Genomic DNA, 138087 nt, shown 5'->3' with positions numbered 1-138087 from the left:
TCTCCAGAGGGCCACAGGCTGCCTCCTGCAAGTGCTGGGATGGGCCCATCCGCTGGGGGCTTAAGTTCCAGGTGCAGAAGGGACAGGTGAGTATGTGAGAGTAAAATCCAGAAATAAAGGGAGTTGGTGCGGGGATCCTGAGATGGGCCTGCAGGTGAGTGGGGGGGAGTGTGGGTCCCTGTGGGTGGGGGGAGTAAAGACCCCCAAGCTATCCATGTCTTTCCTGATTCATCTCCCTGGCCTCGAATCATCCTTACTCAGAAATCCCATGTTGGCAGGACAGCAGCCCCCCATCAGAGCCATCCTGCCCAGAGCTGCACCACTCGGAGCCAAGGCTCTGACCCAGAGCATGACCAGACCGGATTACCTACAAAGTCCCACACACACACACACACACACACAAATGACACTCACAGGACACACCTCGGCGACAGACAGAGGGAGGGGGACTCCAGACTGTGGCGCCCCAAAGACCCGCGTCTGTGCGTCTCCCATGGCAGCCGCTCCCAACTCCCATTTTGCGCCTGCCACCTCTTGTCGCAGCCTCTGAGACCCAGGGGACAGTGTGGTCAGGGAAGCCTGGCCTCACGTGGCAGGCAGGCAGGCAGGCAGGCAGTTGCAAGGGTGAGTTAAATCCTCAAGGGATTAGGAAGAGGCCTCAGACAGGGGGACCCAAGAGGAAGGGCAGGTGGCCGTTCACCCCCTCCGGTACCCCAGAGCTGTCCTCAACGGCCAGGTTGTTGCCAGCCGAGCTTCAGCCAAGGAGGGTTCTTGTCCACAGAAGGCTCCGCTCCAACACTGAGGAAAGGCCAAAGTCTTCTCAGAAATCACCCAGGGTTCTCCGGGTAATCACCGATGGCCAGTAGCACCAGGCCTGGAGTCCTGGCCATGTGGCCAGAGCTGAAGCCTCCTGGTGGAGACACAGCAAGTGACACTAAGCAAGTGACACACCCTCCACCCTCAGCTTCCCGTAGCACTGCCACCCTGCCCCCAGCACCCGCGACATGCACACAGTATGGGGCTGTGAACTTGCGGCCCTCAAATCTTTGCAGAAGAAATTTGGGGACAGGGAGGAAGTGATGAAAGCTGTTAAGTATCGTCCATCACCTACAGCGACTACCCTCTTCCCCCTCCCACCCTACCCAAGACTCACGGGACCAGGGTCTCCAAGGTGGAGAAAGCAACCATAAGAAACAAGGGATCACTGTGGCAGGGGCCTCCGGAGTCCCCCAGGGGCTTGAATTCCCCCCACAGATTTCTCAGCAAGGGTGTCTGCACCCTGCGCCCGGGACAGGCACTCACAAGCACCCACACACTGCTCCCACCGCTCCTAGAACAGGCGCTTACCCCCGTGCCATCCTGTGGGAAGACCTCACCTGGCAGTCACAGAGTACAGGCGCTTTGGCGCCTCTCTCTGCAGCTCTGAGGTGTCGGGCTGGAAGAAAGGTGGTGGTGTGTGCACAGCGTGGTGGAAGAAAAGGAGCCTACGGAGGTCATGACCAGCTGTGAGTCCACCTGTCCCATGCAGACCCCAGGCCCAGCCTGGGCAGGGGACAGAGTGTGCTCAGGGCCGGTCCCTTTCTCTGCTCCGCCCAAGCTCACCTGGCAGTGTAGCAGGCAGCCCAGGTCCGGCTCCACCTCCTTCCCCAGTGCGGCCAATCCTGGAAGAGAAAAAGCACCAACCCCACCTCGGGAGAAAACCCGCATCCAGGTCCCAAAACCCGCATCCAGGTCCCGTTTCCAGGCCTAGGCGTGGCCAGGGCTCACAGCTGGTGAGCAGGGGCACAGGGGCAAGGCATAGCATGCTCCACCTCCCCTAAGCTCCTACCCTAGAGCAACCTCAGGGAGTGTGGAGGGCGTGTCTCCCTGCACCCCAACCCCACACCCCCAGGAAAAAGCCGGAGAAACTTGGCAGCTTGCTGGGAGGTAGGACTGCGCAGAGGGTCAGGAATCCGGGATTCTGGTCGCCTTATCTGGCACATCCCCACAAAAAGGCAATCAAGCAGCCTTTTCTTCCTGGCACAGAGGAAGAAAAATGAGTAGGGCGGTCCCAGCGTTCCCCTCCCTCCCTGGGATCCAACACTTTCCTGTACGGGCTGGCAGAGGGTGGGCTGGAGGGCCGTGGGCTGATCCTCAGGTATTTATCCACAAAGTCGTTCTCTCCCCAGCGAAGGCAACGCAGGCAGTCTGGTCCCAAAGAATCCAGGAGCTCCCATCTCCCACCTGTGTCCCAGGATCTTGCTGTGCTCTGCAAGCAGACCCCGGAGTTGCTCAGGGAACCCCTTCTTCTGCTCCAGGGGAGCCCCAGAATCCCTGAGCTGATTAAGGCACCGGCAGTGTCAAGGGGCCGGTGGAGTTAGCGCTGTGTTAGGGGCTGACTTGGGCTCCAGCAGGGAAGACGCCATTCGAGAGGATCCTACCCCATCATCATGAGTCTAGTTGGAGTCTGGGTTCCACTTTCAATCCAGCTTCCTGCTTGACACGTACCCTGGGAGACAGCAGGTGTTGGCTCAAGCATTTCACAATGACTGGGGCTGGGCCAGATCAAAGGCAGGAGCCTGGAACTCCATCCTGGTCTCCGATGAGAAGGGTGGGGGTCCAGGCACACAGTGCACCTTTCACAGCTCACCCAGGTGTACTTCCCAGGGAGCTGGAGGGGAAGTAGAGCGATCAGTGTCCGAGCCAGCACCCATAGGGATGCTGCAGCCGCGTTTGCTGTATAATGACTGCCTGATAACTTTTTTAAAAGCTACAACTATCTCGCAGGGTACACATGTGAGTGTAAACTTTAGGGTAGATGGATTTGGATAAGACTGGGGCCAGCACAGTGGCACAACAGGATAACCCTTTACCCTGTGGTGCCAGCATCCCATAGCGTCACTGGTTCGTGCCCCAGCTATACCATTTCCAATCCAACTCCCTGCTTATGCCCTGGGAAGGCAGTAGAGGATGGCCCAAAGCCTTGGGACCCTGCACTCACCTGCGAGACCTAGAAGAAGCTCTTGACTCCTGGCTTCAGATCAGCTCAGCTCTGCTCTGGCTGTTGTAGCCATCTGGGGAGTGAATCAGCAGATGGAAGACCTTCTCTGTGTCTCTCCTTTTCTCTCTCTACCTTAGCAATAAAAATAAATCTTAAAAAAAATAGCTCAATATGGCACAACCAACTAAAAGGAACTAAAGGAAACATATTGTTGGGATGGTAATAAATACGGATCAACATCAAAAACATTCAGCTAAGCACAGGAGGATGAAACAATAGAATACACACGGGCCATCTATGCCACAAGCTTGGGCAAAATAAAATCAACAGGAAGCAGACACAAGGGTACTGCCACTGGAGCACAGGGGCACAGCTGTGGGCAGGAGGATGATATAGGACTGACGCCCATGCACTAAGGCCAGCGGATGGTGATCTCTGTACAAACGGGCATATTGAACAGAAAGTCACAATCGAGCTGCAAGCCATTCCCAACTCCGTGTCCCAACACGTGTGGACGGAGAACTTGAGCAAAAACAGATGGTTTCCTAGGACTGGGCAGCGAGGGGACATTTTACAGCCTCAGTCATCCTCTGCCTCCGGAGCAATCAGCAGGTGCAGCCTTCATGGCAGACTTCGGAGCACAAAGCTGGTGCCTGACTGCACGCCCAATATACCCAGAGCAGGACGGAAGAAACACACCTTCACCTGGCTTATGCCTTTGATGCCACTGGCATTGTGGCAGCCATGGGAGCAGGATTGGAACCACATGTGAGGGCAGCTGTCATCGAGGAGAGGAGATAGGAGTCAGGGATGAGGCGTGGCCCCATGGGCACACAGGAGACAAGACATTATCCCAGGTTCTGCTTCCAAGTCACAGCATGTTTGCCAAGACAGACACCACCACCCGCTCCAACCCAGGGGAAGAGTGCAACTCAAAGGTGAACCTGTGAAGACCCCCACCAGACAGACACCACCACCCCCTCTAACCCAGGGGGAGGGGATAACTCAAAAATAAACCTGTGAAGACCCCCACCCAAGGTCTACCATCAAAGCACCCCAGATCAGAACACAGGTTTGATATTCAGCTCCACTCCCTGCCCAAGTGTCCTGCTAAGTCCGAGCCTGCAAGGCAGCAGCTGATGGCTTACATGCCACCCCCCGAGGGAGATCTGGACTGACAGCCCCAACTCCAGATGCAACCTCATCCCAGCCCTGGCTGTCGCAGGCATTTGGGGAGTGCACAGCAAATAGAAAATTCTCTCTCCCACTGCACCACTCCCTTCCTGTCCAATACGTGAAACAGTATTTTAAAAAGGCAGAGTGAGACATGGATCTGAATATTGATGGGGCCAGTGTCACCTGGGGGGGGGACACCCCAACATGCTGCAAGAGATGCTGCATCAGTTCCCATCCTGCTCTGCCACTGGCTTGCCAGGTGACCCTGAGCAAACCTCAGTCTTCCAATCCATCAAAGGGGAGAATGACGGTGTCCTCCTCACAGGACTGTGGTGACGAGTGTCACCTCTCAGCTCCCCTTCTGCTGTTCTTACATCAGGACCCTCAACCTGCTCAACAGTCCCCCTCCTCAGAACATTCTTCCCCCACCCCCTCCACAGCATGGCATCTAATTCCTGGTAACAAACAGCTTCCGTGGAATTATACACAGACTCCTCCGACCCCTCCTGGGATTCTGGACCTTGCTGCCTGACTCTGGGATTAAAAAATGCCATGAGTTCAACTCCTGGCTGCTCCACTTCCCTTCCAGCTCCCTGCTTGTGGCCTAGGAAAGCACTAGAGCATGACCCAAATCCCCGGGACCCTGCACCTGTGTGGGAGACCCGGAAGAAGCTCCTGGCTCCTGGTTTCAGATGGGCTCAGCTCCAGCCCTTGTGGCCACTTGAGAAGTGAACCAGCAGATGGAAGATCTTCCTCTCTGTCTCTCCTTCTGTCTGTAAATCTGACTTTCCGATACAAAGAAATAAACCTTAACCAAAACAACAAATTGCTGCTCAGAGACCTGAGGTATCCAAGAGATGCCAGCCCAAGCCGCCCTAGGATGAGTCCGGAGACCGAGATCGCCAGAGCTGCTGGGAGTCTTGAAACTCGTGGTGCAACCAGCGGAAGGCGCAGCCATGGTAAGCTGAGCTTTCCTGCAGAGGAAGATGAAACGTGTCAACCTCAACATCCATCCAACGAACAAGAGATCCGCCACCAGACAGGGAGATTCCAGAGGTGGAAGAGAGGAGAAAAGCATGGAAGGAAACGAAGAGAAAGGGACCCTTGCTGAGAACGGCGAGTGAGGACAACTTCCTTTGCAGTCGCCAAGCAACAGAGCTGGTACTTCTTAGAAACTGAGGTCCAAAGCGCGGTGCCTTGCTCTGAGGTCAGTCAAATAAAACACAGTACCCCCGGGATCCCAGACAGACCTGTTTGACTCCAGAGGGCAGAGGACTTCAATTCAAATTTGAGGGTGGGGACTAAGTGAGAAAACACCCAAGAAAGGTAGACCGAACAGTGGGAATGGTGACCATTGGCACTGTGGTGACTTAGTGGTCCGTGTCTGCTAAACCATTGCACATGAATGTATTCCAGTCGCTTTGATGGCCTCAGGACAGCTTACACATGCCCTTTACAAAAATGATTCAGAATTAGAACCAGAGCCACACTGAAATCCATGTGGGCGCTGATTCCAGTCCCGGCTGCTCCACTTCCAGTCCAACTCCCTGTGCTTGGAAAAATGGCCCAAGATGGCCCGAGGGCTTGTGCCCCTGCACCCATGAGGGAGACCCAGATGGAATTCCAGGGTTTCTGGCTCTGGTCGAGCCCAGCCATGGCCATTGTGGTGCTCAGAAGATCTGTCCATCTGTGTCTCTTTCTGTCAGTCTTTCAGTTAATAAATAAAAATGTGAGGCTTATGGAGGAGCAAAATAAATAAGGGGGGAAGATAGGGAAGGAGGAAGGGGAGGCAGGAGCCCCCATGCTTCTAAATCTGCGTCCTGATTATGTGAAACTACTCACTTTCTATAAGTCAGAATATATTTGCTCAAGTGTTAATAATTTTATATTAGAATGAAATTGAAAAGCAAGTCAACAACAAAACTTCTTTTTCCTAATGCCGTGCTGAGACAGCAGGTGGTGGCTCATCCTGCCAGCCATGTGGAAGGCCCAGACAAAGTTCCTGGCTCCGGAATTCAGCCTGGTCCAGCCCTGGCAGTTGCAGGAATTTGGGGAACAAACCAACAAATGGGGAGATCTCTCTTACTCTCTCCTTTAAATAAACACAAGGATAAACATTTGCCAAACCCTAACTCTCCAACTAAAATTTCTGAGCGGTGCTACACTGCTCGCCTGCCCTCTCTGTAACATGCCCAGCCTTGATCCCAGCCAGGCAAGCATCCCAGTTCCCACTCATCACTACTCCCCATCGGGGCTCACACAGCGGTCCAGCCCCACCCCCGTTCTCTGTCATGACTCATCTGGCAGTTTCCTAAGGGGCCCACCTGGCAGCCCATGAGAGGACAACACCTGCCACATCTAATCAGGGACCGGGGCTGGGAGGCAGATGTCCCGACAGCCAGACCTCGCCTCTGCCTCTGGCAATCTGTGGGTATTGTTCCATGGGGCTGACAGATGAGCTGGGGGCCTTGGGGACAGGGAAAGGGACCCTATCAGGGACAAAAGACAATCCTGTGAATTATTCCCCAGCCCATTGAACCTGCACAATGGGGCCAATGCTCCAGAAACACAAACAGCCCCACAGAGCACACAGGAGCGGCAGCCTTGGTCCTTGCAGAACTAAGAGGAAGCAAGCAGATAGGGCCAGCAGCCCCCAAGGTGGGGATTGTGTGTGTGTGTTGGGGTGGCGATTCCAGGCACACTGAGCTTGCTCGGCCTGACGGCAACCTTGGAAGTGAAATGAGGATCCTCACTCCACAGATGGGGAAACTGAGACTTGAAGAAAGGATCGCACAAAGTGTGGCTTTTTCCATCACACTGCGCCCGCACCCTGTGGAAACCAGTCCCAAAAGGAGTGAAATCCTAGCCCTGAGGAAAGAAACACTGATCAGTTCCAACACAAGGTGGCTGACGGTGAAATTGTGTGTGTGTGTGTGTGTGTGTGTTAGGCAGGGTGATGGGGATGGGGCTGATAAGTGAAAAGCAACGGGGAGGCTGAATCAACAGCAGGGAGCCGGACTGTGGGGAATCCACTCTCATCCCATCTCCCCAGACATCACACCCACAAGGAGACCGGCAACCTGCTCTGGCCTTCCTAAAACAGAGAATGCACAAGACAGCTTCAACGGCTTCTTAGGCAGCCACAGAAAATCCTGGAAAGCGCAGCTCATTCTTGGGCACGAAGTCCACGGCCTTCTTTTCCTTTTTTTCCCGAGCTTCTACAATGATTATGCATTTTACTGGGCTCACTGCTTTTGTCTTTCAAAGACCATCCAAAATCGTAAGACTCATTTTAACACAAATGTGGAGGGTGAGTCCCAGCAGGGGGGGATAGGGACACTGAAGACTTCACCTCTCGCCTCTGTTAAGACAGAGGCTTTAAAAATAATAATAGGGTCCAGTGTCATAGCCTAGTGGCTAAAGTCCTCACCTCGCACGCATGGCATCCCATACAGGTGCCGGTCCTATCTTGGCGGCCCCGCTTCCCATCCAGCTCCCTGCTTGTGGCCTGGGAAAGCAGTCGAGGACGGTCCAAAGCCTTGGGACCCTGCACCTGCATGGGAGACCCAGAAGAAGCTCCTGGTTCCTGGCTTCCGATGGACTCAGAACCGGCCATTGCAGCCATTTGAGGAGTGGAATCAGAGGACGGAAGATCTGCCTCTCTCTCCTCTCTATATTCTGACTTTCCCATAAAAACAAACAAATCTTTAAAATAAAAATTAATGATAATAAGGCAGCAAGAGAGATCTAAGGTACATTTCAGAATTATTTTCAAAGACAAGGCGGCCACCGGGTTAAAGTAAAATTCTTCCTACACAAAATCAACCAAGCTCAATGGACATGAAACCCATGACTGTACAAAATCCTAAGGATGCTACAGCCCAGATTGCTACACGGTTCTGGCCTCACAGTCACTGTCCCCTTAACTGGAGAGTGGTCTGACCACCTGCGGAGGAAGGGATCTGAGGAGACACACCCCACCCAGTCCCACCCCAGCCCTGCTGACTCACCCCCCTTGGCCATGTGGCCCAGAGGTCTGCCTCCAGAAAGCCACGCCCCTCGAGACGGACACCCGCAGTCCTCAGGTTGCCCTGTCTGTCAAGTGCAGTTACTCATCCCAGCACCCCCCAGCGCAGAACCCTGCCCTGCCCCAGGCCACCCCCAGGCACCAAGGTGCTCCCCAAGGGCCAGCTCCAAGTGACACTGGCTTCCAAAGGAGCAAAAACAAAGCAGCTTCCCTCAGTTTCTCTCCCTAGCGCACCCCCACCTCTTCCCTGACTCCGCCCCCCTTCTTCCCCTCCCGCAGCAGGTGGGGGCAGCTTCCACACCGCGGCATTGCAGTGGGCTGCGGGTGCCAGCAGTCTGAGCCGCAGGGGCTGCCTCGGGTCTGGGGGGCCAGGGGAATCTGAGGCCTCCCACTCTTGGCCAGCTGCCACAGCGCCAGCTCAGACTCCGGGCCTCCCAAATCCCCCAGTCTTGCAAGGTGTATTGTGTCCTAGGAGAGGTTTGCTGGTGGGTCCTCGGGTCTCTCCAGCTCTTTCTCCCGGTGGGAAGCGAGGGGATGTAAAACGGATTTTCAAATTCCACATGACTGGATCCCCAAATCGCTGGCTGTGTGACCTTGGGCAGGTGGCTAGCCCTGTCTGGATTTCCATCTTTAAAATAGGGCTCTTATTCCTGCCTCCCCTACCCCTCCGCTCCATTTGCATTGGACGCGGCTGGACACCTGGGCTGTCAATTCCAGAAGTGAAGGGATGAATAGAAAACGCTGATGAGGGGTGAGGGAAGGCTGGGGGAAGGGGGAAAGGAAGCTCGAGGACCCCGCCCCATCACCCCACCCCTCACTGCCACCACCGCCACTGCCACCTTCGGGTCTGTCTGGGGCTCGACCGGTTAGCTGCTAACCCGGGGGTCCACCTCCCATGTCTGGCTGTAGCAGGAAAGGAGAGGGTCTTTGTCCCCCCATCCCGCATCGTTTGCCAGACCCCGGTTCTCTCTGCCCTCCCGGCCCACCTCGCCATCCGCCGTCGCCTTCACGCGCCCCCACGGGCAAATGACAGCCAGAGAGACGGAGCACCGGCCAGCGTCTGCCCTCACCCCCTCCTCTCCCTCGGTCTCTTCCCCGGGACCCCGAGGATCTCCTGGAAGGGAGACTGTGCCAACTCCCACCACCATCACCCTCCGGGAACGCCGGCGAGGGCGGGCTGTTGGATGCGGGCGGCGGCTCACCTGGGGTCGGCGGCGCTGCGGTTGGAGTGCAGACCCAGCTCTTTGTGCCGCGGCTTTCGGTGCAGAACTGGGGGAGCCCCTGCAAGCGCCTCCCATCGCAGACTCCTCCCCGCACTCCTCCTCCGCAGCCTCCCTCCCTCCGGTCCCCCCGAGCGCAGCCGGCACCTGCTTTGTAGCTGCTGCAGCGCCCATGAAATTTTAATGCGGGAGCGAGCGGCTGGCAGGAGGCGGCAGCAACCGCCCCGCTGCGCCCCTGCAGCTCCACCCTCCCCCTCCCAACCCCGCTCCAGCTACCCTGGAGTGCCCCGGCCTGGCCTGCGGATGGGGAGGTGCGGTCAAGTCGGGCGAGCGGGTCAGGGAGCGTCTGTCTGGCCGCCCTCAAGGCACAAAGGGTTGAGCGCTCAGCCTGCTGCGTCCCGACGCACGGCGCAACCATAGCAACGCTGGCCGGGCTGGACGTGGCCTCGGCGAGCCGGCAGCGAGGTTGGGGCGCGGCGGTGGAGTGGGATTGGGGGAGTACGGTACACGAACCCCGGTGGAAGGGGACGGCGGACCAGCCCCGCCGGAGAGCATCGTGCGTCTAACCCACTAGGCCCCCAGCAGACGCCTCTCAGCTGAGATCAAAAGCTGTGCACTGGGTGGCCAGAAAAATGCGGACTCAGGTGCCCTTGGGCTAAGCCGTGAACTGAGTTCAACCTGGAAATGGGCAGACCCCATGATCAGCAGACCCCCATCCACCCAGGCAGTGTGGCTCTGCCTGGCTGGCATCGATCTTCAGGTCTCTAACACAGTGGGCTTCTGAACCAAGCCAAAACTCTACGAGGGACTTGTTGGTCCTTTGCCCACGTTCTGCCTTGGCCAAACCTGCCCTAGCATCCTCCATGTCCCTAGGGAGGTTTGGGGACATGCAGTGGCCTTCTTGGTCTCCTGGAGGCCCCAGGACACTGCCGTGGTCTCCGCTGAGCTTCAGGCCCAGTGGTGTGACCTTAGAACTGGCATCTTTCTCACCTTCCCATCACCTTTAACTCTGACCCTCATCTTCTCCTGAGAGTAAGACCTGGAGGGTGGGCAAGCACCTCCTCCAACCCAAGAAAGGCCACCCTCACTCAGCAGCACCTGACCCCCGGAGATATGTACGGGGCTAACTCAGGCCCCAAGATATCATCAAGAGGGGCCAAGGTGGTGGCACAGTGGGTTAGGCCACCATTGCATCGCTGGCATCCCACACAAGCACTGGTTCCAGTTCCTAGGATGCACTTGGGCAGGCAGCTGAAAACGGCTTAGTTACTTGGGTCTATATTATGCACATGGGTGACCAGGAGAGAGCTCCAGGCTCCTGGCATCAGCCTGACCCAACCCCAGCTATTACTGTCATTTGGAGAAAGAACCAACAAATGAAAGTGTGTTCTCTCTCTCTTCCCCTCCCTCCCTTCACCTCCCCCCTTCTCTCTGTGCCTTTCCATCAGTCAATCTCTAGGGAGACCGAGACAGATATCCTCCTTCTCTCTTCCGTTACTCTTGAAAATGATCTGAGCCACTGGTTAGAAACCATTGGTTGCCATGGCAACAGCAGGAGGCCGTCTCCAGACCCCTGGGAAGATGAGCTGCAGAGAGCTGCAGAGCGGAGTTGCCCCTTGCAGCTGGAGTTGCCTGCTGTCCCCCCCACCCACCCACCTCACCCGTCTCCACGAGACACCCTGGCTTCAAGCAGGTCTGCACGCTGCAAAGGCTTGGTGCTCACAGCGCTGCTCCATGGCCCATCATGTCCAGGAGAGTTTGGCGCTGGTAACGTGTCCAAGAGGAAGGGACCTGAGTGTCCCCTCCCCCATCTCTCTTCCTTGGAGCAGCCCTTGGAGAATAGGCTGTATTCTCTTCCGTAGGGCAACAGCCGCAAACCACCCCCACCCTTTCCCCTGCCAGTCCCCGTTAGATGTGGTGGGTTCACCCACTCACCCACTGACCCACCAGACACCGCTCCAAGTACACCCTCAAGGAAGTGCTGGGTGCTCTGGCCCAGCAAACTCATCTTCAGCCAGGGGCACCAGCATCTATATGGGTGTCAGTTCTAGTCCCATCTGCTCCACTTTTGAACTGGCTTCCAACTAATGGCCTGGGAAAGCAATAGAGGGTGCTTCAGGTCTTTGGACCCTGCACCCATGTGGAGAGACCTGAAGGAAGCTCCTGGCTTTGGATCAACTCAGCTACAGCCAATTGGGGAGTGAACCATTAGATAGAAAACCTCTGCGTCTCTCTTATCTTTCCTTCTCTCTGCAGATCTTTCAAATAAAAATAAATAAATCCTTTTTTAAAAGTGAGGGCCTGGCTCAGTAGCCTAGTGGCAAAAGTCCTCGCCTTGCACTCACCTGCCTCCCTTATGGGTGCCAGTTCGTGTCTTGGATGCTCCACTTCCCATCCAGCTCCTTGCTTGTGGCCTAGGAAAGCAATCCAGGGCAGCCCAAAGCCTTGGGATCCTGCACCTGCCTGGGAGACCCTGAAGAAGCTCCTGGCTCCTGGCTTTGGATGAGCTCAGCTCTGGCCATTTCAGCTGCTTGGGGAGTGAATCAGCAGATGGAAGATCTTTCTCTCTGTCTTTCCTTCTCTCCGTAGATCTGCCTTTCCCATAAAAATAAATATTAAAAAAAAAAAAAGAGCTGGCTGGTATGCAAGGCTCAGCGAGGAAACACAGCTCATCCAAGCCCGGGTAGTTTGAGACACTCTGTGGTTCTCAGAACCTCCTGCAGCTTCCATTGTCTGGGCTTGGGTTTCCTTGTCTGTACAATGGGCTCCACACATGAACTTCTCTTCTAGGACTGTGGGAAGAATCAAGTGATTTTTAGTGCAGAAATGCATGGCCCAGTTACAATGTGCTCACTCGCTCTTGCTCTCTCTCCCATTCGGGTCCCTACAAGACTTCCAGAGTTGGAGGAAGTTATTCCAAGAGATCTCAGAGAAAGAGGGAACAGGCCCCAATCTGGCCAGCACTGCGCCTGACAGCCTGTCCACACGGTTGTGTTCTGTGTGTGCACAGACACGGACGGTGTGACTCAGGTTCCTGCCACACCTACCTGGTGTATATGGTCACTCTTGGATGCTCAGAGCTTCTCTCTGGGGGTGTGGATGGGGCAGCACTCCGCTGAGGTCAAGGGCTGCCTCCCCCTGCCTCGGCTCCGTGGCCCTCCCTTTTGTTTGCCCTGTGTGCACACCCACCCCACATGCAGGACCTTGTCATCCACCCCCGCCCAGCCCCTGCCCCCACTCCTGCTCTTTTGTTTGCGCTTCTGTATCCAGTCTGTGCGGTCAGCCCTCCTCAACCCATTTTATTCTCCATCTGCAAACATACCCCCTTCCCCTCCCCTCCTCCAGTCACTGCCCTGCACCTGCTCCTGGAGCCCTCCCAGCCACCCCAGCAGGTGCTGCAACCCGGCCAGTTCCTCCTGGGAGGGAGGCACAGCAGCTGCCTCCCTCCTGCCACCGCCGCCTTTCCCAGCAGCTGCGGGAGTCTGTTCCCTTGCCCTGTATGGACATGGACGGATGCTGATGGAGCCAGAGGACATCCACGTCCCCATGCTAACACCACGATCATCCTCCCTGCTCTGCCCCCCTCGGAGAACTGATGCAGCACCCCGGCCCCAGCTTGAACATCTCTCCCTGGGCCCCAGCTTGAACATCTCTCCCTGGGCCGTCCCAGCCCCCACCAGCCCCTGTCAGAGCTCCCTTCCGATCCCTTCCCCTTCCTTACAGCACTCACAAGTTTTTGGAAATGCAAAGCTGACCTCATCACCTCTTTGGCTATGGCACCACTCAGGAATAACCGCCAACTTGACCTTCACCTGCCCCTGGCCGGAGCCCCAGATGGCTACAGGTTCACCTTCACTAACTCCCAGCCCTGTGCCCAGCCATCTGCTACCCAGTCCAGGCCAGCCCAGCCTCAAGAGGTCCAGGGAGTCTTGCCTGACCTGCAGATGAAGGTCAAGGATACATGCATCCTCTGGGCTGGACCAAGGACGCTGTCCTGCAGGGTAGGACTGTACATGCACTTGCTGGGCTGTTCACACACACACACACACACACACATTCTTCATGCGGCAAACCTGTTCTAGTTCTCCACCCATGTCACCAGGGCTTGGTTACCAGTCTGCATACAGGAAACCCTTGATGTCTGCTTGCTTAAGAGAATGACTGAGTCTTTTCTAAATTTACTTACTTTTAATTTGAAAGGCAGAGAGAGGGAGAAAGAATCTTTTATCCACTGGCTCACTCCCTCAGATGCCCACAGCAACAGCCAGGGTTGGACCAGACCACAGTCAGGAACTAGAAGTTCCATCCAGGTCTCCCACATGGTTGATGGAGGTCCAGGACTTGAGCCATCTCCTACTGCCTCCTAGGGTGCACGTAAGCAGGAAGTTGGGATGGGAATTGGAACCAGGAGTCACCTACAGGAGGCAGGTGTCGCAAGCAGTCTACCCTACTATACCAAACACCTGTCCTGGTATAACTGATGTTTGGATCTTCAAACACTGGGATTCTGGAAGCCCCCACCCCATTCCTACCCAAAAGCCCTTCAGAGACGAACAGAGATGCAGCCAAGGAAACCACCAGCTCTGGGCTCTATCCCAACACAACCAAGCAACTCCTAGGATCTCCAGGCCTCCGGGCTCCTTCTGTCTCCCAAAACCAGCCCTTCCCTAACAAGCCAGGCCAGCATTTCCAGCCCCCACCCTGAGCTGGCTGCCCCAAAGCTGCTCCCCCTTGGTGACCTGTGTGGGTTGGCGACACTTTCTTCTGTCTCCCTCTACCAGCACGATCACTTCCGGGCCCCATTCCTGAGTTCCGGCCCCTCTCCTCAGACACCAATGCAGGCCTGCAGCCCCACCCCCAACGTTCCTCCAGGACCAACAAAACAAAGCTCTTAGAAAAGACACTCAAAGAAGTTTGGGACAGGAGTTGGCGAGGTGGTGCAGGGGCTGAAACCGCCACCTGAGATGCCAGATTCCCAATATGAGCACCAGTTCAAGTCCTGGCTCTTCCACTTTGGATCCAGCTCCCTGTGAATGCACCCAGGAAAATGGCAAAGGTGACCCAAGGACTTGGCCCCTGCACCCACCTGGGAGACCTGGAAGGAGCTCCTGGTTCCTGTCTTTGGTCTGATTGGACCTGGCTGCTGCAGCCATTTGAGGATGGAAGATCTCTCTGTCTCTTCCTCTCTTTATGTAACTTTCAAATACATGAACACATCTTTTAAAAAAAAATTGGGAGCAAATAACACATATTACCATTTCCTGGGACCAAGATTATCCGCGTGTTAGCTCTAATAACCTAATGGTGCCCATTTTACAGACTGGGAAACCGAGGATACGCAGATGCAGGGAGAACGGGTCTGCATCCAGGTCTTAGGGAGCCCGCTGGGCCTCCCTGTCCCTTCACACCTTCCTAGACTACTCTCAGCCCCACCAGAGCAGGCTCCCCTGGGCAGTCCTCCTCCTCTTTCCCCTCCCCCTCTGATTCTGCCAGCCCTGTGTGGCTGCCCCCGCCCGGCCCTGCCGCAGCCACACTGCAGAAGAGCGCATGCTTTATTTATGAGATGTGTCTCAGCTGCAGGCAATATCTAGGCCCCGCAGGGACAAGGTGGAGATTCTGGGACATGGGGAGAGAGGGCAGCGGAGGGGGACGGCAGGAAAGGGACAGCAGGGACTGATGTTAGGACACTTGCACTGGGCAGGAACACTCATCTGGCCTACAGAGTCAGAGAGCGGAGACGGAGGACAAAATGCAGGGAGCTCAGTCTGTCTTTGCCTCCCAGCCTGCCCTAGGCAAGCATCCAACAGCCCCAGCGAAGAAAGAGGCTGGACCAAGGCTAGCATTCTCAAACCCACCCAAGTTCCTGCACATCCAAGACTCCTGGGCCCATTTCATGGACAAGGGAACTAAAGGTTGTGGAAGCTTTCTTTTTAAAAGACTGATTGGAAAAAAAAAAAAGCAGCGTAAGAGACGAAGAGCTTTTGCAACTGCCGAGTCACTGCACAAACAGCTGCCATGGCTAGGCCTGGGCCAGGAGCAGCCTGGAGCCAGGACCCAAACTGGTACTCTGAGATGGGATGCCAGCACTGCAGGTGGCAGCCTGGCTCACTGCGGGCCCCGCTGGCGGCTCTTTGACAAGCTCTTCTGAAATGCGTCATCCTGGCTCATCTGGGGTGGTTATAAAGATGCCCTGCACCTAACGAGAAGCCAAAACAGAAAAACAGAATAGGGGAAATGAGACCCTGGCCAAGGAACACGTTTCTGTCTTCCCAATTCCTACCACCCAGTTCCACCCAGCAGCTCCCAGGGACCTGGCACATGGCTCCAAGCACCCTGGAAGCCACAGCAAAGAGGAGGTGCAGGTGTCTCCGCTTCACAGGTGTCCTGTGCCTGCAACGAGAAAAGAGCCTGGACGCACAGACACGCCACAGTGGCTGATGCCAGCGAAGGGGGCTCACGCCCCCTCACCTCACTCTCCTAGCCCCTGGCGCTGTGCTGTCTTCCCCCGTTCTACTGTCCCACCCCGCACCCCCAGACTGCGGGCGGCGCCTCCAACGGTGCGTTTCCAGATCTGACCACTAGGTGTCAGGGCGGGGCAGTCTCAGAAGGAGGGTGGCAAGCAGGGCAGAGGGGACAGGGCAGGGGGCACAGGGTGCTGCAGAAGCTCCAGAAAGGGACAGGGAGGGAGGCCGGGGACAGCGGTGGGGAGCCTCGGCTGGGTCAGGAGTGCAAATCCCAGCTGGGTTTCCCATTCCTTCAACCTATCCAAACCTCAGTCTTCTCATCTGAGCAAGGGGGTGGCTAACAGTGTGTGTGTGTGTGTGTGTGTGTGTGTGTGTGTTTGTGTGTGTGTTGAGAAACAAGGCGATTGAACTGGGGAGGGATGTGCGGGAGAATTGTCCTGGTCCCTGAGGCCTGGAGCAGGCAGGCTTTGAAGGACCAGGCCCTTTTCCAGGTCCCTGAGAATCGGGGGCGGAGGGGAGAAGGGAAGGGAGCCAGGCTCCCAGCAATGACAGCCACATGGCCCCTTCTTGAGAGAGCACGTGGGAAAACAGCAGTAAATCTCCTCTCCAAAGTGAATGGTGGGAGCTCCTGCACGCCAGGAGGAGTGGGCCTGTTCTGCTCCCCCTGGCTTCTACTTGTCTTCTCCCATGTTTGCTTTGCTTTAGGAGAGAGTGAGAGAGAAAGAGAGATCTCCCATTCTCCGCATCACCCCCAATCCCAAACCAGGGATCCTCCCAGCTGCGGCTCCCCAAGATCTCCCTCTGCCCCTCTAGCACCACCACCACCCAGCGACTTCCTTTTTTCAGAGTTCCTGGCAGGAAAGGGAAGGGCTGTGTCATCCTCACAGCTGCAAAGGGAGTGGGAGGGACAGGGGCAGCAGGCGGGCCGGGCCTGGGGTTGGGAGGGGCCCATGCTGCCCCTTTTCTGGGAGAGGGGGCTGGGGGAGTGGGAAGAGCGAGTGAGGGTTGACCGTGACTGTGGGCTCTTCCTCCACCATCAATAAGCCTTCCTACTCCCCAGTTCTCAGCTGCCCAAGAAGAGAGTCTCTCTCTCTCTCTCCCTCTCTCCCTCTCCCTCTCCTCCACCTCTCCTTCCTCTCTCCCTCCCTCTCATCCATGCACCATATTGGTAAAGCTCTTCAACTATCCCCTAATGCTCCTTTTAAGGTTATTTATTTCACACACACACACACACACACACACACACATACACACACGGTTATTTTCCATGCACTGGTCCACTTCCCCAGATCTCTCCCCAAATGGCTGCACCCTCTAGGGCCGGGCCTGGTAAAAGCAGGAACTTCAACCAGGTCTCGCACATGGGTGCAGGGCCTCAAGCACTTGGGCCATCCTCTGCTGCTTCCCCACGCACATTAGCAGGGTACTGGATGGGACCTGGAGCATCAGGACCTGATCCGGGCTCCGTGGCAACCTGGTCCCCACCCCCTTTGGACTCTTAAAAGCAGAGCGAATCCCTTTCTGTGAGTTCGCAGAGAATCGGGTAGAACCTTATCACTGATCAATCAAAGGAGGGCCTAGAGCGCTGGGCACCAATCAGAGACGGGCACACCTACTAGCCACACCCTGCTGGAACCTGGGTCTAGAGCCTTCACCGGGTTTCGACCTGGGGACTTTTGAATAAGCACCTGCTTTGCCTGGCTTCATCCCCACACCCTGCCCCTACAACACTGGACTCCGCAGCAGAACCCCGAGATACTGCGGGTTCCTATAGCATTTTCATCCCCTTTCAACAGGGGAAACAGGCAAAATGAGGGTGGCAGTCTCCTGGAAGGTGCCCCTGCCTGCCACCCCACCACTGCCAGGGGATCCAGGACTCATAGTCCCAGGGCTGCAGCTGCAGGTGTGGGAGTAGCTGGCGGATGGAGCTACAGGCACAGACTAAGTTGTGCGGCTTAGAAATGTCCCTTCCTTTCGCGAACAATCTCCCACCCACTGGCCTGGATTACCCCAGCCCCAGGCAGAGGCCTTTTTGGCCATCCTCCAGGCAAAGCAGTTATCCCAGCAACAGAGTGGTGGTTTCTGACTGCCACTTCCTTGGGACTCCAGGCCATCAGTAATTGAAGCTCCCTGGCCTTTATAGCTTAGAAGAATTGGTCTCCTGGCAAGATACGAAAAATAATTTCACGCTCTCTTTCCTCCCCTCCCACAATCGCCCCTGACAAATTGTCTCTTTATCACCTGTCACTCCAGCGTCACCAGGCACCTGCGGTCTTGCTGCATGGTGGTTGCCAGACTCAGTCTTGGCTATGACAGAGGCTGGCTGTTCTTCCAGCTGCCATGGAAGACCCAGGAAGCGCCTGCCTTCCGCGAACTCCACCCTGTCCCCAGGGAGCCAAAGTTTATGAGGCTGCACAGTGATTCACACCCAGTAGTGAGACACTTCTAAACACTCAAATGTATCCATTTGTGGCTAAAAGGGAGAGAGGCAAAGAGAGAGATCTTGCGTATGTTGGTTTACTCCCCAGGGCTGGATCAGGCTGAAGCCAGGCACCCCAAAATTCCAGTGGGGTCTCCCACGTGGGTGGCACGGACCCAAGTACTTGAGCCATCATCTGCTGCCTCCGTGGATATGTTTGCAAGAAGCTGCATAGAAGCGAGGCAGCTGTCCCCAACAGCATCTTCATGGCCGCTCCACAACCTTGCCCCGTTTTGTATCTCCTTTTAGGCAGATAAACCCCGTGTGCTCCACAGAGCTCTTTAATACACCCAAGACTGGAAATGATCCACAGTGGCCTGCAGGCCCTGGCAGGCTGTGTGGCTTCAGGCAAGCTGCCTGATATCTCTGGGTGTTGGAGCCTCCTATTCCTGGTGGCTTTGAATGGGAAGATGACAGCAACAAGGAGTGACTACTGGAAGGTTTAAGTGACATCACATAAGGTCAGTGACATCACATGAGGTCAGCATGTCACCGTCATTACTATATGAAAGAGAGGATGGAGAGAGGGGCTCGGCACAGAAGGTAGCCCTGCAAAGAGGCAGTCATGCAAGCTGTACCAGCCATGCTAGAACCACTAAGAAGCTTGGGTAGGTCCCGGGCCTGGGCACGTATAATGTCCCACTTGATTTTTCATAAGTCGGTCTCCCATAGTAGATGCAGGTTCGAATCCCAGCTGCTCTGCTTCTGATCCAGCTCCCTGCTAACGCACCTGGGAAGGCAGGAGAGGACGGCCCAAGCACTTCGACCCCTGACTTCCCACAACTATCTCTCACAATTGTCCTCACCCCCATGTCTTCCCAAGACCCAAGGTTCACAGTGACCCAGAAAGACAGAAAGAAGGGAGCCGATCTGCTGATCTGCTCCCCAAATGACCACAATGGCCAGAGCTGAGCCGGGAGCCAGGAGCTATCCACCACTGTTTTCCCAGGTCACAAGTAGGAAGTTGGATGGGAAGTGGAGCAGCCATGACACAAACCAGTGCCCATAGAGGATGCTGGTGCTGGCAGGCAGCGGGGGGATTGGGCCGATTGAACTACCACACCACACAATCCATTTCTTTCTTTTTGAAGATGTATTTATTTTTTATTGGAAAGTCAGATTAGCAGAAAGAAGAAGAGATAGAGAAAGATCTTCCATCCACTGGTTCACTTCCCAAATAGCCACAAAGCCGAAGCTGACCTGATCTGAAGCCAGGAGCCAGGAGCTTCTTCTGGGTCTCCCATGTAAGTACAGGGTCCCAAAGCTTTAGGCCACAACCAGGGAGCTGGAAGGAAAGTGAGGCAGCCAGGATACAAACCGGCACCCATATGGGATTCTGGTGCGTGCAAGGCAAAGACTAACCACTAGGCTACTGCACTAGGCCCACAATCCATTTCTTAAAGGCTTTTAGGAAAGTAATTCATACTATGATGTGAATGGCTATTGCGGGCATAACCCATCTTATGTCCCATATATAAGATGCTTCATGCAGAGAGGCGGCAGGTGGGATGGGGGAGGGGAATAGCTGTTGCTTGATCCTAGAACTTTGACACGCCCAAGAGCTCTGGACTCCCTGGCGGATTGTTACAATGAATTACACTGTTGCAGGCTCTGAGAAGTCTTACAGTTTCTATGCCTGTGGCACTTGACCTTCTCCCAGGGACCATGTAACAACAACAGCTGTGGAACTTGGGGAATGTCAACCTTGACATTCCAGGGGCTGGAATTCACAGCCCTCAGGGCAGGAACTGGTTGATTTTTGTCTTGATCTCCGTTAAAACTCACAAAACTGTTTTGGTGCTTGGGGCACAGCGGGTGTCTCTAACTTCATCTCTGACTGTGATTTCTTGCATGGTCTTGGGCAATTTCTCATCCCTTCTTGGGTGTCATTTCCCAACATGTTACAAAGGGGATGAGATGGGGGTGGGTTCAGCAACTGCCTGGGACACAAACCTCCCATGGTGGAGTGCTAGGTTCTAATCCTAGCTCCTCTACTTCCCATCCAGCTCCTGTTCAGGCACCTGGGACAGCAATAGATAAAGGCTTGGGCCCCAACACCCACATGGGAGCTTCAGCTGCGGTCAGATGAATACATACATGCACACATATTTGCATAAAGGCTTTTTAAAATATTCATTTATTTTTATTGAGAGGCAGCGTTATAGGCTGATGGGTGGGGAGAATAGGCCACTCAGGGCTAACAAGGGAAGCCCAGAGATTCAGAGTGGGAGGGGAGAGAGAAGGCTGTTCCCACCAGCACATTCATTAGCAGGTGGGGAGGGTGGTAGTCACCGGGTTTTGGTGCATTTGCAGAGAGGCCCTGGGGCTTCCTGATGGGTACGGAGTGAGAGGGAAAGGTGAAGTACGGGTTATCCCCAGGGTCGGGTCGGAGCCATCTAGAAAACAAGCTTCAGCTTGGGCTGGACTCAGAGATGAGTGGAGGAGAGACGCATGGAGGTGTTGAACAGGCAGGTGGATATTCTGGGGTGGAGCTCAGAAGGGCAGTCTGGGAGCAGCACCTTTCCTGTCCTCTGTTCCACTCCGATTGCCTCCTGGGGCCTCTCCCACTCCCCATGCCCTGCTCTGGCTTTCCAAGCACTCCCGTCCTTAACCATCCTATTACCCCAGCGCCTGGTGAACTCCTGCAAGTCAACTGTGTGAAACATGTGACCAACAGGATGAGACAAGGAGGAGTTAAAGATCACCACAGCACACCCACCCGCTTCCTCAGCTAGATAAGGCTATCTCATCCCGCAGACTGTGGACGCGCAGGTCCCACCCCTTCCTGCTTCAAGCTGCCTGGGAGGAAACAGAAGAGGATGGACCAAGAGAGTCCAGAAAAAAAGACCCACAGAGCTCGTAAGAGAGAATCAGAAATGCTACACAATAGAGCCAGGACAGAAACTAGAGGGGAGGGGTGGAGAGAGAGAGTCACGGTCTTTTTCTTTTTTTTTTCTTTTCTTTCTTTTTTTTTTTTTTTCAAAGTCATATATACAGAGAGGAGGAAAGACAGAGAGGAAGATCTTCCTTCCATAAGTCACTCCCCTAGTGACCACAACAGCTGGTGCTGCGCCGATCTGAAGCCAGGAGCCGGGAACCTCCTCCAGGTCTCCCACACAGGTGCAGGGTCCCAAGGCTTTGGGCCATCTTCGACTGCCTCCCCAGGTCACAAACAGGGAGCCGGATGGGAAGTGGGGCTGCCAGGACCAGAACAAACACTGCTATGGGATCCTGGCACTTTCAAGGAGAGTACTTTAGCTGTTAGGCTACCATGCTGGGCCCCTCAATTCATTTCAGACATCTCCTCTGATGTGGTGGGCTGAACTGTCATTAGCTGTAAAATATATAGAAGATTTCAAGGCATTTGGAATTTATCTAACACACCTTTATATCACTCAGGAATGGGAAGAAAAAGTTGTAGGAGAAGCCAGAAACTTCTGGAAATGATAATGAAGATACACCAAGTCAAAATTTGTCAGAGGCAGCTAAAGCTGTGCTTGGAGGGAAATTTGTAGCTGTATGTGACTACTTCGGGGAATAAGAGAGTGCAGGAAAGAGAGAATTCTAGAATTAATGACCTTTAATTACTTTAAAAAGCTAGAAAACTAAGAGCAAGCTAAATCTGAAGAAAAGAGAAGGAAATATGAAAGTTAAAAGCGAAAAAAAAATGGAAATAAAATACAAATGGTAGAGGGGGAAAAGTATACTGTTAAAAACAGATTCTTGGAAAAGATGATAAAGAACCACCCCCCCCCCAAAAAAAAGGACAACTAAGAGTAGACCATCTTGTCTTTATTACCGAGTGTTCTGTGCTGTGCTTGGACCAGCTCGCAAGGGAGAGGTGCTGAGTTCACGCAGGGGACCAGCAGAGAGGCCAGATCAGAGAGCTGCTTGGCTCCAGCCCAGCATGCACACACCTCCGCCACCTCCGCTCACTGCTGGATCCTGCGGACACTCTGCACCTGGAAGGTCTGGGCGTGAGAGCCCCACTCTCGGAAATGCTTGTAGTCGCCCGAGTGGTGGTCACACTCCAGCACGTACTGAAAACCCCGGTAGCCAGGGTACTGGGAGCACACCCAGCTGCAGCAGGAGAGACAGGCAGTTGTTAGGCACGCGGTCTACCAACTAGGGACAAAGCAGCTCAAGCCACAAGCACACCCCAGACAGCCCAGCCTTCCTCAGTGCCCCATCCTGTCCCCTGTGACCTGCTTCAGCTCCTGCTACTCCTTCTGCCAGTAACACCCTTCCAGGCACTGTTGTTGGCCAGGTTGTACCTGTCCTTCAGGTCCTGGTTGGGTCACCCCTTCACGAGCACCTCCCCCACCACCCCCATATCTGCTCCTAAACTTTCTCCACCTGTTTCTCTATGGCCAAGCTGTCAGATTACCCTCTTCCGGCCTCACAGACTGTCACCCCTTCCTTTCTCAGACAACGAGGAAATGGGGTTGTCACTAACAATGAGCACATGACCTCATTCCTGTGGGCACGGTGATGAGTTCAGAATGGAGTGCCTGACCCATGTTGAACCCACAAGAGCCTGAAATCTTTGCTGGAACCCTAAAAAGGGGAAACTTCCCCCTACTGGCCTTGAAGCTGCCACCTTGGTTTGTGCATTGTAAAAATGTAGCTATCCCGAGGCAGGCTCCTGCATCCAGCTGTGCCTGACGGCATTCCAGATGCCAATCGATATCCTTCAGGCTTCAACTGGGCTTCTGGCCATTGCAACCCCACAGTGGGCATCACACAAAAGCCACACAGGCAGATCCTATGGGGTACGTACGCGCCGGAGTGAACATGGAAGGAGCCCACCTCGTTGCTATCCCATCCCATGGCCTGGAGGGAGGGATAGTCATCACTCAGCTCTCCTTTCCTGCCCAGGAAGTTCTCATGTTCAAAGATGGTCAGCCTAGAGTCACGGTGGTTCTGCAGGTGCAGGGAGCAGCCTAGGTCACCAGGTGCTGAGGTGGGAACCCCTGCAGGCCACCACACACACACACACACACACACACACACACCGCCCACCCAGCGTCTTTGTCCCCCACACCTTCTTTCTTTTGTGGACCCACAGCCGCAGGAACCGCGACAACCAGCAGGCAGCCCTGCCTTCCCCCAGCGCTCATCTGCACATCTGGCTCCCACTGTGTCCACCGCAGGGACACCGGAGCTCCCTGGATCAGTAGAGGAGGACTCACCGCACAGGCCACTGGGCGGAAGGAGCTAAGGCGCTCCGCGGGGTAGGCGGTGTTGCCACTCCAGGCGTCCCAGCAGGGGTATTCGCCCCGCTCCAGCACATACTGCTGCCCTTGGAAGCCGGCGTGCTCAAAACCCACCCACCTGAGGGAAAAGACAGAGCGTGAGAAGCAAGGTCCTCCTCCACCCCACCCTAGGAGTTGAAGCCCACGGGCGTCACTGGTGGGAGAGAGGAGGCGACTGTCCCTCCCGGGGTGGGAGGGCTTGCTTGTGCCTGGAGTCATTTGGGGTGTCCGGACTGGGGCAAGGGCCCGTGCACAGTCAAGCCGGCACTCCCCTTTGGAGCAACAGGTAGAGTCCTGGCTGCTCAACTTCCAATCCGAGGTTTCCCTCTGGCTGGACATGTGCCCAACACGAGCCACTGTCCCCACATGAGCCCCGTTTTTTTTTTTTTTCCCTGTACCAAGCGCAAGCTGAAAGAACATGTACCATGCTGTGAGACACATGAAAACCCTCCAAGGTGGTTAGATGGTACTCATAGGCACAGCATCAAGCACCTGCCTTTTGACCCACTTTCCAACTTTCTAGAACATTCTATTCAATATGGTAGTCACTGGTCCCAGGTGGTTAATTCATTAAATGTCAACATAAACTGATTAAGATTCAGTAGATTTTAACATTCAGTTCTTGGGACCAGCATTGCAGCACAGTGGACCAAGCTGACCCTTGGATGCCAGGATCCCATATCAGGACATCATATGAAATTCCAACTGCTCTGATTCCAATCTCGCTCCCTCCTACCGCACCTGGGAAAGCAGCAGAAGATGGCTCCAAGACCCTGGGTCCCCCAGCCACCCACATGAGAGATGGAGCTTCAAACTCCCGATTTCCTGGCCCAACTCTGGCCATTGCAGCCATTTGCAGAAGTGAACTAGCAGATGGAAGATCTCTCTCTCTCTCTCTTTCTGTCATGTTGCCTTTCAAATCCATCAAGAAATCTCTAAGATAAAAATAGTCTTTTAGTCATGCTTGCTACAGGTAGAATCCTCAGCGGTCACACGGCAAGGCATAGACTATTTCTACCTTTGCAGAAATGTTGGCTGAGGGGTGCTGGCTACACAGCTGAAATGTATTATTAGGGTGTCCTTCACATCTCATGATCCTCTCTCTCTCTGCTTCCCCAACCCCCCTCTCTCTTAACAAGAAGAAATCAGACATCATGCTTTGAGTCACAGCCAATAATATTTAGCACCTTTTTATGAAACATATAGCGTTTATTTTTACCTTCTAGTTTTGGCGAGTGCTGCTGGCTGTCGGTTTATGCTTAAGAAGGAAGGCTCAGAGCCAACAGTTGATTCTAAGGCTTTACACCTCACAGAGCTGCCAATCCCATCAGCGGAGGACCATGTGAATGGTGAGCCCTTACTATTGGGCAGTGCACAACCTACTCAACCGTACAGGCAGTCCTGGTTCCCTGACTCAGCACCTCAGTACCATCAGTGCCTGGGAAGACACAAGGCCACAGCACTCCTCTCCAGGTTCTTTCCTATCCCCACTCCTACTCCACCTCCTCCCCTTGGCATCCAGACAAGCCACCAACATTCGGTTACTCCCCCTGCCCCCCGCACTGGGGACTCACGCTCCACTCAGCACTTTGAGCGATCGGACAGTCTCAAAACCAAGCTCCAGCACACTGGGACACTCTGCGGTGAACTCGTGCCGCCTGCCCTGGAAGCCTTCTTCATCCCATACCACCACCTGCACCCAGAGGAGACAGAGGCACAAGTCAGAGTCCCGTGGGGGGCCCAGGGTTGGGGGTTTGGTGTGGAGAGTGCTGATGAAGCAGGGATGCCAACACAGGCACCTCCAATAACCAGGTGGATAAGAGAGATGAAGCTTTCTCGACTCTGGGCCTCAGTGGCACAGGCTATGAACTGGGCACTGATGACTCGGAGGGCTGATGAAAGCACTGAGTGGAGATGGATCAGAGGTGTCTGTCGGTGGGGACACCCCTCAGCATCCCCACCCTGCTCCCTGGACACACCCATCTCACGCATCTTCTTACCTTCCAGTGTCCTGCTGACTTGGTACACTGCAGGGTCATGTTGGCTGCTTCCTGCGGTGTAGGACAAGAAACACGGTCACCTCCTGCCCTCTCTCTTCTCCTTGATGCAAACGGCTGGATTGCAGGTGGGGACCAGCTGCGACCAGGCCAGGGGCACTGACCCTTTGCTACCTGTCCTGTCATCATCTCCCAAATTCCTCATTCCCAGTACCCTTGCCCCTGAGCTCAGCTCTGGTTACCATGGGAGAACTTGTTCTGTACCTGCCGCAAGTGGCTGCGTTACTCCAGCAAACGCCAAGTGCCCTAGGTCAAGGGTGGCTTTTACAGGCAACACTGAACCCCACAAGGATCCTGAGGGACCCCAAGGGTCACCTCGCTTGGCAATGAGGGTAGCAGGTGCCAGTCTGGCTCTATGAAGCTTGCAAGTCCTTGGTGAAGATGGAAGCTGATGTTCAAGATGCCCTGAGCTCCCCCACCTTCCCAGATGCTCGCTTCAAGCCTCGCTTTCACCTCCCCCTCTCCTCCAAAGCTGGGACTTACCGAGATGGGTCCAGAGAACATGTCAGAACGGCGACCCGCAGAGGTCAGGCTCTCTTATAGGCAGGGAGGGGAGAAGGGCCCCTGGGAGACAAAGTCCCGACTCAGCAAGTGAGCTGCAGACACAAAAGGCAGTCCCTGGCAGAAGCCCAGGGCAGAGGCGTCAGCAGCTCTGGCTTTAGCCACAGAGACGGCCAGAGGTGGCAGGTCTGCCTTAGTCAGCGCCACGAGGCTTCTCGTTCCAGCAAGGTGGCATGCTGCAGACGGAGTGTCCTCCTTGCTGTGCAACCCCGGGCAAGTCATCCCCACCCCACTCTTAGTCTCCTTCCTAGGAAAAAAAAAAAAACAGAGCATCTTGTTATTTGCTTTGAAACACATGCCCGCTATGGAATATTAAGATTTGGCAATTGTCTGTTCCTTGTCCCTTTCTCGTCCAGTTGGTCAGCTGGAGTAACTAAGGTGGACTGCATGGAGAAGGTGGCATTTAAAACAGGCTCTGAAGGGTAGAGAGATTTGTATAAAGATGTGAACAGTGGCAGGCAAAGCAAATTATGTGTGTGTGTGTGTGTGTAGGGGGCAGTGAGAACAAGAAAATGCTGGTAGCCCAGTCAGGCAGAAGCAAGGCAAGAGACGTGGGCTTGTGCCAAGGCCTGCAGGTGGTGAAGCCATGAGGTAGCGGGCACATCAAGGAGCCACTGGGTATGAATAGGTATTACGAACTGTGGTGTAACTGCCAGGTAGCCACAGCTTGGGAAATCCACCATGAGCAGCCTCTCCCAGCACCTGTCCCTCAGTCTGGCCTACGAGGCACAGTTCCAAGCTTAGGAAAAAGCCTGGCCAGGAGTCAAGGAACTTGCGGGGATACCAGTCCTTCCTGGGCAAACTGGAGGATAGCTGAGTTCCACATGGGACTCACATGGACCAGTCTGCTGTCAGGAGGGCTCTGTGTTGCTCTCTCTGGGCAGGACAGGGACCAGGAGTCTGAAGTTTTCCCAGCCAGCATCCCGGGTTTGAATCCTGCTTGGTAACTTCAAGTGTGTTCCTTCACCGCTAGGAGCCTCAGTTGGCTTGTTTGTAAAATGGGCACAGCACAGCAAATAGTGTGGTTCCAATCCAATGGATGGAAGAGCTCTCTTTCCTCTCTCCATCCATTGGTTCACTCTCCAATGGTCGAGGCTGGACCAGGCTAAAGGCAGGAGCTTCATCCAGTTTCCCACGTCGGAGGGCAGGGGTTCAAGCACTTGGACCATCTGTTGCTGCTTTCTCAGAGGCATTAGCAGGGAGCTGGATTGGACCCATACAGAATACCAGCACTGCAGATGACGGCCCAACCCCCTGTGCCGCAATACCAGCACCAGAGCATCGGGTTTTTTTGAGAGCTTGCGTACAGGTGTTAAAAACCTGGGACTCCCAACTCCTGCTTGATGATTGCGAGAAGTGGAGAGAATTCCAGAGATGCCACCCTCATGGCCGTGGATTGCTCCAAGGGGAAATCCTCCCTGGTTTCTGGCAGACAGCCCAATGCCGAGGGGGGACAGTGAGCTGCCCCCACTGACAGCCTGGCCTTGAAGTACAAGCCTGTGGGTGGCCCACACCACAGGCACCCTGGCCCCATTCCAGCAGTTCCGGCAGGTTCCTGACACCCCCACCTCTGAGCCAGCCTTGGCCCAAGATGAAAGACGGAAGGGGAGGCTGGGAGAGGACAGGGTGCCTGCTGGATGGAGCAGCAAAGGCGGGACTGGCCCTGGGCCAGGGAGATGCAGGAAGTGGACTCCCTGGGGGGCCCAGACCCCCAACAAAGAAGCAGGAGCTGGTAAGAATGTTCCTCCCACCTGCCTGGAATTGGTGGGCCCAGCTGAGCAGCTCCCCTGGGTCCCTCTGGCTGTTGAAGGCAGCTTTTCCAGCAGAGCCTCAGTCTCCCCAAGCGTGAAGTCTGGGGGCTGGACTGGATGTCTGTGACCTCTCGGCCAGTCTCCCCCTAGCCTTGGACTCCCTCTGCCAACCCTGCACCTGCTTTTGCTTATGGTCCAGCAGAGCCCTCCTTGGGGACATGATATTGCCTGTCCCACTGGATGCCACATCCCACGCTGGGTGCTGGAGCAGGGGGTGGAGGATCAGAGGAGATGGGGTCTGGGTGAGGCTCCAAGGCCGCTATCCCTGCATCCCCAGCCAAGCATCTGAGGTCAGATAATAGGGCAGGATGGGCCCAGCATGGGTACAAGACCACAGATCTAGGGTGTTCAACCCATGGGAGCAGGGTGACATCCCCAGATTCCATCTCTTTCCCTGTCCAGAAATAAGCAAGTCAGGCCAACAGCCCAGGCCAGGTTGAGTAAGGATGAGAAGCACAGACCCAAACCAGCGTGCCTCTGCCGTCCCCGGCCCGTGTGCCGCAGCTTGCCTCATTTGTGAAATGCCTGTGTTCCTGGAAACAGGCGGAGTTGACCGATGCGTTTGGAGCTGGATTCCACCCACGGTCCAGTTACACAAACTGGCCTTGACCTAGTCTTCCCCATCTACTAATTTTCTTGTTCTCTCAACAGCATCCAGCAAGGACGCTTAGGTCCACCTGGGAGCTGCTGCAGGTGCAGGACCCCCCTGCACAGAATGGCCAAGCCAGAATCCAAACCTAGACCCCCCACCCTGCCACCTGGAAACACCCCTTTGCCCTGTGCCAAGCTGGCAGCCAGCAGAAAGGACCCCCGAACTGGGTCGGAAGGTGAGGCGGCTGCTGGCCAGGTGCCGGCTGTGCGCTCTGGGCTCACAATGGAAAGTGCTGCTGTGTGCAGCCAAGGTCAGAGCCCCAGGCCATGCTGCCCGCCCCAGCCTGCTGAGCCAGCGCCCCCTTTGTGCCTCAGACTATAGGGCCTGGTGTCTGCCAGACTATAAAATGGGGGGTCGACCCCTAGGCACCCAGAGCGGCCGTCTGTCTACCTGCCTATCCTCCAGCAGGAAGTAGCAAGTCCCAGGTAAGAGTTTACTGAGCTGCTGCTCCCGCGGCTGCTGCCCAGAGCTGAGGGGGAGGAGGGGGATGCAGAGGGGAACTAGAGGGGATGCAACCCAGCAGCAGGAGAGAGAGAGAACAGAAAAGGGAGAGAGAGAAGGAGGGGTGTGCAGCACAGCAATGGAAAAGGCAGAGGAAGAGAAAGAAGGAAAGAGGGAGAAGGAGGGGGAATGAGACAGAGCCGGGGGAGGGGAAGTGGCAAGTGAGAGAGAGAGAGAGAGAGAGAGAGGCAGACAGAGGAAGAAGAAAGGGGGAGGAGGGGAAAGATGAGAAGGAGTCAGACAGATAGTAACAGAGAAGAGAGGTAAGCCTAATTACAGTGAGGGCAAGATACTGGGGGAACAGAGACACACAGGAGGCAACCAGGAGAGGAGCAGAGACAAGCAGAGCCGGGCAGGAGGAGGGGTAGGGGGGAGCCGGCGCACCCCCAGCCGCAGGAGTGTCTCCCAGGGAGGGGGTGGTGACTGCCAGCCCCAGATGTGGTCCAGATGTCTGTGGCCGATGGTGAGCAGCACATCCCACAGTGGCCGCAGGCTTTCCCGGGAGAGGCTGGAGGAGGGGTCTGCCAGGCCCAAGCAGCCCCTCCTAAAGGCAGCACCCTGGACCCTGGGGGGACCTCTGCACTTTCAGGAGCTTCACCATTCCTTGAGGGAGACGGGGGCAGGGGGCTTGGCTGTTTCATTCCGGAGACAAGATCAAGGCCAAACCCTCAAAGACATTTGATCTCACAGCAATGAGAAGCCACTGGAGCTGACCAGTGTCCTCCCCACCCACCGCCTACATGGTCACAGCCCTCCTGTTAGAGCCCAGGGTGCGTCCTCTGGGGGCCTCCTTCTTGCCCCAGTTCCAGGCTGGGCTTTGCACGTACTCCCCAGCCGCCAGACAGGGTCAAAAGGCAGCCATCTGGAGAAGAAGATCAGACAGGGTCAAAAGGTAGCCACCCAGGGAAGAAGACGGGGACCTGCGCTCCTTTGCTCTTCAGAAAAGCTGCTCACTGTGCCACACGTACGAGTGCAGCCGTGTTAGTGAGCTGCAAGGCCTTCTGTAACCCAGGTGTGGACCCACTTGCTAGAGGGGAAAGTGGAGGCCTCCCACCACATGTGGCCTGGGGTCGAGCACCCTTCCTCCCAGCAGCCTCAGGCTGCTTCAGGGGGCTGCTGTCAGCACTGTCACAGCTCTTCAAGGAGTTTACTCTTCACTACCGTTCACCTGTTAACTACCTGGGCAGGTGCAATGCAGGTGCACAGAAGAGCAAGAAGTGGGATGAAAAGCTGTAGGGGGCTCAGAAGGGACCCAGCGGGGTTGCCTGGGGTACCGGGAAGGGCATGGCTGGCAGAGAGAGGGTGTGGTGCAAAGTTTGAGGGAAACTATTCTGAAAGCACAAACAGGACCCAGGTAGGACATTGGAGGCTGGGAGGCTGGATGGCACGGGAAACCATGCAAGCATAGATGTATGAAGGGCACAGGCTGAGGCCCACGAGGAGAAGGTGGTGGGGAGCAGGGAAGTGAGGGAGCAGCCGGGTCTGCCACTGGGGACTCTTGCAGGCCCAGGCTTACTCTCCATACTTCTGCAGGCGGTGACCATGTCTCAGGCCATGAAGGCCACCGCCACGATGGCTGCGAACCCAGGGCCTGAAGCCAAAGGGAAAGGGGCCGCTCCCACAGGGCCGGCCCTGGGTTCTGGCCCTGCCCTGGCCCCAGCTTCCGGGCCCTTGCCCAGCACCAAAGCAGGAGAGCTACCTCCCGGGAGTTTCAAGGTAAGGGGCTGGATTCCTCCCCCGATTTCTCCTCCTGCTTCTCCTCTTTCTCCTCCTACTCTTTCTGCTCCTTGTCCTTCCCATCTTCTTTTCTGCTTTTCCATCTTAATCATCTTTTCCTCCCCTCCTCTGTCATTCCTTTCTTTTCCTTTTCCTCCTCCGTGGCTTCCTCCCCCCCCCCCCCACTGCCCTCCACTCCTTTCCAGAGGCAAATGTGCCCCAGTCATTCTGGAGAGCCAAGGAGCATGGCCACGCCTGGGAAGACAGGGTCCGCTCTGGACACCTGCTGGTCGGGTCAGATCAGCACCAGCGCTGGCCAAGAGGCCATCAGAATCTAGATACAAAAAGAGAATTCTCAAAAAGGAAGTGGGCAAGCTCAGCAGCATGAACCACAGGCAACAGGATGGCCATCAACCTTCCAGAAACTTGCTCCAAACAGCCCAGGCTGCAGGGACTCTCAGAGTGTCAGGGGTCTTGTCCTTTGGGGTTTGTCTTGGTTTTGACATTGAGGTTCCCAGATCTAGGTCATTTTGTAACCTTTGGTTCCTAATATGTTGTTGTGTGGACCATGGGCAACTGGCTTTTATTTATACCGTTACTGCTTAATCATTACTTTTGATGCTGTATTTACTTTTTTTTTTCTCTGAAAGCCAGAGAAACAAAGATAATCAGAAACGAAAAACTGGGAGTCGGGAACTCCATCCGAGTCTCGCATGGGAGTGGTGGACATGCAACAAACTCAGCTATCCCCTGCTGCCTCCCAGGGTGCCCATTAGCAGGAAGTTGAAGTCAGGAGAAAAGTTGAGACTTAACCCAGACACCCCGAAGTGCATTGTAGGCACCCCCAAGCAGCGTCTTTACCACTGAGCATGAGTCCGGGATGATGCAGCAACTACCATCTGAATACATGGATGCTGCAAAAAGGGCCTGGGAGGTGCGGGGTGAGGAGCGTTGGGGCCGTTGGTGAAGCTGCCACTTAGCTACTTCCCCTCTCTGAGGGCAGGTTCAAGTCCTAGGCACTAACTCATGCCGGGAGGCAGCAGTGATAACTCAAGGGCTTGGCTCCCTGGCACCTGCACGGAAGAACCCAGATGGAGTTCCTGGCTCCTGGCTTCAGCCGGCCTCAGTCCTGGCTGTTGCAGACATTTGGGGAGTGAATCAGCAGATAGAATCTCTCTCTCTCTCTCTCTCTTCCTTTACCTTTCAAATAAACTTTTTTTTTTTTAAAAAAAAAAGCACATTAACACATGAAATTAAGAGAGAACTGTATTTGAGTGCAAACGTGTTGAGATCCATGACTAGTTTTTTTTTTTTTTCCCATAATATACATTTATTTGGGTAAATTTTCTTAAGGGCTCTATAAAAGTCAGGACTTGTTTAAAAAAAAAAATCCTCTGGTTATCCCTGAAGTGCCCTCCAGGAGCCCTACAGCTTCCTCTCAGTTCCAAATCATCGTCACTCTGACCACATTTCCATCATCTGCCGGTTTCTTCTGGATACAAGCGCGAGTGCTAGGCCTTTAGACGCATGTGTTTTTATAACTGACAGGCATAGGCTGAGTGTGATTATTCTCATCTTTCCTTTATTTCTTTAAAGAGACTGATTTATTGATTGGTTTGAACAGTAGAGTGACAGAGACAGAGATATTCCAGCGATTGCTTCACTCCCCCAGATATCCGCAGGAACCAGGGCTGTGCGAGACTGAAGCCAGGAGGTGCAGACGCCTACCTGGGTGTCCCATGGGAACGGCAGGGGTCCAAGCCTTTGGGACGCTTTCTGTTGTCCTCCCAGGTGCCTTAGCAGGGAGCTGAATCACAACCAAAGCCCCCAGGACTGGAATCATAGCTCAGAAATGGGAATGGGAAGGCTTACCCCACTGCACCTCAAGGCCAGCCCCTTTGGCCTGGGGACTCTGCTACTGGAAAAAGCTTCTCCCTGCCTACCGGTCTCACTCTCTGCCCCCACCCCGGGCTTGGTGGGGGGCTTCTCTCCTACAGCTGGTGGTCTTCGAGCAAGAGAACTTCCAGGGCCGCCGGGTGGAATTTTCAGCAGAGTGTGTGAACTTGGGAGACCGTGGCTTTGACCGAGTGCGCAGCCTCATTGTCACCTCGGGACCGTGAGTGTGGGGCAAGGGAGGGGCTCTCCCACGGTTGCTGGGACAACATCATACCCCCAGGGTGGCTGCTGTGTGCCTGCCGGTCCATGAAGGAGTTCCAACCCCTGCCCATTTTACAGATGGTAAAAGCAAGACTCAGAGATGTAATCAGATTAGCATAAGGCAACAGCATCAGTGAATTCCAGTTCTCTTGCTGTAAAGCTGCTTTTGCTGAGCCTTCCCCTATCGCAGAGGGCAGGTGGAGACCCAGGAGCTCCCTTCCTTTCATCTCTGCACCCTTGAGCATCTGATCTACCTGTTTCCTCAGCAGCTTGAATTTCCCCGCTCCCCCACCACTAACACTCCTAGGATCACTGGAGGCCTCTAGTGGGGAGGGGCTTTGCAGATTCCTGGTGGGCAGCTAGCCTTGGCAGGTGACTGGGTTGCCTCTTTACCCTCCCTCTGGCCCTTGAATTTAGCTAAGTCAACCTGGTCCAGAGTTGGCTCTAGGGAACGGGGCTGGGGGATGCAGGGAGCGGTAGTTCTACCTCCTGCACCCCCACCCTCCAGTTGTGGCCAACACAATCTTACCTCCACCCTCAGTCCCCAAACTCAGCTGAGAACAGAAACTACCGGATGTGGCCAGATGGGTTTTCAGGCTTTTTTCGGTGCTGCTGACTCAAACCTAGAGTATTTCTCCTCCAACAAAAATGCAGCTGCTTTCTGGTGTGTGTGTACTCTGGGGCCATGCCCAGTGCGGGTAGGAAAAGGGCCTGTGAGGCAGGGGCTGAGGATTTGTCAGGGCGGGCAGGGCTGTGGGCGAACGTGAATGATGGGGTAGGTAGTGGGCAGGGCTGGTCCGGAGGAGCCGCACAGCCCACAAGGGCTGGCGGGAGGATGGGGACAGAGGAGGGCCCAGGAGCCACGCCAGTCTGAAACCCAGAAACCCTTAGTCTGACACCTGACACCATCCTGTGACTCTCCACTAGGGCCCTAACCCTCCCTGAGGCTATTTCCACATCTGTAAATGTAAATGCCTATTCTCTCTCTCTCTCTCTCTCTCTCTCTCTCTCTCTCTCTCTCTCTCTCTCTCTCTCTCTCTTTCTCTCCTCTTTCTCTCTCCTCTTTCTCTCTCCCCACCCCCTTCTCTCTCTCTTTGCTCCTGGGCTCAGAGAAGCCACTAAGGAATGAGGGAAAACACAAATACTAAAAATTGCTCACCATGTAATAATAACCATCACCCCTTACTAGCCAGGGTTCCTGAAGAAGACAATAGGTGACCAGACCCCATCAGCATCCATCTTTCTGTGAGCTCAGGTCTCCAGCGGTGTCCCCTCCTGAGACACTGGTGATCTGGCTGACTCTGGATTAGAGCTGACCTGGGCATGCCTTTTAGGCCCCCATCATCATCTTCTGACAAGGCAGTCACAACCACTTCCTCTTTTTCATGGAAACTTCATCAGCCTGACTGCCCTAACTCACACAGCAGATAAAGGGTGAGTGAGGATTAGCACGTAGGACTGTCTGCTTCCATGATCCATGCTCTTGACTCGTACATGACGCCATCTTCCAAGGCTCGCTTCCCACCCATTCATGCATATAGCCACCTTTCATCACACGTCTACGTACCTGTCCATTTATCCATGCATGGATCCGCTCACCCAACCACCTTCCTTACATCTATTATATGTCTACTGTATCTCTCCCTTCTCTTCCCCATTCAGTCACTCAGCTATCTACCCATATATTCTTCTACCTATATATTCTGCCCACTACCTACCACATCATTCACATGCTATCCACATGCCCATCCACTCAGCAACTATTCTCCCACTCATTCACCCATCATCCTCCCACCCAGCCATCCACCCATCCACTACCTATCTGTCCACCTACCCTTCCATCCATCCATCCATCCATCCATCCACCTACTCATCCATCCATCAGTCCACCTACCCATTGTCCACCCACCCATCCGTCCATCCATCTGTCCGTCATCCATCCAGCCAGCCTTCCTCCCATGTATTCTTTTCTCTTCTACTTCAGACCTCACACAGCTGATGCAAATCCATCTCTACTCTGCAACTATGAGTCTGTCTCTCAAATTCTGCCACTCCAATGTGGTTGACCCAAGCTTCCCTCCCATTTCCTGGTGGGCAGGGAGAGAAGTTTCCAGGAGCCCCTAGGGACCTGAGGCTAGTGCCATTGTCTGAGAACACCAGAGCACACACAGAGCAAAGTTCAAGGGGCCCCTTAGCCTCCACCTTCCCCTCTGTGATATGGAGGTCACCTTAGCCTCTCTAACTCAAGCTCATGCCCCATGCCCGAATCTGGCTCTAGCAAAGCCAGAAAGAGCCCTCATTGGGCTTCTAGCTTCTAGTTAGTCCTTGCAAAAGGCTGAGTGCAATCCTATGCACCATCACATCTCGTTCTTGCAGGTGCATGCTTCTATGATTCCCCTCCAGCTACCCCGTACCTGTTACTGAGTAGGTCCTGATGCTGGCCCAGTCTTGATCTGGTGTCTGACTCAAGCACCTGCCTCAAATATTCCCTCACCTCACCTCTGTTCCTCTGGAACCATGGTTTACTTAATAAGTGTCATTGAAAAGGATTCGCTTTTTGAACACAAATAAAGCATATCCCTTTATAAATGGAAAGCCGAGGGCACCCCTCCACATGCCCCCATACCCACTGCAGAAAGTAAAAGTCCCCATGAGAACTTAATCTAAGGAACACAAAATGCACCCCTGTGATCTCATTGCCTGCTTAAGGTTCTGGACCTGTGTCCTGTTTCTTCTTGTGTTACAAAGACAGAGATTAGTAAGCGTTAAAGTCACCTTGACATCAAGCCGAGCGCCCGCCCCCCCCCCCAGCTGTAACTAAACTTCAAAGCCACGTTTCTCTGCATGTTCCACGGCCTCGGGGCCTTGGAACGGTGGAAGCATTAGTGCAGTCTACTTCTGCGGACACAGTTTGCTCAGGTAATTACATGCATGATCTCATTCCATCCTTGGCGAGTTCCAAGAAGATAGGTTGGTGATTGCCAGTGAAGTCCCTTGTGCTGAGAGGAGCCCCACAGGCAGGCAGTGATACAGCCTAGCATTAAGCCCTGGCCATGCCAAGCCCACTCTGGACTTCGTTCCTGACCTCAGAGCAAGGGGGCTGGGGAGGCCGGGGAAGCCGCTGAGGGACTTCTGCTAATGACGGCTTTGTGGTCCTTGCTCCCCACAGCTGGGTCGCCTTTGAGCAGTCCAACTTCCGCGGGGAGATGTTCGTGTTGGAAAAGGGCGAGTACCCTCGCTGGGACACCTGGTCCAGCAGCTACCGTAGTGACCGCCTCATGTCCTTCCGGCCCATCAAGATGGTGAGCGGCTCTGGGGCCAGTGGCAAGGACGGGCACTGGACCACAAGCAAGGAAGGATGCCGGATGGGAGGCATGGTGACCTTGAAGGCATCCCAAGGACAGGAAGTTCTCATGTTCATCACTGGGGCATTCAGCCCTGCACTGGGAGCCCTGGTTTACCCTGGGCACAGGATAAACCACAAACCAACGTTTTCCCCTTCCTGCTGTCAGGGGAGTGGCCTCAACCTCCTGGGCATTAGGAACAGAAATTGCAGCGCCTGCCTTAACTCTCTTGGAAGAAAGGTTCAGATCCCCAGCTGCAAGCAACATCCTTGCAGTGGATTTTCAAAACCCCACAGCCCATCCACACATCAAGCAGGCGGGCTGCACTGTGTGCAGTGACTAAAACAGGGTATTGCCAATTGCTATAGAAAACCCGCTTGGGCTTTTTGATCATCGGACACAGCTTAATCCACTTCATTCACTCATTGTAATGTTTTGCTAAAGTCAAGTCAAGGTGAGAGAGATGGGGCTAGAGCTATCCTTAGGGAACTCAAAGGCTTTCCAGAATTATGAATTGATTGTGAGTCATGAGCTAGTCACAGCTTAGTCACCCAATGGTATAGCCTCTGCTGGCCACCAACTTTTTTTTTTTTTCAAAAACACCAATTTTATTTTTACTTGAAAGGCAGTGTAACAGACAGAAGGTAAGACAGAGATCTTCTATGTACTGGTTCACTCCCCAGATGGTCACAGGAGCTTCTTCCAGGACCCACACATGGGTGCAGGGGCCCAAGAACTTGAGTCATCCTCCACTGCTTTCCCAGGCTATAAGCAAGGAGCTAGATGGGTAGTGGAGCAGCCGGGACTAGAACTGGTGCCCATAGGGGATGCCAGTGCTGCAAGGAGGATGATTAACCAGTTGAGCCACCATGAGCATTGGTCCCAGCCACCAACTTTTGTCTGCCACAATGGGAAGATTCATGCAGAATCTTTTTTCTTTTTTAAAGATCGATTTATTTATTAGCAATGCAGAATGACAGAGAAAGAGATCTTTTTCACTCCCAATGGTAACAGCAGCGTTCCCTCCTCCCTCCCAACCCTTCCTGCTAGGAAGTTTGAAGGAATAAGACAAAAATCAGAGCATCCCTTCCTTCAGCCAAGCACCCACTACGTATGGGTTGGCCTGCACCTGCTTGCGGTGATCAAACACCTAGTCAAGGAGATCAATCTATAAATGCAGAGCAGGCTGTGTGCTGCACAGGGGCTGCACAGTCTTGTGAGGAAATCAGAAAGAGGGTGACCTAGGGGCTGGGCTGCTGAGGGGGAGCGTGGGCAGGGAAGGAGTGGTCAGCCCCATGAAGAGAGGGCAGAACAGGATGTGCCAAGGACATGCTGGGTGTGACCAAGAACATGGAAAGTGGCTGGTACCACTGCAGAGCGAGGGAATGAGACAGACAGGCACGACAGTGGGGATGGATAGCAGCTGGGTCTACAGGCTCCCCTAGGCCTCCCCCAAAGGAGTTTGTTCTGACTACACCCAAGCAGGGAGCCACTGACTGGCTTCACTTCCCTGAGATGCTCAAGGTTGTGACAGTGATGAATGGTAGTTCTTACCACTGCGCTCCTAAGTCTACCTCCCACCGTGCACACAGCCTCTTGCACCCTGGTCACATGGACAGTCGTTCTTGGATACCATCATCACACATATCCCAACCCCCAGCCCCTGCTGTGCTCAGCAATTTCCCCTTGAGCCATCTCTTCTTAGCTTTCCAAACCCCTTCTTCCCCTCCAAGGCCCCTCACGAATGTCACTTCTTCCATAAAGCCTTCAAAGGTCTACTTCCCTTCCCTTTGAGGAACCAGCCCCTTCTTGGTTTCCTGGAGTGTTCCCAGAGGGATGCATGCACCTGCAGCATGGGCTCCTCCTCTTTCTACGGATGAGTAGTACCCCTATTCCTGAGCCCTATTTTCTGAGCACCTGTTACCCACTGGGGGAGTTACATGCCTTTTATGCATTTTTTTCATGATTTCTTTTTATTGGCTTGAAAGGCACAGTTACAGAGAGAGAGAGAGAGATCTCCCACCCACTGCTTTACTCCCCAAATAGTCACAATAGCTATAGCTGGAGCAGTTGCAAGCCAGGAGGCAGGAGGTTTTTCCAGGTGTCCCCTGAGGGTGGCAGGACCCAGGCACTTAGGGCATCTTCCAAGGTGCATTCGCGGGGAGCCAGATCAGAACTGGAGCAGCCAGGATTTGAACAGGGACTGTAGGCAGCCCTATATGGGAAACTGGGGTCACAGGCAGCGGCTTTACCAGATACGTCACTGCACTGACTCCCTTTTGTGTAATTTTTACAGCAGTCCCAAGGGGCTGAGGTGATCACAGTACGAACATTAATGACAGGGACAGCGCAGTTCAGAAGTGGAGGGCTTTGGGCCATATGGGCACTGAGTGGTGGGGCTGGCATTCAAACGCAGGTGCGCATGACACCAGTGGCATTCGTCATGATTTCCCGCCTTCTCGGTGACCCTTGCCTTTCAATCCCGGCTATCGCAATTCAGGATTGCTTTCTAGAAGTTGGAGGATCCTTGCCCCCGAAACCGCAGGTCAACTTACAAAACCAGATGTGCAATCCTGAAGCAAATCATGTGCCCAAGTTCAAGGGTGGGTGTGTTCCAAAGCCATCCTGAATGGAGAGGTTTGTCAGTCATAGTGCTCTGGGGCCGCTGGAAGCCCATTGCACAAATGACCAGCTGGAAGCACAGCAGGGCAGGGTCACCACACCAAGGACACCAGTGTGTGAATGCCAGAGGCTGTTCTGAATCCAGAACACATTCCATCAGGTCCCATGGTACTCTAAAGGTCAGTCCATCCCTTGCTTTGATTCAGGTTGCAAGAAGTACTTACACAAGAGCAGTTAGTGAAGTGCTGGAAGGCCGTGTACCCCCGAAAGCTGCTACCCTTGCTGGCTGTGTGACATTGACCACGAACATTGACCTCTTCGAGCCTCTGCACCACACCCCCCCGACCATTGCCCTAACAATTGTTGCATCCAACCTGAGCCCTCTCCCCAAGAAATGCAGCCCAGACAACTCTGCAAAGCAACAAAGTTTGCTGAGGACCAAAGTTTGTAAACAGACCAACCAGCTGGGGTCAGCTCTCCTTTCCTTCAGAGAGTGACCCCAAGGTGAGGATTACAAGGGTGTTTATAGGATGGGTAAGTTAGGCAGCTGTGGGAACCAGTTGAGTTGGGCAGCCATGGGAGGCAGCCATGGGAACCAGGGTTACTGGCAAGGCATGTTGCACCTTGTGCTTTGGTCCAAAAAACAGGACTGGGAAAGCACTTTATGCAGAAGCAAAAAAAGGGAGCAGGTGAGTGACCTTCTGCAGGTCTGAACCAAAGTGACTCATTTGGTGACTGGATTCCATACAATCACACACCTGGCATTTGGAACTGTTGCTGTGTTTGTGTGCCTGGCAGCATGCTCCATGCTCTGTGCCAGTCAATTCAGGTCATTATCATCTCAGCATGAAGTGGTGGACTCTGACCCCTTTTCACAGATGATGACGTCCGGAAAGTGTCCCCCAAACCTCCTGGGAGTATTCTCTTTGCACTCCCAGGAGACCCCGACAAGCTGCCTCTGTCTGCCCCACCCCCCGTGTCCCACTCCTAATCCCACCTCTCCTTCCCCAGGACTCCGAGGAGCACAAGATCTGTCTGTTCGAAAGTGCCAACTTCAAAGGCAACACCATGGAGATCCAGGAAGATGACGTGCCCAGCCTCTGGGTCTACGGCTTCTGTGACCGCGTGGGCAGCGTGAAGGTCTCCAGTGGAACGTAAGTCCCCATCCCCTGCTTCAAGTACACGTGTCCAGACCTGGAGGCTGCCCCCACTTCTTTCACCTTACAGGTTGCCATCCCTAGCTTCTCTCAAATCCTCCTGGGGCTGGCACCTGAAATACCCTCCGCAGAGCTGTGTCCTCCATTCAGGCAGTCTATGTGAGGACAGAGCGTGGGCCAGCCCCACCAAAGTGCTGAGGAACCTGGCAGGTGATGGGGCGAGGGGACAGGGCACCTGTCTGCATCTCAGTGTTGCCACCTGGACCATTAGGCACAGTGGGCTCTGATCCACTCTCCACTCCCACTAATCAGCTTTCCTACGCAGAGCCGCCTGGCCCTGTATACTGCCAAAACAGGAGGAAAAGGCAGGATGCCCACCGGAGACCACTGTATCCCCTCCAAATAGCCATGCCAGGGTTCACCGTCCTCATCTTGACCCCTTCTGTCTCTACAGCCCAGGCTGGTGCTGAAGTTCTCCATGTGTCAAGGCACTGGCTTCTATCTTGCTTCTCTCCCATTTCCTGAAGCCTGTATTTCTACTCTTTAAGTCATCATGGATCTGCCAGGCTCCTGCCTCTGACTGGCAGGGGAGCTTCCTCTGGCTGGCAGGGGAGCCCCAGGCACACCTGTGAGATGGTGTCTAGCCAGGCTAACGGACACAGGGGGCCCCAGCAGGTGTTCATGCTGCAGGAGGTCAGAGGAGGAAGGGAGGTCTCTAGGACGTATGTGTGTGTGTGTGTGTGTGTGCGCGCGCGCGTGCATGCCTGGGACAGCAGGCAGCTCCAAGGGTTATTTCAAGAGGCTGGAGCTTCAATCAGGCTTTGAAAGATGGGAAAGGGGTCTGGCTCAAACCCAGAAAGACCCCCAAGAAAGGAGGAATGAATCGCTGACATGGACAACTGTCCTGAGTGGTGTGTGTGTGTGTGTGTGTGTGTGTGTGTGTGTGTGTGTGTGTAGACTGCTAACCGGTATCCATGAAGAGTTAGGGAAACTTTCTAACAGGTGGATCCACTGCTGTGCCACTATACAGACAGTAAACAGGTCCTGGCAGCTCAGCTACCTGGATTCTCACAGCCAGTAAGCGGAAGAGCTAAGACTCGATCCTAGAACAGCATTTACAGTGATTACACATGAATCCATTCACACGCAAAGAGCATCCAATTTTTGGAAACAAATGGACTCCTTGCTAACCAATTGGAAAGCACCACCTTTGCTCCCTTGGGCTCCATTCTTCTCTGCATTCTTGGATCCCCACACTCGCTGGGATATGTATCAGTCTTGCTACCCCGTGTAAGGCCATGCACTCAGCAAACAGCTGAAGTGCAATTTTCCTTTGCTGCCTCCCTTCCCTCGCCACCCCCAAAGCATTCTTGATAAACCAGGCACAGTGTTGGACCCATTCCTCAGGTTGGAAACTAAGGCCTCTAAGGTGAGTGCACATAGCAAGTAAGAAGGGGTTCATTCAGAGCAAAAGAGCCCCAGGTGGCCCACACCCAGGTCCCCAGAGGTGAGCTATGGAGAGGAGACTGCTGGGATCCGTCGGGTTCTTGCTCTAATGAAGTCCCCGAGGCAGGCTGCTTTAGAAAGAAGACAATTTGACTTGGCCTCATGGTTCTAAAGGCTCAGACTCCCAAGATCACACGGGTCCAGTGGGTTCAGTCTCTGCTGATGGCAGGGTCCCCAAGGCTCAGGGCACACGGCAGAAGAGGAGGAGGAGCTCATGTCTGGCTCTTCTTACTCAGTTACAGAGGCTCCACCCTCATGACTTAGTCCAATCTCATTACTTTCCCCCGGGGGTCCCACCATTAACACTGCAACTGCCTCAAATGGGCACCCTGTTAGTCCCATTAGCATGAGGTTTCAGGGACTGCTGTCATGGGAGACAAACCTACAAAGTACAGCAACGGGAGAACCAGCTGGTCCCCCCAGACATGGGTCCAGGAGTAAGGATGTCCTTCTTGTTTTCCTGCCAGATGGGTTGGCTATCAATATCCTGGCTACCGTGGGTACCAGTACCTCTTGGAACCTGGTGACTTCCGGCACTGGAACGAGTGGGGGGCCTTCCAGCCACAGATGCAGGCTGTGCGCCGCCTGCGTGACAGACAATGGCACCGAGAGGGCTGTTTCCCTGTCCTGGCCGCTGAGCCCCCACAGTGAACCCAGGAGCAGCTCCACTTTCTGAACCCGCCCCCTCCCAGGCTCCATGTCCCCACCATTCCCATGCAAATAAAAATCCCTAAGCTACGATGTCTCTTGGTTCTATGAATAGATGTGTGCATGGAGTGATTTGTTTAGTCTTCAACATTGTAACAGTAACAATGCAAAGGGCTTTTCAAAGTTATTTTGTTTTTCCTTTGAAAGAAAGATAACTCATCTCTACTGTTGCCCACACAGGGTGGGACCAACCCTTAGCCAGTCTGGAAACTAACCCAGGTCTCCTATCTATAAATGGCAGAGACCCACTCCTTGAGTTACCACCATTGCCGCTCAGGGCCTACATGAGCAGAAGGCTGCAATTAGGAACAAAGCCAGGACGTCAAACCCAAGATTACAGATGTCCCAAGCAGGTGGCAACTTCAACACTTTATCCCATGCCCACCCAGGCAAAGTTCTGATCTACACTATTCTAGATGATCTTTCAGACAAGCCTGGGAGGTTGATGTTCAACCTATTCCCGTGGAGGCTCAGAGAGGGGAAGTGACTCACCCGAGACCACAGAGCTAGTCTCTATAGACTTGAACCCAAAGAGATGAGTTCAGAGCTTGCACTACATTCTCAAACTCACGCTGTGCACACCACAGTCTGGATATTTTTGTCACATCTGCACACCACCTGGTCTGGTTTTAACTTCGTATTTGTCTTTAAATAGACTTACTATTGTGCACTTCCTCCATTGGTTTGTAAATGACCCTTTGTTGCACCGTACAAAGTAGAAAATCAGTATCAATCAGTCATCCAACAAGCATATACTCCAGTTAAATCTATCAGTCAAATACATCAAAAGGAAAGGAAGCCAAGCTCTCTGTGGATGCTACTGCCCTAAGCAGACTTGGAGTCTGCAGTCATCGTCAGGGAAAAGCGTGGAAGAGGGATACACAGCTCCTTGTTTTAACAAAGATTGAAAATAGCGTTGTTTTCCTGTATCTGACTCGGTGTTACTTATTTCCTTTCAAGATTTGTCCACTTTATTTGAAAGAGTTACACAGAGGGAGCCAAGAGGGAAAGAAAAAGCAACTTCTATGCACTGATCCACTGCCTCAAACGCCTGTAACAGGCGAGCTGAAACCAGGAGCCAGGAACTCATATGGATTTCCTACTTGGGTAGCAAGGGTCCAAAGACCTGGGTTATCTTTTGCTGCCTTCCCAGGTGCATTAACAGGGAGCTATTTCAGAAGTGGAGCAGCCAGGGCTCAAATGGGATGCTGACATTACAAGCTGCAACTTAATCCTTAGCAGCACAATGACAGTCCCTGTATCCCTATTATTTCCTTCTGGGTCCAAGTTCAACCTGGAATAACCTGTTGAGCAAGTGTCTTCCAGGTACTGCTAGCTCCCATATCAGCAGTTCACACGGATTGAGGTTATTGGCTGTTACTCCACGGAGGAACTCCTCAAGCAGGTGGGTGTTGCTGAGGTTACCTTCCAGGGTTCCCTTGGTGGAGGATGGAGAAGATGACATTCCTGGCGGAATAAACAGTAGGCTATTACCTCAGGCAGCACTTTGGCATACAAGACTCAAAAGGTGTCTCTTCCTCAAGATTTGCCATCTGTTCAACATTACCAACATGAGGTTGGGAGGGCTGTGATATGAATGCGGCACCCTTGGGCTGTGCCCTACCTGCACAGCCAGATGTGACAGGTGCAACACCACGCCCAAGGGCTCGGAAATTGAGAGAGCCAGCCTTGAGCCTAAGCACAGCTCACCGAAGCAGCAGCTTGGTGCTTGTGTGGGCAGAAGAGGGAGGAAAGGGGTGCTGAACGTGATAGAAGATGGAGCTGATAGGCTACTCTGTGGTTTCCCTGAGCTGCAAAGCGGTAGGTGCCACCTCACCCAGTTTTCAGTGGCATGTGCTCTTTGAGGTCCCGGCCCTCTCACTTCTACCCTCGTTCTCCTAACTCCACCCTGTGATTTACTCAGCATTTTAAACAAGAGCCCAGACTTGCCCAGGAACCAGGATTGAGGAGATGGGAAATTAGATCTGGGGGCTCTCTCTGAAGGGTGTTGACAAAACTCCCTCACTCCTTAAGACTGTTCTTCCTTCGCTTCTGAAAGACAACTGTCATATGTCCACTGGAGCCCCACGTCCTGTTGCTGGGATTGCACAGCCCCAAGGTTCCCTGATTCTCCAAGATTCTGTCCTTTATTCCCCAAGCTTCTAGGAGTCTCTCGTTCCAAAGCAAGGTGCATTCTTGACAGTTCCAGCTGTGGAATTCCGCTTTAGCAGACCTGAGCCTCACAGAATTGACTCCCACACTCCTCAACCCCAAGCTCATTTTGCTAAGATGCCTGGTGACTTTATAGCTCCAGAAAGGACACAGGAAATCCCACCTACTAAAACCCAATTGCTTTCCGGTTACCCAGGATTTTTGCGTTGTCCTGATTGAAATAACTAGTTTGTACGTCTTTGGATCTAACAGTTTTCAGTGCCTCAATCTGGTGAGTCCTATAAAAGGAAGATACACGAGGGAGTCTTCAGTTCCATGAGCCCTAAAATGCCTTTGCATTGGCAGTCCAGCACTTTTGAACTGATCTCAACTCAGACAGTGTTATTTTTCACAGATGGTAACATACCAAAAAACAGTAACAACAACAAAAACCAAGCTCCCATTTGCAAATCAGATCTGTACACTTGGCCAAACCAACAAAACCAGAAGAAGGGAACACATCACATTGTTATTTCTGTATTTAACTTTTTTTTTTGATAAATGTTTGATTCCATTAAACACATGGTACTAACAACCCAGAACATAAAAAAGGAGAAGTCACAATAAATAATACAGATGAAATAAAATGGAAAAGAATAAAACGAAGGAGTCCAAAGGCCAGGACAGAGTGTAATAGGAGAGTCAGAGACCCAGGGCCCCCCTCCCTGCCACCTGTTTTTGAAATGCAAGCAGCTGGCCACCACCTGCAGCAGGATCCCAGAGCTCAAAGCCAAGTCCCCATTTTTGTATTGAAACGGAAACATTGCGTTTCAACTTTATCGTATGCTGGGCATCCTGTGTGTGTGTGTGTGTGTGTGTGTGTTGGGGGGAGTTGTACTGGAGGAAAGCAGTGGAGCTGGACTCCACAAGTAGCCCTGGAGCTCCTGATGTGTGTGTGGGGGGGGGAGGAGGGTGTCACTCTGCATAGTACCTGGGAATCTGTCCAACTTTGTTCCCGAAATACTGGCTTTGCGGCTCAGTGTCTGGGCAGTCTGGGGACTCTAGGTTTATTGTGGTCACTAGGGAGCTGGCATCCAGTGTACGTACATGGTGAAGGCAGGGGACCCATTCACAAAGCCAGCAGAGGTGTTGGTGGTCACCTGGTCATGGACACACACATCCACTGAGGTCAGCTGCTGACGGACGCTCACTGACTGCGTGTTGGGGAAAGGATGTGGTGGTACTGAGAGCGGAGGCGGGAACCGATTTTCTGCCAGGAACATTTGGCATTCACCGACCCTACAACATGACCAGCTTCAATACCTAGTCGGCTATAGACGTATTGAATTTCGAGTCCTGTCTGTGGTTGTCTTGGCAGGGCTGGATCAGATAATTTCGTGGGCCTTCTACATATGGTCAGCAAGCTGGCCATTGCCCACCCTTGTTCTAAAGAAAGGGGCATCTTGTTGAGAGTCACACTGCCATTATGGCCTCCAGGGACCTTGGTGGACATGACAGCAGCTCACCATTCTTGTCCTCTAGGTGACCCTGGGATTCATGCCCCTCCCATCCTGTGGGATAAACAGTTATTAAGGTAACCTGCCACGGACAGTGTCTCATCCAATGCCTGGAACGCTAATGTTTCTTCAGAAGGTGCATGTACATTCAAAGTCAGCTATAGGCATCTTTGCTTATGGAACCCTCCAGAGCCCAGGGATGTGGCTCAGCTGGCTAAGCCTGACCTTTGCAATGCCAGCATTCCACACTGCAGCACCAGTGCCAGTCCCAAACGCTCCACTTCCAATCCAGCTTCCTGCTTATATGAAAAGTACAGGAAGATGGCCAAAGTGCATGAGCCCCTGCCACCTGCATGGGAGACCTGTGTGGCCTTCCTGCATCCCAGTTTTCGCCTGCTCCTGCTGTTAAGGCTACCTGGGAAGTGAACCAGTAGAGAGAAAATCTCTTTCTGTCTCTCTCTCTCTTTCTCTTTCTGACACTGTGCCTTTCATATTATTTATTAGCTAATTAATTTTTAAAGCACTTTTTTCTCCCATGCAGGGTACAGGAATCTTCACACCATATATATATATGGTGTAGTTATTGTAAAGGCAGACTTGCAGAGAGCAGGAAACACAGAAAGAAAAATCCTTCATCCACTGGTTCACTCCCCAGATGGCTATAGTGTCAGGAGCTGAGCTGATCTGAAGCCAGGAACCAGGAGCCTCTTTCGGGTTTCCCACACAGGTGCAGGGTCCCAAGGCTTTGGGCTGTCCTTTACTGCTTTCCCAGGCCACAGCCAGGGAGCTGGATGGAAAGTGGAACAGCCAGGACACAAACTGGCATCCATAAGGGATCCCAGCATGTGCAAGGTGAGGATTTAGCCAATGAGCCATCACACTGGGCCGATCTTCGAGTCTTATGGCCACTCAGAACTACACTTCTGCCTGTCCATCACTAATAAAGCCCTTTCTGGGTCATTCTGAATTTATCCATCTCTTTCATCTCTCAGCAACTTCCGTGGTTGGCAGCTGGTTTACCAACTATTTCCGAAGCACCTGGTTTAGATGCACAGAATCAAAGGTTGCTTTATAAAGCCTGCATCCCCAGCTAGGAATGGTGACCCCCCCAAATCTTTCCAGCATGAAAGAGGAGCTGCCCATCATCCCTGTGCTTCCTGTCCCCTCAAGACGGCCTCCTGCTATCAGTTGAGTGCAGCTTTCATTTGCTCTCCTGTACTGCCCATCACCAGCTGTTGAACTTGAAGCTTGCAGACTCTCTTTCCCCACCTGTAAAATGGGAATAATGATGATAACGCCTCAGAAGCTTGCGGGGAAGAGCAAACGACCGGCTTGAATAGAACGTGTGTGAGGCATGCAGCATGCAGAGCAAGCACCAGCATCCACTGTGGCTGCCAAGGGAGCAGGAAGATCCTCCCCTTCAGTGTCAGAGTGGGAAAAAGCTTTGGAATCAATGCATCTTGCACTCCACGCATCCCTCTTGCTTTCCACAAATATTGATTGCCTCCCAAGGGGCAGGCTTTTGTCTAGACGTTGGGGGAGGACAAAGAAGGAGGCCCCACCCTGAGTGTTCACAGACTATTGATGCCCACAAAGCAAGGTTCTTTCACCTGCCTTCAAGGTCACATCAAATTCCCAGGCTGTGTGGCTCCACGTCAAGATGGCTCTGGGTGCCCTTGTAGGGGTGGAGGGAGGGAGTGGACAGCCAGGCTTCCTCAAGGAGGTGACACCCAGATGGAGACCTGGAAAGGCTAGGGGAGCTGGAGACAGAAATGAAAAGGTGCATTCTAGAAACCAGAGGATCTTTGTGCTGTTCCTCCTTTGCTTCACAACTGAAATCTGCCAAGGCAGACATCTCTGAATGTGGAACAGTCTCTCCACGTCCTCATCCTTCCCCCTGGCCTTGCAATCCCACCCTGGATTATGGTGGCAGCCACCGATCCAGCCGCCCAGGTCGCTCTCCTAGGGGCAGCAGCCAGCAGGCTCTCAGCCAAAATCCCCGGCTAATCACGCCCTTGCCCCGTTACACACCTTGTGTATCTCTCTCCACAGCTGCCAGCGAAACCTCAATGCCGTCTCAGCCCAGGAAAACCTGTGGACCCCCCGATCTCTTCTCTCAGCATCGTCACCACCACCACCACCACATCCTGGCCACTCTGCACTGCCTGCAAGGTTCCACTTCCTTCCTGTAGGACCTTTGCACCTGCTGTTCTCTGTGACCCACACACGCTTCCACAGACCCCTTCTCACCCCTCTGGCCTCAGGGTAAATGCCTTTGACCTTCCCGCCCACCAGGCACCTGGCCAGACATCAGCAGGTCTGGCTGCCCTGGCTTGGATGCAAAGCCCTGGCCTCCTGCTCCCTCTGGAATCCCAGTGGCCCACACACAGCCCTCAGGAAGTGCTGGGCTGCCCCAGTTCAGATGTCTTCCTTTGATTTACGTTTCTCCACCCACCGAAGGATGTCGCACAATAGCCAGCTAGTGTTTAATCTGTGTGTCTATCAGACCAGTCATAGTCTCTACCAGGCTACCAATAAACACTATCTCGTATTTTTTGACGGTTTTCGAGACCAGTAATACGGCAGTTTCATGGATGTGATGGGCTTCGTTTCGCCAGTCCCTGCACCATTCCTTTGAAAGGATCATTCACTGGATAAATGCATGAACGAATGAACCACAAAGGAACCCATGGCTGGCCATGGACATATTACTTCGTGTATCTGTGTGCCTTGGTTTGTTTGTCCCAAGATTTATTCATTTGCTGGTTTGAAAGGCAGAGCAACGGAGAGTGTGTGTCTGTGTTGCCATTTGCTGGTTTGCTCCCTACATGATCGTAATAGCCAGAAAACAGGAAGCCTGGAGCTTCATCCCCATCACCCAACCATCTTCTGCTGCTTTTCCACACCCATTAGCAGGAAGCCAGATTGGAAGCGGAGCAGCCAGGACTCGAATCAGGCTTTCTCACACACCCGTGGGTGTGTGTAACAATGGTTGCTGCTGGAGTTGTTGACTGACACACAGACTGAAGGGAGAGCACAACCAAAGGTTCACGGTGAAGGCCAAGCCTGCCAAGTGCCTTCCACCCTCAGTCCTGCAGGCCTTCGATGCTCAGGCATGTAACACTGGCATTCGGAGGAAGCCTGGAGGAAGAAGCTGTGAATCGGAGGTTTGCTAGGCTAACGTTTCAGCCATTTGGTTGCTGAGTATTAGGGATTCTCGACGCTGGTACTACCACTAGGGCACTCTAGATGTTTTGTTGTTGTTGTTGTTGTTAAGGGGCGGGGGTGCAGAGGGAGGTCTAGCAACATCCACGGGCCAGTTGGCAGGAAACCCACCACCCTCGAAAGGTGTGGCAATCAACCAAGGTCAAGTAACGGGAAAGTCGAACGCGGATGCGTGTGTTTCTGTGCAAGCAGCCCCTCCCTCTTGTTTTTGGGGTTCACCCCAGCTCGGGGAGGAGGGGGCGGCAAGGGTCGACCTTTCTTGGCTTTGGAACACGATTGCACGGCGGTCCATCCACTGCACTGCCTCTAGGCAACAGAGGCCCTTGTGTCCAGCGCAGCGAAAGCGCCTGGCACTCGGGTGCTGCCAGAGGCCACGCCGCAGCTCCGAGGGCAGCACCCAAGCTCCGCCGGCCTCCGCTCTTCCTCTCTCCCCTGCTGCACCTTGCTTGCACTCCGCCGGCAGCAGGAGGGAGGCGGGCAGGGGGAGAGGCATCGGGCGGAGTCTGGCCGGCCCCCCGCCCTTCCCAGCGACGTCACGGCGCCGAGCCCCCGCCCCGGCCCGCGCGGGCACCTCCCCGTTCCCCCTGCCGGGGCGGCTGGCTGCTGGCTGGCTGGCTGGCTGGCTGGCGGAGCGCCGCGAGTCTGGGAGGCGCGCGGGGCCGCCTGGTCGCGCCTCGTCTCCACGGTAAGGATGTCCTCGGGGGGCGGCACGGGCAGCGTGGTGGGGAACCTCGGGCTGCGAGCGTGGGGCGCATGGCGATCGGCCTAGGGGTGCCGAGGAGGAGCTCTCGGTGCTGGCGTCTGCCCTTCCCCTCCCCCGGGCCCGGCGCGCCTGCTCGGGCTCGGCGGGCGGCCGGGAGGATCGTGGCGCCCCGAGCGCTTGCTTTCAGGCGGGGTGCGGCACAGCCCGGAGTGGTCTCTGGGCGCTTCCCGCTCTGGACCGTGTGTGTGTGTGTGTGTGTGTGTGTGTGTGTGTGTGTGAGAAAGAGAGGAGAGAGGCGGGGGGCGCCCGCGTGTCACCGCCTCCGGAGTCCCCAACACCGCCCCGGAGCGCGGGAACCCCCCACCCCCACCTTACCCCACTCGGGCGCGTGCAAGTTAACTTGGAGCCGCCGCCGCCGCCGTGGAGTCCCGAAGTGGAGGCGTGGGGCAATGAGAGGGGAAGGGGGTGCCTGAGAGCCCAGGGTGGCGTGGTGGCGGGGAGCCCTTGGTCAACTTGGAGGTCACACAGGACAGCCCCTACCCACACACACTCTCTCCACACACACACACACAACTTCCTCTCCCTCTCCGAGTTTGGGGGACTGCGAGCAGCAGCGGCGGCCCAGAACGGCTGGGCCCCTAGGACCCTGAGCCTTACCTGGGACAGGGATTCTGGTCTGGCATTCCCAGGGCGGAGGTGGGAGTGCACCTCTGTCCCCACTGCACCCTCCCTTTCTGTGCATGGGTGACTGTGGCCTTAGGACCCTCAGCCAAGATGGGGTACAGCTGCAACTTGCCCTCTGGCCTCCTGCTCCTGCGATCCCTAGGGGAGATCCTGCTGGGGAGAGAGGTTGGTGGGGGCTCCCATTCATCCCTCAGACTCCCGGCCCTGGCGGCAGGCACCCGGTTCTGCCTTGGCCGGGCATTGTGGGGGTGCTTCCACTTTTGAGCCCCCTACAGACAGCCGACCTCTCCAAGCCGCTCAGTTCACTAAACCCTTTGGCATGTCTGTGTCCTGCCCCTTGCAGTCTGTCTGTCTCTCTCCTCACTCACCTTTCGTTGTGGCCAGGTGGCCCCGTGGTTAGGCCAGGCTGCACATAGTTGTGACTCACTCCTCTTTTCTAGTTCAGCGAGGCGGCCCGAGCCAGTCATTGTCCCCACCGCTGAGCCTGGTGTCCGTGACTTGTCAGGTTGGGGTTGTTGTCCTGTCTTCCAGGAATTGTTGCCTCATTTATGAGCCTTGGTATCCTGCCCCCTCAATGCACTTAATTCCTTATTATGTATCTTTCATATCCTGTTTTTTTTTTTTTTTGCAAGATTTATTTATGGCTATTGTAAAGGCAGATTTACAGAGAGGAGGAGAGACAGAGAAAGATCTTTCATCTGCTGGTTCACTCCCCAGGTGGTCGCAGTGGCCAAAGCTGAGCCAATAGGAAGCCAGGAACTTCCTCTGGGTCTCCCACACTGGTGCAGGGTCCCAAGGCTTTGGGTTGTCCTCAACTGCTTTCCCAGCCCACAAGCAGGGAGCTGGATGGGAAGTGGAGCTGCAGGGATATGAGCTGGCATCCAGGTGGGATCCTGGCACGTGCAGGGTGAGGATTTAGCCACTTGGTGTGGTGCCGGGCCCCTACCCTTTTATTTTTAAGGTGCTGTCATATACAGGAACATTTTCTGAATGAATTTGATTGGAGAGACAGAGAATTCTCCAATTCACTGCTTTGCTCGCCCAAATACCAGCAACAGCCAGGGCTGGGCCAGGAGCTGGGAACTCAATCTGGGTCTGACGTGTGACTGGCGGGAAACTCCACTGCAGGAGCCAGCACCTGCTGTCACCTAGGGGGATGCCCGCTGGCAGCAGCTGGCATGAACGCCAGGCAGCCTGATGTGGAACGTGGGCTTCCCAAGCGGTGCCTAGTACCCACCTTTCAGACGTTATTCTTTTCTATCGGTGTCATTAGACAATCCACAGAGCACCCAGAGTCAACTTGGGCAGTGTACACTCCAGTGGCGTTGAGGATTTGCACCGAGTTGTGCAACCATTACCACCGTCTAATTTTAGAACCTTTTTGTCATCTCTGAAAGCAGGCCAATGCCCATGAACAGGCACTTCCCGGGTCCTCCTGGCCTGTGGTAGCCACTCATCTGCTCCCCGTCGCTGCCCGTACCAGGTGTTTCTTGTCAAGGGAACTGTGCCCCAGAGCGGTCTTTTTGTGGTGTTCCTGCTCGCGTAGGACCCTGTTTCCCGGGTGCATCCGTTGTAGCACGCACCAGCACTCTGTCCCTTTAGTCCTAAGTGACTTTGCATGGCTGAATACTATTTCCCTGTTTGGGCAGAGCACAGGACTATTGATCCCTGTTTCAGCGGATCACATTTTGGGTGCTGCTTTTTTTTTTTCCACTGTGAATATTCCTGGTGTCGGGGCAGACATGGGTGTTGGTTGCTCTTGAGTTGTAGGTCTTGGGTTCCAGTGGGTGGGTATTTCCCACAGTGGCTGCACTCTGGTTCCCAGCCGTGGGCACTGTGGGAGAATTACAGTCATCTCAACCACAGGTTGTATCCTCTGGGGACTGTTGTCTTCCTGGGAGATCACTGGCTTTGATGTGCTAGTTATGCGTTCATTTTGTTTAACATATGTTTATCTGAAAGGCAGACTGGCAGATCTTCCACTGATGGACTCCCACAAAGGGTGTGGACCAGACTGAAGCCAGGAGCCCAGAACTCCCATCTGGGTCTCCCTTGTGTGTAGCAGGAATCCAAGGACTTGGGCCGTGATCTGCTGCTCTCCCGGGTGCATCAGTAGGAGACGGGATCAGAAGTGGAGCAGCTGGGGGCACGGCTGGCATGATGGCACAATTGGCTAATCCTCCCCTTGTAGGCACTGGGATCCTGTATGGGTGCTGGCTCATGTCTCAGCTGCTTTATTTCCTATCCAGCTCCCTGCTTGTGGCCTGGAAAAACAGCAAAGGATGGCCCAAAGCCTTGGGACCCTGCCATCCGTATGGGAGACCCAGAGGAAAGCTCCTAGCTCCTGGCTTCAGATCAGCTCAGCTCTGGCCACTGCAGCCATGTGGGGAGTGATCCAGCAGATGGAGGATCTTTTTCTCTGTCTCTCCCTTCCTTCTGTGGATCTACCTTTCCAATAAAAATAAATAACTCAAAAAAAAAAAAAAAATAACCACCAAAACATACAGCATCCAAGACTGGAACCAATGCGCCCAGAGGGGATGTGTGGGCATCTCAGGTGGTGGCTTAACCATCTGTGCAACCATTCCTGCCCTCATAACTGTTATTATGATACTCAGGACATTAAGTATCTCATTGGGAGGTTGCCAGGGACCCCTCCCCTTCACCCCACGCACCCAGTGAGAGAAGCCGAGGTGAATGCTGCTAAGTGGGTAGCCGAGGTCACATGGGTAGCCGAGGTCCCACCTGTGATGGTACCAATTGCTTCCTGATGCAGGGGGAGGCAGTGAGGGAGCTGCAGGAGAAGGAGAGGCGGTAAGTGCTCGGAACCTGCCAGCCTGGCGTTCCCCGTGACATCCCAGAACTAGTGGAGAGCCCAGGACCCAGGGTGTGCGTAAGTCCACAGCACGCAGAGACGGCCAGTCCCTCAGCCCTGACGACAAACTTGGGCCTGGCTGGGCCTCCCCTGAGCCTGCCTAGGGCCACTGCGATGGTCACACTCCTCCGTGGCCAGCCCCAAGCCTGAGCTAAGTGGTCCTGAGTTCCAAATGTACCCTGGACACACAAACCTCTTCTCTCCTCATCCAGGCCAGTCTTGTCTGGGTAGCAACCCCCAACCCCACAACCCCTCCACCCCCACTGCTGGAGCCTCCTCTCTCTCTTCCCTTGGACTTTTTGCTGCTTTCTGTTTGCTTTCGGGTAAGTCTGGAGCCCAGGTAGGGCAAGGTGCTGAGTTCCTTGAAGGGAGTCAGTTCTGTGGCGAACCCCTGGTCACCTGGTTCAGGAATTCAACTTCCCCTTGCCCGGCCACCAGCTTCTTTATCACCTGTGGGCACCTGCTATCTGGGAGGGACCTTGCCATCACACCTCTAGCTGTGTTCGCTGGCCCTCCTGCCTTTATTTTTTAAAGATTTATTTATCTTATTAGAAAAGCAAGTTTAGAGAGAAGGATAGACAAAGGGAGAAACATCTTTCATCTACTGGTTCACACCCTACATGACTGCAACAGCCAGAACTGAGCTGATCTAAAGCCAAGAGCTTCTTCCGAGTCTCCCACGTGGGCGCAGAGTCCCAAGGCTTTGGACGCTCTGCTGCTTTCCCAGGCCACAAGGAGGGAGCTGGTCAGGAAGTGGAGCTGTGGGGACAGTGGCTATATGGGATCCTGGCTCTCCTTCTTTTTGGTACCCTTGCCCCTTTTATGAAGGTCCTGGGCTCCCATGTATGAAGAAAAGCAGCATAAGGGAGTGGGGCTGTCCTTCTCTGGGCCTCAGTGTGCCTTGCTGAAGAATGGACGGGGACCCATCAGGACCTCGGACTCAGCAAGGTCGTTGACAGACCTTGTAGATGAACGTGTAGCCACAGTGGCCTCACGTCCTGGGGGTGGGGACCACAGCATGCTTTTCTGAAAACTTGGATGTGGCTAGGGATGGCTGTGAGTTGCCACAGGGCACAGGGACCACGGAGGAAGCATCGCCACATGGCAGCAACTCCCAGCCTCCCCAGGGGTGGCTCCTGCTGTCTGCAGACGTGTGGTCCACCCTGTCTGTCTGGGACCCGCACTAGACAAAGTCCAGGATGCCTGTCCCCCTTGGCAGGTCTGCCCTACCCTCGGGAGGGTTCGCAGGAATGAGTCACTCAGAGGAGGCCACGGGCTGGGCCAAGCCCCAGACATTGCAGGGGAGGCGCTCCAGAGGCAATCCTTGCTTGCTTTGGGGGAGCATCTGGGGACGCCAGCCCTGGGAAAGGGCTCCATGTCATCCTGTGTACACGCTCAGGTGGCAAGTGCCCGCATCCAGCAGTCCCTTGACCCAAGCTGCAAGCGGCACTGTGTGAGCAGGCTGGTCACAAGCAAGGAGGCACGGCCTGGGTGAGCATCCAGCTGTTTCTCCTAGAGGTGAGGTTGGGATTCTCACTTGGGCTATCCTCTGCTGCTTTTCCATGCAATGCTTGGTCTTTTTTTGTTTTATTTTGTTTTGTTTTAAATAAGTAGTTGTGATATTCTCCCATACTTTCCCTGCTGTGCTATTCTGGGACATCAGAGGCTGGCTAAGGCCTCCTGGTACCTTCTATGCTGCCATCAGCCCCTGGGACTTCTTTTTTTTTTTTTTTTTAAGATTTATTTATTTGAATGAGGGAGACAAAAGGAAAACAGAGCTCTTCCACCTGCTGGTTCACTCTCCAAAGAGCCGGACCAGGCTGGAACCACGATCCAGGAACTCTCTGGGTCTTCTATGTGGGGTGGCGTTTACGCTTGTGGCAGCTTGCACTAGCTTCCCCAGGTGCGTTAGCAGGGAGCTGGGTTGGAAGCAGAGTCGCTTTTTGCAACTCCAGCCAACGCCCTTATAGGAGATGCTGGTGTTGCGAGTGGCGGCTTAACCCGCTGCACCGTGCTCTTGGGTCTTTGACAGACACAACCTTCACCCTCGTTCCATGCTTCCTGGCTGGGGAGCCTGTGTGTTGGGGTCCCTGGGTCCCAGTCTGTAGGGTTTGGGTGCTCACCGAACCCATGGGAGCATATTTGAGACTCACAGCCCTTGTGTGTATATGGCCAAGATCCCCACCCAACTGCACAGCCCGTCTAGAACACCAACTATCCCACACCCCTTGTCTATCCCTATGGGATCCCTGGGCTGCACACCTCACTGAGTTCCTCTTTCTGGAAGTCACCTGCCAGGCCTCCAATCCTCTGCTGCCCTGCTCCAGTGGCTGCCTGCAGGGGGTTCCCATCTGCCCCTTTGCTGCATGGAGAAGCCCTGAGCTGCCAGCTTCCCCTGATACACACACTCCACTACCGTTGCCCCTGGCATTGGGACATGCTCCAAAAAGTTGATGAGTGAGGGCACGTGGCAGGCCCTCGGCTAGGTAGAAGGATGTAGGATTTCAGAGGCAGCGAGGTCTTGATTTTTTAAAAAAATATTTAATCATTTTTATTGCAAAGTCAGATATGCAGAGAGGAGGAGAGACGGAGAGGAAGATCTTCCATCCGATGATTCACTCTCCAAGTGGCCGCAATGGCAGAAGCTGAGCCGATCCAAAGCCAGGGGCTTGGAGCTTGTTTCTGGTCTCCCACGTGGGTGCAGGGTCCAAAGGCTTTGGGCCATCCTGTACTGCTTTCCCAGGCCACAAGCCGGGAGCTGGACAGGAAGTGGAGCAGCCAGGACACGAACAGGTACCCATAGGGGATGTCACACTTGGAGCTGGAGAATTAGCCAGTTGAGCCTTCCCCAGACTGCCTTTCTAATCAGCTTCTCGGGAATCCCCCACTCTGGCTCGGCTGAAGACCGTGCTTGGCTTAGTGAGGACTCCGATGAGCAGGTGGCAGGCGCCATCCCACTCCACTCCTGCGGATAGTTCGATTGGACATCACGCTTGTGTCCTGTCTCTGGCTGCCTTCACATCGCAAAAGCAGCATGGAGAACAACAGTCCCCCATCTGCGGTCTCACTTTCCACGGTTTCAGCCACCCCCGGCATTCACAGTCTGAACAGACGGCAAGGAATCTTCCAGAAGGCAACTGTTCCTAAGGTTAAACAGAGTGACAGGGAGGGGGCAGGAGTACCTCACACGGTCTCACTGTGTGCTGCTGGGGTGGGGTGGGGAACACTCTGTCTACACCATGTGTCTGTGTGACGTGTGGCCATCGTGGTGGTCAGATTCCCCACCCCTGCCCTGCTGTCTCCGTGCTGTGCCCTAGTTACCCACATCTTATATCATCTTGGCTCCCAAAGCATGATTTTTCTGGATTGTGACTTGTCGTTAGTCTCTGCCTGAACACACGTTCTATGCCTTAGCAGAGAGATGTGTGTGTGTAGGAGCAAGCATAGTACCTGCAGGGGCTGGGGCTTAGGAAGTGTTCCCTGTGGATTGAGAAGACCTCGTGGGTAGGACCCCTGGGGCCTGTTGTCTGCTCCTGGCGTGCTAAGCCTGCTCACTGCTGTTGGGGTCGTTGCTTGGGTCCTTTTGGGTTCTAAATCCTGGTGACGTGGTGGGCATCTGCTCGTAATAGAAGTAACAGTGTCTGTAGTTGGTGCCGACTGGCAACTTGGCTATTTGGCCTGTCTTTTTTCCTAGCCGTTGGTCACACGGTTGGCTCCATTTTACAGACTGGAAAACTGAGGCTCAAAGAAGCTGGGTCCCTGGCCTGGCATCAGTAAGCAGATGAGGCCAATCTAAGCCATTTCATTGGATTTCTATTGGACTGAAGCATTTGCTTCCATCTTTCCCGGAGAAGAGAGAATTTTGTTTTGATTTTTATGTTTTAGCATGTTCCGGCACCTTCTTTTATTTTCTTATTCATCCATTTTTCCCCTTGACTCGTAGAGTATTTGTGGAGCCCGCTGCAGGAGTTGGGTCCCAGGCTGGATTGTGAAGGGGTTAGTTAGGTCAGAGTCCTTGGCCTGTGTGTCCGGTGGAGTAGGCAGCCGGGCAGCATCAGAGGCCACGCAGCGAGCTGAGCCCTGTGGAGACCATGGGAGGAAGTCAGGGCAGGCTTGCTGGAGGAGGTGAGGCGGGGTGGGAGACAGGCACCCCGGGAAATGGTACATGTGCGATGCTGTGACGGGGTTGCATTGGGAGAGTCCGTGACCCCGTGATCCAGTGTGCTGGGGGAGAGGTGGTGAAGGTCGGAGGTGAGCGAGAATGAACTTGCATCTGCTTTGCATACTTGCTCCTCGGGGATTTTCCGCGAGGGCTTATTTTCCATCTCAGCCTGCGGAAGATAAGTTTTCTGTGAGAACAGGCTTTAAAAATACAGTGAGTCCACCAATCCAAGTTCAAAGGGGCTGACATTGGGCAGGTGGTGCCCAGCAGGTGGGAGCCTGGGGGCCCTGGGACAGGCACAGGATGGGGCCAGTGAGAGCCTCGCTACCTTGGCTCAGCAGCCTCCCCTGCAGGGTCCCCGGAGTCCTTGGGGGGCCCACCTGTCTGGTCCCTCTTGGTGGCTGTACTCCTCCCTCCCTCCCTCCCAGGTCCTCTCCTCTGTTTCTGTCGCCCTGTCTGCCTCTGCCCTCTCTCTCCCTCGTCCGCTAGCCTCTCTCCTTGGCTCTCTCTGCCCTGCTCGCTCTATCTCCCCGTCTCTGCCTCTCTCTGTCTCTCTCTCCCCGCTCCTCTCTGCTCCCTTCTGCCTTCCTGTCGTCCCTGGACTCTCAGGTTCACGCTTGTGTGTACACACTTACACACATACACACCTGTTCACATGGGCACACATTTTGTGTACAAACTCCACCCTGAAGACCCAGGAGGTAACGCAATCCGTAGGTTGCTTGCCCCAGTGGGGGCAGGGCAGGGGGAAATTGGCCCAAGACTTCCTAAACAGCAGAGATCATGAAACTTTCTGGTGGGTTGGGATATTCTAAAGTCTTCTTCCTGTGCGAAGACTCAGTTGTGTATCTTTGGGCAGAAGGGCGTCTGGAGAGCTGGTCCCTGCCATGACGCAAATCTTCAGCTAGATATACATCTTAGTTACAACGGACTTCCAGAGTCATGCTTTAATTGTTTTTATTTGAAAGTCAGATTTACACAGAGAGAGCTTTCATCTGTTGGTTCATCCTCCAAATGGCTGCAACAAGCAAAGCCAGGAGCCTAGGGCTTCTCCCAGGTCTCCCATGTGAGTGCAGGGACCCTTGAACTCAGGTCATCTTCTGCTGTTTTTCCCAGGCACATCAGCAGGGAGCTGGATGGGAAGTATATGGGCTGTAGTAGGCTTAACCTACTACACCACAGTGCTGGCCTCTGGAGAAGACTATTTAAATACTAAGCATGCAGAGGTGAAAAGGAACCTACTGTGTGCCTTGAAGAGTCAGGCTATGCAGGATGACATGATTCAAAATAACTTAAGGTAGGAGAAAAAGCAGTGAACTGGCCCAGGAAAGTTCAAAGGTACATGGCCTTCAGGTACAGCTGGATCCGGGTGCTCCTATGTATCAGGATAACTGCCTTTTTACAAAAAGTAACTGATTTTAATTGAAAGGCAGAGTTAGAAAGAGGAGAGACAGATAGCTTCATCCACTGGTTCACTCCCCCAAATGGCTGTAATGATTGGGACTCTGCCAGGCCGAAGCGCGGAGTCTGAAACTCCATCTTGGTGTCCCCTGCGAGTGGCAAGGGCCCAAGGATTCGAGTCATTTTCCACTGCCTTCTCAGGTGCACTAGTATTAGGCAAAGACTGGCTTTCTTTGGAGCCATGGAAGGACTGGGCCTGGGAAGGCCATGGCTAACCCTAAACCCGCAGCCCCTTCATGAGACAACAAGGGGAGCAGCAAGGCCGGGTTGGCTGGTGGGCTGAGTGCAGTGGGAGAGCAAGGCAGGCATCAAGGCTGCCTTCAGGTGTTTGGCCTGAGTCTAAGAACATGGTTCTGCAAGGGGCAGGGAGGGGAAACTCAGGCTCAGCCCTGCCCCTCCCTGCCCGGCCGGGAGGACCTGAGGAGGGGGCGGTTGGCACCTGCATCTGGTGCTCCCTAGGGGAGAGATCTGGGCTGGAGATTTGGGGCAGCCTCAGACAGCAGGGAGCCTCTAGGACACCCGCCTCTCATGGATGGAAGGGTGTGAGATGGCAGTAAAGAATGTGCTAGAACGACTGGCTGCAGCCCAACCTGAAAAAAAAAAAAAACAAAAAAACTGTCGGGGCTGCCATATCTCAGAGTGGCAGAAAGAATAAGCAAGGCAGGGCTGAGGGGTCGCCCCTCTTGGGTGCCTAATCACAAGCAGCCCAGCCTGGCTGCTGGCTTATTGGGTGTGGGGTGTGGATGGTAGGATCCCAGACCCAGCCTCACTCAGTGTGGGAGCTCCCAGTGCCCTGTACCGCTCCTGGCCCCACGACAGCGTCCACCAGGAGTTACACCGGATGAACAAGTAGAGAGTTACATGTGTGTATCCCGAGGCCAGCTCAGGGAGCTTCATAAGATAAGTGTGTCCATGTCAGGAAAGAAAACAAGGCCAGCACCCTTCTCTGTACCAGGGCACCCAATGCCCCTTCTAGTCTCCCAGGACAACCAGCCCCCTTCCCGATGCCCATGGCTGCCCTTAGAGAACCCTTGCACCTGCTTCTGTGCCTGCACGGAGCTGGCACAGCTTAACCCACAGCACCGCCTTGCTGACCCTCCTCATGTACTTTTAATTTACATGTCCTTGGGTAATGCGATTGAGTGCCCTTTTAAGTAGTTTACTGACTGTTTCAATCATGAAGTATCTCTTTGGGTGTGACTTTCCTTTTCTTAGTGACTTCTCAAAGCTCTTTATATATTCCAGATACAGCTCCCTTGTTTGATCATGCGCTGCAACTATTGTTTTTCACCCGTGATTTCATTTCATCAGTCAGAAGGACAGCCAGGAGTCTGGAGCCTCAAACTCTCTGATTTCAGAACCCTTTACTGTGAGCCTCAGTTCTCCTTCCCAGACCCTGCCGAGGGTTAACTCATTATCTGTGACCAAGAGTGACCCCTTTACTGGGATGAAAAAGCCCTGCACTGAACTTTGGGCTTTGCTTACCCCCAACTCATCGCTGTATCTCAGAGAAGTTCTGTTGGGCACTTAGTATATACCCGTCTCCAAGTGAGGCATTACAAGTATGGAAGTAGAGGGAGGCATGTGACCCAACATTTCAGATGCCATGTGGGTGGGGTGCCTTGGGCTTGAGTTCTAGCTTACTCTCCAAAGGGCTATAATAGCTGGGCTAGTCCAGCTATTATAAAGCCAGGAGCCTGGAAGTTCCTCCGGGTCTCCCCCATGGGTGGCAGGGATGCAAGAACTTGAGCCATCTTCATCTGCTTTCCCAGGTACCGGAGCAGGGAGCTGGATGGGAAAGTGGAGCAGCCGGGCCTTGAACCAGCTCTCTGATAGGGGATGGTCACATTGTAGGCAGTGACTTAACACAATGCAACACCGTGCTGGCCCCCGGTGGGACTTTTTTTGAGGCTGGAGTGGCTGGGTTGGGTGTCTGTGGCAGGTGTCAGACAAGCCCACCTGTGAACCAGAAGATGTGAACTGTGTGGTACAGACAGAAACCTCTTCGATGCCCCAGACGTGCCTCCTACCATGTGTCCATGGGTGGAGGAAGGACAGGGCTGTGTCCAGAGGAAGGAGGAGCTTTCAGAGAAGGTGGGCCTTTCCTGGGGCTGTGTGAGCCTTCTGAGGAACTGTGATGGCCGGGAGCCAGCCGGGGAGACGCCTGCTACCGCTGCTACTGCCACTGCTGGCACTGACCACCCCAGCCTGGCCCTCTGTGCACCCCGCTGCTACCTGCACCTGCTCAGATTTGGTACCTCATCTATTGCTGCCTGGGCCTCCTTTCTACTCCTTGCCTGCTGTGTGACCCTGAACCAAATAGCTTTCCCCCTCTCTGGGGGCTCCAGAAAGATCAGAGATGTATACATGTTTTCCTGGATTGGGTGGGGAAGTGCCTAGGGGTGGCACTATGGAGCCCTAGCAGGGACTGTACCTATGGTATCCTGCTTCTTGTGGGTGATTACCCTTCTGTGACTTCCATGTTACATTCCCATTTCACTGCCGACAAAGCTGAGGCTCTGGTGAGGAGCCTTGCCCAGAGCTCTGCAGCTTCACAAAGGCAGAATTCCAAGGAGGAGAGCTGAGTCTGTGGATCCAAGCCTGCACCTGCCTGGGCTGGTATCTCCGTGCGCAGTTAGGGGTCCTGCAGCTCCTTGAGCTTTGCTTTCTGCCTCTGTCCAACGGGCTGGAGGCTGTGTGGAGTGAAGCCCAGGACCCCGTTCCACTTGGCACATGCTGCTAAGTGATCTCCTTCCAAGTCCTCACTGCAGTATGTGCTTGAGCCCATTCCTCAGGGCAGGAGATGGAGGCTACGCTGGGGGACTGGTGAGAGGGCAGAGCTTGTCCTGCCTGCTCCTTGGCTCCGGAGCCCTCCTCCCACCCCCACCCCCAGTACAGCTCTCAGGACTTTTCAACAGTTGTACATGACAAGGCAGGTTTACCTCCACCCAGCCCAGTCCTCCGTCCTGCATGACTGGACATGAACGGGCACAGGAGCAGCCGCGCCAGTGCCCACGAGCCTCCTCCTCCCTCAGGAACTGTCCTGCCTTACTGTCTGAGCTCTGACCTGTTCACTGTAGCTTGTGACAGCCAGAGCCACCTGCCGGAAAGGTGGCCCCGGGCTGTGGCCGGGATTCTACTCTGGGAGAGTAGCCTTTGGAGAATGGGAAGCCTCGTTGGCATAGCACGGGCGACAAGGTACAGCAATGCAGAGTGGCTGGCGGGAGGTGGCCGACCCCTGCAGGGCGGGCAGGAGGAAGTGCAGATGCAAACAGCATTTCCGGGTCAGGTTGGGATTCAAGAGCTCTCTGCTAGACTGCAACAAGGGGCTCTCACTTGTGGGCGCAAGGAGTCTGTGTTCCCTTATAGGGGTGGAAAGCAGCTCAAGTGCCTTTTTGGGATGGCTTCTGCTGAAAGAAGGGTACCCTGCTGCCGCCAGGCCTGTGGGGGAGCAATGGAGAGTGAGGGAGAGCCATTGGGGTCTGGCTGGGTGATGAGGTGTGTCTGTGACAGTGGCAGGGCCCCCCTGGTGCTGTGGCTTGGCCTGTGTTCAGTGATGTGGTCCTGGTGCCAGAGCAGGGGCTCGTGAACCCGGATGGTGGGACAAAGTGGGTGATGGGGGAAGACCTCGTGTTGAGGGAGACAGGCGCGGTTCAGGAGAGGACCAGTAACCCAGGGCTTCTCGGCAGTGTGGACGTCAAGGCCTCGGTGATTGCTAGTGGTGGATAGCTGGGCACTGCAGATGTTCGGTTTGTTTATTTCAGAGTGTCCTGTCCCTCCACCTCACCCTGTCCGCTGGATGCCCGTGATCACCAGAGCTGAGCCGGAGCCAAAGCCGGGGAGCCTGGGACTCGATCTGGGTGTCCCCAAGTAGGTGGCCAGAAGCCAATCACTTTAGCCATCACCTGCTAGCTCCTTGGGTCTGCATTAGCAAGAGGCTGGAGTCTGAGCCAGGGACTCTGATCTGGGCATCTTCATCCAGATATAACCACTAAGCTAAATGCCTGTTCCATTTTAGGACAATGGGCAGCATGCCCATGCTCTACCCATCAAGTAATCTCTGGGTATTAACAGTTACCCCCAAGAGACACAGTCACAGCCCTGGTGCGATGGGCTAGCAGGTGGGTGGAAAGAGGAAGGCTTGAAAGGGAAGGTGGGAGGGGTGTAGGAAGGAGGCAGAGAGGCCTGGCGTCGTTTCCACCCCGATGGACATTTGGCTGGAGTGCTCCAAGAGAAAGCAGGTACGCCTGGCCCCTCTCCAAGCTGCTCAGCCGTGATCACTCCCTGGAGGTTGGAGGTTTTGCTCGTGAGACATAAGCCCTTCCTCTTGTTCTTTGTACTGATCAATCAATTTTGTGATGCCGCAGGTTATGGGACGCCCGCATCCCATGTCGGACCACCGGTTCAGATCCCAGCTGCTCTGCTTCTGATGCAGCTGTCTGCTAATGCAGCTGAGAAGGCAACACAAAGTGCTTGTAGTGCTTGGTCCTCTGGGAAACCCGGATGGAGTTCTGGGCTCCCGACTTCAGCCTTTGTCATGTAAACAGATAAACAAAATGAATCTTAAAAAAAAGCGGGGGTTGGGAAGAGAGTTTCCTCCATGGCTTTACTTTGCAGATGCCCGCTGCAGCTGAGGCTGGGTTGGAGGAAAGCCAGGAACTAGGAGTTCTACCCGAGTCTCCCCCATGGGTGGCAGGGACCCAAGTAATTGAGCCGTCGCCTGCTGCCTCTCAGGGTGGACATGAATGGGGAGCTGGCTCAGAAGCAGAGCCTGGATCTGAAGTCAGGAACTCTGAGCAGCTTAACCGTGGCAGCAGACACCCACCCACCCTCTCTTGTGCTTTCATGTAGAGATCAAATGCATGAGTTGAGCAATGAAGTGCATTTTTTAATACAAAGATTTACTTATTTTTACTTTTAAAAGAGAGGCGAGTGGAGAGAGAAAAACATCTTCCATCCACTGGTCCACTCCCCAAATGGCCACAGTGGCCAAAGCTGGTACCTGTCTGAGGCTGGGAGCCAGGAGCCTCTTCTAAACCTCCCATGTTGTGGGTACAGAGGCCCAAGGACTAGAGCCAACCTTCACTGCTTTCCTGGGAAATGGAGCAATATGGACTCCATATGGGATCCTGGTGCCACAGGCAGAGGATTGGCTTGCTATGCCACTGTGCCAGCCCCATGAAATGCATTTAGAAACAATGACTTGTTTTTATTTGAAAGGCAGAGTTTACATACAGAGAAGGGGAGATAGAGAAGGCCTTCTATCCACTGGTTCTTTCCCCAAATGGCTGCAGTGGCCAGAGCTGAGCTGATCTGAAGCCAGGAACCAGGAGACTCTTCCAGGTCTCCCACATGGGCACAGAGTATCAAGGGCTGCTGCCAACATCCGCTGCTTTCCCAGGCCATCAGCAGGCAACAGGGAGCTGGATCAGAAGTGGAGCAGCCAGGACTTGAACCAACGGCCAGATGGGATTAACTTGCTATGTCACCACGCAGGCCCCCTGAGGTGGATTTTTCTAATAGGAGTGAAGCAAAGACTGCCCCTGGGAGCCATGGGAATTTAATGGAAGTGCTCACTTGGAGTGATGAGCCCAGCACCTGGCTCGAGGAGGGAATGCAACCAGAGGCCACTGGTGTGCTCTGCTGCCACGTCGTTCCAGACCCTGTATGTGCAGGCTGGAGCTCAGGGGCAGAAAGCGACTCACGCAGAGTCGCATGGCAAAATAGGAGCCAAGCTTGACCGGAAGCCAGTCCCTATGACTCGCAAGATCTCCAATAGAGAGGCTTGTTTCCCCCTGCCCTCTGCGGTCCCTGAGCCTCCTGGACGTGAAGCCTGTGGAGGAGAACCTCGACCAACTCAGTCGCCGTGGGTGGGCCCCATCACACCTGTGCACAGAGGATGTCTGAGTTGTTCAAGAGCCCCGGCTTGTCGACTGCTGGGCTCACACCCACCCAGGAAGCGGGCAGGGCTGGAAGTGGCAGAGGGGAGAAGCCTGTGGGAGCTGTGCCACAGATCTGCCCGACAGCACTAGGAGGGCTGCCAGGGGCATGGAGCCTGCAGGGAGGACCTTGGCACACATGGTCTCTGTAGGTGGACTCCAGCTGCCAGTGCTGTGCGGCTCAAAGTCGTGCTGTTCCTCTCCTGCTCACACATCTGCTGTGGCTCCCTAAGTACCGCAGTCTAGATTCTGAACCTGCTCGCGTGTCCCACAAGAGGCAGTTGTCATAGCAGTCAGAGCATCTAGAGTGCCTGCTGGTAGCTGGGCAGGCAGTCTCTCACTGAATCCTGGCTACAGCTTCTGCTGCTGCACTTCAAGTTTAGCCAGTGAGGACAGCGATGCCCACGCAGAGGTACAATGTCTTGCCCCCAGAGCACACAGCCCACTGCACAGCCAGGATCCACTGCTGCTTACAGGGCGGCGTTTTTAACCAGGAAGCGTCTGGCCTGGCACCAACACAGTGGACCCTGGGAGTACAGGAGGTAGCTGGGCGGGCTGTCTGGAAAGCTGGACCTAGGCATCGTTTTGGGCCAGTCTGTGGTTCTGGTGTTGGACTCTGCCTGCTCCTTTTCCTCCAAGGCCATTGCTGACTCTGTTCTGGCGCACAAGGTCCCAAGTGATGCAATACGCCCAGGAATCACCCCATGTCATGTTTCCGTACTTTTGTGTTAGACTTTCAGTACAAAAAAGCTACTGAATCTTTGGGCAGTTCAACATATGGGGGATAAGGGAGAGGAGAGCGGAGATGAAGGGTCTTCCAAAAGTTATTGGGAAATGCAAAGTGGAAAGAAACACAAATTGTCACTTTTTTTAAATTCCACTTCACATAAACTTTTTGACCCTTGTGTGAAACCCCATGTTCATTTTTCTTAATCTATTTTATTTGGCAGACAGACAGGAGGAGAGGAACCTTCTATCCGCTGATTCATTTCCTAAATGCCCACAATGCCTGAGGTTGGGCCAGAGGCTGAAGTGGAGTGTCAGGAGGAGGAAGTCAGCCAAGTTTGGTTAGCCAGATGACGGGGGCCTAAGCACAGGATTCACCACCTGTTCCCTGCCTTCTAGGGCATGCTTTAGCAGTAAGCAGAGCCAGGACTGGAGCGCAGGGACCCTGACGTGCAAGTCAGGTGTCCCAGGCACCACCTTCGTGGCAAGGCCAAATACCTTTCCCCAGTCCATGTTGTGGGGGATGTTTCTTCCCAGGGCTTTCTTTTCACTCCCCTGACCTATTTGTCAGAACGGGAGGAGCTAACCTGTTTATCCCCTGACATCTATCTTATCCTGGGTATCTTCCAGGAAAATGAAGTCTCCTCCCCCTGGCCGTGTCTCCTTCCATTATACTCTGCTGTGGACTGCTTAGTCCCTAATTAAGACAGGATGAGAAATTAATGGCTGGCATTTACTGAACACCTCCTCCTGCCAAGTCCTGCCCTGAGCCCTTGGCTCCTCGCCCATCCCAGCAGCCCTCAGAGGAGGCACGCGATGTAAGTCCATTTTACAGACAAGGAAACTGAGGCTGTTGAAATGACACGACTCCAGGTCTTCGGCCCCTCCACCACGAGGCCGTTGGCTCCTGTGTCTCATGGTCTTGCAGCTTTGAGGTGGACAGGCAGGCAGACAGGCAGGGTGCTGGCTGAGGAAGGCAGGAAGGAACCCTTAGGAGGCAGAGTGGCGTGCAGTGCCTGCACATGCAGCCTTGGGCAAAAAGCAGGGTGAGCATTGCTGCTTGAAAGAGCCCCGCCTGGTGGGAGACACACCTGCCTGCAGGAACTTGCTGAGACACGTGATCCTGATGGGTACAGCCAGACTAGGGCGTGGCCCACCACTCGCTTCTCCTGGGGATTTTGGGATGGGGGTCGCTGGATAGGGTGCTGTCCGATCTGTAAGGGTGTTTTGGGTGTCTGGAACCCTCTGAACAGTCTGGACTCAGCAGTTCCCTTTTCGGGTGGGACCCAGAACTCAGGGAAGTGAAGGACCTCCTCATACAAGGCCACCTGTACCAGCTAAATCCCGGAGGGGTGGGGCATGCACATGGCGTGGCTCCTTCAAGCACCTGCCTGTGCCAGTCCAGCCCATCTCTCAGCGTCAGGGCATAGCGACACTGTCATGATCCTCCCTTGGCAGTCTCAGAGACGGATGCTGCCTGCAACTGCTAAAACTTTAGCGGTGAGCACCTGCAGTGGAGTCCAACAGCATGAAGGCAGCAAATCAAGGGAGCTTCTAGCTCTTGAGCTGGGCTGCGGTACAGGGCACCGGAAGGCGTGGGAAACTCAGTCCCAGATGGAGAGCAGGTGCAGCTGGGCATGGAGGCCACTCTCTCCTATCTTGGGGTGTAGAACCCAGATATTCTGACGGGACACTGGCATCTTCACCCTGGGATAGACACCTGTCCCCAAAGAGGGCTGTATGTCCTGCACAAAGAAATGATTGAGGAGGTGGTTGAGAAGCAAATTACCCTCATCTGATTGGTGATTCTACATTACACACATGTATAGAATGATCACTGTGTGCCCCATTGTTACACAGAATTAAACATGAAAACGTTTGGAAAATGAATATATATTCCAAAGAAGAATCTGTTGAACCTATTTCATGGATGAGGGAACTGGGCCTCAGCGGACATGACAGTGCTTGGGGTCAGGGGCAGAAGCAGGTGCACACCCACATTAACGCATAACTCCGTCCACCCCCCATAAATCCCCCGCTCCCCTACAGCTGTTAGGCTGAACTGCTTCCCCTCCTCCCCAGCCCCCCGCCGCCAAGGCCACATACCCAGTGTCCATGGCCAAGGTCACTCTCCCGCCCCTAGTGCACACACCACAGTCCTGAGCTAAAACTTCCAAGGTCATGTGCCGTGCCAGTGGGGATAGAAGACTTGCTTCTCTTGTAGTCATTCTGTGTTAAGCCAGAAACCTAGCAAGAGGAATAGTCACACATACACCGGAACGTAGAAGAACCGAAGTACTCCAGCAGCCATGTGCAGTGCTTTCTCTCGGGGGTGAAATGGACGGTACAGACAATGGACCAGCTGACGGCCTCTAGGCCACAGACAGGGAGCTTGAGCCAGAACATTGGAAGAACTCTGCTCTCTACAACCTCCCAGGGCTACTAAAGTCAGGCAGAAGCGGCTAGATAGATCACACTTCACAGGTTTCAGATCCAGAAGAGTTGATCTTGGTCATTGGTGATGGCATTTCTGCTGCCGTTTGATATTCCTGCCGTGTTTTCATTTATAAGAAAACATGCAAGGATGAGATTATACTATGGAGCCAGCGCTGTGGCAAGACAGGTAAAGCTGCTGCCTGAGGCGCCGGCATCCTATATGGGTACCAGTTCTAATCCCGATTGCTCCACTTCCTCTCCAGCTGCTTGCTGATGTTCCTGGCAGAGTAGCAAAGGAAGACCCAAGTGCTTGGGGCTCCACAGCCACGAGTAGTCTCAGCCGCTTGCCAGTGTGGCCATTTGGGGAGTGAGCCCGCAAATGGAATGTCTCTCCATCTCTGTCTCTCTGTCTCTCTGTCTCTCTCTCTCTCACTGCTTTTGAAATAAATCAGAGAGAGAGAGAGAAAGAATGCACGGTATTACATTAAAGCAAGGTAACAAGGAAACAAGTTATCAGGACATAGTAAGGCCCTCATCTTCCTTTGATTTTTTATAAAGGGGGAGCCTCTTCACCACGCTCCCAAGTACACCAGCACGCTTTTCTGCTGACAATTCCTTAGCCTGCTTCTGCTTACCTGCCCTCTCCTCCCCCCCCAAGGACTGTCACCTTGGTGTCCCCAGAGGCCGGACAGAGGTTGTGGATTAAGGGACCCAGGCCACATTCAAGGACCCAGGGATTTGGATGGGAACCTCATGCGCCATTCTCCCCGGGTGTGAGCGTGGGTGGTAAGCGACAGCAGCGGCGGCGGCAGCGTCCTCGGCCACCAGCAGCCGCCTCGCATCTTTTTATAGCACATTTTAGTTCCCGTTCAGCACCACCTGAAAAAGTTGGCAGGCACTCACCAGCTCACAGATCTGTTGTTTTGTTCAGAAGCGCCTACGGGTTACCATCCTGTGAAAGAGATGCCAAAAGCATGGTACAGGGTATGCGGTAACTGCCAGCAACATCGCCCAGCTGCCTAGGGCTGTCAGTGGAATTGGAACTCCAATTGGGTTGTGGGACTCGTATTCCAGTGTTCAGTCATGCAACTCTTGACAGTTTCGCAGCCTGAGTGGAGCCGGGGTTCCTGTGTATGTGGGGGGTAGGGGTACGGGAAGCCCCAGCTCCTACAGGGTCACCCTGGCTGTTTCCTGTTTACAACCTTCCCCAGGCAAGGGAGGCCCTCCCACCCTGTGTGTTCACAGGAAGCCCAGAGCAGGGCTGTGCTAGGTGCTGGGGCACAGCAGGGAGTCGCTGGGGCACAGCAGGGAGTCGCTGGGGCACAGCAGGGAGTCGCAGCAGCATGGCAGTGCAGGGAGCTTTTCCCCAACACTGTGCCTGGGGCGGGCTGGGGATGTGGGGAAGTGGGTGAGAGCCAGAGCTCCTGGCGTCAGACTGACTTGGGTTCCTGCTCAGGCTCAGCCACTTCCTTACTGGGTGACCAACGAAACACTTCCCTCTTCCCAGCCTCAGCTTTTCCATTCCGTAAAATGGAGCTGATAATGGCACCCAGCCTCTAGGGTCATTGCTAGAGCTAAAGGTGTAGAGAAGGGGCTAGGCCCACACCCACCTCTCCCTCGGACCACAGAGAAGATGCTGGATGGTGCCACGTGCGTATGTGAGCTGCTGCTCTTATATTTTATTTGACAGGCAGAGCTACAAAGGGAGAAGGTGACACAGAGAAATCTTCCCCCAAATGGCCACAACAGCCAAAGCTGAGCCGATCAGGATCTAGGAGCTTCTTCCATGTCTGTTGCGTGGATGCAGGGGACTGCTTTCCCAGGTGCATTAGCAGGGAGCTGGGTCAGAAAGGGAGCAGCCAGGACATGGCCGGTGCCCCTAGAGGATGCCTGCACTGCATACAGAGGGTTAGCCGGCTACACCATGGCAGCAACCCTGTTGCTTTTAATTTTTAGTCAGCTGTTTCCTGGCATGGTCAGTTTTTTTCTTGTGCTCTCCAAAGCTGGCCACCTGTGTGTTCCCCGCTGGCCCATCTGAGCGCAGAGCCTCAATACTAAAATCCCCATGAGGCTTCCACCTGCCTTGCGTGCATTTGCATTTTTGCAGATTTGCCCAGGGTGCCCCAGAGGCCCAGTGTGCCTGGAGCGTCGTCTCAGGGTGCATGTCACGAGGTGGGACAGTTCGCACTCTATGCCAGCGTTTGTAAATAGGCTTGCTGGAGCCCAGCTGTGTGCACATTCATCCTTGTTGTCTGTGGCTACTTTTGCCCCCCATCACAGCCAGACTTAAGTGCTCAGAACGGAGGCCACTGGGCCACGGAGCTGTGGAGAAGGAAGCTTTGGTTAACCCCAACAATGATGGTAAAATGCAGTGTGTGGGAGACAGGTATAAGGAAAACAAGCACCTCCAGACCCCACCTCCCCTGACCACGCGTTCCTTGTCGTATGTTCCTTCCATGATGACCTTGACCATGATATTCAATACTTACTTTTTTTTGGGAGGGGGCACACGTGTTAGTGGAAGTTAGAAAGTTTCTTTTGCTGCCTCTTGTTCCAGGTGTTAGCTCCCATTTCTCAGAGGAACACACTGAGGTTTTGGACAGCAGTGATTCCAGAGGGAGCCAGGAACCACCACCCCAGAGCGAGGGAACCTGGGTGTGACCTCCAGCCTTATCCCTCGCCCACCCCTGGCTGAACTGAGCCTCCAAGAGGGAAGGTGTGAAACAGGGCAAAGACGAGGCCTGGGTGTAGGGTCAGAGGCTGTGGCCTTGGACAGGTTGCCTGCCCCCTCTGAGTGCCAGTAAATGGACAGTTGATGGCAGGGTGGCAGGGGGGAGGGGCGTCTGCTGGGATGGGGGCTGGAGGTGAAGGCAGGGGTGTAAGGCACAGCATGCTACGACAGGTGTGAAAACCTTAGTGTGAGGCAAGCAGCGAGTGTTCGGTATAAGCTTGCATATTCAGCGTGCCAGCCTGCCCACCTGCCCTCCCAGACCTCTCTGCGAGCTGCTTGGTATCCATGCAGTGTTCAGACTGACTGACCCTTTATCTCTCGCTCTTGGAAGGAACAGAGAGAGAGAGCGAGCTGCGGACTCCCCAACTCTGCCTGGGGTGCTTGGGGCAGCCATGGCAATAGAATGTTTGGGAGGCAGTTGGTTCCCATGGAGAGGGAGAACTGGGGTTGAGCTGGGGCAGTGGGTCATGGCCGGGGGCTTCCCTGGCCAGCTTTGCGTGCTGCCAGCTCCCCTCTGCCCTGCCCTCCTCCCCATCTCACCAACCGCTTTTTCCATGGCAACATCTGGATCTCCTGGGCATGAAGAAATGCAGATAATGAGTTCAGATGAGTTGGCGGCTGGAGTGGTGTGGTCTCGCTGTCATTGTCACCTCTCCCACCATGGAAGTCCGGCACCTGTCTCTGTAAGCTTTTATCCCTCGAAGTCCTCACATGCGCTGGTGGCCTTGTCGCCTACTGAAGTGTCCGCTCAGGAGCTTCAACAGTACCCGGCATGTGGTGGGTGCTCAGGAAACCTTTGTGAGATGCGTGAGTCTGGATCAGGGGACACGGGGGTCTCCTCTCCTCTCCTCTCCTCTCCTCTCCTCTCCTCTCCTCTCCTCTCCTCTCCTCTCCTCTCCTCTCCTCTCCTCCTGTCGCCCTTCAGGGTAGCTCATGGGTGAAGGAAAAAGGGAAGCCACTGCTGTACCCCCACCTTCCAGGCCACACGACTCTATGCCAACGAAAGCATCCCGGATGCTGGCAAACTGGCTTTTGCGCTCACAAGTCATTGCAGTTGCTACTAATGACTTCATCAGTCCGAGCTTGAAAGAAGCCCAAGAAGGCCCTTCCTGCTGGGTTCTGCTGGAAGTAGAGCAGGCCCCTGAGTGGCGGTGGTGGTGGCTGCATGCCCGACAAGCTCCTGTGTCTCCTCTGATCCTGCCAGGCTGCTCCCTGGCTCTCCAGCTCCAGATCCAGGGCCCAACCACCCCATGGGAGCCTCCTAGGGCGTGTTGCCAGTATCCTTAGTTCATGGATGCGGGAACTGGGGCTCAAAGAGTTTCTGTCACTTGCCAAGGCCACACAGCTGGGAACTGGTGCAGCCTGAGTTTGGACCAAAATGGTCTGGGCCCCTTCCCTGCCTGGCAACCAGTCACTTGATGACCTTATCGGAGAGAAGGACACTGTGGGTAGAGGAGAAAAGCCTCACCTGCCACGTGAGAGCAGCTCGTCCATTTCCTGTGCTTGGTTGATGGGTTGGTCTCTTTCTCTTTTACTTTTATTTATTGATTTGAAAAAGTACCAAAAAAAAAAAAAAAAAGAAAAAGAGGTGGAGAGACAGAGCTCTTCCATCTCCTGGTTCACGCCTCAAATGCCTCCAACAACCAGTTCTAGGCCAGTATGAAGCCAGGAGCTTCTGGGTCTCCCATGTGGCTCTAAGGGCCCAAACACCTGGGCCATCTTCCGCTGCTTTCCCAGGCACACCAGCCAGGGAACTGGATCGGAAGTGGAGCAGCCTGGGCCTGAACCCATGCTCCAACACGGGAGCATCATAAACTGTAGCCTCATCCCCTGTCCCACCATGCCAACCCTTTAGCTCTGGTTGCTGGGGAGTGCTCCATTTGATGTTAAATAAACAGGGGTGCTTCATTAAACAGGGAGTGCTATTCCTTCTGCCTTCCTTCTACAAGAAAGAAAAAAGGACCTGTGAGCTCCTTCCCAGCCTCAGATCTGTCCCCTAAGTCATACCGTACTCTGGGGCAGCAGTCAGCCAGCTGTTGGCAATGTCCCAAGAGTTCCACAGATGTTGTGGGTCAGGTATAGCTGTGGCGGCGGATGCCCGGTTGTGCCTCAGTGACCCCAGGGGCTAGAGCCTCAGATCATTTGCAGATGTCCCTTCCCCCCGCCGCCCCCCGTCTGTGGACGCCCAGGTTGTTCTTCAGCCCCGTAGGGTGCAGTGCGCACTCAGCCTTTCTGGTTGTTCTAAGTTAAGTCTAGACTGCATCTCACACCTTACACAGTGTCGCCTGCTCATGAGGTCGTTAACGCTGTGCGGCCTAGGGAATCCTGGCAAGAAGAAAAAGGCCTACACGTATTGCCTGTCACTCCCATTCTGTTTTGCATTATCTTTACCCCAAGGCTGGGTGAGTTTGTAGGTGTCTTGTCCGTGCGTGTGGAAGGCTGCTTGCCAGCTCAGGGGCCTTGTGAAAGCAGGCTGGGGCTGGGATCTAGTCCAGGGGCCATTGTTCGTCCACCTCAGTCCTAGATCCTAGATCTGTGCCAGGACACGGGGTACTGGGAGGGTAGCCACCGGCCACCCTCGGGTACCAGTAAGTTGACATTTGGCTGGAGAGAAAGGGAAGCCAGCCTTTTAAGTTTTATTTCATTTTGCTTAATTTGGGCCCAAGTAGTTATGCATGGCTGCAAGCTGGGGGCTGGGCGCTGGACACATAGCAGTGACCGAGAACCTGATGGTCCTCCTCGTGCCCAGAAAGAATCTGTGTTCCCTGAAAGGAGAGGACCAGGCCCCTGAACATGGGAGCCACCCAGCTGGCAGGCCTCCTGGGCTCGGCTGGCATCTCAAGGGCTGCCCGAGGGCAGCTGGGCTGGAGCCAGGCTGCTCCCGGGAGAGCATCAAGGCCCCTGGCACAAATGGGTTCACTTTGTTCCCAGAGGGAAGGCCTAGATTCAGCAACTGCCCGCGCCCCTGGAGCACTGACCCTGGGCGAGGGGTGGGTGTGATGCAGGAGGAGAGGTTGCCATGGTTACCCTGGAGCGCTGCCCCTCTGGGTCTGAGACTGGAAGGGAATGAACAGGCTGCTGTTCCGGGGAGTAGAAGACATTGTGGAGGTGAGGGATGAGCTAGTAGGAAGGGAGGGAGGAGGTATAGACAACAGCTTAGGGCCATGGCACACGGAGCAGTAACAGCTGAGATTTCTTCGCCCAGTAAGTAGCCCATTTTACAGAATAGGAATAGGAAAACTGAGGCTCCAAAGAGCAATGGTCTAGATGAAGGGATTTCAAGATGGTTATGGAAAATGAAATTCAACGCTATTTCTTTGGTGAAAAAAGAAAAATCCATGCCTAGGACGGAGTGTTCAGAAAGTTCATGAAAAATGTATATTAGGGCCCGACGAGGCATCCTAGTGGTTAAAGTCCTTGCCTTGCACATACCGGGATCTCATATGGGTGCAGGTTCTAATCTCAGTAGCCTCACTTTCCATCCAGTTCCCTGTTTGTGGCCTGAGTAAGCGATCAAGGAAAACCCAAAGCCTTGGGACCCTGCACCCGCAATGGGAGACCCAGAAGAAGCTTCTGGCTCCTGGCTTCAGATTGGCTCAGCTCTGGCCATTGCAGTCACCTGGGGAGTGAATCAGCGGACAGAAGATCTTTCTGTCTCTCCTCCCCTCTGTATATGTGACTTTGCAATAAAAATAAAATAAATCTTAAATGAAAATGTATATTAGGAAAAGACTGTATGGATTTCAAGGTTTTATTTTGTTTACATCAAAATAACTCATCTTTGGGATTCATGATTTTTTTTTAAGATTTATTTTTATTTGAAAGGCAGAGTTACAGAGAGAAGGAAAAACAGAATCCTCCATCTTCCGGTTCACTCCCCAAATGCTGCCAAGGCTGGAACTAAGCCGATTCAAAGCCAGGAGCCCCCTCCAGGTCTCCCACATGCGTACAGGGCCTAAGCACTTGGTCCAGCCTCTGCTGCCTTCCCAGGGACATTAGCAGGATGCTGGATTGGAAGTGGAGCAACCAGGACATGATCCAGCGCCCGTATGGGATGCCAGCGTCCCAAGGGGAGTCTCAGCCTACTATGGCACGGCACCAGCCCTGATGTCCATGTTTCCAGGAACTGTTTTGAGGACCCTTTCAAGAGTCCAGACTTCTCCCACTCCAGGGTTGCCTTGGAAAGCGCCCCTGCACCCTACAGCAGTATAGGGGGCAAGAGCAGAGCTAAACTGAGACTCCGTGTGTGAGCCTATCGGCCATGGGCCTCTGTTGTCCCATCTGTGAAGGGGTTGGGGGAGTCTTGGACTCGCTGGCCTCCCCACTGTAGGCAGCACATGGCACTAGGATGCATGCACACCTCCCCCAGAGCTGTGGGGCCTGCCTTGCTTCCCCGCAACCGGGCTCCGGCCTTGTGCCAGGCCCCATGACGGACCCGACCTCATCCCTGTCTCGAGCTGCAAATCTGGATGACACAACTGGTTCTGTCATCTCCTTGGGTCAGTTGCTCCTCTTCTTCCTGCTCCTCCTGGTGACGAGGGTCCTCAGCTGTAACATCCAGGAACACCGAGGTGTCCCTCTTACTGGGGTCCTGGTGACCTGAGGTGTTCTCACAGTAGGAATTGGGTCAGCGCTGGATGGTGGTGGCAGGACATTGTCCAACTTAAGGGGGTGTCCATCTTCCTCATGGCCTGGGGATGTGATGCCCTTTGGAGTTGTACAGTGCACAGCCTGATCGACCGTCCCCAGCAGCCACAGATGGTGTGATAACTTTTTGTCGCTTAGGCTGTTGTAGTTGCTTTTCTTCAAGTTCAAGGCATTGAGGCCAAGAGCCCCAAGGGCTCTCTCGGACAGCAGAGCTTACACTGAGATTCAATTTGCTTTGGCTGGGTCAAGAGCCTGTGGGAGCAGGCAAATGCAAACCCCAACTGCCTCATCTCCCCCCCCCCAGCACTCCGAAATGTCACTTCCAGATGCCCTGGGCACCCTCTCTGCCCCCATCCTGACGCAGCCTCTCTTGCCTCTGCAGGGCTCTGCCGGCACACAGCCCTGGTAAGCAGGTGCACAGGCTGGAGCCCCACGATGACGGTCCCCAGGGGAGGTAAGTGCACACACAGCAGGTCCCTTGGCTTCCCTGCTGCCCGGAAACAGGGCTCAGCCACAGTCCTGCGAGGGACTGACTGGACAGTTCTTCTGGGAGTCAGATAGAGGAGGCTGGCTGGGTCCCCCGAGGTGCCAGGGCACTTGTCCAGCCCCACCGTGCAGACTGCAGCCACCAGCCAGAACCTAGCCCACAGAACTCTTGTGGCTTGTTTTGGCCGAGCTTGCTCAGCACCTCACGTGAGAGTTGCTTCGGCCCTTTGTCCGGTCAAGTCCCACCAGCCGGCAAGTGGCAGAGGTGGGACTGGAACATGGGGTTTCCAAATGCAAGATGCTGACTAAGCATCGTCAAGGTGTTGGGGGTACAGAGCACGCTCAGAGCACTGAGCTGGGACCTGCTGCTTCTCCTCCTGCTGGGGTGTCACCTCGTACTCGGGGTGCCTGGCATCTTGCCCCGTGTGCTGTGTGAATCCCTAGCTTCCTCTTGTCTATGGGTGTCAGCCTGTTCTTTGCTCTCACCTGTGGGACTTCACTGTCTGTCACCCTGCCCTGCCCTGCCCTGCCCTGTCCTGCCCTGTCCTGCCCTGCCCTGTCCTGTCCTGCCCCGTCCTGCCCTGCCCTGTCCTGTCCTGCCCCGTCCTGCCCTGCCCTGCCCTGTCCGCCCTGCCCCGGGCTGGCCACTCTGGAGGGATTTCTGAGTGGCCTCACATTACCACCTGCAGGAACTCTGGAATTCAGGATCCCAGTGAACCCCCAGTCTTTCTGGATTCTTTTTATTCCCCAAACATTTACGTTTCTGAATGGCAAAGGTACACAGAGGGAGGGGGAAAGGAAAAAACAGACATCTTCTCTCTGTTGGTTCCACTCCCCAAATGGCCACAGCAGCCAGGGCTCAGTCAGGCTAAAGTGGAAGCCAGGAACTCCATCTGGGATGCCTGTGTGGGTGCAGGAACTCAAGCACTTGGGTCATCACCTACTGCTTTTACAAGAGCATTATCAGGGAGCTGGGTTTCCAGAGTGGAGCAGCCAGGATTTGAACTGGTACCCATATGAGATGCCGGTGCTTTAGGAGGCAGCTTAATCTGCTACACTACCATGCCAGCCATGAACCCCCTAACCTTTTTTTAAGGTTTATTTCTGGGCCCAGTGCGGTAGCCTAGTGGCTAAAGTCCTTGGCTTGCAAAAGCCAAAATCCCATGTGGGTACCAGTTCTAGTCCCAGCTGCTCCATTTCTCATCCAGCTCCCTGCTTATGGGCTGGGAAAGCAGTAGAGGATGGTACAAAGCCTTGGGACCCTGCACCCACATGGAAGACCCAGAAGAAGCTCCTGGCTCCTGGCTTTGGGTCGTCTCAGCTCCAGCCATTGCGGCCACTTGGGGAGTGAACCAATGAATGGAAGATCTTTCTGTTTTTCCTTCTCTCTATAAAGTCTGCCTTCTAATAAAAAATAATTTTTTTTTTAATTGGAAAGGCAGATATACAGAGAGGAGATTCAGAAAGAAAGATCTTCCGTTCACTGGTTCACTCCCCAAATGGCTGCAACAGCCAGAGCTGAGCCAATCTGAAGCCCGGAGCCCGGAGTTTCTTCCATGTCTCCTACATGGGTGCAGGGTCTCAAGGCTTTGGGCCGTCCCTGACTGCTTACTCAGGCCATAAGCAGGGAGCTGGATAAGAATGGAGCAGCTGGGACATGTACCAGTGCCCATATGGGATCCCTGCACTTGCAGGGAGAGGATTAGCCAATTGAGCTGGGCCCTGAACCCCCAATCTTGTAAACACAATGACAACAGGCCACATTTCTCTAGGAACAGACCCCTGCTATTCTCAGATGCCTAGAGAAAGACAGAAAGCTGGGGGTGGGGGTGAGAAGTGGAAGTGACTTACACTTTTCTTTGACAGGCACCCCCTTCCATGTCCGTGGGTGCACCCCTGCTCTTCAGCCGGGGAAAGTGTGGCTGAGAAGGGGAAGGGGGCAAGCCAACTCCTCCCAAGTGGCAGGACAGGAAGTGCCGTGGGGCCGCGGCTTCCCCTGCGCAGCTGCACACTGGCTTTTCTGGTGAACACGTGTTTTTCCGGTGTACGTCCTGTCCGAAGAGGAACGCTCACTGCCTTCTCCCCGCTTGCTTCCGGCACAAGTCGCTGGAGATGCCCGGTCGTGCTGGGTCCTTCCTGCCTGGGCCCTTGAACTGGCTGTTTGCTCTTCCAGGAATGTCTTTCTCCACTTGACTGTCTCCTACCCATTGATCCTTGAATTCCAGTGGATTGTTGTTCTCTGTCTAAATTTTGTAATGATCCGGGGAGATAGCTGAGGCGCTGAATTGTTTTTGTTTGCTTGTTTTTAATTTATTTATTGCAAAGACAAACAGATCTTCCACCCTCTGGCTCATCCCCCGAATGCCTGCAGCAGCTGGGAACAGGGTCAGGCCACAGCAGTGTTGTCTGCCAGGCTGCATGCTGGCAGGACGCTGGTATTGGGAGCAGACCTGGAACTGGAACCCAGGCCCTCCATTATGGGACCTGGGCATCCCAATCAGAGACTTAACCAACCCTTGTGTCCAACATGCATCCCACAAGGATAGGGAGAGGTTAAGGACCTGGCCAGGGAGTAAGAATAGGACTCGGCTGCACGGCCCCAGAGTTCTTTGGGGGAGAAATAATGGTAGGACCCCTCGGTGTTACTGCAGCTGTTCCTATGAATTAAGGTGAGTCAAGGGCTCAGTTCAATGTCAAAGCCTGTAGCCAAGTGCTCATGAATTGCACTGTGTTCCTAAATGCTTGCCTAGGCACCTCTGCTTTTCTGGGCTTGTCAAGACCTCCAGCTTACCGGCCTCCCTGATCACGCATGTCTCTTTCTCTCCCCAGATGTGAGCACTACCGGCCGCCGGCTGACACGTCGCTGAAACGGGCCCCCAGGCCCAGCCTGCCGCGTTCCCGGCCCAGCATGCGCCTGTCCGTGCGGAGGGCGCTGCTGGCAGCCGGCTGCGCCCTGGCCCTGGTGCTGGCCGTGCAGCTGGGACAGCAGGTGCTGGAGTGCCGTGCGGTGCTGGGGGGCCCTCGGAGCCCCCGGCGGGCCATGCGGCCTGAGCAGGAGGAGCTGGTGCTGGTGGGTGCTGACCACGTGGAGTACCGCTATGGCAAGGCCATGCCGCTCATCTTCGTGGGTGGCGTCCCGCGCAGCGGCACCACGCTCATGCGCGCCATGCTGGACGCGCACCCAGAGGTGCGCTGTGGCGAGGAGACCCGCATCATCCCCCGCGTGCTGGCTATGCGCCAGGCCTGGTCTAAGTCCGGCCGGGAGAAACTGCGGCTGGACGAAGCGGGCGTGACGGACGAGGTGCTGGACGCCGCCATGCAGGCCTTCATCCTGGAGGTGATTGCCAAGCACGGTGAGCCGGCACGTGTGCTGTGCAACAAGGACCCCTTCACGCTCAAGTCGTCCGTTTACCTGTCGCGCCTGTTCCCCAATTCCAAGTTCCTGTTGATGGTGCGGGATGGCCGCGCCTCGGTGCACTCCATGATCACGCGCAAGGTCACCATCGCGGGCTTTGACCTGAGCAGCTACCGCGACTGCCTCACCAAGTGGAACAAAGCCATTGAGGTGATGTACGCGCAGTGCCTGGAGGTGGGCAGGGACAAATGCCTGCCCGTGTACTATGAGCAGCTGGTGCTGCACCCCAGGCGCTCCCTCAAGCTCATCCTGGACTTCCTGGGCATCGCCTGGAGCGATGCTGTCCTGCACCACGAAGAGCTCATCGGCAAGCCCGGGGGTGTCTCCCTGTCCAAGTGAGTGCTCTTCCCCCGACCCCCACTCTGCCTCTCAGCTGTGCCGCCTGTGCTAAGTCACGCTACCTGCCTGAGCCCCCATGCCTCCTCTGCTGGAGCCAGGGAGACCCGAGAAAGGGGGTGGTGGTTAGCTGCAGGGCCTTGAAACCCTCCAGGGCCTGCCTGGCAGCTCTGGGACATTGAATTAAGTCACTGCACCTCCCGACTGCCCAATTTGATTATCTAAACACATGGGAACCCTCGCTGGTCTTTGTTTTTCTTTTTAAAAAGATTTCATTTTTATTATGAATGCAGATTTTATAGAGAGAGGAGAGACAACGATCTTTCATCCATTAATCCACTCCCCCAAATGGCTGCAATGGCCAGAACAGAGCTGAGCCAAAGCCAGGAGCCAGGGGCTTCTTCTGCATCTCCCACATGGATTCAGGGTCCCAAGACTTTGGGCCATCCTCTACTGCTGGATGTGCAGCAGTGGCCTTGTTGCAAAGGCCACATGCGGGGAGCTAGATAGGAAGTGGAGCGGCTAGGACATGAACCGGCGAACATATGGGGTCCTGGCACTTGAAGACAGAGGATGTACCAGTTGAGTCATCGCACCTGCCCTTGGTCACTTTTTTTGAGTCATAGCCTTTGCAGGTGTTTGGTAGTAAAGCAGTGGCAGGTGGACGGGAAGGCGAGACCACAGGCTCGGGAATCAGGCTATCTGGGTTCCAACCCCAGGTCTACCACTGCAGAGCTGTGGGACCCAAGCATATGCCCCAACTTATCTGTGCTTTTATTTCCTGCTCTGTAACTTAGGATGATCTACGGGCATCTGTGTATTCATCTTGGATGCTATTTTAATTTATTTTAATTTTTTTAAAGATTTATTAATTTTTCTTTTGCAAAGTCAGATATACAGAGAGGAGGAGAGACAGAGAGGAAGATCTTTCATCCGATGGTTCACTCCCCAAGTGACCACAATGGCCGATGCTGTGCTGATCCGAAGCCAGGAGCCAGGAACTTCCTCCAGGTCTCCCACGCGGGCGTAGGAACCCAAGGCTTTGGGCCGTCCTCAATTGCTTTCCCAGGCCACAAGCAGGGAGCTGGATGGGAAGTGGGGCTGCCAAGATTTGAACCGGCACCCATATGGCACCCCGGGGCATTCAAGGCAAGGGCTTAAGCCGCCAGGCCACTGTGCCAGGCCCCTTGGATGCTATTTTTAAAATTATCATTTTCATGCTCATTAAAACGGAAAAAGATTATTTATTGGCAAGCAGAGTTGCTGAGATGGAGAGAGAGAGAGTCAGACCTTCCATCCACTGCTTCATTCACCACACAGCCACAACAGCCAGGACTGTGCCCAGCCGAAGGCCAGAGTCCAAGGCTCTGCCTGACTTTCCCATGTGGGTGGTGCAGGGGCCCAAGCACTTAGAACCTTCCTCCACTGTTTTCTTAGGTCATTAGCAGGGGGCTGGATGGAAAGTGGGGCAGCCAGGACTTGAACCTATGGGATGTAGGCATCACAGGTGCCAATGTAACATATCTGCAACCACAGCTCCAGCCCTGAACCTCAAACATGATACAGCTCATGGCAGTTGCGCTGGCCAGTGGGAGTGGGAGCTTGGATCGTCACAGATCATCATGACAAACATCAGATCCACCCAGGGCATGCATACATCTTTGTTAGAGAGAAGTAAGGGTCGTACACAGGTAAGGAAGGACTGACAGCTTGTAGCGCCCACCCAGTTTCTGAGCTCTGACCAGCTGGACATTTGGTAGTGCATGCTGATTAAGCTGAGTCCCAGTGAACCAAGGCTTCTGAAGCTGTGTGTCCCCCGGGGCCTGGTACCCAACACTCCCCTGGGCTGTAATGGTGTGCGGCTGTGTCCTATCCCACCGCACCGATTCCCCTGTTCTCTTTAGCACCCCCTATTGGTGGACACTGGTTATTTCTAGTATGACTGATGTGTATCGGTGGGCATACTCCTATTCACATTCTGCGAGGTGTCCGTGTTGTTTTCACACTGTAAACTCTGGGAGACACACAGGTCTTGGCAGAAGCCATGCCCATCATTTGTGATTTTTAGGCACACTGCCTAGAGTGGTGATTTAGATCTGGGCCCGCGACCCCCCAAGACATGCGCTTCCCACCAATGTGAGCTCTCTTACCTTCCCCACTTCGCCTCTCTCCCAGGCCTGTTCCCATCTTCTTCCCACATCCTCAGAGACTTCCGTCAGCTGGGATGGAAGCATCTGGAAGTATATTCTCAATCCCAGGGTGTCCCCACCTGCAAGCCCACCACATCCCTGGATTAGAGTTGGAGTGATCAAGTGGTAGAAATGGAAGTACTACACAGTTGATCAAAGAACAAAGTCTTGACAGTACTACAGACAGGATACAATTTCTGTTTTCAAAGCTGCAAGCAAAACTGTAGATGCTTCAGTTGTGGGCATGTGACTTACCGGAAGCCACCCACTCTGCTAAACGCTTCCCTTGGACGAACTCATGGAGTCTTTTGAACAGCCCAGTGAGGGAGGTGCTGCTGTCACTCCTGTTGTAGGTGAAGAGACTGAGGTTAGCGATGTGAAAGAACTCTCCCCGGACCACGCAGAGGGTGTTGGTCCAGCTGGCAGTCTGAAACCGGGCAATTTAGCTCCCGAGTCTGCACCTGCTATTTAGAACCCAAAGAAAGGATTGAAAGGGGTTGTTCCAGAGTGTCTAGACTGGAAGCCCGTGCAAAAATGACAGATTGGGAGTGTGACTACAAGATTTTTTCAGCCTTACCTTTAGTGTTTTACTTAAAGAAAAGAAAAAAAAAAAAGATTTATTTGAGAGAGAAAGAGGTACAGAGGGATCTGCCGTTCTGCTGGCTCACCGCCCAGAGCCTGCAAATGACTGAGGCCGGCCCAGGCTGGCACCAGGGGCGAGGGACTCTGTGTGGGTCTCCCCTGTGGGTGGCAGGGACCCAGGTGCATGGCCCATCCTCTGTCATCTCCATGTTGCATTTAACAGGAAGCTGAATGGGAAGCACAAAATAAACCAGGACTTGAAGCAGATACCTCTGTTTGCGACGTGCGTGTAACAAGTGGCGACTTCAGCCGTACCTGTCCCTGGTCCCTCATGATTTGTTTCAAGGTCAAAGTGTGTGTATTAGTCATATGCCTCACAAGTGACTCTAGGAAATGGAACTGTGCCCCTGCAATGTGCATTGCTGGTACTTTCCTCCGGTTTTGTGGGGTACATAGCGGGGAGCTGTGACAAGGCTAGAACTCCGCCGCAGTGGCATGGTCGGTTCCTGCCAACCTCTCCTGCTGCCCCTTCCAGCACGGCCAAGCAGCATGCCCACCCATGTGCCATGTGGACCTGGCCCCTACCTCCACCCACGCTTTCCTCTCTTCCCCAGGATCGAGCGTTCTACCGACCAGGTCATCAAGCCCGTGAACCTGGAGGCGCTGTCCAAGTGGACCGGCCACATCCCCGGGGACGTGGTGAGGGACATGGCCCAGATCGCCCCCATGCTGGCTCGGCTCGGCTATGACCCCTACGCGAACCCACCCAACTATGGCAACCCCGACCCCATCGTCATCAACAACACGCACCGGGTGAGTGTGAACGCCTGTCCACGGGAAACCCAGCTCTCGGGCCTGGGGCCCCGAGCCGAGGGGGAGTCTCTGTCCGGGCATCGCGTTTCCCTGACATGACAGACATGCTTGGGTTTCCATTTTCGCTTGGGCTACAAGGAAGCTCAGAGCCAGCTGGTAACCTTGCCTCTAATACCCTATGGCCTCTCAGAGTAGGCCCATGTGTGTACTCATATCTTCTTTCTCCTATTTCCTACTGTTTCTTGTTTCTGTCTGCAAAGCACCTTAAATTCTCACCAACTCATGGGCACCCATCAATAAGCTGTCAATAACCTGGATGACCTGTGAGGTTTGCTGTTTTCTTTAGCAGATGTGACTGAGCTTGGAGCTGTCTGAATCTCTTTTCCCTTTGTCCCAAGTGCAGGTGCTAATGATATTTTTGAAGTGTGCCTGTAGGCTGCTGCACAGGATGAAAGGACGGCTCCCAAGTTCATGGTCTGGTTTATGTACTTCTGGTTTCCTTTGGGTGCTGGATTCTGGCTCCCTTCATGGCACTAAGTCAGTTAACGTCTGCAAAAAGGGACCCTCGCAGCACTGACCTCACGAAGCCCCAGGGTCTTGGTGTAAGCTCGGCTCAGCATTTCCAAGCTGGTGCTGATTTGAGGAAGTAGCCGGTTCTCTGAGTTGGCTGCAGGAGGTCTCTGGCTGCTGCTCTTGAGCCCTTGCTACTTCTCCACCAATCGCACTAATCCCTCTGCTTGACAGTTTCCTGGCCCTGGAGGGGTGGGGGGGGGGGCTGTGCCAGGCTGCGGGAGTCACGTGTTGCCTCACACGCATGACAGCGGATTCTGGCCACATTTTGTTTCCGGAAATATTCTGGAATCCGGCAAGTATACCCAGCCACGCTGGCGGTGTGCCCATTCATAACTGGGGCTGTGGTTCATATTTATTATAAATATTTATTCCTGACTTTATCCTATTCATCTTTAATATAGCAGTGGTTCTTCACCATCTTACGTGCTTTCTGTACTTTGTGCATATGCCATGCTTCTAGTAATTAACTTGAAATATGGCTATACCCCATTAACTTCTACAAACATTGTGTGTCAGTTCAAAACAACATAAGCCAAAAAACGGGGAGGGCTTTTGGCATACAGGTTCAAATGCCACGTAAAATGCCCCTGTTGCATATTGGAGCACCAGTTTTGCCTCTGGGCTGCTCACCCAACTTCCTGCTGATGTGTATCTTGGGAAGCAGCTGATGACAGCTCAAGTCCTGCGGGTCCCTGTCACCCCCATGCGAGGCGCAGATGGAATTTTGCAGCTCATGGTTATAGCCCGGCCCAGCCTTGGTTCTTGCGGGCACTTGGGGAGTGAAACAAACGCTGGACGATCTCTTTCTGTTTATCTCTGTGTGTCTGTGCTGCTCCAGTGAAAATGAGAAGTTGTTAAAAAACAACATGAACAGACAAGATATTATTTTGCCTAAGATAATCATAACAATAGATTAAGAAGAGGATTGTGGGATGAACTGAAGTTCAACCCTTTTTGCTTTTCAGAAACAGCGGCACTCTGGCCTCTGCTGCCAGCCCTTGCTGGATTAGGGGCCGGAGGCGCCCAGTGTGAGGCCTGATGCTGTGTGTTAGATAAATCTTTGGAGCTTGTTCTGTTTCTTTTTAAGAACAAGAGGTCTCTAAATCCTCCCTGAGAGGTTTCTTGCCTGGGGGCTCCTAGAGTCCCAGGCGGTACCTGACACCTTGTTTCTTTTTCACAGTGTGTGTTTCCCGCAAATTCAAGTTCCTTGATTCACGGGGGGGGCGTGTGAGTGAGCATGTGTGTGTGTGTGTGTGTGGTTTGGGGTTTTAAGTTTTATTTATTTTTACATGAAAGGCAGAGTTACAGAAAGAGGAGAGACAAGGAGAAAGCCTTTCATCTGTTGGTTTACCCTAAATGGGCCGGTCCAAAGCCAAGAGCTAGAAGGTTCTTTGGTGTTTCCACTGCATGCAGGGGTCCAAGGCCTTGAGTCATCCTCCGCTGCCTTCCCAGGCCATTTGTCTGGAGCTGGATCGGAATTAGAGCAGCCGGGACTTAAACTAGCAACCATATGGGATGTCGGTGTGGCAAGTGGAGGCTTAAGTTACTATTCCACAGCACTGGCCCCCTCCTGTTACTCTTTTTCATCTGGCTACTAGAAAATGTGAATTCCCTGATCGGTTCACATTCCAACTCAATTGGACAGCAGCAGACACTGGTGCCTTCCGTGCTGAGAAGGCATGGGAAAGCCTGGGATGTCCTGTTTCGTTCTCAGCTTCACCTGACTGGTCTTCCTGGTCATTCAGGGCTCAGACCCAAGGACGGCTGTTCCCCAGGCCCTTTTGAGCTCTGAGGAAGCCCCCTGGCCAACCCTGTATTTCACTCTTTTCATGACACCTCCTGCAATTTGATGTGCTCTTTGAATTTGTTGTCACTTGCGTTCTGTCTGATGTCCACTTTAAGGAGGCTCCAGGAGAACAGGAATTTCAAATAAACCTGCAATGTCTGGAATATAGGAGCTCAGCAGATAATGGGTAGCTGGAAAGAGAAAGAAGCATGGGTGGGCGGATGGATGGATGGATGGATGGATGGATGGATGGGTAGGTGTGTGGGTGGATGGATGGATGGATGGATGGATGGATAGGTGAATGGGTAGGTAGGTGAATGGGTGGATGGATGGGTAGGTGGATGGATGGATGGGTAGGAAGGTGGATGGATGGGTAGATGGATGGGTGGATGGAGAGACAGAAAAGTGGATGCATTGATTTTAAATGGGTGATGAATGGATATATCAAACATACAGGATGGAGGGCTGGGAAGGTGAAAGAGTAGAGAAATAAACAAATGTATGTGTGTGTGTTTCGGGGTATTTTGGTTTTTGATTGCTTCCACATGGTGATATTTCTTCTCTATTTCCTAGGTCTTGAAAGGGGACTACAAGACACCAGCCCATCTGAAAGGATATTTTCAGGTTAGAAACCTCAGGGGGGGTTCTGCAATTGGCCTGTCGTGGCAAGGTCGCGAGCTGGGTGCACATCCTGACAGTTCACTTCTGGCTTCTGGCTGACCCTGTGCCCAGCTCCCAGACTGGCGGGGTGGGGGCGGGGGCGGGGCCGTAAGGTCTCTGTGGGTCTGGGCCACCCATGGTGGGGGCGGGGCTGTAAGGTCTCTGTGGGTCTGGGCCACCCATGGTGGGGGCGGGGGCGTAAGGTCTGTGGGTCTGGGCCACCCATGGTGGGGGCGGGGGCGTAAGGTCTGTGGGTCTGGGCCACCCATGGTGGGGGTGGGGGCGTAAGGTCTGTGGGTCTGGGCCACCCATGGTGGGGGCGGGGCCGTAAGGTCTCTGTGGGTCTGGGCCACCCATGGTGGGGGCGGGGCTGTAAGGTCTCTGTGGGTCTGGGCCACCCATGGTGGGGGCGGTGCCGTAAGGTCTCTGTGGGTATGGGCCACCCCTGGTGGGGGCGGGGCCGTAAGGTCTCTGTGGGTCTGGGCCACCCATGGTGGGGGCGGGGCCGTAAGGTCTGTAGGTCTGGGCCACCCATGGTGGGGGCGGGGCCGTAAGGTCTCTGTGGGTATGGGCCACCCCTGGTGGGGGCGGGGCCGTAAGGTCTCTGTGGGTCTGGGCCACCCATGGTGGGGGCGGGGCTGTAAGGTCTCTGTGGGTCTGGGCCACCCATGGTGGGGGCGGGGGCGTAAGGTGTGTGGGTATGGGCCACCCATGGTGGGGGTGGGGCCGTAAGGTCTCTGTGGGTCCCGGTGGCCCTTCTGCCTGAACTGTCCTGCACCTGCACCGTGGCTCTGGGCTCAGTTGCACTTGCACAGATGTGCTGGATGCTTTCCGTCTTTAGCCTTGAGTTCAGTTTTATTGCAAAGCAGCAGTTTCCACACCCAGATTAATGTCAGTTCTCCATATTCTAAAAAGTAAGCGGCATGCAGGTCGTGCGATGCCTCCATGCACACACACACATACATACCTGCATTACCGCGTGTGTCCCCCATGGTGGTCAGTGCCTCCCTAGCATCTCAGGCCTGACCTGGCTGCATGTCACTGTCAGGACTGGGACACTCCCTTACCAGCCTTCAGCGTGGATTCCCCTCTGCCAACATTGAGATTGTCCTCTGAGCTTTCAGATACCCTCAGTCTGTTAACTCAAGGGGTGATGCTGAATTGAGCAGTCTGAGTTCGTGTGTGTGTGTGTTTATTTGGCAAAACAAAAAGGGGCTCAGTCCCCAGGTAAATGGTCAAATTCAGGAAATGTGACATATTATTTGTTCTAAAAAAAAAATAGTGTTAGGGCTGGCCTTGTGGCAGAGCGTGTTAAGCTGCCGCGGATGACTCCAGCATTCCGTAGCACAGCTCCGGTTAAAGAGTCTTGGCTGCTTGTTTCTGATCCAGCTCCCTGCTGATGCTCCTGGGAAGGCAGTGAGTCGTGGCTCAAGAACTTGAGTTCGTGCCACTGACATAGGAGCCCTGGCTGGGCTGCAGACCTGACTGTGGCAGTCATCTGGGAAGTGGGTCAGGAGATAAAAGCTAGCTCTGTCCGTCTATATTGTTCTGCCTTCCAAATAAATACACAAATAAATCATTAAAAAAAAACCACACACACAACAATGAAGAAAAATCGGGGTGAGAGGATCTATCCGCAAGCTTAAATTCTTCCGTGTGGTATGGTGCCTTTTTTTATCCACTTGACCTTGAGTTTCTGCATCCGTTGCAATGCCCTTGTATTAACTGCTTTGTTTCTTTATTGGGTTCTGTGGTTAGCACTGCAGATAGCCGCAGAGTGTTCTGTGATGTGCACCTGCTTTCCTACGACCCCTTCCAATCTTGGCAGTGTCCCGAATCACGTCAGGTCGTCAGCTGTCCCTCTTTGAGCAGAGGTCTGTGGAGTCATGCCCGCAGAATACCCTTATAAAAAAACAGAGAGAGAAAAAGAGAATTATTTTATTTTTATTGGAAAGTCAGACATACATACAGGAGGAGAGACAGGAAGATCTTCTCTCTGCTGATTCACTCCCCAAGTGGCCACAACAGTCGGAGCTAAGCTAATCAGGAGCCAGGAGCTTCTTCTGGGTTTCCCACGCAGGTGCAGGGTCCCAAGGCTTTGGGCTGTGCTCAACTGCTTTTCCAGGCAACAAGCAGGGAGCTGGATGGGAAGTGGGGCCTCCAGGATTACAACCTGCACCCATTTGGAATCCCAGCACATGCAAGGTGAGGGCTTTAGCCTCTAGGCTACCATGCTGAGCCCACAGAATACCTTCTTTAGGAGTGGCTCTGGAGGGTGGAAGTTCTCTGGAATCTTTGGAAGACTCTTGAGCCACAAGGCTCAAATTTTCTTACAAAAGGATCATGCCAGTTCCCAGTGCCCCGCGGGTGTGGCATAAACAAGCTGTTTTAGCTGACTCGGGAGCAGAGCATGATGGGAATGGCACGTGCCTGCCCTCGGGGAAACCGCCCTGTAAATGCCATCCAAGCCCTGCTTTCCACATTCACTGGGCAGGTGAAGTCATGCAGAACTGTGCAAAACCTGGCAGCAGGGTTAAGTCAGAGCTGGCCCATGCATTAGCCATCCAGCACGGTTACAGTGAGATCAAAACAGTCCCCCACCCGAAAGGATTAAGGAGGTAGAACAGAGCCGTTCATACCTGAGAATTGGAATGGACGTGGATGCGCAGGTTCCCCTGCCTGGGCTCCGGCTCGCCACCCCCTTTCCAAGTCCTTGCTCCTGCCACTGCCAGAGATGCTGTCCCACCCAGACCTCCGTGTGCCTGGCCTTGTCTTCATCCTTGGCACGCGGGCTGTTTTCCAACATTAGCCACCAGTTCCTGGATTGGCTGCCCATCAACTGGGCATTCGCAGGTTCCATTTTGATCTAACACCAACTCCCAGGGTTAGCGCCAACCCCACTTCCAGTGCCAGCTGCAGGGGCTGGTGCCAGGACCACCCACTATTCTGCCCTCTGGCTTGAGAATTCTCTGGAAAACACCCTGCTGGCTATTGCCTGTCTGCTAGAAAGAGTACTGACTGAGGAGCAGCCGAGTGGACGGGACAGGTGCCTAGGGTGAGGTGTGTCAGGGGGTGGGCACAGACTTCCCATGCCCTCCTCAGTGGGCTAGCCAACCAAGTACCTCTGTGCTCCCCAGCCCAGAAGTGTGCCAGACCCTGTGACTTAGGGCTTAATGTGGACATGATGGATTGAACTCAGCCTCCAGCCCCTCTGCCTTCCCTCAGAGGGTAACGAAGAAGTGATGTGAGGGGGGCTAGAGTTTTGTGGCACAGTGGGTTAAGGCACTGCTTGCAATGCCTGCGTCCCTGTATCAGTGCAAGTCCCAGCTGCTCTGCTTCCAGTCTGGCTCCCTGCTGACGCGCAGGAGTAGCAGATGCCACCATATGGAGGCCCCAGTGGAGAGCCTGGCCTAAAGCTGGCTTTTGGAGCCCTTGGGGGAGTGAACAATGGATGGAAAAACTCTTTTCTCTGTTGCTCTTTCAAATAAATAGATCTTTCAAAGAACGAAGATGTGGGTGGTGTGTGGCTCCAAGTTGCCACCCTGGAATCCTGCCGGGGTACTTCTGACCCAATTCTGACCCATCCTCCTTCTCCCCTGACCCTGACCCTCTGCAGGGGCTCCCAGCCCACAGACACCTCAGCGGCCTGGCAACAGACACTCCAGTCCACTTGGAGATTTCCAAGGTGTTGAGGAGCTGTGGGCCAGGGGCCTGCGAGGAAGAGCGGATGCTTTGTATAACACTGCAGCCTCCCTGTCACGTGACCTCCGTGAGGGAGGCATCCCTAACGCTGCCAGTCCCTCACAGCCCCCCGCCATATCGCCTCGATTGTCCACATGTGTACTGGATGGGCTCTCACCACACCCAGAATGGATGAAGCAGGGCTGGGCAGCTGCTGCTGACCACCCAGTACTTGGCACCTGGCATGAGCGCTGAGTGCGTGCACCTGATCTGATGCTGTGGGGGTCCTCGGGGGCATCCGCCACCTGGCCGTGACCTCTTCCTCTGCCTGTTGTCTTTTTCAGGTGAACCAGAACAGCACCTCCAGTCACCTAGGAAGCTCTTGATTCCAGGTAGGCCCACAGACCTTGCTGGGGGCTCCCGCCAAGCCTCAGAACCCCCTGTTTCCAAACACTTGTCCTTTCAGAGGCTCCCCAGGAAGAAGTGTCCACCCAGGTGGACCGATCTGCCCCCCAGCCCCGCTCCATCAGAGGTTTCCATAGTGACAGGCTGGGCCAGCTATTTATAGAACAGAAGCTTAGACTCCTGGCGGTGGACCAGCAATGTGAGCAGGGAGCTAAGTCGAACCCGCCAGAGGTTTGTGTGACATACAGGAAGGGGCGCAGGCAGGAGCCCTGTGATGGGAGAGAATTCTGTCAAGTCGTTCTCGCATAGAATGCAATGTGCCAGGCGGCCTTCGCTAAATGACCTCTGTGGGGTTCGGCCCAAAGCAATTAATTATTCTAATAATAGTCACGAGAAGTCCTGTGCTAAAAATAACCTCCGGGCACAGGACCAGGGCCTCCCGTGTGTTACTCCTGGAACCCTCAGCGTCCCTGGAAGGCAGGTGGACACAATTCCCCGTCTTAGCAAGGAGAAAAAGCAAAGCGCAGAATGAGGGCCTTGACTTGCTCAGGGCTGCACGGCCACCAAGTGGCAGAAGCTGTGCCCCCCATCCCCTACCCCCTCCCCAACCCTGAGAACCAGCTCCCCTGCAGTCTGTTGTCAGTAATGGGTTGCATACAGAGAGGCTTCAAAAAGTTCATGGAGAGCTGGAATGAATGAGTGGGGAGCCAGCATTTGGGCGAAGCAACTAAGATCGCTTGCTTCCCAGAGGGTGGTGCCTGGGGTTGATTCTTGGCCCTGCCTGACTCCAGCTCTCTGCTTGTACACACCCCCAGGAGGCAGTGGGTGATGGTTCAAGTGGGTGGGTACTTGCGGCCACCCAGCCTGGGAGACCCAGACGGAGTCCTGGACCCCTGGTTTTGACCTGGCCCAGACCCTGACATTGTCATCATTTGGAAAAGTGAACCAGTCGGTAAAAGATCTCTTTTCTGTCTCTCTCCAAAAGAAAACAAAATTCAAATTCATGCATATGTGAGGCTTCCAAAAGTTTGTAGAAAAGGCATATTTTGAAAAACCTGTGCATAGATTTCAAAGTAAGTCTTTCAGAAAAATCAACTACATCTTCTAACTCCATTTTTCCATGCACCTTTTTGGAGTGCTGTTGTATTTTACTAAGGGGTTTTTGTTAAAGTTCCTCCATCCGCTGGTTCATTTTCCAAAAGGCCATAATGGCTGGGGCTGGGCCGATCTGAAGCCAGGAGCCAGGAACTGCTTCCACGTCTCCCATGTGGGTGCAGGGTCCCGAGGACTTGGGCCATCTTTCCCCGCTTTCCCAAGCACATTAACAGGGAATTCGATTGGAACTGGAGCAGCCAGGACTTGAACTTGTGCCCGTATGGGGTGCCAGCCCCACAAGCTAAGGCTTAGGCTACTACATGACAGTGTCGACCCCTCAAAATAAACTTGCTTTTTAATTCTGTTTTCCCGTGCACTTTTTGGAGTGCTGCTGTATTTTGCTAAGCGATAAGGAAAGGGCTTTTGAGGTGTGGAATTCAAGGGTTTGAGGACTCCACGGTTGACCTCTCCCAGCCTCTGTTGGCCCCATGTCAGGAATGGCGATGCCTCGATGCTCACCCCAGAATGTGGTCATGAGATGAAGTGAGCTGGATTCTCCTGTGGTCTCAGGCTGTGGCGCTAAGGTCTCTAGGAATGACCTCCCTCCTGAGTGTCCCCCAGCCTCTTTATCAGGCTCAAAGAAATAGGAGGGAAAGAAGGAGACCTCTGGGGAGACAAGCACCCACCTGCACTCTTCCTGACCTGGTTGGAATGGAACTGCTGGCCTCGACTCCGTGTTCAGTCTCCTGCCTTCCGTTTGGATCATCAGCAGGCTCCGGAGTTCCTGGAGGGCTCATCAGGCTTTCCATGTTGAGCTGGGCTAAGATCCCAGAGCTCTGTTTCATTCCAAAGGAAAGGAGGGACCCCGGCCTGGGGAACTTCCTCACCCTCTGTTCCCTTCACTCAGGGGAAAAAAAATGGTGCAGCCCCTGCTTTACTGTTTAAATGAGACAGCACATGCCACGGTGCTTTAGTTAGTCCCCCATCACGGACTCAGCCTCCAACAAATGACAGTCCTTCCCAGCCTGGCCTCTGGGAATCTGTTAGCCTTGACCATGTGCCTGTGTATGTGGTCGCTGTCACTTGCTGGTTATAAACGGGAAATGTCTGTCTCTGGGTTCGGGTGGCTGCAGGTGGAGAGAGATGCGGGCAGGAGCTTGAGGCCTCTTGGCACATGCAAGTTCTCTCTGGCCGTCCGGGGTGCCTCTATAAAGCTGTCCCGCTTCTTGCGCATGCATCTGCCATCACTCGGATAAATATAAAATGCTCTATTTCAGAATCGCTACTCCGGGCCTCACTGGCTCTTTCTCTCCACCTCCAGATCTCTGCAAATGGCTTTGTCGCCAAGAAGACCAGAAACTGCATTCGAGTGGGAATCAGACCTCTAATCCAAGCATATTGCTTGCTGTTAATCGCCCGAAAACAGGACTGCTTAATGAGGAATGTATTTGCATATGTTTGCAAAAAAGCCGAATCACTGAACGCTGCACCTTAGAACCCCGTCTAGGGTGGAGAGCCGAGTGTGGAAGCAGTCCTCTTTGAAACTTAGGTATTTTCTAATTTCACCCCCAAACCTCAAGAACTGGTTTTGTTTGTTTGTTTTATTTTGTTTTGTTTTGTTTTTTTAAAGAAACAGACTCGCCATCTTCCTTAATTCCCAGGACTGCCTCGGTGGCTTTGTTTGCTCCAACAAGGCCCACCGCCTGTGCCTCTCAGCTGTTGACCCCGACTTGGAAAACTCAGAGAATCTATTTAAAAATTTAATATATGAGGCTTTCTTGGGACCCTCTTTGGTTCTGCCCAGTTCCCCGGGAAGGGGTTGGGGGGAAGTGGAGCGGGAGGGGAATTATTTGAATAAAAATGAACACAGTCTCAACTGTCTGTGCGTCATTCTGTGCCTCTGAGTAGATTGTTCTGCATCGTGACCCTTGTCACGTGGACCGGGGACAGGTGGGAAGAACTGGAAGGCAGGTCCGTGGCAAGCACGGCTGAACTACTCTGTTACCTCCCCGGCCACATTCAGGTTTGATGACTTGATCTGGGGACTCGCAGAACTCAGAAGGGTTGCTCCACTCATGGTTGTGGGAGGAGCCCACAGGGCAGCATGGGTTCTCTCGGGTGCTCTGTGCTTAATCTCCCTGTGTGAGGATGTGTGGCCTGTGGGGATGGCCACCCAGGAGGTCCACCTGAGCCTCAGGGTCCACACTGCTTACTGGAGGGCAAGTCACCCATTGAGGGGAGCAGGCATGTGACCTACTTCCTCTGTCACTGGCTCCTGTACAGGTCAAAGTGAGGACGCAGCAGGCCCAGGCCCTGCCCGACGGTTACTAGCATACTGTTCATGCAGACAGTACCTCTGGCCTGCTATGGCCATGGCCCCAGCTGCACAGGGACAGCAGAGCCCTCAGAGGGCCAGTGCCCTGTGGGGACACTCAGAGCCTGCCCAGGGAGCCCCGTCCTGTATGGTCCCAGTTCCGAGTCCTTGAGGACTGAAGTGTTGACATCCACACTGTTAACCTTTCACAGAGGCTCTGGAAGCTTCCAGAGTTGAGTTGCATGCATTATTGGAGTTGCGCTGGCCCTGCCAGCTGTATAGCTTGAGCCTTCGGCTCTTCACATACCAAATGGGGAAATGAAACCTTTCTGGGTTTGTGGAGAGCAGCTAGCAGGTGGTGCCGGTGACAGAGCCTGGCCTTGCCGAGCCATCATTGTGAGGGGGTCAGTCAGATGTCCTCTTGGCCTGAAGCTAGGGGACAGTCTTGTGTACCTGCACCAAACAAGCTGCATATACTTCAGTATTCTGACAGTCAGCAACTGGGTTGAGGCTCTGTTTTGGAATGTTCTGCTAAAACGATTTCTCGGGAAGGGGAGCCAGTGTTGTGTCACAGCAAGTTAAGCTGCTGCCTAGGGTGTTTGCACTCCACAGTGCTGGTCAGGAATCCTGGCTGCTCTGCTTCCAATCCAGCTTCCTGCGGATGCTCCTGGGAAGGGAATGGACGATAGCCAAGGACTTGGTTCCTGTCACCCATCTGGCAGATCCAGATAGAGTTCCTGGCCCCTGGCTTCAGACTGGTTCTGCCCTAGCCTTTTGGGTGACATACGGGGAGTGAACCAGAAGATGGAAACTCTCCCCCTCCTGTACTCTGAAGCCCATCGGTGTCACTCTGCTTTTCAAATATAAATCTGTTAATTTGGGGGCCCGGCGGCGTGGCCTAGCGGCTAAAGTCCTCGCCTTGAACGCACCGGGATCCCATATGGGCGCTGGTTCTAATCCCAGCAGCTCCACTTCCCATCCAGCTCCCTGCTTGTGGCCTGGGAGAGCGGTCAAGGACGGCCCAAGGATTTGGGACCCTGCACCTGTGTGGGAGACCTGGAGGAGGTTCCTGGTTCCCGGCATTGGATTGCCGCGTACCGGCTCGTTGCGGTTCACTAGGGGAGTGAAACATCGGATGGAGGATCTTCCTCTCTGTCTCTCCTCCTCTCTCTATATCCGGCTTTCCAATAGTAATAAATCTTATTAAAAAATCTGTTTATTTTTTAAAATGTTATATCTATGCAGAAGGCATGGGGAAGGAATAGAGTTGATGGACACATCCCATCTCAGGCAGTGACCCCCTTCCCTTATCTTCCCCCAGACTGAGGGACTTATGGCCATGTGTGGTTCAATTTCTCAGTTCTGGGAGCTAAGCAGAGTGAGCTGGGAGGGTCTCCAGTCAGATGGCCATTGGCACTTGGGGTCATCTGAAAACTACCCTTATATACCTGTTGCCTGGGTTGACATGACTGTGGCACCTGGAGATGCCAGGGTGTCTCCCTCTGTGCAGCCTCTGTGTGCCATCTTGGACCTCTTCGTGACATGGTGGTCTTTCCAGTGCTGGTCTCCTTCAAGAGCAAAGGTTACGAGCGGCAGGAGGCAGAACCACAGGCCAGCGGAAGGCATATGGCTGGAATGGGCTCAGTGCTACTTCTGCTTCAATCTGGCTGAGTCGTCCCCGAGCCGCCTCCTCTTCCCCCATATCAAGGAAGTGGAGGAACAGGCAGATGGCAGAGTGGAAGGCCACCTTGCCAACGTGCATGCGGTGTGGGAGATGTCATTGCTGGCAGTCTTTGGACATACAGTTGGCCACAGTCACCATAAGAAACAAGTGATCGGCTTCAACAGCAGGATGTCAGAATGACTCCTGAATGTCTGTGATATTGCCAGCCCTCAACCCGAACATCCAGGACTGGGCAGGGCCCAAACTGGAAGCCATGGTTCCTTGTGAGTGGCCAGGAGTCCAGCTCCTTTAGTCATCGCAACTGCCTTCCACGGTCTGCATTAGCAGGAAGCTGGAGTCAGGAATTAAAGATGACGACCAAATGCAGGGACTCCAATGCACGAAGCAAACAACCAGTGGCTTAGCCTCCGGGCCAGACCTTGGCTCCTTCCCTTACCATTTACCAAAAGTCAACCACCAGCCCCAGGAATTACTTTCACATTGTGACAGATACATACATGGACACTCCCCTCCCCTCCTCCCTTCCCTACCTCTCCCCTTCCCTCCCCTCTTCTCTCTTTTTCTGTCACTCTGCCTTCCAAATTAAAGAAATATTAAAAAGAATACGTAAGTACTCATTAAACATTTGTTGATGAGCAAATGAATGACTCCCAAAGCCTGTGGCTCCCACTTTACCCGTGTGCTCTTGAGCTTGCTTGTTTTAAAGATAATGCCCCATGCCCGTGCAGCTTCACATCCTGGCTTTCTATAGAAAGAGTCTTCATGAATTTTCAAATGATAAACAGGATCGAAACCATCTGTAAGGAGCATGTAGGGGAAGATCAGATTTGCCAATCTCAGCTGATCTGGACTTTTCTTGCTGCCAAGTTCAGGACACCAGCTATATTTTTATGACAGAACTCAAAATAAGCACCAGCCATGCGCAACTGTATAATGTCATCGTCCTAGAAAAAGTCCATGTGCTAGACTTTAAATATATCAGCTCTGAAATGTCACTTAAGGATTGTTTCTATGGTACCAACCTATTTTAAGTTGTAAAAATGGTGTGAGACTTTTTTCCCCAGAGGCGGTCTGGAAGCTGTGTTGGAGGGACTGTGGTGGGGATTGGGAACAGCCTGAAGGGAGTCTGGGAGGTTGGATGATTCACATATGGGTTTGACTGTGTGACCCTGCACACACAAGAGTCCCTCCGAAGTATTAGCTTAAGCAGGGCTGTATGTCTGGTGTTGTTCAGGAGGCACAGTCTAGAAGCCCCGGGTTCCAGGCCTGACTCCACCCTTACATTCACTGTGGGGCACTGACCTTTGCCTCCATGCCCCTCAACTCCCATCATCCTCTGCATGAAAGGAATGAGTGATGTGTGTCACCTGGACCCCTGCCTCCTGAGTGGAAGAGCCGTGTTGCTCGGCAACCCCTTCCAGGAAGGCCGCGTGTCAGAGAGCCTTATGGGAAATTTAAACTTGGGTCCTTCTTGGAAGTGATACCAAATCAGGGTAGATATGAGACTCGGAACTTCAAATTCTTGCTATTTATATCTATTTATTTAGTCTCACTTTTCCAAGGGCTGGGTGTTTGGGCCCAGAAATCCCAAGAGACTCCCTGAAGACGGGGCACTGGGCTTTTAGAAGAAAATAGCCACAACCAGTTTCCAAACTCTGATTATTCTGACTTTCTGTGTATTCATCAGCTCTTGTCATCTTAGGATCCCCTGGCAGCAGTATGATCATTGTCCCCAGTTTGCAGATCGGAGAACTGTGGATGGGGGTTAACCCATCTTGCTCCAGGTCCCACGTCTGGGAAACAGCAGAGCGGAGATCTGTATTCATGTCATTGTAAAGCCTTGTTTGCAAAAGAAACAGTTGTACTTAACGAAACATCTCTCCCTTAACTATCAGAAATGAAGCTGCCCACTTGGTACCCTAACTGAGCCCCCCACATGGGTAATAGGGACACGCAGGCTTGAGCTCCCACCTGCTGCCTCCCCGGGTCTGCAATGGCAGGAAGCTTTGGGATTGGGAACACAGCCAGCAGACATATCCGGGCCCTCTGAAACAGAATGTGAGCATTGCAGCTTCTGGGCCAAATTGCCTGCTCTCCAGTCTGCATGCTCTCCTTCTCATGGTTCCATTTATTGATTTGAAAATTAAAGAGTAGTATAGAGACTCTGATCTTCCATGCACTGGTTCATTCCCCACATGGCTGTAATGGCCAGGGCTGGCCCAGGCTGAAGCCAGCCAGCAGGAGCTCCATCCAGGTTTCCCAGTGAGTTCACAGGTCTAAGCACTTGGGTTATCCTTCAATGCATTTCCTAGGCACCTTTATAGGCAGCAGGATCAGAAGTGGAGAAGACGGGACACGAACTGGTGTCCGCATGGGATGCCCGCATCCTAGCAGTTATTTTTCCTCACTACATCATGTAGGAGCTGCACGTCTGTACTCCCGAGTCACCCCATGACCGTCTTCAAAATACCCTATTGCAGAAGCCACCAGGCTGGGTCCAGTTGGTGACACAGATCCACCCGCGCCTGGCTCGTGATTCAACTCAGTGCATTTCCATCCACTGTAAGGCAAAGCCAGGGTCACAGCCACCGAAAGCTGTGCTCGTTCACGCGTGCTTCCGGCCAATCTCTCCGTTTATTTTGGTCCCTGGAGTCTGTTAGACCCTCTCCCTCTGACCTCACCCTCTGTTCCTGGCTTCGGATTGGCTCAGTTGTGGTCGTTGCTGCCATTTGGGGAGAGAATCAGCGAATTGAAAATCTGTCTATCTCTCCTCTGTAAATCTGTCTTTCCAATACAAATTAAATAAATCTTAAAAATGTTACTTTTAAGGTGGGCAGGGGGCGTCTTCGTTGTTCATTGAATCCTTTGGGCCTCCCACAGTGCAGGACAGACTCTGCCACCTGTTACACCCGTCAGAAAAGCACTATTTCCCGGAGAACTCTAGAACACTCTCCCATCCTTTCCTCACCAACTCTAATCCCCACTTTATACATTTAGATTCGAAACGCTGTTCTTTCTTTAGTTCCCCAGCCTGTCACTCAAGGACCAGCACTAGCGTCGCAACCCTGCCATAACAACCGGCAGCAGAGGTCCTTACGTCATTTCCGGCGCGCCGGCCTAGCCGCATCCTGCTTCCGGCTACAGGAGCGGTAGCGTCGTCTCCGCGCGGGGATGCGAAGTTGTGTTCTAGAACCCCGAGTCGGAGCCGTGAGCGAGGTCGGGCCGTGGGACCCGGGGGACTACGGGGTAGGGGTTGGGGGGGCGGGTCGGAGAAGGCAGGCCTCGGCCTGGAGCCCGTGTGGGAGTGAGTGTCGCCTGCAACCCGGACGGAGGGGCGGGTCCCGGTGGCGGCGATCATTAGGGGTGTTGGGGGGCAGGTGGGCGTTGGGGAGACGTCTGGGGGTTCCGAGTGACGCCCCGGAGCCGCCTGCGCCCTAGAGGGACCACAGTTGGAGTTGGTGGCTGGGATCTTGAGTCCAGCCGGCAAGGGCCTCAAGCTCTGCTTTCTGTGGAGGAAAGAGAGATCCTCCATCCGTTGATTGACTCCCCAAGTAGCCGCAACGGCCAGAGCTGAGTGATTAGAAGCCAGGAGCCTCTTCCTGTGCACGCAGGTGCAGGATCCGAAGGCTTTGGGCTGTGCTCAACTGCTTTCCCAGGCCACGAGCAGGGAGCTGGATGGGAAGCAGGACTGCTAGGATTAGAACCTGCATCCATATGGGATCCTGGCACGTGTAAGGCGAGGACTTCAGCTGCTAGGCTACTGCGCTGGGTCCCCCAGTTGGTTTGTAACTGATGCTTTCCAGTGTCTGCTGGGTTGTCTAGTAACAGGGAGTAACAGAGTAACAGACTTTGAATTCCACTTCCTTTTCCCCGCCCTTTCCAGAGACTTAACCACACACTGTGGCCTTTCTGTCCCCTCAGTGACTGGCCATGTCGCTCTCCCACCTGTACCGGGACGGAGAAGGCCGCGTGGAGGATGACGACGATGAGCGGGAGGACTTTGAAATCACCGACTGGGATCTCCAGAATGAGTTCAACCCCAACCGGCAGCGCCATTGGCAGACCAAGGAGGAGGCCACGTACGGGGTGTGGGCCGAGCGCGACTCGGACGACGAGAGGCCCAGCTTCGGAGGCAAACGGTACTGCCTGGGCTGCGGGGCGGAGGGGACGGCGGGCAGGGGCACCGAGGGCAGGGGGGCGCACGTCCCTCCTGGCCTTACCTAGTCAGTTCAGTCTTCATTTTCAAATATATGTGATAGACGTAAACTTTTTTTTTTTTAAGTTTGCTTGATGTCGTTCATGTGTTTCCCCTTCAGAGCGTCTGTTCTTGAATTTCACTAATTCATGACTTGACCAACATTTGGTTTCTTTTGTTTTTGTACTTGAAATTATTTACCTCAAACAACAGATTGTGAGTTAAATGAACTTTTTCATGTCAAAGGGAAATTGGACTATCGGGTCTTTAGTAATTATTTGTAAGATGGTCCTTGATTTTCTTAAGAATCTGTCCAAGAGGCAGAGACACACAGCCATGAGCCCCCCGTCTTCTGGTTCACTCCCCCAGTGCCTGGACTGACCAGGTCAAAGCCAGGCCTCCCCTGTGGCCGGAAAGACGGGCCCTGTTGAGTTGTCACTGCTGCCTTCTAGGGGCTGCCTTAGCAGATGCTGGCGCCAGGAGCTCGGAGTGCTTAGCAAGCCTAGCCACTGCGATGTGGGGTGCAGACACCCAGCCCGCATCTGCTATGTTTACAACAAGTTCTGCGTCAGCATTGATTACCCTTTAGTGATAGATCTGAATTGAGCACACCAGATTAAATAATGGGGGCTGGTGCTAGGGGATGGCAAAGTAAGCTGCTGTCTGTGGTCACTAGCATCGCGTTTGGGTGCCAGTTTGAGTCCCGGCTGCTGCTCTTTTTTTTTTAAAGATTTATTTATTTTTATTACAAAGTCAGATATACAGAGATGAAGGAGAGATAGAGAGGAAGATCTTCCATCTGATGATTCACTCCCCAAGTGACCACAACGGCCTGTGCTGTGCCGATCCAGATCCAGGAGCCAGGAACCTCTTCCAGGTCTCCCAAGCGGGTGCAGGGTCCCAAGGCTTTGGGCCGTCCTCAGCTGCTTTCCCAGGCCACCAGCAGGGAGCTGGATGGGAAGTGGAGCTGCCGGGATTAGAACTGGTGCCCATGTGGGATCCCGGCACATTCAAGGCAAGGACTTTAGCCACTGGGCCACGCCACCGGGCCCACGGCTGCTCCTCTTGTACCCAGCACCCCAGCTCCCTGCTAACGCAGCTTAGGAAGCAGTGGAAGGTGGTTCAAGTGCTTGTGTCCCTGGCTGCATCCAGGCTGTTGGGCTATCTGGGGAGTGACCCAGCTTGTAGACCTCTCTCTTGTTTTTTTCTAATTGTGCTGCTCAAATAAATAAATAAACCTTAAAAAAATGCTACATGTGATTACATGAAGCCAGATCTGGAGCCTTTTTGATAATTTGGCATGGAAAATTCATGGAAAAATCCGTATTATGAAAGCTTAGCATGCATCAGGGTCAGGTTTTTTTGTTTTTTTTTTTTTGCACCAAAAGAAACACATTTCCTTTAATTCCCCCGTCATAGCTTTTCAAAGCAAAAGTCTTGGTTGTCAGATGGATCCCGTGGGAGCCATCTTCTCAGTACCTCCCTGGTAGGTGGGCCAGGGTTCTGGGAAGGGGTCATCGCTGAGGAGTTCCTGAGCCCCAGGCACCGTGTCTGCCCACAGACCCCGTGACTACTCGGCGCCGGTCAGCTTCATCAGTGCAGGGCTCAAGAAAGGGGCGGCCGAGGAGGCGGAGGCCGGCGATTCTGATGACGACGAGAAGCCCATGAAACAGGAGGACTTTCCCCCGAAGGATTTGGGACCCAAGAAGTTAAAAACGGTAGAGTCTTTGTCACTGGATCGTGACCCTGGGAACGTCTTTCTGCGGGTATTGTGGCTGAGCGGGGACCCGGTCACATGGGTTCGTGTGTGGTGGCAGGTGTGTGAAGCCATGTGGGGCGTGTGGAACACTGGCTGTGTCCTGCCACGCCACACAGAGGCCTTGTGGTTCCCCTGTCCTTCTCATGGCTCTCTGCACCTGCCAGGCTGTTTTCTCATTGGCCAGACTTTCTCAGACTTTTCTTTTTTTTCTCTCCCGTTCAATTATTGTTCTCCACAGGGTGGGAATTTTAAGCCGAGCCAGAAAGGTTTCGCAGGAGGCACCAAATCTTTCATGGACTTTGGCAGCTGGGAAAGACACACGAAAGGGATCGGGCAGAAGCTGCTCCAGAAGATGGGCTACGTACCTGGAAGAGGCCTCGGAAAGAACGCCCAAGGTACCGCCCATCGCCCTGCAGCCCTGCCCAGTAGAGGCAGGGTGCTCATCAGCTCCCTTGGGTCCAGACATGGGTCAGTGGGAGCAGGAAGGAGTAGGATCTAAAGGCTGGCCAGTGTTTCTGCAGAATGAATGCAGTTGAATGATGAGGAAGTGGTGATCTAGGACGATGACGGAGGAACTCCTTATTGCAATCTCAGCAGCACGAGATGGGAAGGGGGATGGGGAGAAGGAAGTCATAGGGGAAGGGAAACCTTTCAGATGTGATCCTGTCCCTAAATGCTTTTATGAGAAAAACACATTAACAAGTGTTACTCGGCATTGGATGTGTTGCAGAAAAGCTAGACCTGGCAGCTATTAGCTGTAAAAGTCAAATAGCTGACTGATGTCATGGGCCATCTAGGAGCAGGGGATGCAGGCGCCCGCTGTATCACTGACATCTCATACCAGTTCACATCTGAGCTGTTCCACTTCCTACCCCGAGCCTTGCTAATGCATTTGTGAAAGTGGAGGATGGCCCAAGTGCTTAGGCCCTGCTGCCCCTATGGGAAACCAGGATGGAGTTCCAGACAGCTGGTGTTGGCCTTGGTCTGGCCCACACCCCATTGTGGACTAGATAGATCCATGACAGCACGAATGCTCAGAACTGTCAGATGGCCTGGGGCCTGAACAGCGCCCTTGGGCACGGCAGGACAGGGCAGGGCAGGGCAGGGCAGGGCAGGGCCGTCATGAATGCTGTGTGTTGCTCTGTGTAAGGGGCGAGGCAGCGAGCTGTCCCTGAGTGCCTTATTCACATACCTGAACTGCTGTGATCTGAGGTCTCTTTGTCTTCTGCGGGAATTTGGCAGGCATCATAAACCCCATTGAAGCCAAGCAGAGAAAGGGAAAGGGAGCCGTGGGGGCCTATGGCTCTGAGCGGACCACGCAGTCCCTGCAGGACTTCCCCGTGGTGGACTCGGAAGAGGAAGCCGAGGAGGTAAGGAAAGGCAGGGTGGCGGTGTCCTGTGTGCGCGCCTTCCTGTTGTCCGTCTGCATGCTTTGGCTACACACCTGCTCGCCACCAGGCCAGCCTGACCATAATGCTGGTCTCAGGGCCTGTTGGACCAAGACACAAGGCAGGACATGTGGGGACATGCCTAGGCTGCAAAGCAAGGTGAGGGGAAGGGGCGTGCCCCAGCAAATGAGCAGGGCATGGGGAAAGAAACAGTCCCATTGAGATGTGATGCAGACCTGGGGCAAGTTGGGAGGCCCAAGGGTATGGAGGAGAAACTCAGGCTCGACGGTGACAAGACCCTGGAGAGCCATGGCAGCGGGCAGCAGGTGGGCAGCCCAGGAGCAGGGAGCCCCGAGTGCAGCAGGGAGCCACCTGCTGGCAGCTGTGTCACTGGACACTAGCCACAGAAGGAGAGGGAAACCGGGGTGAGAACCACCATGTTTTTCTTGGTGTTGACGAGGGTAAGCAGGTGCTGCTCCTGGGAGCATGTTCCGCTGCTCATCAGTGACCTTATGAGGAAGCAGACGTGGGGTCTGGAATGGACAGTCCACGGCCGGAGCTCAGCATGCACTAGGGGTACCCCCTGTGAGCCAGGCGCGAGGCTGTCAGGACTGGAGGGGCCTCGCCTCCCAGGTGAGGATGTTACCCGGCCATGATAGTGTGAGCTCAGGCTTGTCTGATACCTGAGTAGTCAGATACCCAGATGTTTTTTGGGGAACAAATTCCATGTTTAGACCAGTGTGAGAAAAGTAAAATGATGGCCACACCCCCCCACCTTCGAGGGCTAGGCTGGACCATCCTCAGACAGGTCTGCTCCGTTACTTTAGCCCTCCCTCAGGGAAGTTTTTATAGACCCTAACTGTGAAAGATATTTTACCTTGTGACTTTATCTTCGTTTTCGGTTGGAACCAAAGGTTAGGGCACTCAAAAAAAAAATCCTTATGTTGTGCTTTGGAGTTTGATGTGAGGTCAGCCGTAGGGCTGCCCATAGAAGATTCGCAGCATGTGCCGCCTTTACCCTTGTTTCTCACTACAGTGGAGCTGACACACCTGCCTTCTGAACCCCACTGTTGCTGAGAGGCCAGGTGGCTGTCACGGAGCGACACCAGAGGCTTTCAGCCTTCAGCGTGGAGCTGGGGTAGATAGGGCAGGCTGTTCCGTGTCCTTCAGCAGTCCCGTGCAATGTGCTGCTTCCTGTTGTGACCAGTTGCTTCCCTCTGCGTTAGGAGTTTCAGAAGGAGCTGAGCCAATGGAGGAAAGACCCCAGCGGAAGCAAGAAGAAGCCCAAATACTCTTACAAGACAGTGGAGGAGTTGAAGGCCAAGGGCAGGATTAGCAAGAAACTCACGGCTCCCCAGAAGGAGCTGTCTCAGGTCAAGGTAAGGGGAGTCTTGGACATCTGGTCCTGGGCTTGTTCAGAGTTGTTAACACGGCCAGGTCCCCAGTCCCTGGAGTCCTCAGCTTCCTTGGGTCTTTATCTCGGCCTTAGGCATGGAGATGGCTGCTGATCTCACATGAGCGTTCCATGCTAGTGTTCATTATGCTTGTGGTTAATAACATGACCTCATTTGAACACCTCAGTGCGCACCCATCTGAACCTTGAACATTTCCCTGTACGCACTTTACCACATGTGATGATGCTGTGTCTTTCACGGGCTGTTCACATCAGGGGCTGGTGTCTGCCTCATCGGCACAGCCTCTGCTTTTCCATTACAGTTACTTGTCACCACTAATACTTGGCTGTTAGGGAAGCTTTGCAGTTTTTCCCAGAAATCCTTCTTCATCCAGCTTGTCGCAAGGGATCCATTCTAGAACTGTGTGTTGCATCTGATTATTCTGTTCCTTAAGTCTTAAACCTAGTACAACGTGGATCCCACTTGGCGGAACGCTGCCCCTCTCTGCTCTGCCTGGCTGCGTGTTGGGCAGGCAGCCCGGACGCTGACCCACGTTGTCCCCTCCACCATGTCCCAGGTCATCGACATGACAGGCCGGGAGCAGAAGGTGTATTACAGCTACAGCCAGATCAGCCACAAGCACAGCATCCCAGACGAGGGGCTGCCCCTGCCGTCCCAGCAGGTGCCACAGTCCGGCAGGGAGGCCAAGGCCCCGGGCTTCGCGCTGCCCGAGCTGGAGCACAACCTGCAGCTGCTGATCGAACTCGCCGAGCAGGAGATCATCCAGAACGACCGGCAGCTGCAGTACGAGCGCGACATGGTGGTGAACCTGTCCCACGAGCTGGAGAAGATGTCCGAGGTGCTGGAGCACGAGCAGCGTGTCATCGGCAACCTCAGCAAGGTGCTGGAGCTGGTGGAGCAGTGCGAGCGGCGCCTGCAGCCCAACTGCAGCAGCCCCCTCACCCTGGACGAGTGCGCCCGCGTCTTCCAGACCCTGCAGGACAAGTACCACGAGGAGTACCGCATGTCCGACCGTGTGGACCTCGCCGTGGCCATCGTCTACCCGCTCATGAAGGACTACTTCAAAGAGTGGGACCCCCTCAAAGTGAGTGGCCGGGGAGGCCGGCCCTGCCGCCTGGGGAGCCAGGGCATGGGTTGTGCCCTCCGATGGCAAGTTGGTGCCCAGGGTGGGAGGGCTGGGTCCTGCCTCGCCCCCCAGCTTTGGCCCTTTCTCTTCAGGACTGCACGTATGGCACTGAGATCATCTCCAAGTGGAAAAGCCTCCTGGAGAACGACCAGCTCCTGTCACACGGCGGGCAGGACCTCTCCACAGACGCCTTCCACAGGTCCCGTGCGCCGGGCCCGGGCTCCTGCCGCCGTCTCCTGGGGCAGGACTTTGAACATTCAGCTGACACTGTCACGTGGTGGCTCAGTCATGTGTGCGCTAGGCGCTGGGCTCACTCCGGAGCATCCTGCCTGTGGTACCGCAGACAAAGCAGGTGGCAAAGGAGGATGTGACAGACACAAAATGCACACTGGGCAGCCTGATGGAGAGTCACAGGACCACCCCTGTGGAAGGGACTGGGGGCCAGGGGTTCTCCCAGAGAGGTGACATTTAGGCTGTGATGCAGAGAGGGGTCAGCTTTGGGGAACAGGTAGCAGGTGGGAACATGACCTGGAGTATTCCTGGTATCCGTAACCTTCCTTGCTGGGACTCTGCCCTTTCTGTTGAAGGTGGGTGGCGGCAGGTGACCCTGGCGTGCCTGAGTAGCAGCTCAGACAGCTGAGCTTTCTGGCCCTGCCTCTCCCCATACAGGCTGATTTGGGAGGTCTGGATGCCTTTTGTTCGAAACATCGTGAACCAGTGGCAGCCACGGAACTGTGACCCTATGGTGGACTTCCTGGACAGCTGGGTGAACATCATCCCTGTGTGGATCCTGGATCACATACTGGATCTGCTCATCTTCCCCAAGCTGCAGAAGGAGGTGGGGACAGCCGTCAGCTAGCCGTGTGCTCTGCCAGCCTTCCTCCCTCGTTCTCCCAGTGCTGCTGGAGTGCGGAATGAGCAGGATGCGCCGGCATGGCTGTTCTGTGCTGCTGGATCCAGCCCTTTTCTCGGCATGTCCCCTGCGTCCCCTTCAGTGCGCAGTGCACTCTGCTTCCGTGAACCTAGGACCCTGCTGCTTTCTGATTTATCCCAACTGTGTGGGTCTGCTTGTGGCAAGGGTCAGGCATCTCTAGGGAAACCAAATTGCCTGCAAGATGCCTTGGCCATCTCTTTGCACCTGACAGTTCCTTCCATAACCTGGTGCCCTCTGCCCATGTGTGAAGGAGTCAGGCATCCGGCCAGGACAGCCCCAGGCCTCCCCCAGGGCTGCACTCTGCTAAGTACACTGGGGTCCTTCAGAGCTGCCACCCCCAGACTGTGCGAAGGTTTTTTTTCCCATTCATCTGCAGGTGGAAAACTGGAACCCCCTGACGGACACTGTCCCCATCCACTCCTGGATCCACCCGTGGCTGCCGCTCATGCAGGCCCGGCTGGAGCCGCTCTATTCCCCGATCCGTAGCAAGCTGGCCAGCGCCCTGCAGAAGTGGCACCCCAGCGACTCTTCAGCCAAGCTCATCCTCCAGCCCTGGAAGGATGTCTTCACCCCTGGCTCCTGGGAAGCATTCATGGTCAAGAACATCGTGCCCAAGCTCGGTGAGGGCATGGGGTACAGGCCTTCTGTGCCCACTCAGCCTTGCTGACTTGGTCTCAGGGGCCATTGGTGGGGACACAGAACAGCGTCTTGCGTGTGAGAAAAAACGTGCAGCACACCCTACTTGTACAGGGACAGGAGCTAAATGCCCCTGGGCTGCCTGTGCTGTGTGTGCGTGTGGGGAAGTGACAGCAGCGGACTCCATGTGCCTGCTGCATTGCCCAACTGCTTGGCCTTGTGCGAGCGTCTGATGACAGGACAGCCCCTGGCATTTTCGTTTCTGTGGAATTGTATCCTAAACCATTGGGGATGTTGTTGTGGGTGAGAGAAAAAAAGATGCCTTTCAAGAAGTGTTCCATTAAGGCTTAGTCATGTTTGGAAGCGGGTCAGATGGGCAGTGTGTGGAGGACTCGCGCCCTGCACTGCCGTGGCCCCGCAGGGGCCTGTGTCTCTGAGCCCAGGTTCTGTCCTGCAGGAATGTGTCTCGGCGAGCTGGTCATTAACCCCCACCAGCAGCACATGGACGCCTTCTACTGGGTCATCGACTGGGAGGGCATGATCTCCGTGTCCAGCCTCGTGGGGCTCCTGGAGAAGCACTTCTTCCCCAAGTGGCTGCAGGTATGCTTGCTGGCGAGGCCTAGCCATAGGGACTGTGAAGTCCAGTGGGGCAGGAGTCCAGTGAGTCATGGGGGCCGCAAGTGTCTTGTTTGTTCTTGGCAGGTACTGTGCTCCTGGCTCGGTAACAGCCCAAACTATGAGGAGATCACCAAGTGGTACCTGGGTTGGAAATCCATGTTCTCAGACCAAGTGCTGGCACATCCGTCCGTCAAGGACAAATTTAACGAAGCCCTTGACATGATGAACAGGGCCGTGTCCTCCAACGTCGGTGAGTGAACTGCTGAACCTGCAGGTGGCCGCCTAAACCCCTAGCCCGTCACTCTTCATCCCTGCAGACACCGGCTCTGGGCCACTGGGCTGTTAGTGCTGGTCCCGTGACTGGGTGCGGACACTGAAGCAGGCCTCAGATGGAAGGCATGGCTCTCTCTCCAGGCCCCTCGTAAGCCCCTGTGCCACGGGCCTGTTAGAGCACCTTCTTGGCCCTGCCCAGCCAGCTGTGTGCTGCTGTGAGGGGCGGGCAGGCTCTTGGTGGGTGCTGCACTCCCCCAGTGCTGTTGTCATCTCCAAAATAGTAATACCTACCACAGGTCACGGGAAAGTCACAGGAGTTAAGGTTAGTGCATGACAGTATCTGTGTGCGCGTGTATGTGTGTCAGAAGCAGGCAGTCAGTGGTAGCTTGCGTCTAGCTAGGTTGCCGTGTTGTCATGGAGGAGAGCTGCAGCCCAACCTGTGGGAACTCATGGTACAGGGAGCCGACAGCCCCAAGCTGAGGCCTTGTTGTTAACTAGCTGACTCAGCCACCAACTGGAACCCGAGTGTTTCACTCAATAGTTCACTAAGGCCAAGAGCTTTTGGGGGTTTGCCAGCTCAAGGAAAGCAGCTGGGACTGGAATGTTCCTATTCCTACTTTGCTTATTAAATGAAGACACTTAGAATTCATGATTATATAAATACACGCTGTGTTTAATAGGGCAGTCACGAGTCTTCCTACTTGTCCAGGCCTTCGAGGACCATGGCCACTTCCTGTGGTCAGCCACCCCAAGCCCTGGGTTCCTGTGCTGCTCTCTGCTCCTCAGCACTTGGCATTTGTGGTCCTGCCCTGCCCCCTAAAACTCACATCTCAGCTCCCCAAATACGTTGTAAATCCTTCCTGGGCAGGGGCCTGTGTGAACAAGCTGAAATTACACCAGCAGGGGCCATGGCTGTTGAGGTCCTAGGTAGGGGTGCCCTTTGGCAGTGTAGAGTGGAAACCATCAAGGAAGATGGGGACAGGGTCACGGCTGACAACGGCCAAGGTCTAGCCCTGAACGGAGGACTGTTCCTCTTCTGCAAGACGCGTCCTAACTGCTCCACTTCTTTGGGATTTGCAGATGTGTTTGTGACACTGGCCAGCTGTGTACCCGCTCTCCCCACTTTCCACCCCCCAGAGCTGCCTATCAGTTGTGTCTTTGAGGCTGAGCTGCCCTCAGCGAGTCGGCGCTGTGGCTGATCAGGGCATCCATCTCTGCCTTCTCTGCTGCAGGTGCCTACATGCAGCCCGGTGCGCGCGAGAACATCGCCTACCTCACCCATACGGAGCGGAGGAAGGACTTCCAGTACGAGGCCATGCAGGAGCGGCGCGAGGCTGAGAACATGGCCCAGAGGGGCATCGGCGCGGCGGCCAGCTCTGTTCCCACGAACTTCAAGGACCTCATCGAGACCAAGGCTGATGAGCACAACATTGTCTTCATGCCCGTCATCGGCAAGCGGCACGAGGGCAAGCAGGTGTATACCTTCGGCCGCATTGTCATCTACATCGACCGCGGGGTGGTCTTCGTGCAGGGTGAGAAGACCTGGGTGCCCACCTCCCTGCAGAGCCTCATTGACATGGCCAAGTAGACACTGGCTGGCCCGCTGCAGCCAGAGGCTGTGAGCAGAAAGGGATGTACGTGTAGGACCTGCTGTGTTGGACACTGTCTGTCATGCCCGGCCTCCAGAAGTGCCTCGCCGCGTGCCAGGCTCTCGCCCGGTGTGCTGTCCTTGGAACAGGACAGCCTTGCGGAGGCGTTGCCTGTTCCCATGAGGGGTGGCAGGCCCGCGGCGGAGGCCTTCCCTGGTCTCTGGTGCAGCCCCTGCCTCAGCTCACACCTGCAGGCTCCGGTGGCTTGTTCCTGATGATCTCAAGGTCCTCACAGTCCTGGTAATCTGGCTCCTCCCGAAACACCCAGGTTTCCGCGGGGAGCTGCTGCAGCTTCTGCCTGGGGAACCAGTGGACCGAAGTGTCGTTAAATGTGTCCACGTACTGTGTGCTCTGGGCCAGCTCCAGCTCCTCCAGCCCCTTCAGGATCTGGACAGAGACACATGGACGTGAAAACTCAGCAACCATGTCCCATGTCCCACCCCACTACTCTGGGACACTTGTTTCACTGTATCTGTCACCTTTTTTTTTTCTAAAAGAGTAAGGATAATTTGGTTTGAATGCCTTTGTGCTATGAATGGGGGAGCCCCTAGGGCAGTGGATATGCTGGACTGTGCCGCTGAGCACAGCGTGGGCATCGTAACCACAGGCGGCACGGGTGTGCTGCATGTTCTGGCACGTGTCGGGGGAGCTCTGCTGGCAGCGTGGTGTCCCCAGTGCGTGCAGCAGCGCCATGTCACACCCCTGGCCACCCCCGCCCCTCTACCCAGATACCTTGGCAATGTAGGGGTAACTCCTTTGCAGAGTCCTCGTCAACAACCTGGAAATAAAAAGAAGCCACAATTGGAAGCTGTAAGGATGGTTCCACTTAGCATCCAACACAGGCCAGCCAGGTGCCTCAGCACAGTAAGAATTTAGGAAGGTACTGGGAATGTGGGATAGGCAGGAGTGACAGCTGCACTTAGGCCTGCCTCCCTGAGACTGGCGTGGCAGCAGACATCAGCCGTGGGCAACAGAAAGCAGCCGCAAGTAGGGCTTCCAGGCCTTTTCTAAAACCTCTGCATAAGGGGAAGGGGACTTTACTGGTAAAAAAGACTGCTGAAAAAGCCTTTGTCCTCGCTTAACTGGACTGACATCTGTCCTGTCCTGTCCCCTGGGGAATTTATTTCTGAGCAGGGAACGCCCGTGGGGACCCTGGGTGCGCAGGCCCCTGCAGGTGCAGGCCTTCCCCGCCACCGGGCTTGGCTGAGCCTCCCTGGCCTCAGTCTCACCTTTCCTCCAGGCCCTTGAAGCTGTTGCCCACGACCAGCATCCGGGACAGCGCATCCACGGACCAGTTCCTCCACAGGAGGTTGTTGTACAAGGCAGTCCCACAGTGCAGCATGTAAAAGAGGGTGGGCTCACCGGCCACGCTCCGCTTTCCTTCCTGGGCACAACAGTGACAGACTGGGTGAACAGTGGCAGGGGGCAGGCAGGGACAGATAAGGGAAAGGTGCTTTCCGTGGTGAGGTCCCCTCAGGAGTGCATATACAACCTCTACCTGGACGAGGGTGACTTGGGAGGCCTCACCATGTCACGTTAAGAACAAGCAGTCTGTTAACATACATTTGAAGTCTTGGACTAACCTGGGGGTTTCTGTCGGGCCCCCGCCTCTGCAGCTTCCCCGTGCTAAGCTGCTGCTGCCCAGGCCCCCTGGCAGGCCCAATTCTGTCGCCCGGGCAGGGCAGACTCCTGGTGCAGCCCAGGGCACCCGCCTCCACTCCTGCATGCTGTTCTGTCATGGCTGTTAGCAGCAGCTTCCACCTGTCCGTGACATACCTTGTTTGTGGCTAACAGGACCAAAGCTGCCTGCCTGCCTGCCTGCCTGGCCCAGAGCTTGCCGCCGTCGGGGGAGTCACACCTCTCAGCTGGGGCTCATTTCCATGTGGCTTAACAGGCTATTTGGTGGCAGTCTGAGGACAGATTCTACAGTCCCCAAACAAAATACAAAACTCCTGGGTATCTATCTGTTCATTGTGGCTTTGGCCCTATACTTGTGACCTACAATTCTCTACCCTCAAGGGCCCAGAAATAGCCAACCCCAGCCAGAGGGGAGACGCTGAGGCTCTGTCTGCAGATCCCTGCCAGGAGCTGTGGGTGCTCTGATAACACGGTGTCTGGTGCCAAGAGGAACGCCTGTCTAGGTGGGGTGCATTGTGGCCACAAAGACCTTGCCTGAGGCACCCAGACTGCCTCCTTGGTTGTTGCACAGAACCGTGTAAACCCTCACTGGTCCTGGGTCACGATGTATGTGTAACCTAAGCTTTTCTGATGGGCCCAGTGTGGGCCACCATGTAGATGCTGCCGGGCCTTGGAGGACAAGCCGTGGGAAGGGTGGAGCTGGGTCAGCCTTTGGCCGGCCATCCCCCTCCACCTCCGAGGGGCCCTCACCTCATTCTCACGGAGAACAGTCACGCCAAGGCTGCTCAGAACAGCTATTTCGAGTTGACTGAACAGAGGGTCGTACACCCAGCAGTGACTCCTGGGAATCTGGAAGAGAAGCAGTTGTTGATTTCAGTGCAAACATTTGTGCACACTCCACTCCTGGCGAGAAGAGGTGAGCGGGGACTAGGGAAGGAGAATGAAGATGAGGAGGCCACAACTTGTACCTGGCACTTTTCCAGGAGGAGAAGCAAGAAGGCCAGCTGGCTCCGAGCTATGACGCAAGTGGCAAAGTTGCCAAGGCCGTAACACACACACTTGACCTGGCAGGCGTCCGGGGCTGGCCTGTCTGCAGGTGCGGAGCCATCTGGAGGTGAGGCCAGACACAGCCTTCCGAGGGCTTCAGACAGAGTCCCTGCAGGGGCCTCCAGTTGCTCCCGAATTTTTCTAAGACATCCCTTGACAGTTTCTGAAAAGAGCAGCGGAGTGAGGACGTGTGCAGACCTGGGAGCCAGATCACCCACATGAGAAGTCCACAGACCCACGCGAGGAAGGGAGTGCCCCAGAAAGGCTGTTGGCCTACTACTTCCAAACTCACGGGAGTGGGAATGTTTGACGTACGAAAGATCCATAGAAGAGGCTGGGGACTTGGTGCGTGTAATGAAGATCACGTTCTATATATATTTGCTTAATATTCATACAGAATTTTGTTGAAAAACTCTCTAAGATAGGGCCCGGTATAGTAACCTAGCGGCTAATGTCCTTTGCTGAAAGCACTGTGATTCCATATGGGTGCAGGTTCTAATCCCGGCGGCCCGGCTTCCCATCCAGCTCCCCGCTTGTGGCCTGGGAAAGCAGTCCAGGACGGCCCAAAGCCTTGGGTCCCTGCACCTGTGTGGGAGATCTGGAAGAGGCTCCGGGCTTCAGATCGGCGCAGCACCAGCCAGTTGCGGTCACTTGGGGAGTGAATCATCAGATGGAAGATCTTCCTCTCTGTCTCTCCTCCTCTCTGTATATCTGACTTTCCAATAAAAATAAGTCTTTTAAAACCTTCTGAGATAAAAAGGCCATATGTCCCGATAGTAAGATACCAGTTACCTGATGAGATACTTCCCAGATTGCCAGATAGATTGATAAGAACTGTCTCCCTCCCTTCCTCCCACCCCAGTAAGAAACTGCTCTATGGAATAATTGGCTTTTGAGCTCCTGGCTACACAAAAGAAAATGATAAAAAGACTTTCGGAGAAAAACTTGGCAACAGATATCATGCTGGTCACCACCTAACACTTAATTCTGGTCCTTGGAATATACCCTAAACCACCACCCTAAATTTGGTTAAAAAAAAAAAAAAAGCCTTAAAGTTGCTGACTGCAAACTTATGTATGACAGTCTAAAATCAAGGAAGAAACAAAACATCCCTCGACAAACATAGCTCTGAGATATTCCTTCTAAGCATTACATATATTATCAGGAGCCAGGCAGAGAGCACACCTGAATGGGAGAAGAAACATCTACAATGTAACATCAAGGATAAGGGTTCCCTAAGATTAGCAGCTGACCCTTCCCTCCTCCTGGGCACCAGGCAAGCAGTGCTGTTGGCAACTGGACTAGACAGCCACTGAACGCTCAAGACTATTCAACAGGATATGCGCATCACCCCCTCTTTCACAGCGGAGGGACAGGAGGCCAAGAGTTAGTGAAGTCTCAGCATTGACCTGGGGGGAAGGCAGCATCCGCATCTGGCACCTACACCATTCAGGAAAGCTAAATCCTCACACCAGAACCTGCTCTGTACCCTCGCAGGCCCTCCCCTCCCACCGCGGGGCAGGGCTCACCTAGCGCTGAACTCCAGAAGTCAGAGAGCAGCAGGTCCTCCCTGTGGAGAGAGAAAAACCATGATGGGGCTGGCAAGATGGCACAGTACTTTAAACGTCTGCCTGCAGCACCGGTCTCTCGTGGGGATGGCACCGGTGTGTGGCTCGGCTGCTCCACTTCCCAGCCAGCTCCCTGCTGATGACCTGGGAAAGCAGCAGGTTCTCGGGCCCCTGCACTCATGTGAAACACCCAAAGGAAGCGCCTGGCTCTGCATCAGCCCAGCTCCAGCCATCTGGGGAGGGTCTCTCTCTCTCTCTTTCGCTGTGTTAACCTTTTCAAATAAAGAAATAAAAATCTTAAACTGGGGTCCTGGGACACGGTCACCAGCGGCTCAAGCTGAAGCCGCTGTTAACACGCGTTTCCTGCGCGCGCACTACGATGCAGACCTGCGGGTGCCCGTGACCCCCCGTTCGTTCCTCCCCTTCGCTCCCGAGCGGGTCTGTAGTGCGCCCCTATTTCCCAGATGGGAAGGCTGAGGTTCAAGGGTGCCCAGCGCGCGACGGTCAGCACCAGGGCCGAACTCTCCACTCACTCAGCCTCGCGGAGGCGACGAAGCACGACTCCCGGGTCTGCCCCGAGCTCTTCCTTGGCACTCGGGGCCGCCGCTGCCTTCTGCCGTGGCCGCGCCCTGGAACGCCTCCTCCGTGGAGCCGCAGCCTCCCACACGTCCAGCGCCGCCGCCGCCGCCATGGGCTTCGCCGTCACCCGCGCGCGCCGCGCTCTGTTCGTGCGTCATCGCCGCGCGCAGGCCCGCCCGCAGCTCTAGGGGGCGGTAGGCGGGAGCGGCGCGTGATCCCGGGTTCTCCCCGGCACCATCACCACCATCACCACCATCACCACCATCACCACCATCACCACCATCACCACCATCACCACCATCACCACCATCACCACCGCCTCCGCCGTCCACATTCCGGGCTCAGAGCCCCGAACCTCGAGCACCGAGCCGCCTGTGGCTTCTGGTGGGTGGGCGGCGCTGGAGGCGCGGGGACTCCCCGGGGCGGAGGGCGGGACCCCCAAACCTTTGCCCCCTGGTGCTAAGGCCGGACGTATCGCTGTAGCCACTGCTCCCCCAAACTTGGGCGACTTGCTGCCCCTTCACGGCCTGTTGACACCTCTTTTCCAGCCCCTCCAACCCACTGTGGCCGTTTCCGCCATCGCGGCCACTCTCCCTCCTGCCCCAGCTTTCCCTTTCTGCCCATTTCCTCACTGTCCTTGAGTCGGGTCTTCCAAGGCTGCGGGAACCTTTTCAGGTCACAGCACCACACCAGGCCCTGCCTCCCCCCATCCCTTCGTGACGGACGTCTTCCCGGGTCTTCCCAAAAACCAGAGAGTGGGGGACCTGCCCAGGGTAGGGACCAGGATCCCTGGGAGCTAGGAATTGGAAGGAACTGCTGGGTCCTGGAGTTCAGGAACTGAGACGCTCCCCTTCCCACATAGGCAGCTAGATGTGCTCCCTGGAATGACTTTGACCCGCGCGGTAGGGTGCAGCTCTACAGATGCAAGATCTGGGGCCAGATGGAGACTGTGGTCAGCCAGCCAAGTTATCTGTCTCCAGCGGAAGTATGAATGAGGGGGGTCTTCCCACAAGTAGTGCGTTCTAAACCCTGTTGCTTGGGGATGAGGACAGTAGGAATTACGCATTTTTTCTTTTTGTTTTTATTGGAAAGGCAGATTTACAAAGGGAAGGAGAGACAGATGTTTCATCTGCTGGTTCACTCTCCAAATGGTCTCAATAGTTGGAGCTGAGCCAATCTGAAGCCAGGAGCCAGGAACTTCCTCGGGGTCTCCCATGCGGGTGCAGGGTCCCAAGGCTTTGGGCCGTCTTCTGCTGCTTTCCCAGGCCATAAGCAGGGAGCTGGATGGGAAGCGGAGCAGCTTGGACATGAACTTGGGATCCCGGTGCGTTCAGCAGAGGATTCACTGATTCTTCACACCAGCCCCTGCATATTTCACCCTTGAAGTCACCCAGGGTTGTCAGGTGGGAGGAGTCAGCTTTGCTTTGTTGTCCCAGCGGGCCAGGGAGCAGAGATTTCTGCGAGGCTGATTTTGGCTTGGCAGAAGCATCCGCTTAACGCTGTGACCTACCTGGTCGGCTCTGGAAGCCGGAAGCCTCCAGGTTTTCTGTGGAGCGGAGCCGAGATTCCCAGATGACAGTGAATGATCCCAGAGCTGGGATCTATTTTGATGCCCAAATGATAGCATGCATCAGCTTGTCTTCCTCTTGTGGGAGTTGGGAAACCACTTGACACGTTTTTCCTTCTTGCTTTTGGAAAACTTGGCCGTCCCTGGGATTCGGCGCGTTTGGATTTCTTAGGGGCCGGCGGGGTGACAGTTCCTTAATTTGGGTTGCTTTATGACTACAGCGGCCAAGCCGCTTGATGCTGACAGCTGTCCTAAACACCCAGAACCTTCTCTCATGACTCGCAGTTGTTTCATTTTATGTCTGTGAGGTTGGTGGTGCATGGACTGTGACTGCTGAGGGGACAGACCCAGGCTCAACTCCTGAGTCCCTCCTGCCCACCTTTTTTTTTTTTTTTTTAAGTTTGAAATATAATTTTCCCCCCAAATTAGGAAACTCTTTGAAAGCACTGTATTCGTTTGAACTCTGCCAGTCACATGCTCGCTCACATGCTCCCGGGTTTCTGAAATAATCCATTCCTTGTGCTCTTTTCAGAACAGAGGCACTGATGTTTACACTGGAAGCTTCTGGAGCTTGCTGAAACACCCGCTCCCACCCGAGGATGGCTTTGAATTTGAACTAGGCAAGCCTCGGGAATTCAGAGTTCCCGGCCAGAAGCGTGAAGAGGTGGCCAGGCTGACAGCCACCGTGAGGCTCGGAAGAATTCCTTGTGTTACCTTCCCTTGCCGAGTGCCAAGAGGAGCAGAGGTGTTCACGGGACCGGGAGTCTGCAAGGAAGGGAAGCGACACTTTGATGCTGCGGTGTTGCTGCTCGGTGGCACCAGTCACCCGGATGCACTAGGCTGGGGAGACAGACGTCATCCTGCAAGAGAAGACGGAGGAGAAGGACATGAGGTTCCCTGGGAAGTAAATGGCCACTTCCACGGCCTCGGAGACCAAGGCAAGCTCCTGGTGAGTATCCAAGCCGGCAGAGGCCCTGCTCTCGCCAGGCTGCTGGAAGCATCTTTTCAGTTCATTGAATATTTTCCAGAAAGCTCGGTTTATGCATTTGAATGGCATAATGACAGAGAAAGAGAGATTTTTTTTTTCATCTGCTGGCTCACTGCCCAGATGCCCACAACAGACAGAAGCCAGGAACACAGGCGTTCCTTCCAGGTGTTCCACGTGGGTAACAGGAAGTCAAATACTTGGTTCATCATCTTCTGCCTCCCCCAGGCGTAGTAACAGGAAGCTGGATCGGACGTGGAGACAGGACACCATAGCAAGCTGTGGCTTAACCCACCATGCCACAAAGCCTGCTCTGGCTTTATTTAAGTTCGGGGGAGGGGAAGCCATTTTTGCCAGAACCACTGTTCAAGTGTAAGGGAGTACTTTTCTCCAAAGCGAGTATGCTTTCACTGTGTAAAAGTCTTGCCACATGGGATTCACACTGCTGGGAGCTTACAGATAAGATGGCCACAGCCTCCCCACGCAGACCACTTCCATGATCATGTGAGTGTTGGTAGACTTCGCTCTGGGCAATGGAAGGCTGGCCACTGCAGGGACTGTAGTGTATGGAGTGGTGTGGCCGATCTGCTGTCTGCTTGGGGCTCCCCTCTCTCCTGTACCCCGAGTGAGTTAATCCGGTCTCATGCCTCCGTGCAGCCAGAAGCAGGATGGGAGAGGTGGGATTCACCCGGAATCAGCAGGGTTCACTGACAGTGTATATGGAGTCACTTCAAAGGACATTCGGGAGCCAGGGGCGCCTTCCCTGCAAGCGTGAGGAACATGGGGCAAGGGGCACATAGTCCTGGTTGGCTTTGCCACGCTTTGGAGGGTTTTTTAAAAAGATTTACTTGTTTTTATTTGAAAGGCAGAGTTTACGGAGAGAATGAGAGACAGAGATAGAAAGGTCTCCCATTCACGTGGGAGACCCAGATGGATTTTCTGGCTTCAGCCTGGCCCAGCCCTAACTGTTGTGGGTAATTGGGGGAGTGAACCAGTGGGTAGAAAATCTGTTTTTTAAAGATTTTTTTTTTTTTTTTGGAAAGTCAGATTTACAGAGTGAAGGAGAGACAAAAAAGATCTCTCATCCACTGGTTCACTGCCCAAGTAGCCACAACGGCTGGAGCCAAGCCAATCTGGAACCAGGAGCTTCTTCCGGGTCTATCCTGTGGATGCAGGGTCCCAAGGCTTTGGACCGTCCTCGATTGCTTTCCCAGGCCACAAGCAGGGAGCTGGATGGGAAGCCGAGCAGCCAGAATACAAACCAGCACCCATATGGGATCCCGGGCATGCAAGGCAAGGACTTTAGCCACTAGGCCACAGTGCCGGGCCCATCACTCAATATTTTTTAAAAATCTGCTTTTCAAGAATGACGCTGAATCCCAGACTTTAGAGATTTTACTTTGTGATCTTCAAGTAGTAAGTGGGTAAAAAATGTTGAACAATGACAGTGAATCTGCAGAAGAGAAGTAGGAGTTTTTAGGGGAGAACCAAGGATGATGAAAATTTAGAAGCCAGAGCTTTCTGTGCGCTGTGCCCATGAGGTCTGGTCAATCCCTCAGGGCCTGGGATGGTTTTACCCAGCCAGGAGCTGGGTGTTTCTCTGCAACTGGACGGCCTCTGGCTGCGTCCTCGCAGGCTTCCTTGGAACTGCACGTTGGCCCCACGTCTGCTGGTTGCGTGTGCCGTGATGCGCCCTCCACAAGTGTGAGTCGCGTGGTGCATGGGGCTGTTGGCAGCGACTCCTGTGCTGAGCAGCTGGGAAGGGTATGTCTGAGTTACATACCCCTGACTCAGCCTCCTTCTCAGGGGGCTCACAGCCAGTGTGGCTGTGTAGGTCAAGTGCAAGCTGTCATGCTTTTCCTGTGGCCACTCATGTCTCTCCAGCCACGGTTGGTCCCGCGGCTGGAGAGAGGGCCCTATTTTTAGCTGGGCTCCCCCCGCACTTAAAGATGATGGTTTTATCTATTTGTCGCTTCTGGGTTCTTTTTCCCCTCTGGGGCCATCAGAAGGCTTTCAGACCCCAAGTCCTTAGGGAGCCCTCTTGGAGCCAAGCTGTAAGATGCGGCGTGTAAAATGCCACAGTCACTGGCGGAAAGGCAACGTGGCCCCGTTCTGTTCTCTTGGCAGGTGGAATTACTTTTTTCTTTATGACGGCTCCAAGGTGAAGGAAGAAGGAGACCCAACGAGGGCAGGCATCTGTTATTTTTATCCCACTCAGGTAAGGAGGCATCCTTTGATTGTGGGGTGAACTCCCCAGGGCCTCCCGAGGGGTGACTGCACGTGAGCACAGCCTGGCCGACGCAGGCAGCCGGCATCTTTGCAGCTTTTTCGTGCGCTGGGCTATCTCATGCTTTGGATTTGGTTACTAACTTCCTTGTGGCTTGGCCCCTTGTACTGTCTTCCATGCATTGTAAGCTCTGGAGCCTTGAGTAGGCGCACATTGGGTTTCTCCAGTAAAGGATTCTTTACAGTGGCGTACATCGTCCCCGTTGCATCCTACAGCTAGACGAGGCAGAAACTGGTCAGGAGAGTGTGCAATTCCATGTCTACACAGCAGGCAGTGGGGATTCAGCTTGGCTGCTTGGGCTGAGGATTTGAATGAGCACAAAAGCCCGAGCTTCTCCAGCTTGGTGGTCATCCCGTATCTGCCATGGGCGTTCCCATCAGCCCGAGCAGCATTGGGCGACTTCAGAAAAGGCTCAGTCGTGAAGGTTTTCACACGCCAGGTTCCCCAGCATCAAGGATTCTTCTTGGTGGTTGTTACAAGCCTTAGAATACGTGAAAAGCATTCTTAGCTTGTGGGCAGTGTGAAAACAGATAATGACCGGAACGGGCCTGCCCACCTTGGCCAGCTCTCGGGCACGACCCAGGAGTCGAAGGACCTGAGCCGGGCGTTGGGATCTGGTCCTTTCCCGCAGACCCTGCTCGACCAGCAGGAGCTGCTCTGCGGACAGATCGCCGGCGTCGTCCGCTGCATCGCCGACATCTCTGGCTCTCGCCCAGCCCTCATCCGTCTGCGGAAACTCAAGTTTGCCGTGAAGGTGGACGGCAGTTTCCTATGGGTGAGTGGCCCGGGGAGGCTCGGGGCTGGACTGGGGAGCACAGCCGGGCCCTGGGATCGTGTGGTCTGACAAGGGGACGCAGACCCCGCCCCCAAGCCAATGTCATTGCTGCTAGCCAGACACCTGCCCTTCCATTTCGTTCTTTTAGAAATTTCTTTTCTTTCACAAATTGTGTTTGTTTGAAAGTCGGAATGACAGGGAGAGAACCTCTAGTTCACCCCCCCAACATGCCCACAATAGCTAGTGCTGGGCTAAGCTGAAAGCAGGCGCCAGGGGCTTGTTCCAGGTCTCCCAGGCGGGTGGCAGGGAGCCAAGGACTTGAGCTGTGACCTGCTGCCATCCAGGGTGCGTGGTAACAGGAAGTTGGATGGGAAGCAGAGATGAAACTTGAACCATGCACTCCAGTATGGGGTGTAGGTTCCCAAGCTGCTGTTGAACCTGTTGCACCCCGATGCCCACCCACCTCCTTAATTTCCTTCATGATGCCTTTGGAGGGGAAGCTGTTAATTTAATGGGGTCTGATGGGTCAGTTTTACCATATATGATCAATGCTTTCCTATCCAAGAAGCCATTGCCTACTGCTGTGGAGACAGTAGTCTCCAGTTGTTTGTTTGCGGGGGGGGGGGGGGGGGGGGGGCGGGGCATGCAGAGCTTTATATTTTTCGATTTTAAAATCAGATTTAAATTTTAGATTTTGATTTTAATTCATCGTAGGAGTGGTGTGAGTAGAGGTCAGTGGTCAATTTTTTTTTAAAGATTTATTAATTCGTTTTTTTGGAAAGTCAGATTCACAGAGTGCAGGAGAGACAGAGAGCAAGTTCTGTCTCTCTGTTCACTCCCCAAGTGGCCACAGTGGCCAGAGCTGAGCTGATCCGAAGCCAGGAGCCAGGAGCTTCTTCTGGTCTCTCCTGTGGATGCAGGGTCCCAAGGCTTTGGGCCGTCCTCGACTGCTTCCCCAGGCCACAGGCAGGGAGCTGGATGGGAAGTGGAGCAACTGAGGTACAAACTGATGCCCATATGGGATCCCAGCACATGCAAGGTGAAAACTTCAACCACTAGGCTATGGCGCTGGGCCCAAGAGTCATATTTTTTTTCCCCATCTGGACACCCAGTTGTCCCAGAGGTGAAAAACCTCTCTTCCGGCTGGATCCCTTTGGCTTCCATGTCACAAACCAGGTTGTCGGTGCAGTGTGCTTCTGTGTGTAAACTCTTCTGGTGATCTCTGCAGACCCCACCTTGTTTTGCTTCCTTAGGCTTGGCAACACATCTCAAAAACAAACAGTCCAGTTCTCTAGCTCTCCCCCCACCTCCCCCTGCACTGCGAAGACAGCTTGCAGGGCAGCTTTGTAGAGCAGTGCTCTAGGCCAGCGTGGTCCGAGCTCCTGGCCATCAGTGAACCAAGGAAAGGTCCTCACCATGCTGTACCCACCATGCTGTACCCTCGGCCTCGGCATTCGTTGTCAGTGTATTTTGTTGTTGTCGACTGGTTTAGGATCCTGGCGATTCCCTTAGGCTAGGTTCTTAGAGGGAGACTTACCGGGTTGAGGGAGCTGAGCTTTTCGCAGGCCCTTTAAGCATGCGGCCAGATGGCTTTCTAGCTGAGCAAGGAGTTATCTTCCATGGAGCCAGACACCAGGCTCAGCAGTTTGGAGACCAGGCACCGTGATGATTCGGTCAGCTCCTGCCCTCGGGGGACTGGGTCCAGCTGGAGACACAGCATGGCCCTCGTGCGACCAGTGGAGTGTGTGTAAGAAACTGTCTTTCAAGAGCCCACATGGAGCCGGCAGTCCGTGCAGTGCAGGGCATCAGAAGAGAGGCCGGCAAGGTCTGCAGGAGGCCAGGCAGGCACCTGAGAAGTTCTGGCCTCTACGGTGGGCCCCAGAGGGTCTGGGCAGTGAGTAGGAAGGAATAGGGCCTGTCAGCTTGGGCAGCAAGCATGGTTGGAGGATCCGTCTCAGTGGGCCAGGGAAGCCCAGCCAGAGAGCCCAGGAGGTGAGGATTTGGGCTGGGACTCAGAGAGGGGAAACAGCCTGTCTTCTCTGCCCCCCTCTTGCCAGGTGCTGGGCTGTGCCGTGGAGCTGCCCGATGTCAGCTGTGAGCGCTTTCTGGACCAACTCACCGGGCTCTTTCGTTTTTACAACGGCCCCGTGTCCCTGGCTTACGAGGTATGCGCGAGTCCATAGACAAGGCCTGTCCTGGGCCTCAGGGGCGGTGCCTGAATCACACACGGTGCCTCCCTCGCTCTGGGGCCAGGGTTCTTGCAGGAAATGTGGCACATGCAGGGATGAGGTCGTGGGCCCCCGGAACCCTTCTCAGGCTCCTTTGTCTGCAGGTGGGCAGCCCTGTCTCTGCTGCCCCCAGATGCTTAGAGTGGGTGGCTCTGTGTGTGTGTGTGTGTGTGTGTGTGTGTGTGTGTGTGTTGTGGGGAGGGCGAGTATCGGATTGGATTCAGGGCATGGAGGAAGTTCCAGGGCAGCCCTCTGCTGGGGGAGGGGCAGGTTGGAAGGCTGTTGAGATCCCTGCCACAGAGCCCGACCCTGGGAGGTTGATGGCAGGTGGTTCTGTTTCAGACCCGCTCCCGGGAAGAGCTGAGTGTGGAGTGGGATGCCTTCATCCGGCAGATCCTACAGAGAACCGGCGACCTGCACAGGATCTTTAACTCCCTCTGGAACCTGGACCGAACCAAAGTAAAGCTCCTCCTCCCCCTTCCCCTACTCCTCCTCACTTACGCAAGAGAGCTTTGAGACATTTGGAAGAAAGGTTCCCTATCCATGGCGTGTTGTTTCTCAGCAGGGGCCGCATGCCCACACCCCAGGTGCCTGCTCCTTAGTTGTGGGGTGCGGATGCGTCCACTCAGCTCTCATACAGCCTTGCTCCTCGCACTCATAAAATGACCTAGAATATCTCCCTCCCAGAACTGGATTATTTTTTACACAAAGGCAAATTTTCTTTCTTTCTTTAAAGATTTATCTATTTTCATTGGAAAGTCAGATTTACAGAGAGAAGGAGGGACAGCAAGATATTCTGTCTGCTGGTTCACTCCCCCGGTTAACTGCAATAGCTAAAGCTGAGCCGATCCAAAGCCAACAGCCAGGAGCCTCTTCCTGATCTCCCACATGGGCACAGGGTCCCGAGGCCCTGGGCTGTCCTCCACTGCTTTCCCAGGCCACAGCAGGGAGCTGGAAGGGACGTAGAGCAGCCAGGACATGAACCGGCATCATACGAGATCCTGACGCAGGCAAAGCAAGGATTTAACCACTAAGCTACCACGCCGGGCCCAGAACTGGATTTTATCTTAATTAATTAATTAATTTTCATTTTGAGAAGCAGGAACACATAGGTCTTCCATCTTCTGGTGTTCACTCCCCAAATGCCCAGAGCAGCTAGGGATGGGCCGGGCACAGGCCAGGAGTCAGGATGTTCACCCACATCTCCTGGTGGATGGCAGGGGCTTAAGTCCCTGAGCCATCAACTGTTTCCTCCACAGAGGTGTGGCAGTCAGAAGCTGGGTTGGGAGTAGAGGAGCTGGGATTCGAACCAGGCACTCTGAAATTGAATGCGAGCATCCTGCGTGGCAGCTTCCCTCCTGTGCCTAATACCCACCGTATTACCGTAAACATTTGGGACTGGTTTAAATCATCCAAAGGTTTTCTTTTGGAATTGGATTGTGTGCATTAATTCGCATCATGAAGTCATAGTGCTGACCTTTTAAAAGAGAGGCTGCTATAGAATGGTCAGGAAGTGTGACCGTGGCTATGAGCTGTTGCATTTGCCGGTGGCCGTCAGTGAGGTCCAGGCTGCCTGGGGGGCTGGCCCTGCCCTCTGGGAGAGTGCAGCTAGCGGAGCCTTGGATGTCTCAGGCAGGGGTTGAGTGTCTCCATCATCGTGGGCTGTGACACTGGGCCTGGGCCATCATGCAGCGGGACTGCTGGCCATGGGGCAGGCTTCGTCTCCAGAGCCTTAAGGAGCAGCCTGCTGGGGATGAGCCCAGCATCAAGGTCATGAACGAATGAAGTGCCTTTCTTCACATGGCTCAGCTCCAGAGCTTGGGTGGGTGAGTGTTGAGCCATGCCAGGCAGGTAGGTGGAGAGAGAGAAAGGGGCTGCTGGCCGTTGCTGCTCCAGTTTGGACTGGGGTTAGGTACATTTCTTGTACTTGTAGGGGCTGCTGAGCAGCTGACCACTGCCAGGGAACCCGAGGATGAGGTGTGTTTACCTGGGTGAAGGTCCTGATGCTCTCATCTCCTGTTAGGGGATCGTCAGTGAACCCCGACAGGTGTCAGTGAAGCCACTGGGCCGCCAGGGGGCTCAGGCTGCATGAGGGGTGGGCTTCCCCTGCACCGCCTCCAGCCCATGCCGCTGGCTGCAGCCTTGATGGCCCAATCTCCTGGTGACCTCCTTTGTCCCTAGGAATGGCCGTGTGGCACGCTGGCTGCATCTCCAGTGTACAGAAAGGCCTCCTTGTTCTAAGAACGTGGCATTTTTGTCACATCAGCAGCTGAGGGCAGAGAGAGGGTGAATACCTCTCTCCCCAGGCGACACTCTGCATCGCCCAGGCCTGTCCCCCACTGCCCTTTTCCTTCTCCCCTTGCTCTCTGGGAGCGTGCTCATGGGTGGCCGTGCCTGTGCCCACCCAGGTGGAGCCGCTGCTGCTGCTGAAGGCTGCCCTCATCCTGCAGACGTGTCAGCGCGCCCCGCACATCCTCGCCGGCTGCATCCTCTACAAAGGCCTGTGAGTAGCGTTGGAGCCCTCGCCCCCTCCCACCGCCCTCTGCTGCGGGATGGGCCATCCTGGCCACCTGCACGTCACCAGGGGGGAGTGTGGTCTCTAGCCAGTTCCAAGTGACCCAGTTGAGCAAATAGGAGGGGATGAGATTTGACTGAGCATTCGAGCCAAACAGGAAAATTCGAGATTGTGTCCAGGAGTGAGTTAGAAACGTGAAAGGGATCCAGGTACTGGTCAGTGCATGGCCGCACAGTGCTGACGCAAGCCCCCCACAGCATCGCCAGCAGCCAGCAGTGTGGGCAGAGGGCCGGGAACCCTGATTTGGCCTTCCTCCTGCTGCCCGGGATCTGGCATGCTCAATGCGGGTGAGCTGTGCAGGGCAGCCGTACGTGCTTGTATCCAGGCTGCCTGCAGCTCCTCGGCTGTGTGTGTCCCTCAGATGGCCTCCGAGAGCTCGCTCAGCTCTTCACGGAGCTGAAGGGCCTCTTTGTGAGCCCACGCTGCCCAAGAGCCACTTCATGCCTCTTGCAGGGCCTCTTTCTCTGCTCGAGGGTCTGCTCTCCCCGGGCCCTTGTTGTGGACTTCGAGCTCCCTGCCGACCGGCTGGCGGTACAGCTGCCCGAGTGCTCCAGGCTGCTTGGGAGAGGCTGTTGAGCGTAGGCACCCATGGGCCCCCGTGGGCTGCACCCCGAGTCCTGCCAACCGTGTGACCTTGGGCACAGTGCTCAACCTTAGCTTTGTCTGCTGGGAAAGAGAGCACCTCTGGCAAACGGAATGAAGTGATGGATGTGGAGGACCCTGGTGTGTGTGTGTGTGTGTGTGTGTGTGTGTGTGTGTGTGTGGAAGGGGGGTGGTTTCCCTCTTCCTCCCTCCATCAGGATGACTCTGTGTCAGCTCGTGGGGCAGCTAGGCACCCGAAGGCCATGGCCGTGACAGACAAAAAGTGTCCCTGGTTATGCAGTTTCTGATGCATTTTAGATGAGGCAGCTAACACATGAACACATTCTCACCGCTACAACATCAGCCAGCGGAGAAACACAAAGTGCAAATGAGAGACCCCATTCAGCCTCCTGCTCTCAGATTCTGTCCCCACCGCAGGCCATCTCCCAAGCAGCCCTCCCTCACCTCACACCTGCGTGCGGAGGCGTCCAGAAAGGCCATGGACCTGGAGTCACTCTAAGCAAAGATCTCCCAGCCACAGCTACGTAGATGCCGGAGCAACACACCTGTGTGTGGGAAGAACGCTCTGCCGTGGTCTCACTTAGCTGTTTTCTTCTTGTTGGACATTCATTTAGAGTGTTGGCTTTTTTTTCTTCTTCTTCTTAAGAGACCTGTTTCTATATTTCTCTTTTTTGTTTTCCTTCTTCTTTTTATGGACAAGGTAGAGAAATAACCACCTGCTGATTCACTGCTCAAGTGCCTGCAATAGCCAGCACTGGACTAAAGCAAAGCCGGGAGCCTGGAGCTGAATCTGGGTCTCCCATGTGGGTGCCAGGGGCCCCGGCACTTGAACCCTCATCTACTGCCTCGCTCCCCAAGTGTGCACTTAGCAGGAAGCTGAACCACACACATCTGGGTACACGCCAGCTTCGAGGGCTCATGCTGAGTGTCGCCGGGCATATTGAGGAAGGCCCTGCGTAAGCACCGCCAGCAGTGACCTTCCCGGCAGTCGTGTCCCCAAGATCCCCCGCCACATGAGATACCAGACCCTTTTGAAACGGAGAGCCCCCTGGAGACTTCTCACACCATTCTCGCTCCTGTGTTTCATCCCTTAGGATCGTCAGCACGCAGCTCCCGCCCTCCCTCACTGCCAAGGTCTTGCTGCACCGAACCACACCCCAGGACCAGGTATTGTAAAGCCCGGCTTCATGACTGTAATCTTCTGCCCAGAGCACCTGTCGCCTCAGCTGGCAGGGCTGAGTCTCCGAGCCGCAGAGCTCGATGGATCGGGAGTGGCCGCTGCAGCCCTGGACCGCTGGCTCCGTATGATGTCCTCCGGACCCCCTGTGGCAAGCATGGGAGGAGATGCTGTCATGCACGGGGCAGACTGGGAGGTTGGTTCTCCACGCCAAGCGGAAGGCTGAGAACCCACCTTCCCCCTGGGAGGGCTGTTAGGGGAAATAGGCAGGGTGTGTCCTCAGAGAGGCTCTGGAAAATAGCGACCCTGTAAGCTACTGCCCACCTTGTATTTATATGTGCTCTTTTTAACACTTTTAAAAACTATTATTATTTGCAAGGTAGAGTTAGATAAAGAGGAGGAATACCAAGTTAGAGAGTTTCCTTCCACCGAATCAGTCTTCAAATGGCTGCAGCGGCCAGGGCCAGGCCAGACTCAAGCCAGGAGCCAGGAAGGAGCTTCTTCCAGGTCTTGCGAGTGGCTGCAGGGGCCCAAACAGTGGGGCCAACTGCCGTTGCTGCCCCAGGCATCTTAGCAGGGAGCTGGATGGGCAGTGGAGCAGCCAGGACCCGAGCCATCATCCATATGGAATGCCGTATCACGAGCCCCAGTCCCTTGCCATTTAAAGAGTGAAAGCCCTTTTGGCTAGAAGAGCAGTGTTTGCTTGGCTTGGATTTCCTCTCGAGGGGCCCTTTCGGTACCCCAGTTGAGCTGAAGAAGGTGAGCTTGCCAGCCCCCAGGGTGACGCAGGATAAGTGAGGATGATCCGTAATAGCACGCATGATCAGGTCACACCCTCTGCCTCCCAGGTCCCAGGTCTCGGGTCCCAGGTCTCCCGTAGTTGTGGTTTGTTTGTTTGTTTGTTTGTTTTTTAGATTTTATTTATTTTTATTGGAAAGGCAGATATACAGAGAGGAGGAGAGAGAGAGAGGAAGATCTTCCCTCCAATGGTTCACTCCCCAAATGACCACAAGAGCCGGTGCTGCGCCAATCCGAAGCCAGGAGCCAGAAGCTAGGAGCTCTTCTGGGTCTCTCCTGTGGATGCAGGGTCCCAAAGCTTTGGGCCATTCTTGACTGCTTTTCCAGGCCACAAGCAGGGAGCTGGATGGGAAGCAGGGCCGCAGGGATTAAATCGGCAACCATATGGGATCCTAGTGCATGCAAGGCGAGGACTTTAACCACTACGATATCGCACCGGGCCCCCATAGTTTTATTTTGATAGACTTGATGCAAGTTCTGTGTCGTGGAATGGCGCAGACATGGCTATGTTCTAGAAGCAGGAAGCTGTACTGAATGTGTAAGAGATGGCAAATATTTGTGTTTATTCCCCGAGCGGAGAAATAGGAGAGAATTTGAACTTAATAGCACCATGGAAACTGGGGTGGAGCCCCTGCCTTGCAGCTGCATTGGTCCTGGGGCCCCAGGCTCTTGCAGCCTCAGCCTGGGGAGCCTGGGGCTCCATCTGCTTGGCTCTCGGCCTGTGGTCGGGACAAGCTCTCTGGGCTTGGCTCAGCTGTGGGAACAGATGGCGTGGTGGTTCCCGATGCTGAGGCCGAGGGCAGAGGAAGGCAGAGTAAGCCACTGACTGGGTCTGTGTTGGTTTGCAGAGACTTCCCGCAGCAAGGCAGGCCAAGCCGGCAGCAGGTGAGTCATCAGCTGTACCCCCGTGTGTGCTCCCCACCAGGTGCTCATGTTTGTCATCCCTCTTCCTGATTAAGCAGCGTTGAGAAGAGAATCATCCATGCCCAAGTTCACGATCTTAGTCCTTGTGAATCGCTGCTTTCAGATCCTCTGAGCTCAGTACAGTCTGTCCTCCACGTGGGATCTTCCGACTTCACAGTGGTCCAGCGGGGTCTTGAGTGTTGATCCTGTCCCGAGCTGGTGACATGCGGTGTGCCAGCCCCTCCTGCTGCTGGGCGTGTGCAGTGGGCACATCTGCCTTTTGAATTTTCCTAGTGGCTAGGTTGAGAGAGATGAATGCCCCCAAAGGCCTGGAGTAATTCAGGTGTAGACCAGGCCAAAGGCAGGAGCTGGGATCTCGTGCCTGGTTCCCCATGTGGAGTGGCGGGGATGTACCTCCCGGGCTCGACACCGGCTGCTGGCCAGGACCCGGACTCAAACCCAGGGCACCTGTTAGGGGACACGGGCATCCTGCTAGGTGAAGCACCCAGACCACAGGACTAGGTAGGGCCCCTTGTTTCCTCCGGCCCGGGGGTGAGCTCGGACCATGTTGCCTTGTGCTTGGCAGGGGCGGCGTGGCCTGCCGACGTGCAGATCATCCCGGTTTTCCTGACCAAGGAGGAAGCCACCCATCTGCACGAGTTCCCGGTGGAGCGGATGACGCGGTAAGGATTCCCACGCGTGATGGGACCCCCCCCCTCCCATGGCTCACCCTTCCTCAGTTCCATCTCCCCGACACCCAGCCTGGTAGACAAGCACCTGCCACAGCCGTGGGTTGATGCAAAGCAGTGTGATCTCACGAGGAAGCGTGGCTGTCAGACTCCACGTGCCCTGGCAGCTGTGCGACCCTGGACAAGCGTGCTCCCTCTCTGAGACTCAGTGTTTTCAAAGTCTGTAAAATGAGTCCGGGAGCCTCTCTGCCACAGATTGCTGAGTCAGTTGAGCTTGGTATGTGCCTGGCACCCTGTCAGGCCTGACTCAGCACCCGCTGGCTCTGGTGACTCTTGTCCCAGGGGCTCTTGTCATAGGCGATGCCCTCCCCTACAGGCAGCCCTACAGCCAGCCAACCTTCCCCACACTCCTGGTGTCCCCATGCTGTCCCCAGGTGGCCACCTGTGCCCGATTCCCTGCCCTCAGCCCGTGTTGCCTGCCCTTCCTCATGTCTTTTTCTTTTCCCTGCCAGCCCTCCAACGTCTCCAGCCAGACTCCAGGACGGCTCGGCCCAGCACCCTCCCAGGGCTTGGAGCGCATCTTCCCCCAGCGAAAACATCCCTAGGAATGTGGAATCTGTATCCGAGATGCTGGCCACCACCCTGCAGCCCCCATCCGCTGATCCAGCTTGGTCGGATGGCAGGAGGCAGAATGGACAGCTACAGAACCCAGGGCCTCCAGGACTGCCCAAGGGCAGTGCCCCAGGCCAGGGGCCGGGCCTTAGCTGCTCTCTGGTAAATGACCCAGATTTGTCAGAAATCCACATTCCAGAAATTCAGGAAATCGTACCAGTCCCAGGTCATTCTGGCAGCCCACACATAGGTGCCTCCGACAGCCAAGCCTTGTCACAAGTGCCTTGTCACAGGGAATCTGTCCACAGTTCTGGTGACCCAGAGCCCAGGCTGCCCGAGGACACAGCTGCTGGCAGCCTTCTCCCTCCCTCCCCGCCTGAGGCCCGCGCCCCGAACGGAGCCTTGAATCTGTGCACAGACTTCCCTGGCGACAGCGACCCTCGGCCCAGGGGGAGCAGCTGGCCCTTATCTCCATCAGGCTCTGTTAGCAGGCAGAGAGGAAGCACACCTCCTGGAAGGGAGCAGGGCCTGGACAGGGGGCTGGATGGGCTCCCCCAGAGCCACTCCATGCCCCATCTGGAATGCAAGTCAGGCCTGGGCCCTGTGGACCGCTCTGACTCCAGCCCGACCCCAGCGGAGCGCTGCGTGGGTCTCGTGCGGATGAACCTCTACACGCACAGCGTCAAGGGGTTGATGCTGTCCTTGCTCGCTGAGGAGCCGCTGCTGGCTGACAGCGCAGCCATAGAGGAGGTGGTGAGTGTCCCCATGCTGTTCCCGACACACGGCCGGCCAACCTGTGCTGCCGGCAGCTCTGTGCCCTGGGCCAGGTATTGAGGGCAGAGTCCATGGAGGGTCACAGGGGAGTAAGGAAGACGCCAGGGCCTGCCATCGAAGCATCTCCAGCATTGGTTCGCATCCCCTTCTGTTCCTGCGGAACTCGAGGTGGCAAGACCTGACATGGCAGTGCCAGCTGGGCCCCTCTCAAACCAGGATCTCAACCACGAGCTCTTGTCCTGTGAGCCTGGCTCCTCATTTCTTGGTGTTGGTGATAAGCCCTCTTGGTCCAGTGACACAGGCAGGGACGCATGCGCACCTGTGTTTTTCCCGCTCCTGACTGCCTGCCTGCCTGGCCTGGGAGGCTTCAGGCTCCACAGCTCCTGGAAACCAGGCCCTGTGGCATGCCCCAGCCCGGGCCAGGAGCTCCCTGGAGAACCTGCACGTCCCATCAGAGCTCCGCGGGTCCCTGGAGCTCGGGAGCTGCTAGAGCGCCCAGCACATTTCAAGTCGCGCCTGGCTCTTGGGGGCTCCGTTTGATCCCTGCCAGCTGCTTCCCCTCCTAAAGCAGTAAACTGACCTTCTCTGGGGCCGGAGCCTGTGCCAAAGATGCAGTTTCCATAGTAACAGCCAGGGCTGCAGTTGGCAGGGACAACAGTAGCAGAAATAACAGCAGGTGGAAATTGCTGCAGGGCACATGGCGTCCTGGGGCCTGCCTGGTTTTTATTCTTAAATCTATATTGTTCTAAGCTGATCCCATTAGTATGCAGGGCTCACGCCTACCCCTTCCCGCCTCCCCAGCCATCAGCACACAGGTCACCTTGGATCCCAGACAAGGGCAGGCCACACTGCACAGAGCCCCTGGCTGGCTGGATAGAGACTGCTCCTCTCCGGAGCCGGGTGGCACACCTGTGCTTGTCCACAAGCCAGGACGCTGAGCCAGGGCGTGTTAGCGTCTTCTGTCCTCACTCGTCCTGCCATGAGCTCCGTGTTCTGCTCTGCAGGGGGCTGCAGCTACGCCTTGTTGGCCTGCAGGCCCGGCCTGTGGGTGCAGGAATGTAGATATCGCATGGTCCTTCCCAAGAGAAAAGATACCACCTAACTGGATGTTCCCGCGCCCCTGTTGCTTTAGCCACGCCTTACAACACAAGGGGCCCGTAGGCTTTGCAACTCTGTTTCACAAGGCAAAATGCCTCCTGCAGGCAGCAGCTTCAGAATTCTTGTTTCCTTCTGCTGCCCCAGCCTCTTGTCCCTTCCCTGTCCAGCCCTTGCTGTGGCGGGAGGGAGACAGGTGAAAAAAAGCGGTGGATGGCTCTTGCTCTCATGCTTGGTTCATCGGGGTCCCCCCCCCCGTGTTGTTGTGACCGCCGCCTCTGTATAGGGCATCCTGGTGCTAGGGGAGGCCCTCCACAATCAAACTATGGGTTTGCAGAAGAAGGAAAGCCAGTCTTGTCTCAAGAGGAATAGGGGTCGGGGAGCTAACCCTGATAAATCTGTGGGTTGCTTTACCAGACCCTGAGTCTGGCTTATAATTAGCAAGGGTCTGTTCTTTAGCCTGCTCATTGCAGACCTTCATAGAAGATGCTTGACCCCATTTCCCCTCTGCTGCTGTCTGTAAAAGCCACGCTCCCTGCCCGGTGGCCAGCTCCAGGCCAGACGGGCTCGTGAGTGTGGCCTCTCTTGGTTACGTTACACACAGCCACAGTGCCATCCTCGTCTTCACTTCTCCGTGCTTGCCAGGAATGAGCGGCAGGGTGCAGGGTGCTTCAGGGGAGCAGTAGCCGGGAGCAGCCAGGAGGGGTCGGGGCTGGACTTAGTTCAGAGGGAACAGAGTAGGCCCACACCAGGGGGCAGCATGGAGCCACCGCCAGTCCCAGGCACAAAGCCCAGGAGCGTGGCATTGACCTTGAAATACAGCAGTCAGATCGGTGATTCATTGCCCCTTGAGGACTTGGCTCTCAGGTGACGTGTCCAGCTGGTTGTGAGCGTGTTACCATAAGGTATGAGAAAGCTCCTCCCCTCTGCTGGGAACCTGTGCTTCGGGGGGAGCATGTATGCTGCGTGGTGTTCTGCACGCCACATGCGCAGTGACATCAAGCCGTGCACAGGTGACAGGCAGGCCACGTACACAGTGACATGCAAGCCATTTGCTGTGGTGCAAACAAGAGGTCAGAGGCTCCAGGAGCATGCCCAGTTCTACCTCTCCTAGGACTATACACGGCACACACCGGCTTGGCAAACTGCATGTCAGCTCGCAGGAAGGCCTCACCTTCTGCATGTTCCTTTTGACTGTGTTCCTGTAACGGTTTGGTTTACCAGTCAGAAATTCGAACTTCATCTCATCTTCCCATGTCAGATTATTCGTCTGCCTTTTCTCCCAAACATAAACATGTAAAACCTGGGTTCTGTATTGCAGCGTAGTGGATCAAGCGACCAGCTGTTGGCATCCTGTACTGGTGTACTGGTTCAAGGCCAGGCTGTCAGGCCTTTGATCCAACTCCTTGTTAATGTGCCTGGAAAAGCAGTGGAAGATGGCCCGAGTGCTTGGGCTGGACCTCCCACAAGGGAGACCCAGCTGGAGTTCCTTGCTCCTAGCTTCCATCTGCACCAGCCCTGGCTGCCTGTTCTTAGTATTTAGTCTGTGCAAAACTGGCCTGGGCTGGATTTAATCCCCGGGGCCATGGTTTGCTGATCCCTTGTATAAATGAGTGACGAATTGCCCACACATAACACCTTGTGATTGTACTTACAGTAAAATGATTTTATCTTGAGCACAAATTAGAAGATTCTGGAAGTTGGCTCGGTGCCTGTCACGGAAATGGACTTTTGGCATTGTTCGCATTCCTTGTCCTTTGCCCTGGGCACCAGCTTAGGGTGGGAGAAATGATGGTTACTGAGGTCTGTAAACTTGAGTGAGGCTGTGGCTGGCTTCCTGCTCACGGGGGCTGCCTGGCCATCGAGGATGCCCGTTAGCTCTGGTAACCATTGCTGAACATTGGGGCACATGGCCGGTCTCAGCTCTGGACCAAACAGCTCCTCAGAAGGTCACAAATGATTGTAACCCTGTTTATTACGTGAGTCAGCTCTTCTGCATGTGAAATGAAAACCTTGAACGTCAGACTTGTTGCCTGGGACAAGGAAAAAAAAAAAACAATCTAAGTGCCGCTGTTGTGGCCCAGCAGGTTAACCCTCCACATGTGGCACTGGCATCCCGTATGAGTGCTGGTTCAAGCCCTGACTGTTCCACTTCCAAGAAATGCACCTGGGAAAGCAGAGAAGCAGGGCCCACGGGCTTGGGTCCCCTGCACTCATGTGAGAGACCTTGATGGAAATGAGGGCTTCTGGCTTCAGCCTGGCCCACCCCTAGCTGTGTAGCCATCTGGATAATGAACTAGCAGAGGGGAGCTCTCCAGCCCTCTGTCCGCCTTTCAAATAACTATTCAAAACAAAACCCAAAACTGAATTTGCCTCAAACAGGCTTGCAGAGATAACGCCGTGGCCTCCCGACTCAGTTGCATCGCCGCAACTCTGCGTACATGTAAATCCCCCTCGGCCCTGGGAAAACCGCGTGCGGACAGGGTCTGTGCACTCAGGGAGGGGCAGCATCACCCCCCCGAGGCCCCATCTCATTTCCTCCACTACATGTACACATCTGCCTCGGAGCAGCTGGCTGGCATCTAGCCCACTCCCCAGGCCTGCAGTGGTGCCACAACCGCCAGGGGAAAGAGAAAGGCAATGCTGGATGTCACCTGGCTAGGAGAGTCCGTGTGGTGGGACAGAGCCAGGGAGCATTCCAGAACCAGTCTGTCGGGCTGAGGGCTGTGGTTCTGGGCTCACGTTATCCGCACAGCCATTAGAGGGCCAATGCAGAATGAGGGTGGCGCAGGCGGTTCGTGCTCGGGTAAGCCACTGCCGGCCGAGTCCGTTCTTTCCCCAGAGAGTGACACATGGTGGGGTAGCGTGGTGTGGCCAGCTTTGCCTGCACACAGCTCTTCTCTGGGAAAGGTCTTAAAATGCAGGGCCTTGGGCCTCACCTGTCTGACCGCCTTCCTCCCCAGGTGTCCCCTCTGAGCCATCGAGGCTAGAAAACTCTGTCCTCCCATTTCGTACCCTCTCCAGACCTGCTGAGAAACCCGGGGGCCGGTCCCATGTCTGTGAAGGTTTTAATATGATGATGATTTTGAAAGGCAGCATTAAAAGAGAATCTTCCATCCACTGGTCTACTCTCCAAATGACCACAGCAGCTGAAGCCAGGAGCCTGGAACTCCACTTGGGTCTCCCACATAGATCCAGCCCCCAGTGGACTTGTATCATCTTCCACTGCTTCTCCCAGGCCGTGAGAAGGGAGCTGGATCAGGAGTGGAGCAGCCGGGACACAAACTGGCACCACGGACGGAGGAGTAGTCTACTGTGCTGTGATGCCAGTCCCGTCGTCGGTGGTGTTGGGCCGGGAGCTAGCCCCGGGGTAGTGACAGTGGCCAGTCCTCCGTGCTGGGACCCTATGTCATTCTCCTGTCATTTTCTCCACTCCCATCCTGCCTTTCTGATTGCATTTTTCTGCCTATCTCTTCTTAACATTTCTTCAGCACAATCTTTTATGTAAAGTACATCAGAGTGGAAATTAGTACTCTTAAAAACGACCGGAGTGCTGGTCACTGTCCATGTGGCTAAGGCCAGTAGCCACTGAGAGCTTACGACACTCGTTTTTTTCGCCGCGTCCCTGATGCAAAGAGAATGCCCTCTAGGGCCCCGGCCAGCTCTATCCTGCTGGCCCACAACCGTCTCCCAACCCCCTCGCTCTGCCCCACAGTACCACAGCAGCCTGGCATCCCTGAACGGGTTGGAGGTGCACCTGCGAGAGACGCTGCCCGCGGACGAGGCCGGCCCCGCCAGCAGCACATACAACTTCACGCATTACGATCGCGTTCAGAGCCTGCTGATGGGTGAGGAGCCCGCATGGGGCACCGGGCTGCGGTCGGGGGTGGGGAGTACCTGCGGCTGAGGGATGGTCGACAGTCAGCCTGGCCGTGGCCTGTCTGCCGTGGCCCTGGTGCTCAGGAGCCTGTAGTGAGGTCGGCCGCACACTGGCTTGGGGAGGACCCGGGACCCCTGCCCAGTCTCCTCCCCACAGTTTGCTCCCCGTCCTCGTACAACCCTGAGCTCAGGGAGCTGGAAGGGCGGGGTCTGCCCCCTCACAACTCCATGTCCCCCTCTGGCCAGCCAACCTGCCTCAGGTGGCCACCGCCCAGGACCGCCGCTTCCTCCAGGCCGTCAGCCTCATGCATTCCGACTTCGCCCAGCTGCCTGCGCTGTACGAGATGACCCTCAGGTGAGCCTACCTGAGCCTCTGTCCCAGCTTCTGTCCATGGTCCTGCTCATGGAGTCAGGGAAGAACATTCTAGCTCCAGTTCAAGGCCTGCCTGTTTGGTGTGTTTTGTTTTTTTTTTTAAGAGGGAAAGATAGAAATCTTTCATCTGCTGCTAAATGGAATTGAAGCCAGGAGCCTGGAATTCTGTCTAGATCTTCCACATAGATTCAGGGCCCAAGCACTTAGACCATCTGCTGCTGTTTTTCCTAGTGGAGTAGCAGGAAGCTGGATTGGAAGTAGAGTCACCGGGACTTGAATTGGTGCCCATATGGGATACTGGCATCGTTGTTAATGGCTTAACGCACTGTGCCACAACACCAGCTCCTTAAGCCTCTCCCTCCCACTCACCCCCCCCTCAAAGTCATGGAGATCCCACAAAGGAGAGCCTGTAGGCCTCACTGGAGGAGCTAACCCTGTGCCCAAGGAGGGAGGCACTGAGTGTGCTTCCCAGGAGCAATGGTAGAACGGTGTTGTCCTTTTTGTTAGGAAAGTTGTAGGCTGGATGCCCAGCGCCACCTCCAGCCCGTGTCTCACTTGCCCACCCTGTCACCAAGGGCTCTTAAGCAGCTCAAATTCAGAGCTGCCCTGGGCAGGCTGCCTGGGCACCATGTGTGTCTGGAGTCACTGGTGTGGGGCCTGTTGCTTTTGGGGGTGGCAGCATGTGAGGGGTCAACGGCTGCTCCTCCAGCCACCTCATTCCTGTGGCGGTCCTCTGTCCTTGGGCGTCAGTGTCAAGGTCGGCAGCTGCGGGTGACTGTCCAGCGATGGTTGTGGTTGCAGTAGTGTAAGCTTCTAATTCCTAATTGCTTACCAAGTGCTAAGCAATTAATATGTCATGCTGAGCTGATGACTTATAAAGAGACCCCAGCCAGGGCCCACACTCGAGTTGGATCCACCATGCAGGGGAGAAGGCTCAGACCCAGAAGGGCGCATTGATAGGCAGTAATAATAGAGGCTGGGATCCACAATCCCCGTCCTCACAGAACCACCTAGCCATGAGTGTCCCCGTGGCCATAGGAAGCCTTGGCCCGCAGCCCCTCAAAGATCCAGAAAGAAAAGCTAGGGGAGAGATTTGGGTGGGGGTGAGGGGCCACCCTCTCCTGCTGGATGTGTGGCTGTCTGGCGCCTCCTTCTCAGTGTTGGGGACCTACAGCCCTTCTGCCACTGCACCCCCAGCCCACCCAGCCTCACCTACTCGGCGGAAGGGTCTGATCCCTCCCTCACAGCCTTATGGAGGCCATGCGGCAGCAGCCAGCGTTCTGAGCCTCAGGACCCTGTCTCACGGGATCATCACATTCCTGTCCACGGCACATAACAGCTATTGTGCGGGCTGCTACGCCAGCCACAAAGCAGGTGCCTAGCTCATGTGTTCAGAGAGGAGCCCCTCAGGCTCTGTGGACAGGAAAGAAGGGAGGGGTGGGCAGTCAGAAGCAGCATGGATGAGTCACACCCAAGCCAGCACGTGGTGTAGGTCTGAGGGTTGAGGTGGCGCGGGCACCGTGTGACTGTCCTGTGCTTTGCCACTCCCACAGAAATGCCTCCACGGCCGTGTACGCCTGCTGTAACCCCGTCCAGGAGACCTACTTCCAGCAGCTGGCGTCTGCTGCTCGCAGCTCAGGCTTCCCCAACCCCCAGGACAGCGCCTTCAGCCTCCCTGGCAGAGCCAAGCAGAAGCTGTTGAAGCATGGGGTGAACCTGCTCTGAGCTGGGCTGTTTCTCCAGCAGGGGCCGCGCGCCCAGGGAGCGGCGCCTCTCCCAGCGGCCGTGCCTTCCCCTCTCCCTGCATTTCCTGGAGCTCAATGACAGTACTTCAGGGTTCCTGGTGCTCCCGTACAGCAGGTCATGGGGCTTGTATCACTCAGCCACATGGGCGGTGTTGGAGCCCGAATGGGGACTGGATTCTGTGTCCTGCTGAGCTCAAAGGGTTGGCCATCGTCCTCCCTGCGGGTCCTTCCCACACCTTCCCTGGCCCTGCGGGATGTCATGCCCAGAAAGTTTCCTACAAACTGAAGATCCCAAGCAAGCCTGTGCAGCCAGCAGCAGGCTGGTTGCACGAGGGGTGATGGCACAGTGATGTGGCCATCAGTCAGTGCCCAGATGCCTCCCACTGGCCAGCGTGTTCTCAGCACAGACCCCTGAACGCTGCATGTGCCTCCTGGAACTACACAGGTTTGAACTGTGCAGGTCCACCTATGTGCAGAGGCAGTTTGGAACAATTTTAATAAAATACATCATAGATGAACTACGAGTGT

At 54.7% G+C, this 138087-nt stretch overlaps 6 protein-coding genes across 9 annotated transcripts; 4 read left to right on the top strand and 2 right to left on the bottom strand.

The window, feature by feature from the left end:
* Nucleotides 1–22236: 22236 nt before the first annotated feature.
* On the bottom strand, nucleotides 22237–26250 carry CRYBA4 (crystallin beta A4). The gene is made up of 6 exons (XM_004591947.2): nucleotides 26142–26250; nucleotides 25602–25652; nucleotides 25176–25294; nucleotides 23539–23680; nucleotides 23127–23269; nucleotides 22237–22426 (listed from the first exon to the last, which is right to left on the bottom strand). Exons 1-6 carry the CDS (start codon nucleotides 26160–26162, stop codon nucleotides 22279–22281), a joined length of 624 nt encoding a protein of 207 aa, XP_004592004.2. The 5' UTR covers nucleotides 26163–26250; the 3' UTR covers nucleotides 22237–22278.
* Nucleotides 26251–27812: 1562 nt separating this feature from the next.
* CRYBB1 (crystallin beta B1) lies at nucleotides 27813–42417 on the top strand. The gene is made up of 6 exons (XM_004591946.4): nucleotides 27813–27951; nucleotides 30717–30899; nucleotides 32897–33015; nucleotides 36226–36358; nucleotides 40034–40176; nucleotides 42153–42417. Exons 2-6 carry the CDS (start codon nucleotides 30726–30728, stop codon nucleotides 42334–42336), a joined length of 753 nt encoding a protein of 250 aa, XP_004592003.2. The 5' UTR covers nucleotides 27813–27951; nucleotides 30717–30725; the 3' UTR covers nucleotides 42337–42417.
* Nucleotides 42418–49833: 7416 nt separating this feature from the next.
* TPST2 (tyrosylprotein sulfotransferase 2) lies at nucleotides 49834–93547 on the top strand. Of its 3 annotated transcripts, none has more exons than XM_058656435.1 (7): nucleotides 49834–49971; nucleotides 76033–76104; nucleotides 78966–79886; nucleotides 83273–83471; nucleotides 86404–86454; nucleotides 90516–90563; nucleotides 92993–93547. In XM_058656435.1, the coding sequence occupies exons 3-6, from the start codon at nucleotides 79045–79047 to the stop codon at nucleotides 90555–90557; spliced, it is 1134 nt and encodes a 377-aa protein (XP_058512418.1). In that variant the 5' UTR covers nucleotides 49834–49971; nucleotides 76033–76104; nucleotides 78966–79044; the 3' UTR covers nucleotides 90558–90563; nucleotides 92993–93547. The 3 variants fall into 3 exon arrangements, with proteins under 3 accessions (XP_058512418.1, XP_004592002.2, XP_058512417.1); XM_058656434.1 differs by lacking the exon at nucleotides 49834–49971 and adding an exon at nucleotides 71456–71686; XM_004591945.4 differs by lacking the exon at nucleotides 76033–76104 and having other exon boundaries at nucleotides 49867–49971.
* A 5242-nt stretch (nucleotides 93548–98789) lies between these two features.
* Nucleotides 98790–109668, top strand: TFIP11 (tuftelin interacting protein 11). Of its 2 annotated transcripts, none has more exons than XM_058656579.1 (13): nucleotides 98790–98885; nucleotides 99591–99808; nucleotides 101426–101582; nucleotides 101862–102018; nucleotides 102866–102993; nucleotides 104238–104390; nucleotides 104983–105510; nucleotides 105645–105751; nucleotides 106222–106390; nucleotides 106863–107106; nucleotides 107580–107722; nucleotides 107825–107990; nucleotides 109246–109668. In XM_058656579.1, exons 2-13 carry the CDS (start codon nucleotides 99600–99602, stop codon nucleotides 109599–109601), a joined length of 2517 nt encoding a protein of 838 aa, XP_058512562.1. In that variant the 5' UTR covers nucleotides 98790–98885; nucleotides 99591–99599; the 3' UTR covers nucleotides 109602–109668. The 2 variants fall into 2 exon arrangements, with proteins under 2 accessions (XP_058512562.1, XP_004592001.2); XM_004591944.3 differs by having other exon boundaries at nucleotides 98856–98973.
* Nucleotides 109669–109830: 162 nt separating this feature from the next.
* SRRD (SRR1 domain containing) lies at nucleotides 109831–114630 on the bottom strand. Its single transcript, XM_004592099.2, has 7 exons — nucleotides 114449–114630; nucleotides 113877–113917; nucleotides 112269–112510; nucleotides 112051–112149; nucleotides 110892–111046; nucleotides 110395–110440; nucleotides 109831–110049 (listed from the first exon to the last, which is right to left on the bottom strand). Exons 1-7 carry the CDS (start codon nucleotides 114604–114606, stop codon nucleotides 109840–109842), a joined length of 951 nt encoding a protein of 316 aa, XP_004592156.2. The 5' UTR covers nucleotides 114607–114630; the 3' UTR covers nucleotides 109831–109839.
* A 147-nt stretch (nucleotides 114631–114777) lies between these two features.
* HPS4 (HPS4 biogenesis of lysosomal organelles complex 3 subunit 2) lies at nucleotides 114778–137682 on the top strand. The gene is made up of 14 exons (XM_058656735.1): nucleotides 114778–114878; nucleotides 116660–117010; nucleotides 119174–119264; nucleotides 119965–120108; nucleotides 122166–122273; nucleotides 122679–122795; nucleotides 124745–124839; nucleotides 126609–126681; nucleotides 128338–128374; nucleotides 128979–129075; nucleotides 129594–130446; nucleotides 135278–135410; nucleotides 135688–135796; nucleotides 137368–137682. Exons 2-14 carry the CDS (start codon nucleotides 116970–116972, stop codon nucleotides 137537–137539), a joined length of 2070 nt encoding a protein of 689 aa, XP_058512718.1. The 5' UTR covers nucleotides 114778–114878; nucleotides 116660–116969; the 3' UTR covers nucleotides 137540–137682.
* Nucleotides 137683–138087: the final 405 nt, after the last annotated feature.

The sequence above is a fragment of the Ochotona princeps genome, chromosome 29 (genome assembly GCF_030435755.1).
Source record: "Ochotona princeps isolate mOchPri1 chromosome 29, mOchPri1.hap1, whole genome shotgun sequence".
NCBI lineage: Eukaryota > Metazoa > Chordata > Mammalia > Lagomorpha > Ochotonidae > Ochotona > Ochotona princeps.
This window is presented reverse-complemented; position numbering and strand designations above follow the sequence as displayed.

Coding starts and splice junctions, on each gene's coding strand:
- CRYBA4 (XM_004591947.2), bottom strand. CDS start 26,162: ATGTTCTCTGGACCCATCTCG. Junction 25,653..26,141: donor TGTTCTCTGGACCCATCTCG/GTAAGTCCCAGC, acceptor CCTACACCGCAG/GAAGCAGCCAACATGACCCT. Junction 23,681..25,175: donor CTCAAAGTGCTGAGTGGAGC/GTGAGTCCCCAG, acceptor CTTTTCCCTCAG/GTGGGTGGGTTTTGAGCACG.
- CRYBB1 (XM_004591946.4), top strand. CDS start 30,726: ATGTCTCAGGCCATGAAGGCCACCGCCACGATGGCTGCGAACCCAGGG. Junction 33,016..36,225: donor CTCATTGTCACCTCGGGACC/GTGAGTGTGGGG, acceptor TGCTCCCCACAG/CTGGGTCGCCTTTGAGCAGT. Junction 36,359..40,033: donor CCTTCCGGCCCATCAAGATG/GTGAGCGGCTCT, acceptor CTCCTTCCCCAG/GACTCCGAGGAGCACAAGAT.
- TPST2 (XM_058656434.1), top strand. CDS start 71,610: ATGAGTTGGCGGCTGGAGTGGTGTGGTCTCGCTGTCATTGTCACCTCT. Junction 79,887..83,272: donor GGGGGTGTCTCCCTGTCCAA/GTGAGTGCTCTT, acceptor TCTCTTCCCCAG/GATCGAGCGTTCTACCGACC. Junction 83,472..86,403: donor TCATCAACAACACGCACCGG/GTGAGTGTGAAC, acceptor TCTATTTCCTAG/GTCTTGAAAGGGGACTACAA.
- TFIP11 (XM_058656579.1), top strand. CDS start 99,600: ATGTCGCTCTCCCACCTGTACCGGGACGGAGAAGGCCGCGTGGAGGAT. Junction 102,994..104,237: donor CGGAAGAGGAAGCCGAGGAG/GTAAGGAAAGGC, acceptor CCTCTGCGTTAG/GAGTTTCAGAAGGAGCTGAG. Junction 106,391..106,862: donor TCCCCAAGCTGCAGAAGGAG/GTGGGGACAGCC, acceptor ATTCATCTGCAG/GTGGAAAACTGGAACCCCCT.
- SRRD (XM_004592099.2), bottom strand. CDS start 114,606: ATGGCGGCGGCGGCGGCGCTGGACGTGTGGGAGGCTGCGGCTCCACGG. Junction 112,511..113,876: donor CTTCTGGAGTTCAGCGCTAG/GTGAGCCCTGCC, acceptor TGCTCTTTTCAG/AAACTGTCAAGGGATGTCTT. Junction 111,047..112,050: donor CTGTTCTCCGTGAGAATGAG/GTGAGGGCCCCT, acceptor TGTTGTGCCCAG/GAAGGAAAGCGGAGCGTGGC.
- HPS4 (XM_058656735.1), top strand. CDS start 116,970: ATGGCCACTTCCACGGCCTCGGAGACCAAGGCAAGCTCCTG. Junction 122,796..124,744: donor GGAACCTGGACCGAACCAAA/GTAAAGCTCCTC, acceptor GTGCCCACCCAG/GTGGAGCCGCTGCTGCTGCT. Junction 130,447..135,277: donor GCGCAGCCATAGAGGAGGTG/GTGAGTGTCCCC, acceptor TCTGCCCCACAG/TACCACAGCAGCCTGGCATC.